The sequence below is a fragment of the Melanotaenia boesemani genome, chromosome 1, assembly GCF_017639745.1.
Source record: "Melanotaenia boesemani isolate fMelBoe1 chromosome 1, fMelBoe1.pri, whole genome shotgun sequence".
Taxonomy (NCBI): domain Eukaryota; kingdom Metazoa; phylum Chordata; class Actinopteri; order Atheriniformes; family Melanotaeniidae; genus Melanotaenia; species Melanotaenia boesemani.
In genome coordinates this window covers 22,343,371-22,482,726 of record NC_055682.1, presented here as the reverse complement: position 1 = coordinate 22,482,726, position 139,356 = coordinate 22,343,371, and the positions used below count along the sequence as shown (strand labels likewise).

General features: G+C 38.3%; 14 protein-coding genes across 24 annotated transcripts; 5 read left to right on the top strand and 9 right to left on the bottom strand.

Moving 5' to 3' along the window:
- Nucleotides 1–460: 460 nt before the first annotated feature.
- LOC121645710 (zinc finger BED domain-containing protein) lies at nt 461–3,675 on the top strand. Of its 2 annotated transcripts, none has more exons than XM_041994344.1 (4): nt 461–604; nt 1,251–1,661; nt 1,978–2,388; nt 2,689–3,675. In XM_041994344.1, the coding sequence occupies exons 2-4, from the start codon at nt 1,286–1,288 to the stop codon at nt 3,357–3,359; spliced, it is 1,458 nt and encodes a 485-aa protein (XP_041850278.1). In that variant the 5' UTR covers nt 461–604; nt 1,251–1,285; the 3' UTR covers nt 3,360–3,675. The 2 variants fall into 2 exon arrangements, with proteins under 2 accessions (XP_041850278.1, XP_041850267.1); XM_041994333.1 differs by having other exon boundaries at nt 461–860.
- A 1,002-nt stretch (nt 3,676–4,677) lies between these two features.
- Nucleotides 4,678–15,229, top strand: cog4 (component of oligomeric golgi complex 4). The gene is made up of 19 exons (XM_041994318.1): nt 4,678–5,031; nt 5,959–6,041; nt 6,149–6,263; nt 6,507–6,681; nt 7,009–7,202; nt 9,239–9,344; nt 9,423–9,580; nt 9,686–9,744; nt 9,840–9,964; nt 10,075–10,193; nt 11,084–11,250; nt 11,352–11,517; nt 11,960–12,022; nt 12,122–12,235; nt 12,713–12,805; nt 12,885–12,968; nt 13,047–13,148; nt 13,331–13,459; nt 14,568–15,229. The coding sequence occupies exons 1-19, from the start codon at nt 4,897–4,899 to the stop codon at nt 14,700–14,702; spliced, it is 2,322 nt and encodes a 773-aa protein (XP_041850252.1). The 5' UTR covers nt 4,678–4,896; the 3' UTR covers nt 14,703–15,229.
- Nucleotides 15,230–16,421: 1,192 nt separating this feature from the next.
- Nucleotides 16,422–22,932, bottom strand: gnao1b (guanine nucleotide binding protein (G protein), alpha activating activity polypeptide O, b). Its single transcript, XM_041994384.1, has 8 exons — nt 22,427–22,932; nt 22,246–22,288; nt 19,542–19,683; nt 19,142–19,302; nt 18,913–19,041; nt 18,692–18,821; nt 18,198–18,351; nt 16,422–18,110 (listed from the first exon to the last, which is right to left on the bottom strand). The coding sequence occupies exons 1-8, from the start codon at nt 22,542–22,544 to the stop codon at nt 17,923–17,925; spliced, it is 1,065 nt and encodes a 354-aa protein (XP_041850318.1). The 5' UTR covers nt 22,545–22,932; the 3' UTR covers nt 16,422–17,922.
- A 2,189-nt stretch (nt 22,933–25,121) lies between these two features.
- Nucleotides 25,122–39,885, bottom strand: tradd (tnfrsf1a-associated via death domain). The gene is made up of 5 exons (XM_041985881.1): nt 39,814–39,885; nt 28,993–29,146; nt 28,622–28,902; nt 27,966–28,113; nt 25,122–25,893 (listed from the first exon to the last, which is right to left on the bottom strand). Exons 2-5 carry the CDS (start codon nt 29,141–29,143, stop codon nt 25,595–25,597), a joined length of 879 nt encoding a protein of 292 aa, XP_041841815.1. The 5' UTR covers nt 29,144–29,146; nt 39,814–39,885; the 3' UTR covers nt 25,122–25,594.
- A 1,574-nt stretch (nt 39,886–41,459) lies between these two features.
- On the bottom strand, nt 41,460–50,429 carry ogfod1 (2-oxoglutarate and iron-dependent oxygenase domain containing 1). The gene is made up of 13 exons (XM_041985868.1): nt 50,167–50,429; nt 47,501–47,646; nt 47,371–47,417; nt 44,698–44,798; nt 44,485–44,601; nt 44,311–44,402; nt 44,094–44,222; nt 42,545–42,658; nt 42,393–42,472; nt 42,090–42,313; nt 41,866–41,994; nt 41,724–41,782; nt 41,460–41,636 (listed from the first exon to the last, which is right to left on the bottom strand). The coding sequence occupies exons 1-13, from the start codon at nt 50,327–50,329 to the stop codon at nt 41,481–41,483; spliced, it is 1,557 nt and encodes a 518-aa protein (XP_041841802.1). The 5' UTR covers nt 50,330–50,429; the 3' UTR covers nt 41,460–41,480.
- Nucleotides 50,430–52,478: 2,049 nt separating this feature from the next.
- On the bottom strand, nt 52,479–56,504 carry nudt21 (nudix hydrolase 21). The gene is made up of 7 exons (XM_041993363.1): nt 56,218–56,504; nt 55,023–55,223; nt 54,869–54,932; nt 54,696–54,785; nt 54,359–54,434; nt 54,113–54,227; nt 52,479–52,598 (listed from the first exon to the last, which is right to left on the bottom strand). Exons 1-7 carry the CDS (start codon nt 56,337–56,339, stop codon nt 52,577–52,579), a joined length of 690 nt encoding a protein of 229 aa, XP_041849297.1. The 5' UTR covers nt 56,340–56,504; the 3' UTR covers nt 52,479–52,576.
- Nucleotides 56,505–57,990: 1,486 nt separating this feature from the next.
- Nucleotides 57,991–69,076, bottom strand: LOC121640060 (mucin-5AC-like). 3 transcript variants are annotated; one of them, XM_041985749.1, is made up of 9 exons: nt 69,056–69,076; nt 62,478–62,756; nt 61,460–61,563; nt 60,899–61,364; nt 60,715–60,807; nt 60,592–60,628; nt 60,252–60,323; nt 58,742–60,157; nt 57,991–58,635 (listed from the first exon to the last, which is right to left on the bottom strand). In XM_041985749.1, exons 1-9 carry the CDS (start codon nt 69,059–69,061, stop codon nt 58,382–58,384), a joined length of 2,727 nt encoding a protein of 908 aa, XP_041841683.1. In that variant the 5' UTR covers nt 69,062–69,076; the 3' UTR covers nt 57,991–58,381. The 3 variants fall into 3 exon arrangements, with proteins under 3 accessions (XP_041841683.1, XP_041841682.1, XP_041841681.1); XM_041985748.1 differs by lacking the exon at nt 69,056–69,076 and having other exon boundaries at nt 57,991–58,632; nt 62,478–62,938; XM_041985747.1 differs by lacking the exon at nt 69,056–69,076 and having other exon boundaries at nt 62,478–62,912.
- Nucleotides 64,853–73,022, top strand: LOC121640074 (transcriptional repressor CTCF-like). 3 transcript variants are annotated; one of them, XM_041985751.1, is made up of 13 exons: nt 64,853–65,010; nt 66,470–66,733; nt 66,832–67,014; nt 67,120–67,492; nt 67,590–67,760; nt 68,673–68,806; nt 68,910–69,030; nt 69,111–69,260; nt 69,392–69,552; nt 69,645–69,827; nt 69,922–70,102; nt 71,070–71,216; nt 71,575–73,022. In XM_041985751.1, exons 2-13 carry the CDS (start codon nt 66,491–66,493, stop codon nt 71,829–71,831), a joined length of 2,304 nt encoding a protein of 767 aa, XP_041841685.1. In that variant the 5' UTR covers nt 64,853–65,010; nt 66,470–66,490; the 3' UTR covers nt 71,832–73,022. The 3 variants fall into 3 exon arrangements, with proteins under 3 accessions (XP_041841685.1, XP_041841684.1, XP_041841686.1); XM_041985750.1 differs by having other exon boundaries at nt 66,465–66,733; XM_041985752.1 differs by lacking the exon at nt 64,853–65,010 and adding an exon at nt 65,068–65,086 and having other exon boundaries at nt 66,465–66,733.
- Nucleotides 73,023–77,739: 4,717 nt separating this feature from the next.
- On the top strand, nt 77,740–91,629 carry LOC121638794 (rho family-interacting cell polarization regulator 1-like). 2 transcript variants are annotated; one of them, XM_041983795.1, is made up of 17 exons: nt 77,740–77,874; nt 80,331–80,412; nt 80,540–80,673; nt 80,803–80,881; nt 80,967–80,990; nt 81,107–81,160; nt 81,421–81,570; nt 81,685–81,748; nt 81,839–81,882; nt 81,982–82,107; nt 85,522–85,670; nt 85,774–85,882; nt 87,675–88,271; nt 88,358–88,575; nt 89,983–90,073; nt 90,172–90,265; nt 90,353–91,629. In XM_041983795.1, the coding sequence occupies exons 3-17, from the start codon at nt 80,582–80,584 to the stop codon at nt 90,421–90,423; spliced, it is 1,962 nt and encodes a 653-aa protein (XP_041839729.1). In that variant the 5' UTR covers nt 77,740–77,874; nt 80,331–80,412; nt 80,540–80,581; the 3' UTR covers nt 90,424–91,629. The 2 variants fall into 2 exon arrangements, with proteins under 2 accessions (XP_041839729.1, XP_041839720.1); XM_041983786.1 differs by having other exon boundaries at nt 89,980–90,073.
- A 583-nt stretch (nt 91,630–92,212) lies between these two features.
- On the bottom strand, nt 92,213–99,275 carry vrk3 (VRK serine/threonine kinase 3). 3 transcript variants are annotated; one of them, XM_041983824.1, is made up of 16 exons: nt 99,173–99,275; nt 98,435–98,640; nt 98,206–98,337; nt 97,873–97,986; nt 97,604–97,723; nt 96,718–96,858; nt 96,007–96,050; nt 95,745–95,811; nt 95,514–95,598; nt 95,336–95,438; nt 95,134–95,226; nt 94,872–95,004; nt 94,509–94,626; nt 93,492–93,526; nt 93,340–93,398; nt 92,213–93,258 (listed from the first exon to the last, which is right to left on the bottom strand). In XM_041983824.1, the coding sequence occupies exons 2-16, from the start codon at nt 98,637–98,639 to the stop codon at nt 93,238–93,240; spliced, it is 1,470 nt and encodes a 489-aa protein (XP_041839758.1). In that variant the 5' UTR covers nt 98,640; nt 99,173–99,275; the 3' UTR covers nt 92,213–93,237. The 3 variants fall into 3 exon arrangements, with proteins under 3 accessions (XP_041839758.1, XP_041839740.1, XP_041839750.1); XM_041983806.1 differs by lacking the exon at nt 93,492–93,526; XM_041983816.1 differs by lacking the exons at nt 93,492–93,526; nt 99,173–99,275 and adding an exon at nt 99,044–99,064.
- A 973-nt stretch (nt 99,276–100,248) lies between these two features.
- rab27a (RAB27A, member RAS oncogene family) lies at nt 100,249–113,671 on the bottom strand. The gene is made up of 6 exons (XM_041991772.1): nt 113,454–113,671; nt 104,447–104,615; nt 103,205–103,290; nt 102,983–103,086; nt 102,551–102,674; nt 100,249–101,526 (listed from the first exon to the last, which is right to left on the bottom strand). The coding sequence occupies exons 2-6, from the start codon at nt 104,597–104,599 to the stop codon at nt 101,331–101,333; spliced, it is 663 nt and encodes a 220-aa protein (XP_041847706.1). The 5' UTR covers nt 104,600–104,615; nt 113,454–113,671; the 3' UTR covers nt 100,249–101,330.
- Nucleotides 113,672–114,892: 1,221 nt separating this feature from the next.
- Nucleotides 114,893–116,532, bottom strand: LOC121640761 (protein PIGBOS1). 2 transcript variants are annotated; one of them, XM_041986632.1, is made up of 2 exons: nt 116,437–116,532; nt 114,893–115,260 (listed from the first exon to the last, which is right to left on the bottom strand). In XM_041986632.1, the coding sequence occupies exon 2, from the start codon at nt 115,212–115,214 to the stop codon at nt 115,056–115,058; it is 159 nt and encodes a 52-aa protein (XP_041842566.1). In that variant the 5' UTR covers nt 115,215–115,260; nt 116,437–116,532; the 3' UTR covers nt 114,893–115,055. The 2 variants fall into 2 exon arrangements, with proteins under 2 accessions (XP_041842566.1, XP_041842558.1); XM_041986624.1 differs by having other exon boundaries at nt 116,342–116,443.
- Nucleotides 116,533–117,105: 573 nt separating this feature from the next.
- pigb (phosphatidylinositol glycan anchor biosynthesis, class B) lies at nt 117,106–121,834 on the top strand. Its single transcript, XM_041984064.1, has 12 exons — nt 117,106–117,488; nt 117,571–117,700; nt 118,483–118,600; nt 118,696–118,800; nt 119,217–119,347; nt 119,442–119,582; nt 119,952–120,003; nt 120,084–120,295; nt 120,485–120,549; nt 120,635–120,854; nt 121,390–121,567; nt 121,650–121,834. The coding sequence occupies exons 1-12, from the start codon at nt 117,377–117,379 to the stop codon at nt 121,761–121,763; spliced, it is 1,578 nt and encodes a 525-aa protein (XP_041839998.1). The 5' UTR covers nt 117,106–117,376; the 3' UTR covers nt 121,764–121,834.
- ccpg1 (cell cycle progression 1) lies at nt 121,729–135,201 on the bottom strand. Of its 2 annotated transcripts, none has more exons than XM_041984052.1 (10): nt 135,037–135,201; nt 134,105–134,191; nt 133,102–133,216; nt 127,801–127,886; nt 127,535–127,712; nt 125,613–125,945; nt 125,322–125,437; nt 124,632–124,751; nt 123,150–124,441; nt 121,729–122,615 (listed from the first exon to the last, which is right to left on the bottom strand). In XM_041984052.1, the coding sequence occupies exons 2-10, from the start codon at nt 134,162–134,164 to the stop codon at nt 122,423–122,425; spliced, it is 2,493 nt and encodes an 830-aa protein (XP_041839986.1). In that variant the 5' UTR covers nt 134,165–134,191; nt 135,037–135,201; the 3' UTR covers nt 121,729–122,422. The 2 variants fall into 2 exon arrangements, with proteins under 2 accessions (XP_041839986.1, XP_041839977.1); XM_041984043.1 differs by having other exon boundaries at nt 135,042–135,201.
- Nucleotides 135,202–139,356: the final 4,155 nt, after the last annotated feature.

Sequence of the window (139,356 nt, the reverse complement as noted above, 5' to 3'; positions counted from 1 at the left end):
TTAAATGACAAAATTATGTTGAAGTCACAGATCAGCTGGCAGGACAGGAACTTGGAAAACTGGAGTTCTGTTGTCAGCTGTAGCTATGAGCTACCACATGCCTGACAAAGAGGTGACTAAAATTACATTGAGAACAGAAAGTGACACAATCCTTTCTACAACCCCTTGCAATAATGGAAATGCCGTACGCGGACTATTTAAAAATAAGTTAAACAGATCTTTCTCAGCCTCCTCTTGAAGGCTAAGAAGGAAAAAACGTTGAACCTTCTCACTTGCATCACATCCTGAATTGTTTTGTTCTGCTTTCACTTTAAGAAAAAAAAAAACATTGAATTAAAGAGAATTTTACAAAAGAAAAAAATATTTTCCTTTTTTAAATATATATTTACTGAATCAGTGATTTAGGAAAAAAAAACAACTGATCTGTATCTTTTTGGAAGAAAAAAAAAATTGCTGTCGCAATGCATTGTGGGTAAGCCATAGCTCGGCTAACTTAGCAATAGCGATAGCTACCATTGCTAATCAGTTGTTGCTCTCCAGGACAACATCTAAATCAGTGCAAATTTATCAACGTCGCAGACTGTGTGTTGATGAGAAACCGAAGGTAAATATGGATATATACCGTAAGAGAAGTGTAGTGTGGAGCTATTTTAAAATAATAGATTCCAGCTCGGTGCACTGTCTGCTGTGTAATAGTAACATACTCCGAAACAATCGTGGCTCCACCACTCCACTGCTGAGACATCTGCGTCTCAAACATCCCACCGAGGTCTTCAGGAGAAATAATGGACAAGTAGCTGAAAGAGTTATCAGTAACGAACCTCAAGTCATGGAACTAGACGGCGAACAATTCTGTTGTGGTACGGTTTCTTAAATCTCCTATAAGCACTGGGTCTGTGTTAGCTAACATAGGTAACGTGTTTAATCAACACATACCCCGCATTGTTAATGAAGTTATAAAGTACCTGTATTATAAAAAGCCGTGCTGCTTCGGGAAAAGAAGGTTGGTTTGATCTGTCTGGAAAGTCATTTGCTAAGTTATTAGCTGCTGCACGGGCAGTAAATAAAATTCTGAAAATGGCTACATGTGGTGTACTAACGTTTATCGTATATTTAGTTTATTCCCCATCGTTGTATATATTTACACATTTTCTCTTTCTATTGTGAATTATAAAAAATTATATCCTTACAAACTCAACTGAATTAGTATTTGCAGCCCCTAAATTTGACACTGTTCTCTTCTCATTCAGTGGAAGTGGCGCTGGAGGACGGAGACTCTTACACCATGACCACAGTGAATGATGATTCTGCAGTCGGTGGACTACTTGAGATGTCTCAGAAAGATGCAGCTGAACAAATTAAACATGAGGAGGCGTGTGGCGATCGTCCTGTGAAACATTCACGCAGACGCAGTTTAATTTGGAGGATTTTTGAACAGTTGGATAGTTCGGGTGCTGCACGTTGCCGCATTTGCGCAAAGAAGTTACATGTAAGTGGAGGCATCAGCAACCTCCGCCGACATTTGTCAACGAGACATCCCGAGGTGCTCTCTGACCTACTAGCCAGCGGCGAGCAACCTCCTGTAGATTCCTTACAGGATTTACATGATGATGGTCTCACTAATGAAGCCTGTTTGGGAACAGAGCAAAGACATGGTCCAGGTAAGCATAGATGACTTCTTCCCTCTTTCTATGATAATATAACTGTTCGGCCAACGGGTCTTCACTTTTTAATGAGCCAGATGCCTCCAAATGGCAGGAATACAAATTGTCCTATAGACGCCAACACAAAATGACAGCAGGATTTTCTTTATGGAAAAAATAAATAAAATTCCAACTATAACTCTTGGAACTCATAGTTGTTGCATGTTAGATAATTGACACCTTCTTTAATGTTCAATCTTTTCACACACGTAATGGTTAGATATTCATTTGTTAGTTGAGGCATTAGTTAACTCCCTTTTCTTTTCGTCTTCAGAGGAAGCGGTGCTGGAGGAAGGCAACTCAAACATCATGACCACATTGATTAAAACTGATCCTCCTGTCATCAGTGGCCTCCCATACACTTTGGAAGGAGATTCAGCAGAACAGCCAACAAATGCTAAGACGAGTGATGATTGCCCAGAGAGACACACACGCAGAAAGAGTTTGATTTGGAAGTACTTTGATCGATTGGAGAGTTTGGATGCCGCTTGTTGCCGCGTTTGCATGAGGAGGTTGCAGTGCCCTGAAGGTGGTGGCACTAGCAATCTGCATAGACACTTGTCAAAGAAACACCCAAAGATATTCTCTGAGCTTGTATCAAACCGGCAGAATTCATCACACTTAAATGTAAAACAGAACTCAAATGCTGAGGGTGGGATTTGGAACACCTTTTTGGAGACTCCAGGTAAGCTTTTATTGATCAATACTGTTGGATATAAATACAGTTTATCACTGGGTTTATATAAAACTGGCAATAGAGGACATAGAGTCACAATTCTGATTCTGCTGTGTTCAAAATGACTTTCAAACATTCTCCTGTATTCAAGATTGTAACAACATTATTATTTACAATGTAGTTTTGTCTACTCTTAATTGTCTGGATCTATTGCAAAGAAACAGAGGGACTTTGATTAAGTTTTTTTTTAAATCTTTTTACACAGTAATTGCACAGTAATGGTTCTGACTTTATAATTTCTTAATTCAGAGGAAGCACCGCTGGAGGAGAGCGACTCTAACAGCATGACCACATTGGATGAAACTGATGATCCTGTCAGCAAGGACCTCATGGATACATTGCAAGGACATTCACCACAACAGACAACGTATTCATGTGATTCCAACGGTAGACGGACTCTCCGACGTAGTTTGATTTGGAAGCACTTTGAGCGATTGGAGAGTTTGAACGCTGCTCGTTGCCGTTTATGTATGAAGAAGTTGCAGTGTTTTGAGAGTCGTAGCACCGGCAATCTACACAGACACTTGTCCAAGAGGCACCCAAAGTTGATCTCTCAGTTTATATCTGACCCTGCAAGTGAATTGAAGGATTCAAGAGCATCTCAAGTTGAAAAGCGAGTGTTCAACAGGGAGAGGGAGCTGATAGAAGCTCTGAGGAGAGCGCAGAGAGAAGAGGCTCAGACGCTGGAGCATCAGAGGGAGCTGCTCGAGAAGCTGCGAGCAGTCAGTGCCAGAGAGGCAGCTGCAGAAAAGGAGGAGATTGAGTTGCTGAGGAAAGCACAACAGGAGGAAGCCAAGGACTTAAGTAAACAACAAGAAGAGCTGGAGAAGGGAAAAGCAGAGCTTCAGAAGAAATGGGATGAGCTTCAACAGGAAAAAGAAAAGCTTCTATTGCTCTCTGGAAGCCAGGAAGGCTCCTGATTCTTTTACATCACAGCAGGACTTCAGGGCTTAAATGTTTTTTATTTTTTATCTGTTCTTTAAATACTATTAGACATATTCAAAAAAAGCTAAATATATGTTGAGCAGAATACCAGTGCACTGTTGATTTAGTAGCGGTTGCAGCAGGTGTCTTGGCATCAGCTGTAGAGAAATTTGATTCAGATGTCTGACTGCATTTCGTCCTGCATTCATTCAAAGTCACAACAAGCAATGTTCAGTTGTGTTTACTAGATAGATACTTTATTGATCCCGAGGGAAATTCAAGCATCCAGTAGCATATACATACATCAAAGGTTAGTACTTGCAGGTTACATTTGTTTTGATCAGTTTGCAAGCAAACTAAATTAAACATTTAGATCTAAATAATTACGGGGAAGATGTACTTTTGGCAATATTATTCAGAACTCTAAACCTTTACACATTGATAAGGGGCAGTTATATTTTTGCCAAAATGCTTTTCTTGTCATCTTTTCCATAGGGGCATTGAAGATGAGCAAGGTGTGATGCAGAAGAGAGCATTTGAAAGTAATTGGATTTTTTTCATGAAGCTCTCCAATAACTTAAGATGCATTTCATGCTTTATTTTTTCAGTATTATTCTCAGGAAGTGAGTAATTTTGAGAAGACAGCTTTTCCTTTGACACATTCTAACCCAGTTATTAACCCCGTGTAATTTGGAAATTGTTTTTGGAAGTATTGTAGGCAGTTTTATATTCACCAATAGATGGGTAGACAAATAGATGTAATTTATGGTCCAATAAGTAGGAAATAGATTATAATATCCAGTTCATTTCTAAAGTCCTGGGAGGGCAAATAAATCCAGACGAATGTGACTGCCTTTTGTTTGTAAATGATGTGGGTGGGCAGAGCTGTTGTTTGACTAAAAGATGCCCAATTTCTTAGTTGGAATACCAAGACCAGTTTTACGTTCTGTACCATTCCTTGTATTCGTAACCATTAAAAAGTTCCCTTTATATACAGTTCCAGTGGAAGTTATTTGTGTGACAGTTTATCTGAATATAATATAACCATAGTTGTCTCATTGTATATTTTAATGTAGTTTTTTAGGCTTATCAGCACTGCAAAGCGTAATAGAACACATTCATGAGGGATATTTTAAATGGCCAATTAAAAAAAAAAAAAAAAAAGATACTCGTATGAAAATGTATAATAATTTCATTAGATTTTCTTTTAAAAAAAATCATTAATCTGAACGTCGGTCCATTCATACGCCACAGCAAAAGCGCATGCGCAAACATTGGGTTAAGTTTCGCGGAGCACGACTTGTAAGGTGGCTCGTCTTGTTCTGCCACTAATAAGAGCGAGACCTGACACCAATGACGATAGTGCGCGTTTCTGTTTTACGTCAAATGTTACAGACATGCTTATAATTTAAAGATTAGTCTGACTTTACAGTCAGTCATTTTATTCTCTGATGTACTGCCTGCCAGAATAAACCCAGGGAGGGTTAGCACAAAGATTACGTTGGCTTCTGAGTTGCTTTCGTGTGGCGGAAGATGGCTGACAGCGGAGCCTTACCAGCAAAAAGATGTGACTCCGGTTTCTTTTCCTCCGTGACTATAGAGTCAATCTCCGCGTTAACGGAGCTGGAGGATCTGGAGAAAGTCTACCAGCAGCTCTGTGAAGAAGAGGTTCGTATATATGGCCACAGACAGTGGTTTGTTTGTTTGGTACGTCATCTGTGTCAACTTCCGCGATGCTGCTGCTTTAAAATGTTGCTCAGAGTAACATTCAATTTAATCAATTTATTAATTTAAAATAGTACAGTCACTGACTTTGCCTTGCAAACTAGGTGGATATTTTAGTTGCTGACTGTTTTTGACAAGGTGGTATAGTAGAGTCCATTAACCAGGGTGCAAGGCTCTTTAAAGGTGGATACAAATACAGTCATGCTGAATTTAGCTCACGTTGACTTGTGGACTGCTCCCATTTAGAAAAAAGATGACCTCGCAAATTCATCCATGTCTGTTACAGAGAAGCTAATCGTCCAAATAAGTCCTTATTTCTCTCGTTTTAATTAATCAGCTCTAAACTTTTTTTAAAAAAAAATCCATTAGATTCTGTGTCACACATCTGCAAGTGCTTAAAGACAAATTATACCAGCAAAGAAAGAAGTTTATGGGCATTTAAGTGCAATTGAAGAGTAATCGAATTGTGTCAATAAGCATAATAACCAGCTTATGGAATAGATTGTGTTTCAGAAATCCAGAGGTCTCCACAACGAATAACACATACACTGTCATTGTTCAGTTTATCTTATTTCCTATTGTGTCAACTGAGTCACACTCCACATAATCTTAACTGTTTCCCACGTCCTCCTTTTCTTTTCATACATCTATTGTGTATACACAGATTATCACCTACTGTCTGTAATTCCACTAAATTATTAATATTCTTGTAAACTGATGGAGACTGGATAAAGAAAAAACTGACATGTTAAAATGCATTAATGTTGTAGATTGCAAACATCTTGTTCTAAGTCTACTGTTCTTTTAATGCTGAAATCAAACCAAGTACAACGTTGTCACTGAAAGTGTGTTTTATTGTATCTATTGCAGAAAGAAGTGGAAGCTGAGTTGGACAGGCTGGTGGGGCAGGAAGGGACCATTCACACAAAGATGTTGGCACTGCAGAGAATGGGGTACAGATTATACAGATTTCTGTGGTTTTAAAAGCAGCTTGTGGTCAGAGATATTTGAGCATAAATACATGATTTCCTGTGAAAAGCATTTTGTCTTTGTTCTGCAGACCCAGTCTTCAGCTGATTGGAGGAGATGCCAGTCAGCTGTCCGGCATGATCACTTTTACCTGCAGCCTAGCTGAAAATGTCAGTCGGAAAGTCAGGCAGCTAGACCTGGCAAAGGTAAATACACCATTTTTTTACGGTGCATGAGTGCTGGCTGAATGCACGTTGATAGCTGTATTATCCAATACATGTCAAGGGTAAAACACTGGAACCCACATAATCCCTTCAGAGCTTGCAGTTCTCTTTTGCTGCTGAGACTGTTTGATATAGGTTTTGATTTACCTCTGGTACTGTGATCTGTAAGCAGGATTATGTGTATGGATGGATGGATGGATGGATAATATTTTTTTTATATTGCAGACACGACTCTATAACGTCATTCAACGTGCTGATGACATTCTGGACCTGAAGTTCTGTACAGATGGCGTACAAACAGCTCTGCGGAATGAGGATTACGAACAGGCTGCTGCACACATCCATCGATACTTGTCTCTGGACCAGTCTGTAATTGAGCTGAGCAGGCAGGGAGAAGAGAGTATGAAGCCTTTTGTTTTCTTTCATGGTATAGGCTTGTATGGTAATGAAGACATCCTGTAGTTTCAGCTGTTTCTGTTCAAAGACTTCCTGCAATTCTTTGCACAGAAACTACAATAAAGAGAAAATAGGGAAATATCCGTTTCATTGTTGGTTGTGACTCCTTGACCCCTAGGACTTATCTGAGCAAATGTCTTGAAATAAGATTATCAGCCATTTGCCTATCAGTGTTTTTAGTCTTATGACTGATTGCTGTGCTCCAACTCCAGATTATTATCAAAGCTTTCATGTGTTTTGGTGTCACTACCATTATATCATGTCTGCACAGGCAGTGCTGTGGACGCCAGTCTGGTCTTACTCCAGGAGGCAGAGCAGAAACTGAAGGTCATTGTTGCAGAGAAGCTCGATGAAGCTGTAGCAGCGGTCAACCTCGCACAAGTGGAAAGGTTTTTCAAGATATTCCCTCTGCTGGGCCTCCACCAGCAGGGCCTCGCCCGTTTTGGTCAATATCTCTGCAGTCAGGTTGGTAGCAAGAGAGCTGCTGTCTTTTCTTTTGCTTAAGCAGTTTCCTAACTGAGTGAAATGAATCAAAGGTACCAGAGTGAGAGCAAAATTAAGAATATGTTGAATTCTTTAAATATGAAAGGTAGGACCTTAACTGCTTCCTTTATTATCTCCTTCAGCATAGAACACAGTGGACCCTTCTTTATGAAAGGAAAGGGAAAAAAGATGATTCTGTCCCATAATTCCATGTGGGTTCAAAAACATAAAGGGATGCTCAACTGTTTCATAAAGTGGTATTAACAAGAATTAGTTTAGTTAAACATAACAGTGCACTTTTAAGAAAAGCTCTTTTATTATTGGTTGGTTCTGTGTGTTTGTGTTGATTACATTGAGGTTCAACTTTAAAACTTTCATAATTAAATTGCACAGACTTGTGCAACCTTTGCTGAGATACTCATTTTCCAAAGCATTTATTTACTTCTCATGTTTCTCATATTGTTGCAGATAAATTTCATTGCAAAGAAATTCAGTTTTGACCTTTTAAACAAACATTTTAGAGAACGTTGTTTTGACTTGACCATATAAAGAATCCTTCTTTGTATACAGCTAAAACTCAAAAAATTATATCTCACAAAACTTCATTTACCTCAGTAATTCAACTTTAAAAGGTAAACTAACGTAAAGACTCATTACATGCAAAGTGAGATATTTCAAGCATTTATTCATTATAATTTAATGATTATGGTTTACAGCTCATGAAAACCCCAAAATTATAATCTCAGAAAATTAGAATAAAAAAAAAAGATTTTAAATACAGAAATGTTGACCACCTGAAGAATATAGTCATACATAAGTACTTGGTTTGAGCCCCTTTTGCATGAATTACTGCCTCAGTGCAGCGTGGCATGGATGTTATCAGCCTGTGGCACTGCTGGGGTGTAATGGACGACCAGGATGCTTCAAAAACGACTTTCAACTCTTCTGCATTGCTCGCTCTCATGTGTCACATCTTTCTCTTGGCAATGCCTCATAGATTTTCTATGGGGTTCAGCTCAGGAGAGTTTGCTGGCCAATCAAGCACAGTAATCCCTTGGTCATTGAACCAGGTTTTGGTTCTTTTGGCAGTGTGTGTAGGTGCCAAGTCCTGCTGGAAAATAAAGTCAGCATCTCCAAAAAGCTTTTCTGCTAAAGGAAGCATGAAGTGTTCTAAAATCTGGTAGATGCTGTGTTGACTCTGGACTTAATAAAGCCCAGTGGACCAACACCGGCAGATGACATGGCCCAAACATGACATGGCCAAATCAAAACACCGTAGAAAGTTCATGCTGCACATAAGTGTCTTGGATTGTTGGATTGCTTCTCCATTCTTCCTCCAGACTCTGGGACCTTGATTTCCAAATGAGATGCAAAATTTGCTCTCATCATTAAAGAGCACTTTGGACCACTGCTCAACAGACCAGTCCATTTTCTCTTTAGCCTAGGTAAGACGCTTCTGACGCGTTTTGTTCAGGAGCAGCTTGATAAGAGGAATACCACATTTGAAGGTCATGTCCAGGATCTGTCTTTTTATTGATGTGCTTTGATGCAGCACTTTGAGAGCATCCAGCTTCTTTTGCAATTACCTTTTGAAGCTTTCCCTCCTTGTGGAGGATGTCAATGATGGTTTTCTGCACAACTGTCAGGTGAGCAGCTTTCCCCATGATGGTGAATTCTACTAAAATATTATATAATATTATTCTATTAAAATCCATTTAAATACTCAGGAGTCCTTTGCACATGTTTTGATTAATTAGCTTATTAGAGTGTGGTACCTAGAGGCTACAACATTGAACCTTTACACACTCTTCAAATTTTATGAGATAATCATTTTTGGGTTTTTATAATCTATAAACCATAATCATAAATGTCTAAGAAATAAATGCTTGAGTTATCTCACTTTGCTTATAATGAGTCTATATAATGTATTAGTTTACCTTTTTAAGTTGAATTACTGAAATAAGTTTTGCGCGATATTCTAATTGGGTTTCATCTGTATTTCACATTTGCTCACACAGCTTGCCTCCAAAGCCGAGGAGAACCTGCTGTTAGCAACAGGGAGTGATCTGGGTGAGAAGAGAGCTCTCCTGATATTCGCAGATACGCTGACACTGCTGCTGGAAGGTGAAAAAACCATCTGTGTATCTACACTTTCCTTCACATGTCTCCAGACTCTTCTAATTCAGTGGTTTGTGTTTACAGGTATCGCTCGCGTTATTGAGACTCATCAACCTATAGTAGAGACATATTATGGTCCAGGCCATCTATACACACTCATCACTCACCTGCAACAGGAATGTGACCGTCAGGCCCAGAAAATAGTCGACAAGTTCATTCAGCAAAGAGGATTTTATAATAAGGTGTGTGTGACATCTGATCTGCATCATAGAGTTGTTGACACTACATATTTACTCCCACTGAGACCGCGAGTCTGTCATCTAGTTTCAGGCGAGTCTGTCCTCTAGTTTCAGATTGTTCAGAGCAGCATGATGAAGAGCATGCCAGGTGACAGGATCGAGCCAAGGTGTGTGTGCTTGTCAGTCAAAGCAGCATGCTTCATTCCTCTTCATGTTTGTTCCTGAAGTGCTTGTGTTTATTTCTCATTTCTTTTCCAAACAGGGAGCTCGACCCCGTACTGGCAGAAGTAACTCTGATGAACGCGAGGGCAGAGCTCTACCTGCGCTTCCTGCGTCGGCGAATAATGGCCGACTTTGAAGTTGGAGATGCTCAAAGCATCACACAGGGTAGTTGTATATTAAAGTGTGACTTCAGAGTCAAAGACCACTGTCTTATGATGTGGAACTGAAACTACATATATATTCATGTTTTTTTTCCATGATATTTTTGAATACAGAGCATCAGCAGAATGTGGAGAAGCTCCTGAAACACTGTGCGCTCAGCAGAGCAATGCAGGAGCTGATTGGCTACTACATTCCAATGGAGGAATACTATATGCGGGAGTCTGTCAACAAGGTTGGATTTTCATATTATTTTATAGGTCAGCAGGGTTTGTCATTATAAAATTAGAGGGGAACTCAACTGGTTTTACTCAGCAAAGCCTGTTAAGTTGGGTGGTCTACGACCCTGGTGGAAAATGTTAAACAGAATGGAGTGATTTTTATAAATCATTTGAACTTTAAGAGAAAATTGTTCAGAGACAAAATAATAAATGTTGATACTGAGAATTTTTAATGCATTTAAAATATGTACACTTTTTTAAGTTGTTGCAGCACATTTTTAAAAATGTCTGGATAGGAAAATGTTTGCCTCTGTGTTGCATTAGCTCTTCTTGTAACAACACTGTGTGACAACTGAGGTGACAGATGGTGTAATTTGAACATGAAATGTTTTCCCATTCTTGCTTGACTGAGGATTCAGCAGTGAAGCAGTTTCGGTCATTTTTTTGTGGTATTGTTGTTTTTTAGTTAATATTCAAATTGTATGCAACCCATTTCATTAGGGTTTTTTTTATCTACAGGTTACACTGGGTTACTATTTTGTTTTTTAAACAAATACATTTTGCATCACATAAATCCTTCATTTAACAATGATTAGGCCTGATGTCTGAGTATATAAACGAAAAAGCAAATGTAGCTACATAAACAACCACAAACTAAACTTTAGGTAATCAAGTTGCAATATGGGTAATGTAGGCACCGCATTTTTACTGGGAAGAAATGACTACTGAATTTTTTCTGCTTAGTGATGAAGCAATCTTACAACATTTGTAAAAACATAATGGCATATGTATAAATTACACATGGAAATAATTCAGTATCCATCTGTAAGCACAAGTGTTTTAGATGAAATTGTGATGCTCTTGTTAGATACAACTTACTAATTTATCACCCTCTTTACCTAAGGCTGTTGCCATGGATACCTATGAAAAGGGTCAGCTGACCAGCAGCATGGTGGACGACTGTTTCTACATTGTAAAAAAGTGCATCAGTAGAGCTTTATCAAGTTCCAGCATCGACTGCCTCTGTGCCATGATCAACCACGCTAACTCTGTGCTGGAGTCTGACTTCAGGTGCTAACCTTACACATCCTCTCTAAATATTTTATACATTTAAAAATATATATTTTCTCATATATGTGCTCCTTTCTGCTCGGTGTTTTTTCACCTGTCAGGGAGGTGTTGTATAATAAGTTGCGGCAGGGCTTCCCAGCTACGACGCTGCAGGACATCCAGCGCGGTGTCAGCAGTGCAGTCAGTCTGATGCAAAGCAGCTTACAGCAGGGCAAGTTCAACACACTGGGCATCGAGAGCACTGAAAATGCCAAGGCTGCATTCCTGGTAAGATGAATAGAAAAACAAGATCACACACAATCCTGCTATGCTTTAGAGCAGTGTTTCTCAATCCAGGTCCTCAGAGTCCACTGCCCTGCATGTTTTAGACGTGTTCCTACTCCAACACACCTGATTCAGATGAATGAACTAAAACATGTGAGGCAGTGAATCCTGAGGACCTGGATTGGGAAACACTGCTTTAAAGCTGTAACTCAGAAATGGTTGCCAAGACTGAGACAGAGATAAAACATGCTTGGTTTTGCTAAACTTTCTTTTAACGTGTTTTAATTTTAAAATGACATCTATCCAGTAAAAAAAAAAGGCTGAAGAAACTATTACAAGTTCACGGCTACTAACTGAAATTTGAGATGGAAAAATCTCTTGTTTTCAATTTGAGTTATCCTGAACCTGGCTTTAATGATCCTGTAATCACCCCCCACCCCCTCAGGTGACTCTGAATAATGTGGAGGTTTGTAGTGACAATATCACAACTTTAAAGAGGAACTTGGAGGTAAGTTACACATCATTTCTAAGGCTCTGCTTTACTCCTGTTCATGTTATTTGCTGTATAGTTTCCAGTTTTGCTGAAAACCTAAACTTCTTTTTAAAGAATGACTGCTCCAAGTTGTTTAGTCAGGGGGTCGGCTCTGGTGAACAAGCCAAGATTGAAAGCTGTTTGTCCGACCTTGTCAGCACGTCGGCAAAGTTCAAGGATCTTTTACAGGTTAAGCACACACACTCACATACAAATACACCCATGTTTCTATGAATTTAAATGACATAACACTGAGTAAAATAGATTTATTAAGGACCTTCTCTACATACCGGGGGCTGCTACTTCTGTAATGTTAATCTAAAATGTTAATGATAAATTCTTAATGATTTATGTTATGGAGACTTAGGCTTCTGTTCCTATTGGTAAGACAAAACTCCTTACTTTGTGTAAATAGATTTAGATACCCACGGTATGAATACAACAGGACCCACTGTCTGTATGACAGAGGAGGGAGTTTATCTATACGATAGGTCACAGAATAATAAAAGAAAACTTTTAATTTTAGTCAGACTTGTCAATAAATTTATGTTTTTTAGGAAGCTTTTCTAGAACTGAAATAACGCATTTTCTTTGTAAATATGTCTTCCATTGTTTAATTGCACCTTTTAAATAGAAACAGCTTGAAACTTTGATTTTATTTCTTAGGAGGGTCTGACGGAGTTAAACACAACAGCCATAAAGCCTCAAGTCAAACCCTGGATCAGCAGCTTCCTGTCCATCTCACATAACATTGAGGAGGTAATATCCTTGCCGTTCTTTACTTAAACAAATCAAAGCTCATAATATGTGTTGCTGTAACTGTTGGCGGTCCTCACAGGAGGAGTTTAACGATTACGAAGCAAACGACCCCTGGGTGCAGCAGCTCATAGTGAACTTGGAGCAGCTCATGGCAGAATTTAAGGTATCTCCACCTCTCAAGCTAATTTCTGAATATTTTTATTTTGTTTTGTTTCTTAATTGTCACTTTATGCCTCACCAGGCGGCCCTCTCACCTGTCATCTACGACACTCTGACCAGCCTGATGACCAGCTTAATATCTATTGAACTGGAGAAGACGGTTCTTAAATGCTCATTCAGCAGGGTGAGGGGTTGAGCTGCCACAAGGTGGCAGCGCATTTCCTGTACTTACATGAGAAAAATCCTTAAGCAGTGATTTATTAATGACTCCAGAGAGGCCTGTTGGAAATGGCCTGGTTGCATCTTCCTGAAATATCATGCATCCACAGTTAAATTACTTTTCCCATTTTAATCCTTTTGTTGCAGCTTGGAGGGTTGCAGTTTGATAAAGAGCTCCGATCCCTTGTGGCGTATCTCACCACAGTGACTACCTGGACCATCAGAGACAAGTTTGCTCGCCTCACACAAATGGCCACCATCCTCAACCTGGAACGGGTAATTTGGATTCTTTTATTCCTGCACAATCAGATGACACACCCATTGTCAGTTTACCATTTGCAGCAGTGGTGGATTTTACCAAAATACAATTAACATGTTGCTTGTAGTTGAGTAAATTTATAAGATGCATTCTCTAGGGTGTTGCTATTTTATGCTACTTCATTTTTTTTTATCCCTGTGGGCTCAAATGAGACACATATAAAGAGGCTCATTTGAGCCCACAGAAATCTACTTCACATTCAGGACCTGCAACAAACCTGAATCTAATTGGATCGTTTGATATGTAATAGAGTCTTCAACATCCAGTCAATCTGAAGAGTACAAACGGGCTCAGTCACACATGCAACTTCAGAGTCACACAATGTGTGGAAACTTTTTGTAATCAGTTTTACTTGCAGTTTTCTTTGCATCTGTAAACGAACATGCATAAAATCACTTGGTTTTCTTTGTGTAACTTGGCTTTTTAAAGAAAAAAAATACAAATTCTACTACACATGTACAAACCTGATTTTCTCAGATTTATTTCACAGGGTAACAAAGTTGTATTTACAGTTATTTATTCATTCATTCATTTTTTTATACGGCTTAGTTAATTTCAGAGGCGCAGGGAAGGTGGAGCCTATCCCAGCAATTAGCAGGCGAGAGACAGGGTACAGCCTGGACAGGTCGTCAATCCATCACAGGGCTAACACAGAGAGACAAACAACCACTCCCCCTCACTCCTAGGGAGAATTTAGAGTGATCAAATAACCTAACATGCATGTCTTTGGACGGTGGGAGGAAGCCATAGTACACACAGAGAACCTACGCATACACGGGGAGAACATGCAAACACCATACAGAAAGGCCACTGTTCGATATCAGGCCCAGGACTAAAAAGTAAAAAACATAAATTAATCTACAAATACAATTGTACTTAAACCAATCAGTGACGATGATAATAGACCAGTATGTCATCCATATAAATGATTTACCTGGTATAATCACATTTTTACTGTACATTTTCTTACAAATATTTTAAATCTACTCCGTGACCAAATTTCACTTAATTATGAGTTTCTCATTTTACATTACATAAACTCACGTGTACCCATTTGCTTTGCAGGTCACTGAGATCTTGGATTATTGGGGCCCCAACTCAGGCCCACTTACATGGCGGCTGACCCCTGCAGAAGTGCGTCAGGTTCTGGCATTGCGGATTGACTTCAGAAGCGAGGATATCAAGAGGCTGCGACTGTAACCGAGGAATCAGCGGTTGGCAGCGATTCCTATGAATTACCCACCTGCTATTATCTGAAGAACTTTATTCTTGCATCATCCATGGATGTGGACACATCACAGACAAAAGAGGGTCTTTTATTTTTTTGTCTGCAACAAAAACACTGATTGGCTGAAAACTGAAAAACAATCTGTTATAGTTCATTGTTTAGAGACACAGGGTGTGGGTATACATGGCAGCGATGGTGATCTATTATATTAATTACCTGTAAAATGTGTAATTAAAATTGTAAATGTGTGACTGTATCACAGTGGGAATTCCAACCTTTTAACCTGTTACTGGCTCTAAGAAACGAGGGCACCCTGGAGTGAGGAGTGGAGCTCTGGGGAAGTCAGTGAAACAGAGCAGTAATGAACATCATACCCATTAAACTGACAGAAGCAGGTCAGACAGCTGATCCAGCCTAGTCATTCAATATATGAATAGCTCCTTGTCTGTGATAATGGAACACTTTTAACCTAATAAATTTAGAGCTGCTTTGCCTCTGATCCCTGCTATCTGCCACATTTTACATTTTAGTACTGCTCCGTTCCCAATCTTTTATACATACAGCCATGAGAGAATGAAGTACACCATGTATTAGTTTTAAGGTTTTACATATCAGGACATAAAAACTCATCTGGTCCTCGGGTCTTAAATCAAAGTAAATACAACCTGAGAGGAACAGCAATGCTTGAAATATCACGCAGTGTTACTATTTTTCTGAAAAAATAAATGCATAATGTGTAGGAATGAATTCTTTTCCAGCCAATCTGGTGATGGTGCACTTTGTGTCACTGATAGAGGAGGAGTTCATGGTCAACTCAATTACTGAAAGACACCCAGGTCCTTTGGCTGAAAAAGTCTTCAGCTCTCCAACACTGAGCTTTGACTGTTATTCTGAGGTGTTTGAGCCGATATGTTGTTTGGGTTTCACCAAACATGTTGCTGTGAATTATGACTAAACATCTCCACTTTGGTCTTATCTCTGTTAAGACATTGCACCAGAGATGAGGCTTTCTCCTGCCAACACTTCCATAAAAGCCATGTTCTGTCATTTTTCTCATTGTGCCGTCATGAACTTTAACATTTAATGTACTAACTGCAGCCTGTAGAGTCTGGATGTAGCTCTTGGGATTTTTTTTTCTCACTTTAGTGAACATGGTCTGAAATTGGGATGAACTTGCTAGGCCATCCACTCCTGGAAAAACTTAAATGTGTTGAATGTAAAACCATGGACCTGAGGTTATTGATTAGGGAATTGCTTGGAGTTTACCTTATAATTCCTCCCAGATTGAAAAGTGGCAACAGTTGCTTCTTTAAAATTATTATTAAGATCTGCATCTTAACTTAGTTTAATACTACTGAGTTTGTATTTACCTAGTTTCAAGACCTGGTAAGACCCAACTGATCTTTTCTTTTTGATATATAAAACCTCACAAGTGATAATCGTGAGATTTGGTACCTTTTTACTCTCTTATGACTGTATTTCTAACTCTAAAACAAAGCTTTGTTCACAAAGCAATGAAGCATTAAAAATTGTCCACACATAATGTTCAGCCTAATTTCCTGGTCTAGCCTTAATTCTCTGCCCAGATTAAAGCAGATCAGAATGTGGAGGGAACAGCGCTGTGATAGTACAGCTTGTCATCAACCCTGTTACCTGGCAGCATAATCAGACTCAGACCAACGACGCAGGAATAGTTAGGAAAAGTGTGGCTTTAATGTAAACACAACATTCGATTGGCTCAGCACAAACATTCCACATGAGAGCAACCAATAAACTACTTAATAGGATGGGGTGCAGCACAAAAACATTCACAGTAAAAAAAAAAAATCTGGTATAATCATAATATATATATATACAGTACGGTGCGTTTAAGGTGAAAATGGAAATAGGATATGAGGACTGATATGTGATGGGTAAAGAGAATATAGGGATGGGAAGATGAAATTTCTGGGTGCACAGTTGTAAATGGAGAGCTGTACTTTTTCTCTATGAAAAGAGAAACGTGACAGATGGTGGGGGTTATGGTTCCCTGTTGGTGATCAGGGGAGGAGAGGGTATTTAAAAAAAAAAAGAAAAAGATCTCCCCAGACAGAGGCTGCCTCAAATGATATTGTTCTCCTCGTGCAGTCTTCTCTTTTTACACAGATTCACATCGAAGAGTCAAGCACCACACAGAGAACAAGATGTCATTGGAGGGCTGCTTTCCACCTTCTGAACAGGTATCGGTGCACCCCATTTTCATTTTTTCATGACAGGAAATAAATAAGTGGCACGGGACTTTGGGAGGTAAGAGGAGGCATGTAGGGCATGAGGCTTAAATAAATAAATCATTCAATGGTAATAAAATCTTAAATCTGTCTCTTAAATAATATAGTTGATAGTATTAGCTATGATATCTGATTCTATTCCCCTATCTGTCAATCTCAGATGGTTGGCACCAATATGACTTTTATTTTTCCATTCGCTCTTTTAAAGATATCATTGGCTGAAAGGGTTTTTTTCCTGACGCTACAGGAGACCAATCGCTATGTGAAACCACTCTGAACAGAAGAATCCTCTCTTTCATTATGTTTGAATGGAAAAAGAGAAATCAGAGTGGAACGGACCTGCAGGCTACTCAGTCACGTGTGGGTCTGAAGGAAAGTTTAAAACAGCCTCCTTCTTTCCATCCATGACCCTCAGCCACGAGTACAGCACCTCCCTGATACCATCATCATCATCTTCACCTTCACGCACACAGCAGCTCTTGAAACAGAGCACCAGAAGCCATATTCAGTTTGGATTTTAATGCCTCAAGATTAGCCACTAAGGACGGGCCTGTGCTGTGTTTACAAGTGATCTTGCTCACTCCCCGTGTCACATTTTTGGCTTTGCAGACTTTTTCAGGACAAGGCTTCAGCTGAATAAACCCCTGGTGCTTCTGGCCTTCCCAGTTGTTGACAGTCATCAACAAAACATGAAACATTCAGCTCAAAAACACATTTTAAAAGACAAAACTGGGGAGTTATACTTAAATCAAAATAAGAGGAAGGGAACAAATCATGGCAATAATCCAGTGTGGTGTCTGACGGCAGCTCTTTGGGTCCATTTGGACGTGTAGAATTACATATTTATGTGTTTTAAGTATCATCAAAATTATCATTATTAACATCTCACACACTCCACGACAACCTCTGTGCTTCTGGCCAGGCTTTAGTATAAGCCACACCCTCTAAGGTTGTTTGCAATAATGATGTCAGTGACAGCATCAAACACTACCTGGATGTTTCCTGTGTCTGTGGCACAGGTCAGGTGACAGTAAATCTCCTTGTTGGGAGATCGGTTCTTACTCTCGAACTGAACCTGAATATATGCAGTAGCATCTTCGTAAGTATTAGCACCTGGAGACAAATAGAGGAAACGGAGTGTGAGAGAAAAACACTTGAAGATTTAAAGATAAAAAATAAAAGGGTGGTCGCTGGACTCACCTGTGTATTCTGGAAAACAGATCGTCAACGGTGACTTCTTTATCTTCTCGGCAAACAGATCTTTCTTGTTGAGGAAGAGGATGATGGAGGTGTCGATGAAGAACTTGTTGTTGCAGATGGAGTCAAAGAGCATCAGTGATTCATGCATGCGGTTCTACAGGAAGGACAGGGAGGTTACTATGAGGAGAGAATCTGAAGCAGCAGAATTGAATTTTGTGACATAAACTTGAAATTGCTTTGTCCACACTTCCCAGTTTACAATTTTTGATTTTCATAATCATTTGTCTCAAAGGTTATTTTTTCTTGTTATTATTTTTTACTCAGTATCAAAAAGGAGCAGGTTCATGTTTCTTGTTAATTTGCTGAGATGTTGTAAATGATTTATACTTCCTTTCAGTGTGAAACATCCTTGTTCTTAATCATTACTGTGTCTTGCTTTTACCGAATAAATTTAAGTTGAGGGATTTACATTGAATCAATCATGGCACACTTACAGTTGTTTCGTCTTCATGGAGCACCTGGTCGTATCCACTCAGAGCAACGCAGAAGATGATGGCTGTCACATCCTCAAAGCAGTGGATCCACTTCTTCCTCTCTGACCTCTGACCTCCAACATCAAACAGCCTGGAAAAGCAGACAATATGTCAATGCAGACTAGGAGCTCTTTAACCTCATCTTAGACACCAGCTGTCACAACCTACAGATACTTGCTTACCTGAAATGGAGGTTTTTGAAGGTGAAGTGGGTTTCGACAATGCCGGTGGTCTTCACTCGGGTTCTCAGGATATCCTGCTCTGTGGGCTGGTAGTCTGCTGCCCCGATCCGGTCTAGACTGTCCAGGTAGCTGTCAACAACAAGAAAGAAGATCAAAAACATTGTGGATCAGAGATGTGGTGTTCTTTTCTCGAACAATGACTTCTTGTCATCTTTTTTGCTGTACTCACTATTGAGCAGAGTCATTAAGCTGGTATTCTCGAGCACGGTTAAAGCACTCCTGAGTGCCAGCATCGGCCCATACACGCTTCATAGCAGAGAGAAGCTCGGCAGAGTACGGCTCTGTGTCCTCCATACGACTGACCACATCGCAGACCAGCTTAGCATCAGCCTGGGTAAAAAAGTTTTATCATTATCATGAGGATTTTTTTAAGGGACACTACACCAACCACAAGCCCCGGAACATAGCCAGACTGACAGTGTGGTTTTTATCTATCCATCTTCTGGTCTCCTTCATAGTTACAGCAAAAGTTCCTGCTTTGCACTCATATCTAAAGGCTACATAGAAAGAAATAAAATCCCAGTATGTGTAGGCGAACTCTTTAGCTGCAGGGTAAAGGTGAGACTAACTTTTCGGTCCTTGTCTCCAAACTCGATACCCAGGGAATCCATGGCTCGAAGGATGGCTGCCAAGCTCTGGATGGTGTTGCTGTAGACCACAGGCTTATACTGCTTCACATCATCCCCAGAAAAGCCATCTTCATGGATAATCCTGCATGCGTACAGAGACATTATCACAGAGGCACAAGCCTGGACTAAACAGGAAAAAGTCTCACATGTCCATATGTTACTGCATTTAAAAAATAAATAAAAAACTGTCTTCTTACAATAAAAGCTCCACATGTTCTGCTTTTTCCGAGTGTGTGAGTGTGTGTGCGTGGGTGTGTGTGAGGTGATTTCTCTCTCATCCACTCCCCCTTGTTTTTACCACCTCCACCGTCTTTAACCCCTTAAAGTTAGTATGGAGAAAAACAGCAAAGTAAAAACCATTTCTTTGCTTTTTTTAAATTTCTTAGGATAATAACATAAATTACAAAAAGACTTAAAAGTGTTTAGGTGTCTCTTTTTAAAGGTTTGAAAATGTGAGTGCAGTCAGAATACTTTGAGAAATATTGATTAAGACTTGCTTTGCCAAGCAGCTGAACAGGTTAAGTGTACCCGTGTATAATGGAAAAGAAACTGATCAAGATTTCAGTCTAATATATAATTGGGCAGTAATGTGATATTTAAAACCATTTATAATGCATGATGTGCAATGGACTGGAATCAATCAGAGCACTAATCAATCACTAATACACAAGACTGGACTCAATTAAACTTCCTATAATCAGCAGTAACTTGTCTGCCAGCACATCTTCAACCTGACTGAATCTAGCATCCTCATGAAACCGACCTGCAGTCCACAGACTATCAAAGCAGCTTCTCTTTATCACCTCATGTGTGACCATCGACTAACATAGGATGAAAAAAATAGGTAAAGCAAGGTGGTTTTGTGTATTCATCTCATCAGTGCACATTATGAAAAGATGTTTTCTAGCTGAGATCAGCTGGCCTGAATCTCCAGCACCATCATCAAAATTAACAGTTTTATGAAATAAAACATTAAGCTTCAGGTGGGAGAATGAAGCTGTAGCTGGCGATTATTCTGCCTCTTTGCAATAAAATCCAGGGAAAAAAAATGTAATATCTGATTTTTTCTGAAATCCAAGGTCTTCATTTATCTGGCAGCAACCTAAAACTCAGTAAACATCTTCGTCATTGATTATTAAGAGAAATATTCACCTCTACATTTTGATTATTGTTCAGCTGTGCTAGTATCTTACTACTATGTGTAAACTTTTCCTGGTTCAAATTGAACAAATGTGGCATTTTAATCAAAAATTATTTCACTGATATACAAAAAATACCCATAATCATTGTGTAAGATAGAAAAGAAACATTCAATTATCATCAAAATGATAGCTCTAAGGGATAAATCATTTTTAGTTTCAGTCTTGTATACAGTATGAGTTATTAATGAAACCCTATCTGGCCAATCACCGAGTCTGAAAAAGGAAAAGTATAAAAATAGACATCACTGACATTTCTGCAGCTGCAGCTGAGAAGCAGCAGCATCCTTCTTTAATTCATAAAATCCACATGCCAAATCTACCCCACTGTGTGTATCACTTCAGCTCATTATAGGTCACATTTTCCACCATCTTCATCGCTGTTAAACTGGTTTTGTCTCATCCCTCTTTTACAGTGTGGTAAAAGTTAAACTACACATCAGGCGCATCTCCATCATGAATCTAAACAGAAAAAGACTAAATTCTATGATGAGGCCACAAATCACAACAAATCTAACATGTACCATCCCAAACCTAAACTTTATGAACCAAGGTGTGTAGTATAACACATCTATCTGCTGTCTGGCAAGATTAAAACAACAGTTGAGAGTATTTGTAAACTATCTTAACCAGCATCTTGGGTTCAGGGCACAGCACAGTTATGAGCAACCAGGGAACACAGGGAGGTATAGAGGTGAAGGGAAAAGGAGGAAGCAAGACATGGAGGGAGGGTGTAGTCAGTGCAGTGCAGGAAGGAGGCACAGAGACTCAATGCTGCCCACAACCACTAGGAAAGATATTTCTCAAGACAAAATATGTAACATCAAACTGTCTTTTTCGTGCTGAAACATCTAGAAACTTGACTAAGAGGTTTAGAGGAAACAACAACAGTCGTTTAAAACATCAAAGAGTGATTTAGCTTAGACAGGGGCAGGTTTAGATGCGGTTTTAGAAGCCATATTTCTGCGTAAATCCGCTTTATAGGCAAAGTACTCCCGGCGATATCGGGCACTTAAAGCCATTAAGATTAAAAGCAGAGGTATTCACTAATGGAGCAGTAGTGACCTCACTGTAATTCACACACACATACAGAAACAACACCCACACATTCCCAGCCGCACACTCCATGTTGTCAAGTAAAACCCTCGTTAACTACATTTCAGCACCCCGGCAGTGAACAGCACCCTGGGACGCACCGGTGCGGCCTCCGCAGCCTCACTGACTGTCTGCAGGAGGAGCTCGAGTCACCGGTTCTCCTTCGGGGCTTCGGCCTCACGAAACATGGCGGCTCAACCTGCCTTAGTACAGACAGGGGAGGCGCAATCTCGGGCCTTTCACTCCGACTAATTTGAAGAGGGTCAAAATAAAACACCCCCCCACCCCAAAAAAAAAAAAAAAAAAATGAGAGAAAGAAAGACAAATAAAATGGGGAGTGGGGTACTTACTTCATCTGTTTGACGATGGTGCTTTTGCCGGACTCTCCGCCGCCTGTAAAGAACGGAGGGCAGAGTGAGAGCCGGCAGTGAAATCAGTACCACGGAGAGCACCTCCGCCCCATGCAGTCCCACCATACGCAAACCGAGCCGAGGTGAGGTAACCCTGCGGCCACGGAGGCTCTTCTCTTACCAAGCAGGAGCAGCTTGACGTCCTTGGCGGCGACCAGCCCGTCCTCCTTCAGGTTTTTCTCGATGGCCTTGCTCCGGTCCAGAGCTGCGCGCTCCTCGGCGCTCAGTGTACATCCCATGTTTCCAGGCGAATAAGCAATCCCGTCGTCTCCCCGGTCCGCCCTGTCCCTCGCCGACTCTGTCACTGCGTTGTCTCTCACTCGCGCTCTCCTCCCGCGCTGTCTGCTACAGCATTAGGCCCGGATTGAGGGCGAAACAGAGCCGGGATCCCGAAACGGTCTTTTCTCCGTGACTGTGTCTGTCGCTCCGTCCCCTCTCACAGAGGGGGTTGGGGGGTGGGGTCGTTGTGTTCGAGCCTGCGGGGTTGGGGTTGTTGTTAGGTGGGGAGGGGGTCTCTCTCTCTCCCTCTCCCTCTCTTTCTCTCTTTACAGGGCGGCGCTGATGATGACGATGGCGAGCTCGAGCGATTTCATCGTATCTTTTCACGAAGGCGAGCAGGCAGGAGGGGCACGAGAGGAAGAGGAGGGAAGCAAGGCTGGCCGCGCGAGACTCACCTAACAATCTGGCTTACGTCAAAGCTGTCGAGCTCTAATCACGTCCGATGAAAGACTATTCAAATGAAAGAGGCGTTTAAATGACAAATGTTGCCCCTATGTCTTGTGTTAGAGAGCAATTTGTGATGTTGTAGAGGTGTACTGACACAGTTATGTCGCTTTTCTCCTATTCTCAAGAACCTGGATGACATCTAATCATGTTAACAATATAAGTAGGTCTGAAAAACACTCAGTGGTGGACACGAAGCACCAGGTAAACCTTGAACAACGTCCATGATTTAGCAGAAACAGTCTGTTTTAGACAAGTTTAAATAGTTCAAATAAACTACTGCGTGTAACGTTATAACTCGGTTCATCTTATGCGTTGTGTAACATATACAGCTGACTGAAAACTGAAATACATTGCACTGAAAAGTAAATCCTAGTTACCTAAAAATACAAAGTATAATAACATCCCACCGCATCATACACATAAAAATAGTTACTATCACTATTAAAACTCATGCATTCAAATTGACATCGTCTATTGCATGTAACAGAATGCAAATACTTATACAATTACATAATTACCAAAATTGTTTAAAAAAACAAAAAACAAAAAAAAAAAAAACAGTCAGTCAAGTAGCCTAAATAGTATCAGAGTTATACCAAAAACCAGTATCCAAGGAAATGTACTGGTTTAAAAACAAAATAATTTCAAAACATTCAAAATCCAGCTTAAACTAAACTTAAACTAAATATATCTAAATAATTAAAAGTAAAAAGAAAAGAAAAAAAATCACATTGCAACAAAATGACCACACTGAAACAGAAGAACAGAAGTGAAACAGAATTACATAAAGTGACAAGTGACTGATATTGATGTCCAAACGTGTCAAACATAGTCATGTTTAAACTGTTTTAGTTTAGGTGTTGCAGTCTTTATACACTGCTGGACAGTATATTCAGCACCAGTGCATCACATTTAGCAGAAAAGTCTTAAATCATTCAAACCAGCTGGTTACTATATATATTTTTTTTAATATGATCAATAAGTAGAAAGACCAATGCACTGCAAGGTGGAAGAAAATACAAATACTTAAGTATAGGCAATGCATAAACAAACAGAATAAATTACTGTGCACAACTTCAGGTTATAAAATTTATCCACAGTACAAGTCAAAAATTAAGACCAATTAGATTTAAAGAGAAAGCTGTGTCCAAACTTTTGACTGGTCCCGTATATATGTATCAAAGACATCTGAAAGCTAAACCACAAACTACAAAGACACAAGGCTACATTCAACCAGCTACAGGTCCTCCCATTTTATATCTTATGGAGTAACCGTAGGATGTTAAACGGTTACTACACAGGATATTACCACCAAAAGTTTAGACACACTTTTCCATGAATTCTAATAGGAAAAATGTGTCCAAACTTTTGACTGTTAGTATATAATCAAATTTACTTTAGTGGCACTGAGGCTATTTATGGAAGTCTGTTATTGTCATAAACAATATGATTTAAAGATATTTACTATTAAATAATGCCATATTTGGAAAATCATGATGTTGTATTGTGTTAATGTGGAGATATTTTTTGTCATCTACACACACACACACACACACACACAAGAAATAAAAATATGACTTGGAAAAAAAAAAGTGTGACGGCATTTATCATAAGTGACAAAACTGTGCATGTATATGTTGGGGGTTGTGGAAGTACCATATAGCGACAGTGTGTGTGATAAAAGCTTCTAATCCCACGCATCACATCTGGATGGATGGTCAAGTAGAGTATGAAGAGGAAAGGAGGGGTGGGTGGGGAGGGATGCAGCAGACTGAATGAAACCAACAGAGGAGCTGGTTTCATCCATCAGCGCACCTCCTGTCTGACAGCCAGACTGATAAAACTTTCACACACACCTCTCATCCTTTTCACTCTGTAGCTCCCACAATGTGACTCAAACAGACATATACACACACATGCAACGATGGCATCAGCAATCAGCAGTTCAATCATATGAACACGTGCACATGTGTGAGTGATGGCGAGTGATGGCAGAAAAGGAGGGAGGATTAACACTAAATTATACCTGAGGGAATTTTGACTAAATTGTTTTCAGTTTTAATTACACTAATGCATCAGACACACACATGAAGATTTTTTTCCACAACAATTTAATTTGCAAGCACCCATTTTATAGAAAAAAAAATCAATAACCTTCAGTTCAGTCATTAGAAACAAGACCCAACAGATTTTATCTGTCAATCGACTCTTAAAAGCAGAAATCAAAGAGGCACATGATGACAACAGTTTAAACCGTTTAAACAGTGCATTAAACTCCTTACAGGGTTTTTTTTTAACAGTGATGACAGAGTATTTTATACAAATGAAAGCATCAATAATACCAGTATCTGAAACAAATTCTGATATGAATAACCCAAATCTCACAGATGTTGGCATGTGTTCAAGCACATACAGACACACATTCAGGAATGATTTCAGACATGAGGAAAACAAACAACAATCAAGAACAACTACATTGTTTATAAAAGCAGACAGGAACAGCATCCCCATTCCTTTCATACAGGGGACGCATCCCCTCAGTTTTCATGACTTCTGCACAGTGTTACTCTCTGGGCTGTATGTCCAGAATATTTTCAGCCAGACTGGTGAGTTTGCTGTCCTCCAGAGCTTTGACCAGTCTGCTCAGCTTGGCTGCCCTCCCCTCCGCCTGGATGAAGCGGCTGAGCAGCTGATAGGCTTGCTCATACAGCCCTTCTCTCTCATACTCATAGGCCAGGTTATCTATGGCCGGGCCCTTCAGAGCGCGGCAGCTCTTCCCCAGGGCCCTCCCTACATGCTTCCACTGACGGCCCACTCCGTTAGAAAAGCTCTGAACATCTGCCGCTGTCAGCATTCGGTCTTCTAGCGGGCCAATGGGTAAAGCACAGAGGTAAAAAACATTATTTATAAACTGTACTTAAGTGAGATTACATAAACTCTGCTATATAAACAGCTGTGTATGTGTAAATATAAAACATTTCCCAGAATACCTTTCAACTGTTCTTTTGTCAGAGCTTTGCCGCATACCATTTCAATAAATAGCTTTACTTTTTTTTTTTTTTTTGTCTTCGAGGACTGGAACACTAGCTTTAAACACTATTTTTTTAATCAGACACAAACCTATGTCTGTTAGCATGTTAATGTTGTTATCTAAATAACAACATTGGTATCTTTTTATTTATTGTAGATATTTAGCCATTACGGTAGTCACTGAGCAGTTTTGGAAATACACTTTACAACATTAGATTGTCATGTAATCCACGCTGACAGCTTCTACTAAGACATTATGTGTGGCTGTGCCCTTGGGGAGCAATATAACAGTCATTAAGAGCTCAAAATTCACTCTCTTTACCTTTGTTCTGGTCTAAGACTAATTCCCGACTAATATAGCACATTGCTCTCCGTCTTTATCAGCTAGTGGCTGTCAGGTGTTGAGAAGATAGTATTTAGTGGACATACAGAGTGGCTGCAAATAACTCCCATCAGATAAATGAATTAAAACAGTGGGAGCAGGGCAGAAAACAAAAAAGAGACCTGTGGAGCTGAGGAAATGCTACTGACGATGTCAGTACCTGCCCCCTACCCCCCTAAATTAAATAAACTCATCAGATTCATTGTAAATATTAAACTAATGATTAGTGCAGCTTGAATGTACATTTGCATGATCACATGCAATCTGTTGTCTATAACAACAACAGACGTGTCATTTTCTGTTCAGAAATTTAAAATAACACTGTAGGAATATTTTCTTTTTTTTTTCCCAATTAAATCCACAGACATCAATTAACAAATCCCAGGAGAAAAGGTAAATGTCTGCTTTTTATTTCAGCTGGGAAGCCCTGTTTTGTTTCATATTTCAAGGTTTAACGCCATGACATCTCTTTAATTTTTTTTTTTTATTTAAATTTTGGGTGACCCACTATGAAATCAATCCAAATATGCAAACCAAATACATTATCTGATTCCACTAATCTCTTCCCATAGACTGGTAGCCATCACTTTATAAAAGGCTGGATTAGAGTGGGCTGAAAACAGCAATGAACTCATAAGCTGTCAGGAAATCTAACAGAAGAATTATCCAAAAAGGAGCATGTTGTGAGTATGATCATATGAATCTGACAGCTAGCTGTATTTACAAAAGTTGTTTTTAGAGTTTTATATGGTGACACTTTCAACAAGGAGCTAACAGCAGCAACATGAAAGAGATTCAACACTAAACAGGATTTACATGACAATGCAGCAAATGGCAGACATTGTATAAAACAAGTTCACTTTCCTGCTCACTGGATTCTTGCATTATATTACAGAAATATAATTTCAGTTCAGTTCAGTTTTATTTATGTAGCACCAATTCACAACAATGTTATTTTGATACACATAGAGACAGTGCTTCATCCTTACTTGTCACTGAACCATGTGCCACCCTTGACTCTAAATAAGGGAACAAAACAGTGCAACTAAAATAAACAAAGATCCAAGATCATTGGAGTCAGACAGAGACTTGTCTTCCCTCTGGGAGCTTCAGTTAGCAAAGAAAACATCATCAGTGATCCTCACCATGTCTTGTCCAATGAGTTTGCTTTGAGGCCCTCAGGCTGCCACTACCATGCTCCTCAGAGGTGAACCAACAGATATTCAAAATCTGTTATTGCTTCAGCTGTCACACAAACCCTGACAGTGATTATTTTAAATGACATTTATTCTGTTCTTTGGTTAATGTTTAATGTTAATCTTAGCTTGTATCGGTATTTATTGTTTTATTGTTGATTATTTAATGTATTTCTTTGTCGATGTCTTCCAATGACCTAATTTGTCATGTGTACCGATTCATGTCTGACACATTGCACTTTACATGTTGACTGGTGTCAGCGGTAAGCTACAAACATTGTTATCAAAGTCTGACAAGAACATAGAGTAAAAATGTTTCTACTCACCAAACACCCTGTTTTGAAACTTGAAGCAGTTGTTGGGGATAGGAGACTCTTCCTGTGTGATGGTGGTGGGCTGTGGGGCAGGACCCAAAGCCTGACTCTGCAGCTGCTGCTCAAGATGTTCAATCTCCTCATCACGTAGGCGCTCCGGCTGAAACAAAACAATAATAAGCATTTTAAAATATTTCAACAAAAAGAATAAAATCCACAAGACGAGCTCAGATTTTAACATGAAATCAGTCACCGGACTCATGTAGTGTCCTTTCCATTTCCGCCCTGACGTGTGTCACACCAATAAAACATCACTGAAAAACTGACAATTTACACGCAAACGATCCAGAAAAAACTGTCCCTAGCTCTTTAAATTAAATTTTATACTTATTAGCATACTATCTTTGCTGCTAGTTCAGAAGAAATCAAAATACTTGATGACCTACATAATTAGAAAACAATACACAGTAGAATTTGAACTGCACAGAGTAACATAATGTGTCTGCTTTCATCAGATGGTGAAATATTAACATAATGTTAGCTAAAAAAACTTACATCTAACACTAAGGGTTATTATAAAGCAAACAGCTAACAACTTAAAAAACTTAAAATGCTGTCACTCCATCTCAAGTCACCACTGACCAGTCAAACACAGATATTCAGCATACCTGTGAAAGGTTGATGTGCTGTAGGCAGACGTCCAGCTTGTCCAGACACAGATCCAGGATGTGTGTGCTGGCCTTGAGCTTGGTTTCCACTGTAAAGTCTTGAGGCAGAACAAGAAGCCGGCATGCATGTTGGGAGAGCAACTGATGCACCGCTCCAGAGCGGTAGCTCTCCAAGAACTGCTGACATGCTGCAACATCCACAAACTTTACCTCCACCCCCAGGAACGGCTCAGCATCATGGAATTTCAGGATTTCGTAGCCACCCAGACCTCCTGCAGAATCTGACCATGTAAAACACTGATTTATTAATGTGACATTCTAGGAGAGCTTCCTTTTATTTTAGCCGAACATATCCAAACTGAGATGTTTACCTGAAAGTGTCAGCTTGATGACTTTAAAAACAACAAACTTTCCCCGTTCATCTTTGTAGAGAGAGAGCAGGTCCACACCAGGATAGAGTGACTGCAGAAACATGACCGCGCATCCTGTCCATGGCCCGCCATCCACAATTTTGTCCGCCATGCTCTGAACACAGTATTATGTATTAGTTTATTTTCATAGCTACAGTGAAACTAACAAGTCAGAAGGTGAGATATGCCAAAGAACTTTTTCATTAACTTTATGCTGCAGTACAATGAACATGAAGTATCTTTATCTCTACAGTGTGTTTATACTCTTTCTTCATGAAGCAATATCACTAATGGAAGCTAAAAATACACTCTGGTTTAGCTTAGATAAACCTTGTTTTATCATGTAACATTCACTGGTCTAAAACATTTTACCTTCCATTAGAAAAGCAAAACATTATGGGTTGCACCTATCAGATCACTGCACATCTAAAACTATGAACTTAAGCAGCAGCATCCTGTATTCAAAGCAAAGTTGATGTTTTGACTGCATAATATTAAACAAATAATAAAAAAGGCTGGTAGAGTTTTGAAGGATGCAGGACAGTGAGTTGGTCATATGGTAAATTCTGACTTTACCAGCTTGTTTCATCTCATTATAAACTGAATGGCTCCAGATTTGGTGTGATGATCAACAAAACCAGCTATTTATTTACATTTGCCTCTGTAAATTATCATATGTGTTATTATTCCTGAAACGCAACAGATAAATTATCTTGCAATAAAAAGAAGAAAAAAAACATGGTGATTACTTTATCACTGTGTTTCTTATGATTGAACCTCAAAGAATATAAATATGTCCTTTAACCAACTTAATCCAAGCTGATGAAAATAGTCATATAACCTGATTTAGCATAACTCTCATTGCTCTCCAAGAAATCATGCAATAGTTGTGACCTCAGTCGACCTTATCCCCCAACCTTTTTTTTTTTACACCCCTGCCTCCTTTGGAAACCCTCATTACATAAAAACATGTTTAATCTCTGTCTTCCCCTCCCCCAGTCCAGCCTCTTGCTGCTGTACGCTGGATGAACCATTGAGGCTCGCTGGCTCTCTCTTGGTGGCGTCTCCATGCACCCTGCATGGAAAGAGCCTCCTCTCAGCGGGATTATAATGCATTTCCTCATATTTCACTAATACACAGCAAGCTTGGCAACTGGGTCTACGGGAATGCCCGCAACTTAGCCAGTATATAATTATATGTTATCCTATTTAATTGCACTCTGGAAGTATACTGTGAGATTAGTTCACCAGCTGTATTAGGATTACATGATCACCACAAGCTTAAAACGTATCACTTATCTTTTGCTGCCAAAAGGTTACCTCTAGTATTCCCTGGACAGCTCATTTGATGTTTGGGAAACAAAATATTTGATTCATGCAAGTGCCTACATCCTCAAATTTGTAGCTTTTGTGAGTTTTTTTTTTTTTTTTTTTAATATACAGTCTGTAATCGCTTATTCTGAAAATAAGGAACATATGCTCCATTAAATGTAATAAATAAGACCACCAATGCTAAGAACTTTTTACTGTGCAAGTTGACTGTCATTTGATTACATTAATTCACTAAATGTACGAAAATGGCCATAACAATTCCCAGCTGACGTTTTCCAATAGTTTGTTTACCCCAACTAATTTTTTAAACCCAAAAAACAACCATACCTTAAAACCAGAAGAAGCTATAGTTTTTTTAAATCATGGATAAGCTGATTTCCTATTACTATGTAAAACTGAGCTGTGCTTAGCTTTTCTGTATATATTTACAACAAAGGAAATGAGAGCTGGATGACACTTGGGCAAATATGATGGTGAAGGACAAACAACCATTAATCAAAGTGGAGAATGGAGTGTCCAAAAGAAAAAAAGAAAAAAGCTGGAGCCTGCCTATGTTTTGCCATCAAGGTAGGTGTGTTGTGTTTATCTATTCTACAGAGGCTCCTGTCCTGAGGTAAAAATACAAAGACGAAAAGAGAAATGTACTGAAGACAGCAGCTGTGAGCCTCACTGCAGATATGTTGACCTCGATTCTACTCTTTTTGTAGATGAGAGTAAAAATGAACGACAACAGTTCTCTTGGGTGTTAGCCAATTTCCGAAGGCTCATGAAGCTTAAACCTAACTGCACCTTAAGAATCCCTCATGACAGAGAAGGGCAACTGGGCTAGCAACACGAAAGCCTGTATCAGGAAACTTAGGAAACCGCAGCTCAAGCGTGAAATACATATGGACCTGTTTGTGGAAAAACTGGTAGGACTTTTCCAAAGCAGTGCAATGGCAAAGGTAGGCTACATTCTTTCATTACAGTGGCTTGCAAAAGTATTCAAAACATTGGCATTTCTCCTGTTTTCCTCCTTTCCAAACTGTAATTTACACTGATTTTGGGGTGATTTTATGTAAGGGGCCAATAAAAAATAGTCTAATTTTGTGAAATGAAATGAAAAAATATACTAATATTCTGAAGATTTTTTTAAAGCACACACAAAAATAAAGATTCCAAAAAAATACTTTATTTTTATTTATTTAATTTTATTTTTAATTAAAAACTAAGAGTTGTGCATGCTTTGGTAATCAGAATACTACGAAGTCTACAAGACAGTACCGCAACAAAACCCTGAAACACAATGATCCCATAAGCCCATAACTGTCATCTCTTTATCTCAATCACATTTCTCACTCGCAGGCAAGAGAGCAAACAGTTATTTTGTAAAGTATAATAAGAATAATAACAATAGGAAGAAGAGGAAGAAGAGTACAAAGACTTCTAGTACAATTTTAATACTTCCTCAAATTGTACTAGAAAAAGAAGAAGAAGAAGAAGATGATGATGCTTTTGGTATTTACAGTAAAGCTTGTTCTAAGACAAAACATGTCAAACATGTTGTTTGTAATGTACAGTTCTTGTTAAACGTGTATGCCTCAGTCTCATATACTACAAGAACATGCACTCTTATTGAAACTAACTAAAACAATATGATTAATGTGAAGTAGGTATATCTTATAGCAGTATACACAGGTGGTGGTAGGGTGTGGTTTCTGCTCAGAGGTGGTTCAGTAGCAGGTGAGGTTAATGAATGCATCTGCAGGGCATTGTCTAATCAGTTTTCCTCTCTCTTTGTACACAGAGGTGTGCAGAGTCCCTGGAGATGACTTGGATGTCTGAGTGTGTTTATGCTGTCATCAGTGCTGGATAATAGAGTCTGTTTCTACCAGCCAGGTACTGCAAACAGGGCACCATTTTATGAGTGTGAGTAAGGAGGTTGTTGGCATAAAGAAAACTGCTTGATCATTAAGCTGCCTTGGGCTGTATCTACGCTGAGGGAACCCACAATAACAACTGCTTTACACAAGCCATGAAGTCTATTATTTAGGATAATTAATCCACTTTTTGAAGCAACCATTTTTCATGAAGTAACTGGTAAATGCAGCTCAACAGAAACTGATCAATCTTTAATATAACACCAGCATTAGCCTACAACAGCATCTAAAGTCACATAGACTGCTGTAAAATGATTTTTAATTATTTAATGAATATACCATCATGAGCAGTAACTGATACCATAAAACCAGCCATGTGCTCAGACAATGTAAACAAGTTATAAACATGGCTATCATCGTAAAGTTGGATGTTTGGACTTCTGCGGGAATTGCTTTTTTTTTATCATGTAAAGCACTTTGGCATGAAAAGTGCTTTATAAATAAAGTTTGATTTGATTTGTACTGCTGTATCATAAATTTGAAGAAACTTTAAAGATGCGTTGTAATAGGATGGTGAGGGGAAAAGTTATCTGGAACTAAACCAACTCGATGTCCTGTAGTCCTGGAATGAGGTCCACATCAAGCACATGTGGATAAAATGCCAGCAGTTGTGTATTGCACTGATATCTGTTCCCCCACTAAATCTGACTTATTTGGCTTCCACTTTTTAAAAAACTGTCACAAGGATGTTAAAAAAATTGACAATTCCTGCTGATTATACTGTCCAAAGAAACATGGCTGTGTTATAGAGCATACATTGTTTTCTTGGGCTAAGAGCTGTCGAATCTAGTGAAAAAAAGGAGGGATGGAGAGAAGAAAAAAAAAATTAAAGAAGGTTAACCTTACCAGGAGAAACTGAGTTGCACTGTTGAATGCTAGAACTGATAATTAACAAACCAGTATTGTACTGAACTCTGACCCCCCCACAACTTGTTGTTTGGCATATGTATTAAACAAATTACTTTCAAAGTTAAGTTAGTTAAGTCTTTTATTATAGAGTCATGTGTAGTGGATTTTATACGTTACTATATAGATTATAGGGATGATAAAATCTTTGGTGTGATATTTAAAATGGATTGAAGTATGATTTAAAAGGATGATCCTACCATTCAAATCTAGAAACTATTGTCATCTATTTGCAAATGATAATAATTCATTTTGTTTGTTTGTTTTGAAGGAACTGACAATGCTGAAGAAAAGGTTTGATAAACATAAACTAACACTGAATGTAAGAAAAAACTAAATTCAATATTCTTTTTGCAATCGTCCATCTGACACCAACAAAAAACACTGGATAATTAATGTTGAAATAGAGTTACTGAAATTAAATTTCTTGGAGTAATAATAGACAACAAACTAAACTTGAAATTGCATTTAAATTATATCAAGTTAAAGATGTCCAAAACAATTGCAGTATTATACAGAGCCAGAAACCTCAACAACCAAGCTTCATTATTCACCTTGTACTGTTTCTTCATACTCCCGTAAATAATCTACAGTGTGGAAGATTGTGGGAACACATAAACGAACACAGATCCAATATACATCATAAAAAGAGCAATAAGATTTGTATCCAATGCAGAGTTCAGACAACCAACCATCTCTTCATTAAAGTGAAAGTACTTCAATTCAAAGATCTAGTTGACCTTAAAATTGCACAATGCATATGCAGTGTAAAGAATAAAGGAAAATAAAAGGTACCGCACAATATCCAAGGCTTGTTTCAGTAAATACAGTCTATGAGGATTATGTATGTTTTAAAAACAACCAGTAAGAACAAACACAAATCTTTATAGTCTTATAATCGTACAGCCCTGCTAAACGCTTGCTTAGTCACAAATAAGGCGAAGTCCTGAACGACTTCATCTCCACTCGCAAATTGAATTTATTCATGCCCACGGAGACCTGGCTTAAACCAGGTGACAACAGTGCTTTCACTGAGCTCGTTCCCCAGGCTATTCCTTCCTGAGCACACCAAGAGTGACAAGCTGTGGAGAGGGGCTTGCAGTGCACGAGCAGAAAATCAGCTGTTGCTCCATCCCATGTAAGAACTATAGTAGCTTGAACTGCAATTATCTCTGTTATAGCTGGAATCCCCCACGCTGTGTGCTCTTCTAGATCGTCCTCCTAAATACAAGAAATAATGCCAAAATATGGCCGTATTCTTATTTGTGGGGCATTAAATACTCATGTTTGTTGTCCATCCAATCAACTGGTTAATGACTTTCAAAACCTGTTAACCTTATTTGACCTAACTCAATCAGTACCTGCCCCCACACACAAACATGTTCACATTTGGACCTCCTAATTTCACACGGTCTCCCAGTATCTATCTCAGAGATACTAGGTCCATCTATACTATCATACTACTGAGGTCCATCAAACCTAAACCAGATTCCTGGTTGAATGACACCATACATGCCCTGAAGAGGCACAACAGACAGGCTGTCCAGAAGCTGAGACCTACCAACTGTCCTCTGGACATTGTTCCATCTAGGGTGTTTAAACAGGTATTTGACCTAGTAGGGCCATTTTTTCAGAGTCTGTCCCAACTGTTTTTAAGCAGGCTGTGGTCAGGCCACTAATCAAGAAACTTAATCTTGACCCATCAGTTCTCTTGCATTTCAGACCAGTGTCCCATCTGTCTTTTCTGTCCAAAGTTCCAGAAAAGCTTGTCGTCACACAACTGCAGTCATTTTTGGATCAAAATCACATATTTGAAAAATTCCAATCAGGTTTCAGAGCATGCCTCAGCACAGAGTCTGCACTACTAAAAGTGCAAAACGAAGTCCTGCCGTCCTTGGACACTAAAAATCCTGTGCTGCTGGTAATACTGGACCTTATTGTAGCATATGACACCATGGACCATTCCATCCTCCTGAACCACCTGGCCCAGCAGGTGGGCCTTCAGGGACCTGCGCTGCAGTGGTTCAGGTCTTACCTAACAGACAAAACTTTCTCTGTAATGATCAATGGTCTCTCCTCCGCTAAAGCTCCAGTGTACTCTGGTGTCCCACAGGGTTCCATTTTAGGCCCGGTTCTTTTTTTCTTATACATGCTGCCCTTAGGTTCTGGGATATCCTGTCATAATGTCTCATTCCATCTGTATGCAGATTGCCCAGAACTCCCCAGACACACAGTCCATCCAAATGTGTCTGCATGACATTAAACACTGGTTCATAGAACTTCCTCTGTATAAATGAATTAATTCATCTTCTTTGGTGCCTCCAGTTCAACAAACACAGCTCCAGCTTTCACACCACTGACCACCTACCTCAGCCATGCAGTCAGAAATCTTAGAGGTTGTTTCACAACCTTTTGAGGCAATCACTGCAATCAAACGATTCCTGTAACTGTCAATGAGACTTCAGCAGGTATTGTGGTCCACTCCTCATAAGCAAACTGCTCCAGTTGTCTCAGGTTTGAAGGGTGCCTTTACCAGGCGGCATGTTTCAGCTCCTTCCAAAGATGCTCAATAGGATTTAGGTCAGGGTTCATAGAAGGCCACTTTAGAATAGTCCAATGTTTTCCTCTTAGCTGTTCTTGGGTGTTTTTAGCGGTGTGTTTTGGGTCATTGTCCTGTTGCAAGACCCATGACCTGCAACTGAGACCAATCTTTCTGACATTGGCCAGCACATTTCTCTCTAGAATCCCTTGATAGTCTTGAGATTTCATTGTACCTGCACAGATTCGTTCGTATTATCCATCTCTTTGATTTGTCATCAGTTTTCCTCCTGCGTCCACGTCCAGGGAGGTTGGCTACAGTCCCATGGATCTTAAATTTCTGAATATGTGCAACTGTAGTCACAGGAACATCAAGCTGCTTGGAGATGGTCTTATAGCCTTTACCTTTAACATGCTTGTCTATAATTTTCTTTCCAATTTCCTGAGACAACTCTTTCCCTTGCTTCCTCTGGTCCATGTTGAGTGTGGTACACACCATGTCACCAAACAGCACAGTGACTACCTGTAGTCCTATATATAGACCCACTGACTGATTACAAGATTGTAGACACCTGTGATGCTAATTAGTGGACACACCTTGGATTAACACGTCCCTTTGGTCACATTATTTTCAGTCTTTTCTACGGGTACAATCATTTTTATCCAGGCCTGTTTCGTGAGTTTTTTTTGTTTTTTTTTTTATATAATTCTGTTGAAGCATGGTTGAAAAGCAATGTCTGACTTTCATTGGTTAAATTTCATAGAATTTTTATTTATTATTACTTTTGTCAGATTCAAATTATTTCTGTGACCTTTTCTTTCATTTAATTAATTGCCTATAGGTTTTCAGATCAGCCTTTGACACATGGTAGTGGTGTCACTTGAGAAACTTGTGATATTTATTATTTATAAGTGAACTGTTTTTATTTTTGTGTTCTATGTTTTTATTCTTGATATTTATCATTTTTAAGTATCCTATGTTTTCATTCTTGTTTTTATCCCTGTTCAGCATTTTGATCAAGTAGGGTTGTTGTAAAGTGCTTTAGAAATAAAATTTGATTGATTGATTGATTCCATGTAGTAGAATTATGGAATATACTGTCTTTTGTTCTTGTTGTTTTGTTGTTGGAGGAAATTGTATGTTTTACCTGAACTCCTTGTTACTGTATGGGAGCAGTATTATGTATTATTTATTTAGTTCTATATTTACATACTTTTATGCAAAACATTGAATATTCACTTACAAGTACACCCTTTTTTCGAACCACAAGAACTTAAAGTTAATGTCTGGAAATTTAACATACGAGTTTGTTTTGTTTTATATTTGTTTTGTTGTTTATTGGTTATCAAATGTGTAAGTTCTTGTTTTTCTTTTCTTCTCTTTTACTTTGTTTTACTATGTTTGAAAAATAAGCTAAATAAACTAAACTAGAAACAATCTCTTGCAGTGAAAACTCATGGTCTGTGCATAGAAAAGACAGCTACAGACCAAGTCAGGATGAAGCCTAAACAAAGCGATGCATGACATCAAGTACCTGACAAGTGAGGACAGCAGTCATAATTTACAGAAAGGAAACTTTATTGCAGTGTCCTGGCATAATTAAAATCAATAGAAAAAAATCTTAAATAAAAATTTGATGGTTCCATGTTATGAGGGGAGGTTGGCGAAGTCCAGAGTTGAATTTGAAAGCTGAAGAAGCTTAAAAAGTCATCAGCTTAATCAAATTAAGCGTGAATCTTACACAGTTATGAATTCTTCACTACAGTGTTAACAAGGTGAATGAATACAGTCAAAAGAATTTATGACACATAACTGAATTTGACTACTGCTATGAGACATTATAAAAATGTAAACCCTTCTTTTACAGTTTTAATAAAATACCTCATGTTTTGTTAAACACTATAAAATTATATTTCAGTGCACTTTACTGAACAATTCCTGTTATGGCTTCAATACAAAATGACAAATTAAAGAACAAACTAACATAAAAGCAAGATGCTTGGCAACCACATGCCACCAGAGGCTTCACTGCACTTTGTTTTCCATCCTACAAATCTACATAATTTGACTGTTGGAGAGGAGCATTACTGTTCAATAATACATCCTCAGTCTAGGTTGTTATGGTGAGGAAAATAATATTAAACACATCAGTCTAAAATCTCTCAAAGGTGGTCAGCTTTGTTGAGATCTAGTGACTGAGAAGACGGTGGCATAAAAATAATTGAATTTTTCTACTCATAGCACCTTTCAGGGACCCTTGTTCTCCACAAAAAGGAAGCTCTGACATCCAGAGAGACACCACTCCAATCAGTATATAAATGTTTCATTACAGGATAAAGTTAATCATTTAGGACAACTTCTTTATTGATTTGCAGCTAACCTTCTCTCTACGGGTGTAAGTGGACCTAAATCATGCCAGAAAAAATACCTCTTGTGACATAAAGGAGCCACCAAATTCCTTCACTATATGTTTAAGGTCAAAGGCTCATTTTTTATTTAGTTTGTCATTCATTTTGTGTTTTGCCATCATTTTAAAAAGTATACTCAAAAGGTTTAGAAGCTGTAATACATAATTTATTAATGATTAAAATGAAACTTTATTAATTTTACTTTGATTTTAATTAGGCCATTTAAAAACATTGCCTGATTGCCAGATTAATGGAAACCGTCCTCGAACATGACCTTTGTTTTTAAAGCTAGATGTTGAATTCTGTCCAATATATTGTTTAGCTGTTTATGCTGGGGCTGTTCAACAACTAAATGGCAAAACCAATTCTTAAGTAGTTAGTGTTATTTATAAATGTAAGCAAATTCCAACATAAAAATTCCCTAACATCCAGCGAGCCCATGTGGTATAAATGCTGCTTTTTTGAAAGAAGGAGCTTCATTCTTGCAACACTTCCAAACAGGTCAGACTTGTTCAGTCTTTTTTTCAATTGTTCTGTCATGAACTTTAAAAATTAAAAATCATGACACAGGCCTGCAGAGTTTGAAATGTACAGCAGCTCTTGGGGGCTTTGGTATCTAAGAAAGGTCTGACTTTGGGAGGAACACACCGGTGGCGTCAACTCTTGAAAGGTTTAGTAACTATATTAAATCTTTTTCACAAGTAAATGATCTCTGACACTGTAGAATATTGGACTCCACATTGTTTTGAAAGTCTCAGACCTCTAATCTTCACTTTAGACCAAATTGAAGTTGTCACACTTGATGTATTTGATCAACAGCATCCAGCTGCTTCTTGCCCTCTTATTCCTATGGAAGCATTAAGGGCAAAGATCTCAAACTCCGGTCCTTGAGGGCCAGTGTCCAGCAGGTTTTAGGTGCTTTCCTGCTCCAACACACGTGATTCAAATTAAATGGATCCAACAATTGTTGTCAAGCTCTACACAATGAACATTTCATTTTAGCCAAGTTGAAGCAGGGAACTACAGTATGTAAAACCTGAAAGACACTGTCTGCCGAAGACCAGAGTTTGACATCCTTGATTAAGGGTGCATTATGTAAATTAAACAAATAAACTATAAGGAATACATAATATGTTGTTCATCCAAGGTTACATTTACCTATTTTTAAGACTTAGTAAGGATATCCTCATATGTGACGCCTCAGAATTGAAAAGGGGTGTACTTTGTTTTTCACATGACTGTAGTTTCTCTTTCATCATGAGCCCTGTATTATTGTGTTATGTATTATGATGCACATCTCTAGTCCATACTAATATTATGCAAACTAATCTTTACTCTTAATGTACATCAATCATTTTCCAAAGTTTGCAAATTACTTGGCACCAACTTCAACTTTTGACAGTAATTCAACATCAGTGTTAGCTTGATGCCGCCAACCAGAAACATGAACTGTGCACTTCAGTTTGTTGACTTGTGGCAACTTTGTTGATGTCGTTTTGGGTGAGAAGCACATCTCGTGCTACTTTACGTACAGTAGCTATAACTGCCGTAAAAAAAGTGCCCACCTTTAAAAGGTTTACTGAGCAGCTTAAAGACTGTGAAACAAACACACGTGGCTTCTGACTAACTCTTTGGTTCGTTGTGAAGTCAAACTTTGTTAAGGTTCGTAAAAACTTACCTTAAAAACTTTCTTATTTTGTTCGGTGACGCTTCCTTCTAAGGAATCACAACCACTGACACAGAAATACCTTCCTGGCCTCCCATTGGCTAAGTATAGATCAAAACTCACTCCAATTGGTCAAAACCGGCATGCTGCCTGGGGTAAAACCATTCAGACAGGAAGTTGTTTTTTTTTCCCCTCTCTCATTTTTTCCTCTGTCTCTCACACGCATACTTTCATATATAGGCCACAATAATTCATTACAAATCTTTGCGGTCAACATTTCTGCCAAAGAGCTTCTCACGACTGAAGAGTTAATCATTAGTATTTGAGCTTAAAAGTCAAACCGAGTAAAACATTGAAATAAGACATCAAAAAGTGGAAGACGACAGTTTGGTCAAGCGACCAGGCTTATGGTGTCATGGTAATACAACCAGAATTTTTTTTAGGTTTCCTCTGTTAAATCTTGTTTCTGTGTAATAAATTCTTAACTGTTGTTATAGTAGCAGCTATAAATGAAGTAATTTTTTTTTTTTAAAAAGAAAAAAAAAAGCTTTTTTACATGTTTTATTTGTCATCATGTGGCCGACAAAAAGGGGGAAAGCTGATATGTCTTCTGAGATAGATATATTTTATTATATTTCCCTTGATTTGTCCATTTATGTGTTTTTAAAGGGCTTTATTTATAAAGTGGAGTAGTCAAGATTTTCTTCAGTTATTTTACTTCCATGTTCATCTTTCAGCTGCTCTGCTCCTCATCCATGGAACTCACTCCCCCTGAACCCCGTAACTCTGATTCAATACAACTGTTCAAAGCTAAACTCAAAACACATCTGTTCAAACTGGCATACTCACTGTAATATTTCACACTGCTTTTTATTATTGTTTAATGCATCTTTTTGAGTGTATTGATTTGTTTTTTGTTCTTGTGTTTTATACTGTAAGGTGACCTTGAGTGTCAAGAAAGGCACCAACAAATAAAATGTATTATTTAGTTTCTTAATAATAAATGATTTACGAACAATCACAGTTGTACCTTTTGTTTGTAAAATGGATGACATGAAGACACTTCCTTCCACTCAACCAGCTCCTGAAGCATGGAGATTCCTGGGCTCAGGATTGGGCACCACACCTCCTACATAATCTCATTAGATTTAAAACATTTGGACTGAATTAAATATAGTAACTACAATGATCGATGTGCTTCAGGTCTTTCTGAGGTCGTCAGTCTTTATAATTAGGAAGCTCTGCCCAACTGTTTATATTAATTTTCCCTCAATTTATAGTCAGTTAAATCTTTTTTCCCCCCTTTCAAATATGTGGTAATTTTTAAATTTCTATGTGATTTGTGTATCTGTCATAACTTTCAGTTTCTTGATAGTGATTTTGAGTCATTCTTAGTCTCTTTGGGCTCTTCTGTCACAGCAAATATGGTTCTCTGACTTACAACAGATATAAGACTGAATATGTGGCCCCCAGAGCATAGGCCTGGTAAACCTTTTGAGTAATCTTTCCATCTTGAACGGTACTGTCAGTTGCATTAGTGATGACAGTTCTGACTTAACCAAAATTTCTGATGGTTCCTAGTGGTTTTTATTTACAATTCAGAGGACAGGAGAGTAGGCATACACAAACACACACACATACATACATATACACATACATATATTTAAACATATACATATTTATTCATAGTAGACAAAAGAAAAATCATAAAACTCTTGGCAGGTGGGACTGCCTGCAGAGGAGCATTTATGGTTGACATGTTTGGCAAATTTGAGGGTTTCTTTGTCTCTGTAGACGAGAGCGAGAGAATTATCCTCTGGATACACTGTCAGAAGCTGTGAAGAAGGCAGAAACAAAGCAATAGTGACATTTACTTTAGTTTTGCTCATATATGCACTTTACTGTTGACTAATATTACTCACCTCCTCATCCTCCTCATTAGCAACATAACATGTGAAGCCCCCAAACTCTGGCTGCCAGTCTATGAAAGAAAGTTATAATTTTTGTAAGCATTATATTGATTTTACACTTAATTCCCACATTAGTGTGCATGTGTGTGCTTACCTGTGCAGCCAAAAGGCAGCACAAGGTCTAAAGCGTACTCGGCCCGTGCTGCCTCTCCATCGTGCAGCAAAGTGTAGCTGCCATGAGACCATCGACGCACTTCTCCACAACACACAGGTGTACTTGGCTCTAAAGAATACAAAGGTTAAAGTAAATGAGCACCCAAAGCAAAACACACACAAAAAATAAAATAAATAAATAAAATAGCTCACACTTGCACATACCTTTTTTTACACTTGCATTTGCTGATGATTCAGTTGAAGATCCTGCCACTTCTCCCTCTTCTTGCCGCTCTTTCTCTTCGTCTTCATCATCAGTAGGACACAGGTAATGCAAGCAAAGGCCAGTAAAGTTGGACAGGAGCAGAAAGAACGCCTCTGAACGAAGCAGCTCCCAACATGCACTCACACACAGAGGTAGCGTGTCCAGACAGGCCACCTCGTAACATCTGAAAGCACACAGATGGACAAATCAGAAAAAAACACCATTTTATTTTCATGTCAGATGACCTGTCAAACATTACCCACCTCTTATTGGGTGGACCTCTTTTCTTCCACTGAATCTGAGCCTGTTGCAGTGCTTCACTCACCTCCCTGAACTTCTCCTCCTAAAGACACAGTTTGTCAGAAGGAGCAAATGGGCACTGACAATGTAGAGAAAAAAACAAATAAGAAGTAACCTTGAGAAAATCTTTGAGCTGAATTTCAGAGCTGTCCTCAAACTCCACCTGGATCTTCTCTTGATAAGAAATATCCAAGTACAGGGGATTGATCCACTCAAGCAGCATTGTCTCCTGTCAGGAACACAAGGAATAGGAAAGGAATCTATTAGAGCAGTGATTCTCAAACTTTTTGAGCTGAGAAAACATACGTTGATGTTCACGACCGCCCGCGAAGACTGAGTGTGTCATTATGCAGCCATCCTCTAAACAGACTTAGACTTAACTTTATTAATCCCTTGGGATGACTCCCTCAGGAAATTCAAAATTCCAGCAGCACAATATAAAAAGCAGGTAAATAAGTACACGGGTACGAAAGAGCAAAATGAGTGAAAAGATAAATAAGATAAAAATAAAAGGTAAATAAGGCACAAGAGCTAGATATGGCTTGTATAGAATATGAGTTGAAATTATTACACTACGGATGAAGATGAGGTTATTGCACCATGGAAAGTGTTCATCTCTGTGTGTGCTTGTAATTGCACAAGCAGATATAAATGGCTAACCCCCCATTTTTTAACTGTTCTCTATGTTTTATGTGCTCCTCTCTGTCCTTTCTGTCCTCCTCCCCCAAGTGAGGAGTTGTAGTCTGATGGCATGATGGACAAAAGAGTTCTTAAGAATGTTGGTCCTACACTCGGGAAGGAGCAGTCTTTCACTGAACAGGCTCCTCTGGTTACTGATGACCGTGTGCAGAGGGTGGCTGGCATTGTCCATAATATCCAGCAGTTTGTCCAGAATCCTCAACTCTGCTACAGTCACCAGAGAGTCCAGCTTCAGCTAAATGTAAGGCCTGAAACTATCAAAACATTCCTAAATGAGGAGGATAAAATGTTTTTTGGTGGATTATGTGACAAAGCACCTTTATGCAAAAATTCTGCTGTTCTTGCTGAAATAATGCTAAATTTGAATTTTAAAATAATGCCATTAATGACTTTGTTTCTGGACACCCAATGATGAAAAAAATTTTAAATGTAAGGCTGAAAAATAGTCAGAATTTTCATAAATAAAGAGCATAAAGTGGTTCTTGGTGGATTTGGTTCAATTTTGTAACAAGGCACCTACATATCCAAATACAGCTTTTCTTGATGAGAAAATGCCAAATTCAGACTTTTAATATGGAGTGAAAAATAACTGTAGTTTATGCATTAAAGAATTAACATGCTAATTTCACAGATTAATCTCTCTGCCTTAACATGCTAATATTGACAGACCTGGTTACAAATCCCAATTTGATTTGATAAATGTGGGCTATATATTTTTTTTTTTTATTTATTATGTGTTAGCACATGCAAACACATAAAACTGACATTTTTGTTTTTGGGTAGACTAAGCAACATAACATCAGAAAGCTTGGGAGGTGCTGTTAGATTATATATTTTTACTCTCATACAAAAAACTCTAGCCATTTCACCCTGCTTCCTAGGTTAAGCTGACTACTGGCTACAGCTAAATTATGTCAGATAATATAATTCTCAAAAGAAAGAGGTTTAATGTATTTCAAACTCACGTCTCTCGGCAAGTGTGGACTCTTCGGGATGGGAGGCTCTATGTAACGAGGAGGTCGTTCCAGAGAGGGTCCATGAAACCAGCCACTAAGAGACAGACGACACTTGTCCTGTGACAAAACTTCAGACACCTGGAAAATACATAGCACATGCCTTAGATTTACAATCCCAGCTTTCTTCTTTGGTATAAGAGAAGCTAATAACTAGGTCTATTCTCACCTGGTGAAAAGAGATGGGAGAAACTTCAAAAAGTATGAGCGTGTTCCAAGAGGGTACAAGGGACTTCACTATACTCTGTGGTTGGAAATTATCTGAAGATGAGAAATTTAACAATACAGTTGTTGTTTAAAAGTGCATTCACACAGAGACACACACACTAGGTGGGATACTCACTGTCTGTTGTGTAAAGGTCGAGGGTTCCCCCATCACAGCTCTGCCATGGAGGCACCAGATACAAAATGAAAGCAACACGCCTTCCCTCCAGTTCATCATCATGACACAAAAGAACATCTACAAAGAAGACAGAATGTGATATTTAAAAAAGAAACAACTGGTAGCCTGAAATACAGATTTCTTCCTATTTCTAAGTTTGTTGGCCAATCTCACCTGTGTATTCATATTTAGCACAAGAAATATCCACTGTGGGCTCAAGCTCAACACCCAACACTTCCCCGAGCCACGGACGAAAACGCCCAAACAGAGCTGCCCTTAAGAAGCAAAAACATGAATACTGTGAAGTCTGTAACTGTACTATTATGACAGCAACATTACACATCATATGAATGTATCTGGTAAACCTCCCCACACAGATGCACTGTTCAACTGTCTAAAAGCTCACTGTGACATTTGTTGCAACATGAATAATAGATGATCACAAAGGGGGGGCCCTTATTGTATATTTAATTGCAGTATTTAATCTCCAGGGAGGTTTTTTAAGCAGGACTGACAGCACTACAGTCAGGTCCCTAAGACACAATATGTTTTATTATCTATATTGCGAAGTGCCATCCTCTCAACAACATTTGACTAAATGTCAGTACTATGTACACCTCAACACACACCAGAACTAATCCTGCTACCTCTATCAGCAATCACATCATCTCCAAACATCGGTGACCCAGTTATACTGACAGCCATACATGCCCACTCCACCACAGTGTCACCAGTGGTTTGCATCTTGAGTTAAAGTTATTGCCTTCATATACACAAAGATGATTTACTTTGACTGTGAGACACTTAACTTCTTTAGTTCTCTTGAATTAGCACCATGTTGGGAGATTTTTTGTTTGTTTGTTATTTTTGTCGAGACAAGAAATCCACCATCATGAGTTTCCCTCCATGGTCTTCCAGGTCATTTGGTGTTGCGGAGCTTAATGTTGTTTTTGTTTTTAAATAATAGGCCCCTTTACTTGCTTCGTCACCTCACTGAGACAGTTTCCATAAGCTCCTACTAAATACATATTCAACATTTGAACTCAATAGCAGGCCTTTAATGTCCTTAATTTATCATGAAATGACAACAAGTCACACCTCACCATGCTCAAACACTGTAATTTGTTTTTCCGAATTCATGTTGTGTTGACCTACTATGCAATGCTCTCAGAACTACAACACAGAGGAAAGAAAACAACTGTGTGCAATGGCATGGATCATCATGTGCAGACTACTGGAAAAAAAAGAGGATTGCTGCATGGTCCTAGAAGCAAATATTAACACTGAATTTCGTTGAAGGAAGTAAACTACTATAGATGCAGGGGTAAACTCTTGCTCCACCTGGTGGACTTGATCATTAAACCCAAAAATGAAGGACTGATCTGATGAATAATTCACGTTACGTCAGCCCTGCCTTTACCCCATACATATCGGTGGTGAATAAGAGTAAAATAAAAACCTCACAGTTTTCTTGCAGGATGAGAGAACAAAATGAAAATCATTTGACTTTATACAATATGATTCGGTTCAATACGATTCATGATGCGATTTAAAATTATTCAACACAAATAATTTGCAAGCCTGCATCTGGTTTCTAAACATCACATAATATCACAAGAATTTTGTCCTCTCTGTGAAGGATGTATTTGATACATCATTGTTTTCTAAAAAACAAACCAATAAATCAACTCTATCAACCAACTTAAAAAGTAGATGCAATTCAATATGTTACAGACACAAGGATTGTTTTATTCCTTATCTTAATTAATCATAAAAAAATCATTACATTTGTTTTTAGTCTTATACATTTAAGGCCTTTTTATAAAAAAAAAAGAACACATGGACCATTCACAAACAGTCCTTTTCTCATGTCCCTTTACTAATAGCATTCTGTCTGTAATTTTACAACATTTTACAAAACACTAATAAAAACTTACATATGGTGAAAATCTCCTCTTCACCGGCTGTCTCGCTGCCCTCCATATTTGCTTTTTATTAAGTGTGGCTGTGCCACCGGGCTCCCATATGTTTGAATAAGAAAACGGCAAGATAGTGATGATGCGTTCAAGGCACCTCGAAGGCTCGGGTGCATAGAAGATAAACTATGTTATAAATCAATGTAACTGTGGGTTTTACTGATGTGGACACATGCTAAGAAAGATACACTGTGCATTCAGCCCGCAGCTGTATCCAATGCACACTGAAGCTACCAGTGCAGTCGCATCACAAATGCCTGTCTCAGACCAAATCAGTAAATCTCTCCATCCCTACTGTATTCAAGTCCAAAACAAGTAAAAGTGCTGCATGAATAACAACAGACGCAGACAACATGTATACACTGTGTACAAATAAAATTCATTTACAGGTGAGTGAATCAACATTAAAACAGACCAGTGTCACAGCAGATACTCTGATGTGTCACAAGCAGGACAGACACAAGCCTTAAAAGAAACATCCATGATGGCTCTGTTTAATTATGTGTTGCTAAGTCTTGGCTAAAGAGGAAAAATAGGTCCCTCTGTGAAGTAGAAAATATTGATTACAACAGAAGTAGGTTTGTGTGTCTAGTATTGGGGATAAACTGTGGTTCAGGTGGTGAAGCAGCAGAGATTAACAGGCCATTAAATGTCGCGTCAGTGGCTCAGCCCCCACTTTTGAGTGAGACAATAATAATACATATATGTGCATAAAAATAGGGCATCTGTTTTTAGCAAGTTCTGCAGCTTATTTACCATCTGACAGAATGAGCTCCCTCGCCTGTAAATACTTTTATTCCACATGTTGCTCATCCTGTTCTGTTTTACAACAGCTCACACACACACATAGCACACAAGAGCACTTGGTTACCTCAGTCTCGCAATATGTGGCTCCCGTCTCTTCTTCAAGTCGTCTGACTTTTGGGGAAAAACAAAGAAGAAAAGATTAAAACAGAAACTACCTTAAATAAGTTGGTGTGAGGGATACGATTAATGAACACCTGTTTAAATTTGTACATATCATTTGACTTCTCGTGGAAGTTGAGTTCCAGCAGCTCTCTCTGAAGGTTTTCAACAAAGGTTTCACTTCTGAGGAAGTTCCTGATGATACAGTGAGGAAAAGGGTGGCAGTCCAACTCTAAATCTCCTGTACAAAAAATTACACATATACACAACAGATTAGAAGAAACTGACATCAGGCTTTGAGATCAACAAACACCCCAAACTGTAGTTTCTGCAGTTTAAATACTCATAATTAATTATTTTTTAAATCTAAAAAATCCCATTCAGGGTAGCTGGGCTTGGAGCCAAGTGTGGTCGTCATGGAGACGGGTTACACCCTGGCCCAGTTATCAGTTCATCACAGGGCTACACGGAGGCAGCCGTACACTAAAGCTCTAATTTACTGGTTAACCCAACATGCATGTTTTTGACTGTTGGAGGAAACCCAAACCGGAGCAGGGAGAACAACCAATCATTGAAGAAATGCAGTTTCATTACCAATAAAATCCCAACTCCACAAAAACTCTGCTGGTTCAATAAGCTGTCCTTCGATTACTCAAGTTTTCTTCCCAACAACTCTGCTTAGTCTCCCACTCTTACCTAAAAAACAAAAATCATTGAGCTCCTGCTGCTGCTGAAAACATTAGTTGTATGTTTAAGTATATACAATCTTTTTCAGCATGAGCCTTTTACAACGTCTTAATCTACTGTTCTGCTTTACTTTTGCAGTGCTACATGCCTTCTTCCATTTTAAAATAGCTATTATTGTATTATTAGCTATTGCATACTCAACATTTTACTGTAATTTGTTAAAACTATCATTAAGATGTCTTATGTTTCCTTTCATCTTGTTTTAATTGTATGTCTTGTTTTATATATTCTTGTATACCTCCACTCGAAAACATTTTTAAAAACATTCAAAAAAAGTCACTAAAACATAATTCCACCATCATGTTTCACTGGGTGATGTTAATATCAAATGATGCAAAGTGTTACGTTTGCCACATGCATTTTCCTTGATGGTCAAAAAGTTCAGTTTGACTCCCATGTGACCAGAGCACCTATTCAAACTATCTAGGAAGTCTCTTAGATAACTTTTGGTGAATTTCAAACATGCGGTGTACAGCTTAAAGTGGTCTAAAGGAAAAACATGGGGGCCATTGGGGGCTGGGTCACCCCCTAATATAATGGAAGGGGAACTTTGACCATGACATGTTTGGATTGGGCAGCTTGCTTGGTGGTGTTGGAAACTTTAATTAGAATATCACAGAAAACTGCGTTGACTCTGGAATTATTAATGAAGCCCATTGGACCAACACCGGCAGATGACATGGCTCCCCAAATCAAAACACCATAGAAACTTCATGCTGCACTTAAGTGTCTTGGATTGTTGCTTTGTTGCTCTGTGTGTGGTGGCTCTCCAAGCACTAACTCCAGTCTCAGTCAGCTCCTTGTGAAGCTCACCCACATTTTTGAATGGCCTTTTCCTGACGATCCTCTCCAGACTGTGATCATCCCTGCTGGTTGTTCATCTTTTTCTTCCACACTTTTCCCTTCCACTCAACTTTTTATTGATGTGCTTTTTACCTTTTGAAGCTTTCCCTCATTCTGGAGGATGTCAGTGGTGGTTTTCTGCACAACTGTCAGGTGAGCAACCTTCCCCATGATTGTGAATTCTACTGAAATAGACCGAGAGACCATTTAAATGCTCAGGAGTCCTTTGCAGGTGTTTTGGATTAATTAGCTAATTAGAGTATGGTACCTAGAGGCTACAACAGTTAACCTTTTCACACTCTTTTTCTGAGATTATAATTTTGGGGTTTTCACAATCTATAAACCATAATAATCCAAATTATAACAAATAAATGCTTGAAATATCTCACTTTGCCTATAACGAGTCTATATAATGTATTAGTTTATCTTTTAAAGTTGTATTACTGAAATAAATTAAGTTTTGCACGTTATTCTATTTTTTTTTAGTTTCACCACTAAGATAAATTCTACACAGGTGGATTCATTTCCAGTGACCGTGACTTCTGGAAGAAACTGGTAGCACCAAATCATAATATTAGTCTTCAAAGAAAAGAGATGAATACATGTTGATATGTCATATTAATAAACCAAGACTGCTTTACTACTTTGTTATTTCAATTGTAATATTCCACATTGGTCTTTTTTATCATTCATATCTTTGCTTATGTTCTTTTTAAATCATTAAAAGACACAAATAAGCCATCAAACTGGACTTAGACACTAATTTTGATTGTAGACTATGTGTGTATTACAGCTAAATATAGTCTCTACTTGCATCTTGTTTCTGTTTTTGGTCTCCGAAAGTTGCAACGTATGTTTAGATTCCATTTAACATAGCCTAGTTAAAAAAAATAAAAAATAAAAAATACAGACACTCTTCTTCATCATTTAATATCAAATAAAGCTAGAAAACTATTGTTTGAGGATTTCTACAATCCTTCTGTTCTAATCAAAACAGTGTAAAATACGTCATCCACCTTGATAGTGAAATGACTTGTGAAGGGCTCAGCAACTGTTTGAGCTAAAAAAAATATATAATAATAATAATAATAATTAAAAAAAAACTTTCTAGATTGTTGTTTACGCACTTCAACACTCCACTGTAAATGAAACAGAGTTTTCATTCACTAACCGTGGCTGTAGTGGGTCCTGCTGCTCCATGCCTCCTTCATGGCTCTCTTCACATGTTCGTCCTCCACATCTGCACAAAGCTCAGCGGTCTCCTCGGAGCGCTTCTTCTTCCTCTTCCTCTTCTCTGTGTTGTCAAACTCACCCTGCGCTCGTTTGGAGGCCATAACACGAACTATCCGATGTGACAAAACCTGGGCCACCCCACCAGCTACTGCCAAAGGCCAGGAGCTGCTACTTTCCGGGTGCGAGAGTACAGCGTGAATCCAGCAGCCAGTCCGTCGCGGGGATATGACGGTAAGAGCAAAGATTACTTTGCCCCGAGTACAGACTGAAAGGCACAACAATCAATTAAACGAATAAATAAATAAAAATCTCTTAGTTTAATCAAGACACTAAAAAGTAATGTGTTTTTTCTTTATTATATTTTTTATTCATTCTTTACTTATTTGCTTTTAAGAAAAAAAGTAAAAATCTAATATTTTTCTTGTCATAGATATGTTTTACATTATTCATGTTACTGCCATTTACATTTGAATTACCTTGAGATAAATTTAAATGTACACTCACTGAAACACATTCAAAATTAAACAAATGTGTATACAATATATTTTTTATTGCTTGTTCAACTTTTATTATCTGAAGGTTTAGTGAATAAAGAATCATTTGCTCATTAATTTACCTGTATATTTAATTGTATAGGACTGTCTTAGCTATCTTTAGACAGGCTGTTGTACCTCATAACTACACATCTTCCTTTTTTGTGATTATTTGACACAGATGGAATTAGCTAAAATATGCTGTTGTTTTATGGTACAATTCAACAAGTAAAAAAGAAACCGAATATAGCTGTTGCAACTCTAATTATTTTCTAATTTGGATTTACTGTGACACTATACTGTGACATAATTGATCAGTGCATCCATGTATAACTTTAGCACCCAGTGGTACATAAGTGTTCCAGAAAATTACTTAATGCACATGAAATATAACCCTTGTGCATTACAGTCAAAAATATATAATTAATTTTTAAAAATCCTGTTTTCCTGTAACTTTACAAAATAGATTAAACTCTAACTGAGTGACTGGCACAGTACAATGCATGGTGTTAGTCCAAATAAAGCTGTGAATAATTTTACATTCAGACATAATTATTTAGCTCTTAATTCCCATGTGAATGCACCCAGAATTATATGGATATCAGTGGTCAGTATAATGCTGCAAAATATCACACATCTAATTTTTCTTCACTCATTTTATAACAAGTGAGGATGAAGCTTGCTAGGACAACACACAGAACTGCCTGTTAGGGAAAGTTCAGGGGAAACAAATCAATACACATTTTATTGAGGCTTTAGGGTCTGCTTAGCCATGGTTTCAGAATGCACCTGACACTTGAGGGTTTAATAAAATATTTAGGCAAATTCCTTAGACTATTGATGTTGCTTTTTTAAGGCTCATGTGGAAATGTTTTAAATCACTACAGGTTTCACTTCATTTGAAACCCTGTTTCTGCTCGCTGTTTGAATTTTGAGAAAGTTAACTCATTTCACCTGCTAAGCAGGAAAATGTAAGAACCAAATATATATTTATCATGGATGATATTTTTCTTCTGAAGTTACCTGATGGTTCCACCTTTTTGTACAACATTTAGTGTCCAAGTTTAATGTAAGATGAAATTAAAACCTCTGTAACAGAGAAATGGACCATCCAGCTTATTAGTTTGTAGATGAAAAGCCAGATTCTGGATTTGCGTGATGATGCATATGTCCTGATTGTATGAGGCACCTGCACAAACCTTAACAACTTTGCAACATGGCTCCATAAAAACAAGTTTGACCAACAGCGAATATCACCATCGCATGGTATCAAAGTTTCATCCCTTGTGTTCAGTTTTTAACACTGTTAAGAAAACAATCTGATTTACACAATTGCAAAAAAGCAAAAAATATATATTTTTAAAAATCACTCACCAGCACTTTGAACTTTATAAAAAACATACTCAAAAGACAGCTTTATTTTAAAAGAAAAAAAGGAAAGACAGCATTGTTACAAGTTAAAACAACAGGAAAAACAATGTTGTACTTTGTTTAATCAAACATTGGCATCCTTTAGGTGAACATAAAATCTGATTCTCGCCACACAGGAATACACACCTGAATACTACAAAAGTTGCAGCTTCTCAAAGTTAAAAAAAAACAAACAAAAAAAAAAAAAAAAACTCCGTTTTGACATTTTCATTTTCTTTTGACAACAGTATACACACTCCTGCAGGGTTTCAACGCTTATGACATGACAAGTTTTTTTGTTTTTTTAATGTAAAAGTAGATCCAGAGGTGGAAGGTTTTTTTTCTCACCACAATGTTTCTGGCTGATCTCACAGAGACAGCCAAACCTCCTCCTGTTCACTCAAGTTAGTTATAAATGAAGTTGAACCTATAAAAAAAAAATGGAGAAAATAATGAAAAATTTAATCAAAATCCATCCACAACTTTTTGTTATTACAAACCAGCAGTGACGATTACATGACCTCTGACTTGGTGGGGGTAATAAGCAAAAACTGGATGCTGCATTCTCTAGGTTTAAGAGGAGGTGAAAAATCCAGATGTTATGAGAGCACATTTTTAAAAATCAATCCTCTGTAATGGTATGGTGTTACATGAGTTAACAATACAGTACTGAAAATTAGCTGCTGCGGTTCAATTGGTCTACTTAAATTCATAATCTCACTTATTTGTCATAAGATGTCAGAAAGGTCCCCTACTATTCCACAACCCCTCCAACACGGGGAACTGTTATTGTCATAACTAGCTATTACCAAAGGACTTTTGAAATATCTCACTCTCAACTTCCAGCTAAATTCTCTCCAAGTTGGGCTACTTAAACATTTCTGCCAGGACACCCAGGAACTCTCCCACTCCTTATCAGCAATTATGGTGTTAGCTTCCAGTTCCCATTTACCTTTCACATCAAGCATATTCACTGATGTATCCATGCGGATCCTATCATATGTACAAGATATTATGTTTTTAGTCTTCATTTTATTCTCAGCTATATTAATCCAATAATGTTCAAAATTAGATGGAACTTCTTTAATTTTGTCCCACTCTTTGTGTGTCATCAGGTAATGTCGAATTTGAAAATAGCTAAATAAATCTTTAAAATCAATGCCATACTTTGCGTGAAGTTGTGAGAAATCACCGAGTCATTCCTTTGAATAATTGATTTATTGTAGTGAGGCCCCTCTCCGCCCATCTAATAACACCACTGTCCATATTTGCTGGCAGGAAGTCACAGGTTGTAGTTATTTTTGTTGCCCTTGATAGAGATAGAGGTAAATTCAACAATTGTCTCATCTTCTCCCAAACCTTTAAAGTATAATTAACCCATTCATTTTGAATCTTAAGTGTATGCCGTACTTTTGAATTTAGAAAGGGAAGGGTTGAACCTTGCTCTACATGTACCCATTTTGTGTGCATGTCTAATCTCATCCATGAAATCAATTTCCAGTAGTGACTGCTGAAATGCGAAAAGGCTAAGCCACCCATTTCCTTGCATGCACAGAGGACTTTGAGTCTCTTGGTCTTTTGTTCTGCCATATGAATCTGGAAAACAAGCTTATCCAAAAATGGAAACGTACATACAGGAACAGTGATAGGTAATGAGTTCAAAAGAAATAATCTTGGCAGAACATTCATCCTGATAGTTTCTACCCTCCCAACTAAAGACAAAGGAAGCATCTCCCATCTTTGTAAGTCACTTTTGATTTGAAAGTACGTTTATCGTAATTTGCTTTATATAACTGATTTGAGGTATGGGTCAGAATGACTCCTATGTACCTAAAGCAAAACATTTTAATTTTAATAAGCAGTCCCTTTGCCAGATGCACACAAAGAGACAACAGAGAAAAAGACTTGCACCCAGTAACAAAAACACATGAGTCAACTCACCTGCTCAACAGCTGTGGTAGACTGGAAATGATTGGTCCATATCCAGGAGCGTTATCATACAGTTCAAACAATGGCGCAGCCACCAGTTTATAGTTCTTGGGAACAGCAAACAGTGCTGAAGAAACATCAACCACAGACTTAAAAGCTACAACAAATGGTGTCCATGTCTTTAAAAAACACTTTTATCTACCATTTGTTATCCATTAAATCTTAAGTAATTAAAAGGTGATGAGATAATGCACCAACCTTTTTCCTGCAACTGAACCAGGAACAGTTTTTTATGCTCCTTTGGTTTGGTGATATGAGCTGGAATATATGGGTACTGCAAAAAAAAGGTTAAGATTAGCTTGTATTATTACAAACTACATATAAACGAACACCGATTCATGACTTTTAGAATTTGATATTATTACCACATCTGCCTGCATCTCATATAGAAATAAACTTTGTAACTTGTGAACAACCAGATCTCAGTAACTTGCATAAATCTGGACTTAGAACAACATAAATCTATAAATTAAAGTAGTTCATATATTTAAAATTTCAATACATTTTATTGTTACTGTCATCTGTGTGTACCAACCTGTGGAGGCTCAAAGTTGGGACGCCACCAGTTGCCGATGCAGTCGTCAATCACCCAGTCCTGCTTCACCCCATCCTGTCGTCCAAGGATCTAACAATCACTAAAAAGTTAATATAGCCTACATAAACGCCACACCGACACACAAAGCTCAGACTGTGCTGCGATGTAGCTACCTCAGTCATCAAGCGTTTCAGACCCTCTACCTCATCTTCTCCAGGACTCAACTCTCCACCAGGCCTGCAGCAGAGACACAAACAGTCAGGCAGCTGTGCTGCAAAAACTACCTCAACTGAGTCATACAGGAAACAATTAGCATTAGCCACTCACAGTTTGAAGAATGTTGTCCCTAGCTGCAGCAGTAACACATGAGGCAGCCTGTGTTCATGAACAATGAGAACACCCTCCACCGTCCTCCGCATGCCCATCTTGTCAAACTCTTCCCGCATTCGCTGGAACCTGGCAGCCACAGAGCTGTCCTTCTCATACAGAGGTTCCTTGGTGCCAAATGTGTAGTTAGTGAGGGGGTATCTAAAGCCAAAAAAAAATTTAAATCATTAAATTGTCATTAAATGTGACCTAGTTGCGAGCAATGTAATTTAAAGCAATGCACTGTGAAATAAAGGTGTCACTGACAGTGGAGTAATAACAGAATGTAACGTTATACAACAGTAGAAAATTACACTAGTTTGGTTTTACACCCACATCTCAAAACAGTTGTTTTTGACTATAGCAACTGCACTGAAGCCGAGAGTCAAAAATCAGACATAATTAAACTGTCGTCAAATGAAATAGAGAAAATAAGTAAATTTTCAAATCTAAAAGGCCTGGGGAAATAAATTCATGCAAGCTTGCTTGATAGATGATTTAAGCAATTATCAAAATCACTCAATGATCAAAATACAAGATTTTATTGGCTGATGTTTTGTTTTTAACTAAGTATTAAAATATGAACATTTTAAAAGCTTTATCTTGAACTTAAAAAATGAAAACACAAATTCAAAATGTCAACTAGGAACTTAGCAAAATGTTGAGTTGGGAGGTTAAATGTGTTTTCTGTCATTTTACTGGATAAAATCAGTTTCACTATTACTTTAATTATCTGTTCTCCCATCAACAGTAAAAAAAGAGAAAGATAAAAACATTTAAATAAATAATGAACAAGTAAACATTTTATCATCAGTGAAAGCAGTTGTGAATAAGCAGGGTTTATTTTATTTAATCTTTAGAATAATTAACCATTACATTAGAATACCAAACTACATTTTCCATTAATATTCTAACACTTTTTTGTTATAATGTTCATCTCACACACAGACATCAACAAGTCAAGCATTGCTGTGTGTAATGGTGATTATTTGCTAGCTCTTTTTGCATTTTCTTGTGAGAGATAAAAAACATAACCATTATGCAACAAGATATAGTTGTTTATCGTTTTTTATTTATCTTTATTTAAAGTAAATTAACAAAGGCGGGTAGAAAGTAAGACTATCGTTACATTAATGATTTTCTCTGATGAACTCACAGGTTGATGGTCCTCTCCAGGGTGAGCGGTTTAGCGGGCCCACTGATGTATTTGCTCGCAAATTGGTCTCCACCGCGGCGCGGCCAGCCGGTAGCCGAGCGACTGGGAGGCACGACCGACATTTTTCACAATGAAAATAAATCCTCCTTCCTGTGCACTTTCGATAAAAGAGAGTTCGTAATTTAGCTGGATTATTCAAACAACAAAAGAAGCAGAGAAGGTACTCCACTCTGCAGGCTCTACCGTGGTTTCCTTCTTCCTCCCCTTCCGGGTAACAGCGGAGGGATTTTTAGTGTGATATCTTTACTAGCGACACCTGTTGGTCTGGATGGTAAACTGCAAACATAATGAGTAAAAAGCAACTTCCACAGTGTTATTACGATATATTAATTAAAAAAAAGGAAAAACAAGTCAGATGCCTCGTAAAACAAAATTTTTATCGAACATACTACCAATTTGCATTTGCCAAAAACTTTTTTGATGCTTGTTTCTTTTGTCATAGGTTGTACTGTAGTCTCAGAAGAAACCCCCTAATTTATATGCTGTTAAATGTGAATGATAGTGTTTTTCAACATAATATTCTCTACAAAGCAGACAAAGAATAAAAGAGCTCTCTGTGTACACTCCTTTGCTGCAGAAGGTCATTTGTTTAATTATCAGAATCTAACTATTAGCATAATCAGTCCTGATTTTATAATACATGATTCAGATTATATTACTTACCTGTACCCGGACTTATGAGCAAGATGTGTTAAGATGTGGTGTGCTAAAAATGCAACTAATTTTTAAGAAACACTTTTCTAAAAAAGAAGCTGTGTAAATGAGACACTGATACTCTCTTTACACCATCCAGTCATAAGAAAAGAAGTGCTTCTGTGACATCCTTTACTATTGTCTTTACAAGATAGCTGAATGCCAGAAATTCACAGTAACGTGTTATATTTAAGTTAGTAGATAACTGAATAGGTGCAACAAAATTTATCTCAACTCCATGCCAGTGAGATGATAGAAGTCTTTTGATTTGGATTATACAACTACTGCATTTCAGTTGTGTTTATTTTTCTTTCATTACTGTACTCAAAGTTAAGATTCAGTGAATGTTAACTGGGCCATGTTTAGACAAGTGTTTCGTGCTTTCAGATCAGCATATCTAGATGCTGTGTTTGAGCAGTAGGAGTAAATAAATTTAATTTTATTGTTTTTTTTTAGATAATATCTCAATGGTACTGTGAAATAACTCAAATATTAATTTGTTGAAATACAGAAATCATCGTATTCTTATGGCTGGGATGCCGTCATCAGATCTTTAGGAAAGTGATTTCTAATTTAAAATCCATGTTTTCATTGTCAAAACCAGAAGAGCTGTATGATTGACCTGAGCCTTGGTTTTTGTTTGTTTTTGTTGTTTGTCGCTCCACTGAGGCACAGCAAAATGAAGAATGTATATGTTCACATTCATCTTCCTTTCAAATTAATTAAATAGATAAATTCATATGTTCTCATTTAAATGAAGAAAAAATCCGTTGAAATGTTTGTGGAAAAAATGTCCAGGGCTTTCATCAATATGTCATGATCTTCCTCAGGATGTGTTCCTTGTTTTTGAAAATAGTACAAAATAAAAGATGGACAAAACAATATGAGACTAGCTGTACCTAGTCATCTGAGCAACACATGAGGATAAACATGGGATGTGGATGAAACCATAAATATAATATATATAAATAATATATTCACACATAAAAAAAAAAAAAAAAGTTCAAGAGAATGACTCAGTCAATTGAATAATCCATTTAATAGTCATAGCTATGTATCTTATCCATATATTGTAAACATGGTGTATTTTACCACAGTACTTTTCATATGGTACATAATCATACGTGCAATGCAAAAATCTCAAACATAAGTTAAAAAAAAAAAAAAGACAAAGACACTGCTGGATTTGTTGATAACGTCACACCAAGGGGATCTCAGTTCTTTGGTCCAGTGGTCCACCCTTTGTGGTGCGCTGCTGTAATGTGGTGGTCCTTGTAGGAAGTGCCATGGATCATCCCTCCCTCCCCACTGTCCATTCCCATTACTGTGTTCTCCTCTGCCCGTCACAGTAGTTGGTCCCATATTCAGCAACGCATTTATATCTCAATCACTTATCACTCTATGACGTAGTTTATTCTTCCTTTAGATCCTCGGTGACTGCTTCATCTCTGCTTCCATCACTCTCTTTACCAGATGCAGGCTCAGCCACAAAGTCTTCTCCAGCTTTCACACCTTCAACTTGCTCTTCTTTACTTGTCGCATCACTGTTGTCAAGCACTGGTTTTTCATTGTCACTTTCGCTCTTCTCTCCAGTATCAACACCTTTCTTCTCCTCATCCAGCTCAACTGACTTGCTTTCTTGGACCATCTCAAGCTCTTGTTCTACTGCTGGGAAACAAAACACCAAAACATGTGACTCAACCCACAGTATAACAACTTAACATATTACACTGGAAGCACATTTTGCATATTCACAGAGCTTTAAACTTACCTGTGTCTTTGTCAGTGGGCTTTTCTGTTTTTTCCACCCTTGAGATGTCATGATCTTGGACTGGACTACCATCAGAAGGTGCTGGACTCATCAAATGGTGAGAAGGGGCACTTGAGCTATCAGTAGGGGGCAGGCTAGAGACAGGTGGTGTGAGGATGATGCTGACATTGCTGGAGAGAGGTGGGTCTGAATCAGTTGTGTGTGCTGAACTACTGGTGGAGATGGTATCTGCTCTATTTAAACATGTGGCGGTGGAAGTGGTGTCTGTTGGGTTTGTTTCACTGGAAGAAGTGGAGGGACTGGAGGTCTCAACTGGGCTAAGGATGGTTGGGTGACTAGCAGTGGGTGCAGAGACAGAGTTCATCCAGTCACTGGATGTTGGGCTGGTGGTCTCATCTGGGACGGAAGGGGTGGCGGTGGTGGGGGGCAGGGCAACAGAGGTGGTAGTGGTGGGTGTGGTAATAGGGACGTCATGTGGAACTGCAGCAATAACTGTGTCGCTACACTGAAAAGAGGGGCATGAAGTTTTAGGGACCGAAGAAACTAATGTTACGGTGCTACTGGAAGCAATTAAAGTGGATTTATCACCAGCTCCAGAAACTGAACTAATGGTGGTAGACATGTCTGATGGCATATCTGATGTGCTGGTGGAGAGTGAAGAAGCTGCAGTGGTGACAGAAAAATCTGCATCATTTCCAGCAGCTGGAGTAGCATCAACGGTGAGAGCACCTTTTGGCTCCACCAAAGCTGACTTGGTTGACAGATCTGTTGGTGTTTTGGAAACTGAGCTTTGGTTGCTGGGAGCAGAAACAGTTTGTTGGGTGGTAATGGAAGGCGTAGTCATTGTTTCTATGGTAGAAGTGACAGAGAGGCTTGGGGTGATGGTGTCTGAGGATGTGGGAGGAACTGAGACAGTGCCAGGGGTCACTGTTGATGTACTGGTGCTTTTAAGTTTTGGAATGATAGAAGTGGAAGGTTCAGTGGTAGGGGCACTGGTTTCGGAGATAGAGGCTTTGCTGTCAAGCCCTGTACTGCATATGGGTGTTGTAGCTGCTGCAGTAGAGTTAACTGAGTCAGTGCATATATCTGTGTCCAAAGGAGTTGCAGTACTTGCAGGGGAAACTGTAACACTGGCTGACTCTGGAACTGAGTTTGAGATTGTCGATACAGAAGTAGTGGTGGTAGCAGCTGGTGTAGGAGCAGGAGGAGCAGCAGGAGCTGGCGAAGTCGCAGCTGGACTGGCTTTAGTAGGCGTGTTTGTCTCTGCTTCCTGTATCTGGGCTAGCTCGTTCTCAGGTGTGTTACGGCCAGATGTTGTGGGCGGTGGACCTGGTTTGATTACTGGTTTTGGAAGCAAAGCAGGCTTCCCAGCTGCCTCGTGTGCTGACACACTTGCTCGAATTTGATGCCGCGTGTCTATAAAGAATAATGAAATAAAAATAAACGTCCAGGTGATTTAGCTGATTCTAGGTTAAAGATGTGAGACAGTAAAAAACTAAGTGTGTTTTACCTGATGATGCAGACATTGTTCGAGGTTTTGAGAAAGTAGGAGGTGGCTCAGGCTTACTGTCAATGATGGTACCTGAAGTATAAAGATTACATCTTATTTTAACAGAGAAATTAAGCTCCAATTATAAGGCTATTATAGATAGAAACAGCCAAATTCGCCTGCAGGTCTTATCAGCACAGTGCCTGAGACGTTTAATCTTTTTAACAGATATCCACATCAACAAGTCTTTCTTTCTTATACAAATCCTTAAACTTCAAAGATTAATCTAGCTTTATTAACACTAAGCTGGAGCAGTAAGTAGTTTTATCATTTTAAACATTATATAGATCAGGGAACATACCTTCAGACTCTGCCTTTTTCATCTCTCCCTCTTGATTCTACAACCATGAAGAAATACATTTATGCCACTTTTCCTGACTCTAACGATATACATGCCTTAACTATGACACACACATTCACACACCTGTGTCTCTCCTGGCTGAGGTTTGGAAACTCCAATACGCTGAAGCATGAGATGGAGTTTCTGCTCAAAGCTATGTTGGCCTTCAAATGGTTTCTGAAATTAGCAACAGAACAGGATTAACCCTTTAATAAGGCCTATCTACTAACATAAAGGCATACAATATTTTAACTGTAGTGACACTCACCTTTGCACTGTTTCTAACATTGGTAGTCCCTGCTGCTGCTGATCCAGACAGCAGAATGAGAGATTGGGATTTCCCCTCTCTGAGAGCGCGGCGGGGAGGCACCGCCTCACCCCTCAGCGGTGCTTCACCAGTAACAGGTGTCTCCTGAACAGCTGATTCTCCTGTAACAGCACTGGGATGCTCTTTTGCTTTCTCTTTTTCATTTTCCTTGTCGTGATCCTTCCCTCGGTCCTTGTCCTTGTCTTTCTCAGACCTGGTGGCCTCCCTGAGAGGACGAATGAGATCAGCGATGGAGGCCTTTTTGGGGCGACCCTCCTGGCTCGGCTCGGATTTCAAACCTCTCCTCTTTTTGAGTGTAAAGAAATCACCAAGTTTCCTCCTGAGTGTTTTTGTCGGTGGTGGACAAGGAACGGAGCTGGCAGGAGCCACCTCGTGTACCGTGATTGATTCCTCATCTTGCTTGTTCCTATACAAGGAATCATATATGTCAAACCTAGTTGCTCTTCTTAAGTCTAAATCTATTAACTATGACGAGTGCAATTTGTCAGCTGTGAAACTCACAGTGTATCAGTAGGGAGTACTCTCTTTGTAAAGAACTCCTCAACTCCTTCATCCACTCTCCCCATGAGCTCAAGGACTTCATTTTCACTCTCAATTATTGTTTCCTAAATACCACACACATACACAGAAAACACACACACACACACACACACACAAAAGACAAACTGAAGATGAAGAGCAGCTTGCATCATATGTAACTTTATGTAACAATCACCTCTGAAAACCCACACACTGGCAGTAATGTTCCTCCTGCCTCTATAGGTGTATTTTGGTTTGATTCTCTCATCCATTTATGCTATGAACCCAGGCTTATGAGAGTCAGTTTTTCAGTAACGTATAATGGGGGCGTCACTGCATTTTATTTGTAGAATGAGAGCATGACAACTCATTTTACCATTGTAATTCAATATAAAAATAGCAGCTATACAGCGTTGCATTACATTGATCATATCAACATCTGCGTACTCAAGACTCAATGATAGTTAAGTGGTTGGCTGTAGAACACACATTTAACAGAAGTCACGGATACATGATATCCTGTTGTGGGAATTGCTTGAATTTTTGTCTCCAAGGGAGTGACTGTCTATAGCCAAATAGCTCTGTGACAACATCATGACCACCTCACTGGAAAAACCACACACACTCTTTTTGAAAGATATGAAAGAATAAAACATTAACATCCCCACCCCATACCCCCCCTTCCCAGTGCGAGCCAAAAAAAAAAAGGCATTCAGACCAAACTACCACCTGCTTGTATTTAAAGTCACCATGCTCACACAGACAGAAAATAGAGTGCATTCTTCAAAGAGGTAGTGACCGGTACAATAGGACTGCCTCATTCAAGCAGGGACCAGGCATCTTTTATAGCCATCCTTCCCTTCCCCCTGCCTTTCCCCTCTGTACCCTATTACATCTCCCTTCTCTCTCTCCCATCCATTTTCTCTTCTCACACACACCACCTCTCCCTCACACTCCATTTTTTTTTTCACCAAACCTTTCTGATCTTCCTGCACAGTACCTGCAGTCTGTTGGGACGATAGTTCAGTTTTTGTCGGTGAGGTCTCGGTCTGCTCTGGGTGTAGTGCCTGAGAGCTGGTCCGCCCAATGGCAGCTCCATTGGGGAGACACGGCACGCTGTTGCCGTGGAGCTCTGTTGCCGTGGCTCTGTTGCTGAGGCACCGTTGCTAAGAGCACGAGCACCAGCAGTATGTAATGCCTCAGCTGAAGTGGGCGGGGCCAGGCTGGCTGGACTGACAGATCTGACAAGAGAACCTCGCCTTCTTACATCCCCTCCCCACTCCAAGAGGAAAACCAGGGAAAAAAAAGGATGGTGATAAAATAAGAAGAAGCACGCAGACAGGTATAGAGTCATTGCACTGACATTTGCTACATCCATGCATCCTAGCCCACATCAAGTGTGTATTATACTCTGCAGGAAATATCTGAATGGACAAAATGTTCTACCGGTTATGTAACAAATTAATAATTTATTTCATATGCGGAAAAGATGCTGTAATTGACAGGCTGGCCGGGTACCCCCCCAAAAAAGTGCACAAATACACCACAATCGGCTATTCTCGTTAAAAGAAAGAAAAAAAACATGTCTTACCTGCAAAAGAGGAAACTCCTAAGTGGTCTTCAGAGGATTGTTAGGAGGCTTTATAATGAGATGTAGGCCTATGACTTATTCAGAAACCATAACACACATATGATACACACCCACGAGCACCAGCTTCTGTTTATTTTGATTATAAGACTGATTCTCTTGGGAAGATGTGTTGCTGGTTTCACGGGCAAGATTTTCAGTTGCATAATTTATATGTGGAAATTATATTTCCTTTCTGCAACTGCATCTGAAACTCTTTACATACATGAGGGGAAAGTTGTGAGGACTTTTTTCTTTCAGAGCAGTTAATACTCAAACCAAAATTACAACCCAGAAATAACTTGTTTTCCACATTTAAATCCCACATGTCAAGTTTTCCACATGGAATAATATAACAGCAGCTATTTCAGTGCTACGGTGCAGATGTAACAAGCCTGCTGCTGGTTGTTATAGAGGCAAGTTTTAGGATCAAGTGTTTACTGAAGCTTTAATCTGTGTTTAATGTTAATTAGATCATGCCTGTGATTTAACCCCTAAAGATTAAAGATTGAATAGACTACAATGATAAAACACATAAATGTAGAGAAGACACCAGACAATGTCTCAAATATGGATGCTATTTAAAAAAAACTACAGCTTCTAAAAAGTGGGTGGTTCACAATCATCTTCAACCTGGCAGCAAGCTCTTTGCTATTACTGTGACACTTTCAAGGTGGACACCAATGATCTTAAAGATGTTAATAATTACTAGCTTACTTCTGACTTTTAAAGCTGATATATTCTTTAAAAAATGTTTTATCATACCATTGTTAGATGATTTGTACTTTAATTATTTGTTCATTGACGTATGCCAAATCTGACATAATTTCCCCAGGTTGTTGAAAGTATACTATTAATGAGAGAGGTTCCACATTCAGTGACAACCTGAAAACAAGACGTTTCTGGAACAGGCTGTTGCAAACATGGAGACAGAAAAAAAAACTTACTTAGTCACACTGAAATAAAATAATGGATGGATGATAAGACCAATCTCCTGATATACATTATATTAGTGTATAAGTTGCATGATCTCTGCAGACATTATTACCCAATATTGAATACCTTCATTTTTGGTACATAAAGTATGTTTCCTTGTTTAGACTACAATATTTTTAATTGGCTTAGCAACTGCATATTAAAGTGGGCATGGCAGACTTTCCAATACTGAATGATCACGTCTCAAAGGTTCTCTAAATGTCTCTGTATGAGGTTTTAATGTTTCTTTGTTTTAATCTATTTATGTTTGATCTTCAGTTTCCTAAAGTGCAAAATAAAAACATTGTGTATGCAAAAACGCTGGAATATTTTAAATTTTGCTTGATTTGAATTCAGTTTAAGCTGATAAAGACTCACCTTTCCCTCCCACTAGTTTGATGCGATCACGTCAATAATCTTCACATCATCTTCAATTTACACTATGGGGGTGATTAATCACGACTTCTCTGTCTCTATGAGCCCCATTAGTAACAGCACTGCCCCCTTGTGGCTGATTTTATTAAATGCATCCCCTTACAAAATTTTATCTTCTCGGATTCCTGACTGTTTGTTGAGTGTTGCAAAATATAGGTGGGATTAGCTGCATTTACTGGTAGAAATCATATCGACACTCTGTTCTACTAATCACCATTATATTGCCATCTGCCACGCCCGCGCTAGAATTCAAAACTGGCGCCCATCACTTACAACTACAGTTGGACCACTCCCCTCAACTCCCACGGGTGCTGTGTTCGCGCAGCCGCGGTAGCTTAAATGGGCCGCCATTTTATGTTAGGCCCACTCCTCCGAAGCGGGAGAAAATTATTAGCTCGGTACAGGGCACAGACAACCGTCCGCTGCAGGACTGACTGTAGCAACCGAAGGAGCTGGGATTCCAAGTGCATATACGGGGAGAAAGAAGAAACGAGGAGTAAGCGAAACTTTTACTTTGCTGCCAAACGAGGGGAGATTTTTGTAGGAGCCGTCGACGGCCTCTAGGTGTCACGGTAGGGCTTACCGACCAGGCGGCTGGTGGGGGGTGTTTGTCTCCCTCTATCGTTATCCAAAATACACTAAATCCGTCTATAAAGTGTAACCCTCTGGTTTAGTGGAGCATTTCTGTGCTTTTCAGGCGATATAATGTTTGATTGTCTCAGGGATGGTTATAATAATCGATATTTTTGTTTTAAGTTTGTTCAGGCCTGACGTCCATCTTATCGTGCCCTTTGTTTCCTGTTTCCAGACGTACTCGCGCTTCCCCACTTAACTAACATGGGACATGTTTAAGTACTCTTGCTTGTTTGATTTCCAGTGTTAGACTACTATCCTGTCTAGTGTCAGACAAAAGACGTAAAACGTATTTTTTTTAAAAGGACGAACGACTGAGCAATGACTGATAGTAATTGGCAAACATGCAAACCTTATCAATGGAAAGACGTAAACTCTTTTTAAATGCCAGCCTCCTGTTTACTACAATTAGACAATGGCCATTTGACGGTTATATGCTTTTACATTTTAAGATCAATCCACGTACTTTTTATATATGGCTCGCATTCTGCTGCCCAGGCTTTGTCAGAGGTTGCACAGTCAAACTAGAAGTCGGTTAGTCCTCCATTATATTCAACACATTCACGTTAATGCTTGTTGCGTAAAGACACAGTGACCCAGTTAATAAGTTCATATGAGATATTTAAGTCAGCATCACCGGAATATCTGTCTTTGCAGCCAGTAAGTAACTTCATATTACTGATATAGTTAGATATGGACCTCCTAATCCATCTTGCTTGACTTGTATTTTGAAAGTTAATTATTTCTGTACAGAGGAAACGCGTCAGTATATTAAATGACAGATGGCACTCTCAAAAAGTGACCAAAATTACACACATTTACCTCTATTGGATTAGCTACACCATTGTTTGTAGTCAGGCTAAACTTGACCATTTTTATTTATTTATTTTTTGGGGGGTTGTTGTAATGTTTAAGTTAACTTTGGTGTGTTTTGGGAATTTTATCCATACAGATATTTATTTATTGCTACTGCAAAACGTTAAGACAAAGCGATGCTGAGACACAATGTTGTCTCGGTATGTTGGTTGATTGAAAAGGGCATCTCCTTTTTTTTTTTACTTTAATGGGATATTTTTTGCAACATGTCTAAATAGGCATGGAGTTATTTTAAGTCGTTTTAAGTATTTTATTTTTGGCCAGAGGTCAGAGACACTCATAAGACTGTGAAGTCAGAACCATTGATTTGTGTGTTTGAATCTAAATGTTTATACTTGAGTTTTAATAAGATTTTATAAATGTGTTTTCTGGATTATTTGCAAATTTGGTTTTTATCCATGAAGCATTTCTAATAATTCCACATTCATCTTGTCACTACTGTTTAGAGTATCGGTAAACCCATTGCCATGGAGGGCGAGGTTGTTTCCATGGAGACTGCTCAAGCTGCCCTGGTCTCAGATGGAAAGGTCCTGCAAGAGGGTGGAGAGGCTTTGATACAGGGCACACAGGGTGAAGTGGGTGGTAATATGGAGATGATGGTGATGGATGCTCTCGATCCAACTTTGCTGCAAATGAAGACGGAGGTGTTGGAGGGAGGTGGGACAGTTACTGTAACTGGCGGCGATGAGGGTCAGATCATCACACTCCAGGTTTGTAAAGACTATGTTAAACTGATCAGTTATCAGTAGTTAAACTTGTGAACTCTTGTCATTTTGATGAGATTGTAAAGTTGCATTTCCCTTTGAAGGTGGTGAACATGGAGGAGCAGGCAGGTGCTACATTAGGTCTTGGTCAGCTTCAGCTGGTGCAGGTACCAGTTACAACAGCAACTGTAGAGGGGCTCCAGGCCTCTTATGTTGAGGGGTCAGCCGCCAACAAGGATGCAGAACCGGTTATCTGTCACACCCTTCCCTTGCCTGAGGGCTTCCAGGTAAGGCTTGACACCGTGTTTCTCTGTACTACTTTTAGTAAAATCTTCCACTTTTCCTTTCTGGTTGAAGAATTACAATAATGAAAGTTGTGATTCATTTCTTAGGTTGTAAAAGTGGGTGCCAATGGTGAAGTGGAGACTGTAGAGCAGGAGGAGCTCCAGGCTGCTCATGATGAGCTTCAAGGGACTAGGGGTGAGGAGGAGGAGGATGAAGAGGCAGCAGAAGTGGAAACTTCTGTCCCTCAGCAAGATGATCCAGAATGGACCAAGGATCCAGACTACCAGCCCATTACTGCAGTCCGTAAAGGGAAGAAAGGAAAGAAAAGCCGTCTGCGCTACGCAGAGGGTGATCGTGACATGGATGTATCTGTGTATGACTTTGAGGAAGAGCAGCAGGAGGGGCTGCTGTCAGAGGTGAATGCAGAGAAGGTTGTTGGCAACATGAAGCCTCCAAAGCCCACGAAGATCAAGAAAAAAGGTTAGATTCAGGTCATTAGTTTTCTGTTTAGTATCTTGTAATGTTTTAGATGTACACCTCTTAAAATGAGCTAAGTGTGTCTGCTTTGTGCATCAAGGTGTCAAGAAGACTTTCCAGTGTGAGCTGTGTAGCTACACTTGTCCGAGGCGCTCTAACCTGGACCGACACATGAAGAGCCACACGGATGAAAGACCACACAAATGTCATTTGTGTGGAAGAGCCTTCAGAACAGTCACACTGCTGCGAAATCACCTCAATACACACACAGGTAAATGAGAACAGATTATGAAAACAGTAAGTAAGTTACCTTATGGATTTCTTCCTTATAGGTCTGGATGATTAAAACAATTTTCAAATGTGGGTCTCTATTTAGGTGATAAGTGTGCAGCATTTTAGACATCTATAGAGCCACCTGTGTGTCCCTGAGTACATCCCAGTCTGTTAGTTGTTGGTAATCCAACCTGGCGACACCTGCCAGCTGACTGAGGAAGGAAATGGAGCAGAAACATGGGAGAAAATGAGTGTAGCTGAATGAAGTCCTGCAAGCAGGGCTTAGTCTGAAACTGAACTCCTCTTCCCAAACTGTTGAAGTAGTTAACCAAAAAGGTCCCAGTACATCAGTAACACGGAAGTGGTTTGGATTAAGTAAAGACAATGAACAGTGGGCAAACTTTATGCTGGTTAAAACCAAAACGGGAAACAAAAACCTAAAAAAGGTGTCAGGTTGTGCTGAAGGCATGAAATTGCAGGCCAATATGAGTCAGTGCATCAATTGATTGCAAACTTTAAAAAGAAAACATGTCCTCTTACTATTTGTTGCTGCCACCCAGTATGATAGCATTCAAAACAAAGCAAAGGGATTGCTACAGCAGTCTCATATTTAATAGCAAAGGACATGGTGCCCCTCATGATCATTATTAATATACTTTTGATTTTTGACAGCATTAACCAAATATATTGTCATCAAAATCGATCAATATAGAAAATATCATGAATGTGTTTTGTTTCATATCACCCAGCACTAGTGCCTTGTGTGTATCTTACCTTCTTTCAATATGGTCAAAATGAGTGGGCATTTATTTGCTTCTTGTTCAAGTATGCCTCTTTTTGTTTTAATACTAAGTACTTGGTCTGCTTTCCTTAAAGGGTTTTTTTTTGTTTGTTTGTTTGTTTTTTTTAGGCACTCGGCCACATAAATGTACAGATTGTGACATGGCATTTGTGACCAGCGGCGAGTTAGTGCGTCATCGTCGCTACAAACACACACACGAGAAGCCATTCAAGTGTTCCATGTGTGATTATTCCAGTGTGGAGGTAAGTTATGTGTTCATTTCTTCTTATGTGTTCATTTAATCTGTAATCCTTTTTCCTTTGACTGTGGGACAAGTTCTTACTTAGAAGTATTTCTTTTTTCCAGGTGAGCAAGTTAAAAAGACACATCCGCTCTCACACAGGTGAGAGGCCCTTCCAGTGCAGCCTGTGCAGCTACGCCAGCAGAGACACGTACAAACTGAAAAGGCACATGAGAACACATTCAGGTAAGATGCTCAGACTGTTGTTTACCTTCATCCTTTAAGGGAAGAACCTTTCTCATCATATACTTTCCTCTGCGTTGCAGGTGAAAAGCCTTATGAGTGCTATATCTGCCACGCTCGCTTCACACAGAGTGGCACCATGAAGATGCACATCCTTCAGAAACACACAGAAAACGTGGCTAAGTTTCACTGCCCACACTGTGACACTGTCATTGCACGCAAGAGCGACCTTGGTAAGTCTTGTATGACTAATTCTGCTTTAAACGTCATGTCAGTTAACAGATGTAAGGAAATAAACTGGGACCCCCAAACCTTTTTAACATTTACCTTATTGATTTTCATGTCTTGGATGTTTCTGCCCCAGGTGTTCACTTGCGAAAGCAGCACTCCTTTATTGAGACGGGAAAGAAATGTCGTTACTGTGATGCTGTGTTTCATGAGCGCTATGCTCTCATCCAGCATCAAAAGACTCACAAAAATGAAAAACGCTTCAAGTGTGAGCAGTGTGACTACTGCTGCCGACAGGTTTGTGCTGCAGTGAACATCTCCCAAATCTACTGGGGTTTTTTTGTATTTTACAACCACTCTGGAATAATTTTTTAATCCTTGTCCTGCAGGAGCGCCATATGATAATGCACAAGCGCACACACACAGGAGAGAAGCCGTTTGCCTGCAGCCAGTGTGATAAAACTTTCCGGCAGAAGCAGCTTCTGGACATGCATTTCAAGCGCTACCATGACCCCAACTTTGTTCCCACTGCCTTCGTCTGCAGCAAATGTAGCAAGACCTTCACCCGCAGGGTAGGGAAGCCTCTTGAGATCATGGGGGCCCTAGCTGTAGAACATTTTTGAATGTTTTGTCACTGAGTTTGACGATTCTGTGTTTTCTTTGCAGAACACCATGCTGCGTCATGCTGAAAACTGCATGGGTGAAGTTGCTGGAGATGAAAATGGAACTCCCACTCCTAAGAAAGGCCGCCGTGGCAGGAAGAGGAAGATGCAGACAAGGAGGCATGATGATGATGATGATGATGATGACGAAGATGATGATGACTACGAAGACTATGATAACACAGGTGTTGTAAATGAGTGTTGCCATGATGAACACGCTTCACTACAGTAAAGTCGTCCTATCTTTGGGTGCAATGGGAAAATGTTAAATTGGCTTTCAGTATAGCTGCAGGTATTTAATGACTGGTTCCAGTGGGCATAAACACACACAATAATATTTAATACACAAACGTGAACATGACATCTCACGTAGAGGTTTTTTAAACTAACAAAACAAAAAAGTTGTCAGCAAGACTTATTCCTCCCATTGTGGGCTGCCGTGTGTGTGTGTGTTGTCAAAGTTGCAGATTTTCCCCAAAGGAGTCCTTTTTTTTTAGTTTTTTAGGTTGCAGAGCGCAATTTGAGTTGGATTAGTATGTTAAAGCATTCTAATTGCAAGTAATGCACTACTGCTAGTATTGGGGAAATAATTTAATCAGCTAGTCTTGAGTGTACCTGTGTTTTAAAGAAATGTGTTCAAACACTCAGGTTTATTTCTTAGAATTCTGTGTTTTTAACACTGAAATTGGACCAATAAAATTAGCTGTTCTTCCTTTACGTGCTAGGAAAAAATTATGCAATGTTTTTTTTTTTTTTTTTTTTTTTATACATGCTCCTGGAAAAACTGCAGATGTCTCGGTACATCTGTATCATTGCAGTTTATTTGATGCGTTTTCATGTTTAAGGTTTGCAGTCGAATTAAAATGCTGGTTTTCACCACAAGTACTGTGCCAAACTAAGATGTGAGAATATCTTCCTTTTTTTTAAAAAAAAAAAAAAAAAAATATTCTTTTGATAAACTCTTGATTTCAAATTAAAAGTTAAGCCAAAAGTGTTTTCCAAAGAAACCCAGGTCTTTATGGTCGATCTGAAATGACGTCTTATTTATTAAGCATTTGGGACAAAACTGTCCATGAAATGTGACATTGTGAGAAAATGGGTTAATGTCAAACTGCAACTCACATTTGTTTACTGTGCCTCCTTTTTATGAAGAGGGCGAACTGGATGAGGCAGAGGAGGAAGAAGAAATGTTGGGCGACATTGAAGTGGAACAAGCTGCACCAGTCATCCCCATCCCTGCCCCAGTGGAGCCCCCTGTCAAGAGGAAACGTGGACGCCCCCCAAAGAGTAAACCTGACAGTAAGTTTAGAATTTGAAGTCTTTTGGCAGTTCGACAGTCCCACAGAAACCTCTTGGCTAAATGGCTAAAATACCCATAAACTAGTGAAAGCCTTATAGCACTGATACTCACTTCGGTCCTACGAGGGCCGCAATCCAGCAGGTTTTCCATGTATCCCTGCACCAACACACCTGAGTCAAATTAGGTGGCTCTAACAGCCAATCAGGTTCTACACAATGACTCATTAATTTGACTCAGGTGTGTTGGTGCAGGGATACATGGAAAACCTGCTGGATTGCGGCCCTCGTAGGACCGAAGTGAGTATCAGTGCCTTATAGCAACAATAAGAACCAGATTTTGACCTGAAATTCTTTTCAGCGGCTGCTATCATCCGTGTGGAGGACGAGGTCACCGGAGAAGTAGATGACATCATTGTGAAGAAGGAGGTTGGAGCTGACCAAGACGACGACCATGATGATGCCACAGAGGAGGTGGTGGTTGGCAGTGTAAAGTCCTCCATTCAGATGGAGGAGTTGTCCCAAGAAGAGCGGGCAGCACAGGAGGCGCAGCTGTCTGAGGCCCCTCCCAATGGAGACCTGACCCCCGAGATGATTCTCAGCATGATGGACCGATGATGGGCATGAGGGTGGCACCTGTAAAAAAGAAAAATACCCAGATCCTTGATTAAATGTTTATTTTATTTCTTGGCATTTAGGAGAACAAATACTTGCATCCTGCACAGAAAAAACATCCCTGGTGTAATTTAAGATTTTGCTTTTTAATCATTGTATTGATATTTCTTTTGTCCTCTGGATAGATTTTTTTTTTTTCTTTTTCTTTTTGATAGGGATTCCCCCGCTAAAAGAAAAAAAAAGAAAAAAAAACATTTCAGAGCAGGCTTGTGGTGGCTGTAATTTGTAGCAGTATGAACAAACAATATGCCCTGCAGTCACTGAATATTGGCTAATATCCCTTGTCTTCATTTCTACTGAATTGTCTACTAAAACATCTACTTCTCAGTGTTTTCTTCTACGACCTTTCTTTGTATGCTTTACGTGTTATATATCTGTGCCAGTGGGTGAAATTAGAGGCCAGTTAGTTGTTGATGGCACTGCGCACACACACATATATATATAATTATCCCACTAAAGAATCCAAAATCCCACCAACAATACAGATTGAGCTTCATTCATTTTAGCCAGATTTTATCTAGCAAGTCTTCTACCCACACAAATAAATTTAGGTTAAAGTTGAATCAAGAAGCAACCTCCAGGTAAACGGTACTGCCACTAATCACAGCCACTTCAAATTCAGATTTATCATTTAATGTTTTCTTTCTTTGTGGTTAGTAAATCCTTTTTTAATATTCTAGTTTTTTAAAGCTTAATAGGTGGCTTATCTCCTGCTCCTTTCCTCCTACTGTAACACCTGTAGAAAAATGTATGTACTAAACATTGTCACAGATGAGCGCAAAGAAATTGTTTTGATCTTACGTGTAGCCATTCCACTTTGGGTTGATGTTTTCCTTTTGTACCATTGGCAAAGCTACGTAGCAGCTTGAATGACCTTTTTATCTACTGTGTGGCAGATGAGAACAGGCGTATGACTGTACAACCAATTAAGGAAAAAAGTATGTTTTAGATTTCTGAAGCTGTAATCAATCATGGATTTTAAGACTGGTTTGGTTCAGATAAATGTTACTGGTGCAGTTACAGCAAAATAGTTTTGCCTGACTCATGGTTTATTAAAATTGGCAGAAAACAAACAGAATAACAAATGTCAGTGTATTTTGCTTGCAAATATATTTTATTAAATTGAAAAATTGATTTTTGGTGTCTTTAATTTGTGCATGCATATTAATGAACATCTGGGGTTTTAGTTTTTAAACAGTCCCCCTGACACAAATACTTGTTTACTTTTCCGTCATCCTTCACTCTGGTACTTGCATATGTGTTTGTTTCAAACATGGCAACTTCCATTTAGTGTTAAATGAGATTGAAATCCCAAACACAAAAATTCAGTTTAAGTCAAAGCTTATATTTATGCAGATGTGTAAACATCACAGGATCAAACTGCCTCTGCTGCCTGTTATTGTAAGCTGACACCAATGAGAAATGAATGGGGAAAAATACAAACACGACCAAATCTTTTGCATGTGGCACATCACATGAATTTGCATCATGTGATCAATGCATGTTAAGGCTCATTTAAAATTACTGGTGGTGTTATACTCGTATTTTCCCAACATCTCTAATATATCCAAGTAAAATAATTTGCTGTATATTTTGATAAACACTGAAAGCAAGATAAGTATTCTTGAAAACTGACACCCTTTTAATTTCAGGCACTAGTTAAACCATCAAATACTGTCTTTCAGATGATCCTGGTCACATGACAGAGTGGAGAATTCCTAAATGATGTACCGTAGTTATTCTAACACCAATCAGTTTCTAATTCATATACAGTTCTTAAACATTAGCCATATTCCCTTATATAAATTATATCTACTTGTGATCTATTTGGTGTCGTCATTATGCTGATATCTGCAGAGTTCAGAAAAGTTTTCAGATTCAAAAGCAGGGGATTTAAAAAGTTCTCCAAATTATTCTAACTATAATAACGATGGATTAGATTTATATTACGCTTTTTTTGCGCTCATTTTTCAATTACACCACATTCCAACCAATCGTATGGTTTTAAGAAAATTTTTAAAAGGCTTTACTGTCCCAAAAGTAAACAAAAGGCAAAGCAAGCTTCCCATCTCATGAACAAGTTTAAAATTAGACACGTTAGCCACAGACTGAAGTAACTGTTGCAGGGGAATCTCATGCCAACAGTTAGGCCTGTTAACAGAAATGTTAAGTTTTTTACTTGAAAAAAAGTAAAATGCAACATATTAAAAAGTCTTTGTTTTTTTGTGCTTGTACAGCCTCTTGTCCATTTCAACTGAACAGGTCGTCTTTAATTGAACACCTTCTTCTCTGGACCAAAGCTAATTTAAAATGGTCTGACTGGAAAACCATTCTGTGATCAGATGCATTAAAATTTTTAACTCTTTTTGGAAACCATGGACACTGTGTCCTGAGCACTAAAAAGGAAAGGGACCATCCAGTTTGTTATTAGCAGAATCCTGCATCCCTGATGCTACGTGGTTGCATTAGTGCTTGTGGCATGGAACAACCAGTACTCCCATCGAGACATCACTTTCAGGAAAGTCCTTGCATATTTCAACAATACAATGCCAAACCACAAACTTCATTGCAACAGCATGGCTTTGTAGGAGTCCAGGTGTTGAACTAGCTGCCTACTTTTCTCAAGTAGAAAACTTTTAACACATCATGATACACAAAAAATCCAGTAATGCAGGTCCAAGACAATAGAGCAGCTAAAATCTTGCATCAGACCAGAATGGGACAACATTCCTGTCCTAAAACTCCGGCAACTCACTTCCCAGATGTTTACAAACATTGAAAAAAGGGGAGATGCTACACAACAGAAAACAAAAATTTTAATCCTACTTTTTTGAGATGTGTTGCTGCCATCAAATTAAAAATAATGTAATATTTTCCTTGAAATGGAAAAATGTCTCAGTTTTAACATTTGATGTGTTTATATTATTTTGGAAAAGATTTGCAAATACTGTTTGTTGCTTTCATTTACATTCGATGCAGCATCCTTACTTTTAAAATTGTAAACAGTATATTGTGTTGGAATTAGAAACAATTGGTAGCCAAAAGCCATAGTATAAAGTCATAGGGTGTTTGTTCTATGCGTTCCTTACATTAAATACTTACCTGTTAATGAGCAGTGATGAGCTCAGTGTGTTTGTTTACCTTGAAGACGCGCGCATTAAGAGTGATGCTGCAGTTACTGAGGTTTGGGAACCTTCTTGTGGTGCAGTTTCTAGTAGATAACCAAAACACTACACGATCAAATCGTGAATACAGACGTGTAGAATAATAGTTTTAATTAACCAGAACTGTATAACTATGTATTACCTGGTCTATTGGAGTTTTTTTTTAACGTTATGTTTTCAGTTTCTGTTACCCATTATCCTCGTTTATACCAACACATTACAAAGTTTAGCACCAACGTGCAGGCGTGCAGGTGGGAAATTTAAGATATATTTAACATTAGAGACTGACAGCAGGCTCTTACTTTTTTTTTTTTTTTTTTTTTTTAACCAGCGACAAAACAATAAGTCACAAGTGCCACATGCTCTCCCTCATCGTTCCCTCCGCTCCGGACTGATCAAACTTGGTCATACGGCCCCACTGAGCAATTGTACCCGTGGACATTGAACCGACACGTTTTAACTGGGTCTCTTTCGAGCGTCGACTTCTTTTGTCTGTTCTTTTCTCTGTTTTTCTATCTCGGAAACACCGTGCCTATTTTTTTCCGCTGGTTTCACAGTGGCGTCGCCAGCGTAGCAAAGACAGCAACGGAGAAAACAGTGACTGAGGCTGAGGGACATGCTTGTTGCCACAGCAACTACCAGACACCATTTCCAGTCATATAAGCAGGATTTCAAAATAAAAGTGATGCTTTGACTAAACTAATAATTTCATTTTGTGTAATGTCATTATACATACATACATACATACATACATACATACATACATACATACATACATACATACATACATACATACATACATATATATATATATATATATACTCCATTACACTGCCATTACACCAATATAAAAAACCCTGGTTTACATCCAAATAACTTTGATAATCTCCGCCCTATCTCCAACTTGCCCTTCCTTTCCAAAATCCTGGAGAAAATTGTCATCTCATAACTCCACATTCATTTAACCCATAACAATCTGTATGAACAATTCCAGTCTGGTTTCCACTTCCTTCACAGCACAGAATATGCACTCTTAAAAATCACTAATGACATCATCATCACAGCCAATTGAGATCTTCTCTCTGTTCTCATCTTTCTTGATCTGAGTGATATTATATCTCACACTGTCCTCCTCAATAGATTATCTTGTATTGGCATCACTCGCAGCCCACTCATTTGGTTTAAATCATACTTTTCTGGCCACACTCAGTTCATGCAGCTCAAGTCTGTATTTTCCCAACCCTATCCTCTCACTGCAGGTGTCCTCCAGGGCTATGTCCTTGTCAATATCTTCTGGAAACACAGTGTTAATTTTCACTGCTACGTGGATGACTCCTGGTCACCTCCTTCCTTGACTACTGTAACTCCCTTCTATTTAGTCTACCTCAAATATCACTCCATAAACTTCAACTGGTCTAGAATTCTGCTGCCTGCATAATCACTAAAACCCATCCTCTTACCACATCACCCCTGTCCTGCACCAGCATCACTGGCTCCCCATTAATTCCTGAAATCCTTTTCAAAATTATTCTTTTTACTTTTAAGGCCATCCATCATCTCACTCCTCCATACTTGTCCACCTTCGTCCACATAGCTATCCTCTCTCATTCCCTCAGATCTTCTCTCTTACCCTAGCCTTGTTACTATGGGGAGCAGGGCTTTTAGCTGCTCTGCTCTCTTCTTCCCGATGCCCATAACGTTGACTCCCTCCCTCTCTTTAAATCTCACTTCAAAACTCACCTGTTCAACTTTGCCTCCAACCCTTCTTCAGTTCATCTGTCTGATTGTTATATTTCTACTGCTTTTAAACTCTTTTATTTTACTCTGTTATTTTGTATTGCACTTAGATGGCTTCATTTTGCTTCTGTTTTTGTATCTGTTTACTTTGATTTGTTTATATGAATTCTAAAGAGAACTTGGGTTCCTTGAAAGGCACCTTAAATAAAACGTATTATTATTAATAAACATTTTTGTTAATTTAAATCAACAGACAGTTCAAAAACAAAGAACAAAAGCAAAGTTCTAGTGATTGTGGCTTGGGCAGCTAACAGCTGTGAAAGCACCATCAATGATGAAAAGAACATAAACATTGCATTAAAAACTGTTGGACAGTTGGAAGTGTTGAAAAGAGAAAGATGTCCTCAGTCTGTCTGCGCTTCTGTCTGAAAACCAAGAATTTTTTTTTTTATCATTTCATACTTACTGGATCCTAATTTAATTTCTATCTTAAAGTTAATATGTTCTTAGTATTTCTTACAATTGTGACTTGTATTGTTGGTATGAGATCTAGGGGGTTATTAATATGTAGGAGTAAGTACTAAATCCAAAAAACCAGGACATAAGTCTTAGTTATGAGATTTTTAAAAATGCATTCGACCTCACTATCATAATCCCTACACGTCAAGCCATAGTCACGTTGGCTATATTGAAATGAATATTTCTGTAAGTCATAATAATTTAATGAAACATCACAATTTTGAGAGGTTACTTCATAATTTGATTTAATCATATTTTATCACCCCATTTTGTGGCAGAAATAGTTACATTGTCCAATGTTAAATGTTTGATTTAATTCAGGTTCACATGATTATGACCATACCAGGTAAAAATTTAGGTTAATTCTTGAACTTTTATACTGAAACCAGTCGACCGGAAGTTGCTGCGCGTGACTGCAGCTAGATTGATTGTGGACACAAAAACTGCGAAATCAAGGAGAAGGACAGCGCCCAGAATAACTGTAAACCTCTGTAAACTGCGTTCAGCATCTCGTTGGGAATGGGACCCAGGTTATATCCTCTGGGTTGTTGGACATTAAAACAGAGGTAGGAGACAGCTCTTTTTCTATCGCCAAGGTCACAACAAGAGCCCTGACAAATTTTCTCTTCATGGGCATGAGCCCGTCCGACGTGAAGTTGCTTAGCTGTGATGTTGTCGAAATAATATCCGCTAGGCAGAGGGCTCCGGTTGGCCATATTCCTCTTTTTCCAGCGAGTTTTGGTTGTTTCTTGTCATTTGTTGGTTTGATATTTTAGGGGGAACGGGCGCTGCGGACCCTTGTGTGAACGGGAGTTGACTTTTTTGTGGCCTGTGATGAGCTCTGGTGGCTGCTGGGGTGGGATATGAACGGAATACAAAATCTGGCACGACGGCGTCTCACAAGTTTGCGGGTTGAACTCCATCCTTTGCTTGTTAGTGCAAGTAAAGAGCACTGCTGTGGAGTGTGAAGGTGTTTATCCGCCTGAGTGGCCTGCTGCCGCCGGGTTAGGCTAATCCAGTAATCTGGAATAGAGGTGGCTGCATTTTATTGTAATACCACTTCCCCTTATCCACCTCCTCCTCCTCCTCCTCCTCCTCTCCCTCCACCACAAACAGTCAAAAAGTGTGGTTGAACATCTTTGTCAATGGTTTGATATGCAGACATGGCTATTCAATATTCCTTAAATTCAAGTGGGAATTACAGGGAAACAAATCCATTAAAATCTGTCCAAATATCAGTTATTAATCTTATGTCGTGAAGTAAATGCAAACATTTACTACTTTCATTTTCCACATTCCTGGTATTTTTTACCCATTTCCATCAAAATACATTGATCACTTTGGAATTACTTGTTCAGATGAAATATCTAAAGACTAGAAAATTCTTGAAAAACATATTGAAAATGTATTTATAAATTAAATTATTTGGCAAGAAGAAAAAGCTATTGATTCCCTGTTGACAATTTTTCTGTCTCCTTTTCTGTTTATTCATCATTTGAGATGGATAACTTATGAAGTAAACAATGTATTGATTAAAATGCTTCTTATGCAAATGGCGTTCATTTGTCATATTTTCCCATAATTATCATGACATCATGAAACATTAAGAAAGCAATAAATGAAATTAAAAACTGAGATTGTTGTGAGATCCATTGACCAGCTGAACTCAGTGCTTGTTCATGCACCGAGTGCATTAAAGCTTCTTTTTTTTTTTCTTTTTTTTTTTAACAAACTCCAGTCTTGTGAGGTGTTGATAACAGTGTACTCTTTGTTCATGCTGCTCTGTGAAAAGGATTTCTCCAGCTAATGCCTTCTAATGTAAGGAACAGGATGAAAGCATATCTAACATAGGGGAAACTGGGTTATTAGCTCTCATAATTATCAATATAAATAACAGCTGCTGAGGACATGTATGGGCTGTATAGCTCTCTGCATGGATGTGGAGTGTGTGAGATGTGGGTATTACTTTTGTGTGTTTCATGTGCGTTATCGTGATGACTTTGCACTTTCACAGCAGAGTCTGAACCCTGCTCCATGTTTGGCAGAAGGTGGTTGTTGGTCGGGTGCTTTATCCATAAAAGCTCTCATGGTATGGCACCTTCTCTTTGCTTTGTTTTAACCTTGAGGAGCTCCACTTAATCCTTGTCGGGGGGGAAAAGAGATTAGTGGTTTAACCAGACCCCTGAAACACCCCGAGTCCATGTCCTCACTGTGTGGCAGGAGACCACAGAGGCACAGCAGGGTGTGAGCAGATTAATGCCATATCAGCAGTGTTGTTTTTAATACAGCTTTGATCATGTAAAATCATAATTTGCATGTTTTCCATTTTAGCAAGTCCAACAGGTGGAGCACTTATTCTCATCTGTTACAGTATTATGAAGCAAATTTCTTGACAATGAAGAGCAGATGCCAGTTGCTGCATCCTGTATGCGCTGTGAGTTTGGCTCCTGCTTGACAGATTTAGTTTGGTTTAAGTCTGTAATCTCTGTTGTGAGTGGATTATTAGCTCACACACGACCCTCTCTTATTGCAGTTTCTCCTGACTGCAGCATCACTCAGATCTGCACATTGAAAAGAAAAGACGCAAATCTTTTTTACACCCTCGCACTCGCTGGAGGGATGGTTTTATATTCACGAGCCAAACTTCAGTGTAGAATTTCCTGTGTAGAGTCAGCCATGAGACTTCCTGTACTCTGGTGCTGGATGTGGAGGAGTGGGGAGGTGGGGTGGAGGCAGGAAAAGAAGGGGAAGAGAAGCATAAGCAGACTGTACTCCCTAATGTTGACAGTGGTGGCCACTGTGGTTACTGCTAGCATGTTCCTCCATCTCAGACTTTCAACAAAGCAGTCTGGACACACTGAGGAAGTGAAAGAGTGTTTTTCTATTTTTTCCCCCCCGTTGCCATCTCTGTGATCATCAAAATTTTTGATGATCACAGAGTAACAGAGGTTGTGTTAGGCCTAGAGATGTATGAGAAGAGGAACATTTTTGTCTCAAATATCTCCCTTTTGTGTAATTACAGGACATGTCCTTCAGTTTGTTAATGCCACAGAGCTACACACAACTCTCCAAGCATGCAGTGATAGTATCTCCCCACTCAGCAGGTGAGCAACACCCCATCTGACTCTTTGTTGTCTTGTTTCCTTGATGTCCATTTTAATAGAAATAATCACTAAAGCCATATCAGAGATGATAAAGCTCCCTCACTCTCTTCCTCTCTTTCTCCCTCAGTCCTGTTTGATCCAAGAAAAACGTGCCTTGTAAGGAAGCAGGATGTTCACAGGCTCCACCAAACTGCCACCCACTAAAACCCCCCAGCCCGAGCGGCTAGATGAAGTGTACGCCGCCTTGCGCAGAGGCTTACAGTGAGTAAACAAACCTCAGGCTCTGTTTGCACTGATTCCAGTGGATGGCTGCCAGGTGGAATATCACTAAGCATGCAGCTGCTCATTAGACTGTAGAATAAAGAAGTGAAGATGTGGTTTTGTTGTCAGGTCGTACCTGCAGGTCCACCAGCTGGAGCTGGACAGTCTGGGTCAGCAGATCAGAGAAAACAAGAGAAACGGTCGTCTGGTGAGAGCTTGGCTAGTCAAGCCAGTCATACCAGTACTGACTTCATGTTTTGTGATGCTAAATGTTATTCTCTTTTTCTCTGCAGGGGTCTTTGTATGAGTTGGATAAGGTGAGTTTAATCCACATGTGTTGTGTGTTAATGTCTGAAAAGATAAACTTTATAAAAAGTATAATAGACCATTTTTTCTAAGTATAATTAATGTTTTCTTTTTGTTGTTGTTGTAGCAAGTGAAAGCCATCGAGAGGTTCATGCGTCGCTTGGAGTTTCACCTCAGCAAAGTGTGTATATAACCCAATACATTATTGAGTTAACAAATTAATAAAAAAAAAACTTAAAATTAAAAATTGCATTGTTGTTATTATAAAAATGTAAAAACATGTTACTTTGCTTTACAAGCGTGTCATTGTGTTGTGTTTGAAATTATGCTTTAGTTTATAAAAAAAAGTCTGTCAGAAAGCAGTAAACACAATTCATTTTATGGAAATTTTCCTTTATCATTCATTACATCCATGTGTTGAAACCCTTGTTATGTTTCCAGGTCGAGGAATTGTATGACGCTTACTGTATACAGCGGCGACTGCGTGATGGAGCAAGCAAGATGGTGGCAGCATTTAACTCCGCCACTGGCAGCAAGGAGGCCCGAGAGAGCCTGAGTGAGGCCAACAAGGGTTACAGGGAATGTACGGAGGTATGTAACTGACCTGAGGTCAGATTGTCTCTGCTAGATTTTTTTTTATGTATTAATGTATTTATTTTTGGGAACGACACACTGTTTAAACCTGATGCTTTTTTTTCTCTGTAGCACATGTGCTCTCTTGAGAGTGAGTTAGAAAGCCAGATGGGTGAATTTCATGTCAAGATGAAGGGTGAGTCACTCTTCTCACTTATGTGACTTCCTATTTGCAACTCTGTTTTTAGTCCAGTTCTCATTTTTCTGATCATCTTCGACATTTCAGGCCTTGCTGGATTTGCGCGACTGTGTGCTGGTGACCAATATGAGGTTAGACACACACACAAGCACATACAGAACACTCCTTCCTTTTTACCCTTTGAGTATCTGTCTCTGAATTATCTCCTCGACTATTTTTGTCTCTCTTAGGTCCTAATGCGCTATGGGCGGCAGCGCTGGAGGCTACGAGGCCGTGTGGAAGTCAGCAACAAGCAGATATGGGACAGTGAGGAGTATATTTTCTTGCCCCTCGTTGCAGACCTGTTGTCAATCAAGGTAATGAAACAAATTTTCATCCTTAATAAAAGCAAATGTGACATTTTAAACGTATTTATTTATGACTTCCACTACATATAATCTGTAGCATTTTCTTCTCCAGTGACAAAAAACAGAAGGCTTGTGAGTACAGTATTTCAAGTTTCCTGGAAAACATTTAAAAATGACTAATGTCTCATTCTGTGCTTCGGGGCATCGATTAATTTTTCATTCCCGCAAGTTTTAGATGTTTCTCTGCACCAACACATCTGATTCACATGAAAATCTCCTCAGCAGCTTGTCCTCAAGTTCTGCACAACCCTTGTCATGATTCATTAATTAACCAAGCTAAAGCAGACAAATATCTCAAACCTGCAGGGCTGTGGGCCTTGAGGACCAGAGTTAGGGAACACTGCAAGTCTAGATGCAGCTGATAGTGTCGTTAGCAGATGGCTGATAGTTGAAGAACCTAGAAGAGGAGGGGAGGAGCAGGAAGGTTGCATGAAAGAGAATTGATAGGAAGAGTGACAGAAGTTACGTTATTTATGAGGAACATGAGCTGACAGGCTCAGAAAAAGCTGATAAAAACATTATTAGATGACAGCAGTAATGTAGAAAAGCTGAAGACAGATTCATTTTGACAGCATGGTAAAGTGGAGGTATCAAACAGGATAGACATGGAGATATATTCCATAATCAAAGCAGTGCATTGAAAGAATGTAAGGAAAGAGATTTTCCTTAAAGTCACTCTCAGACCTGCAGCGCTTTCCATTTATCTGGTGGTGGCTGAACATTTTGGTTTCATGTGTGAGTTACCCACTGTGGTGTTGGCGTAGATTCTTTGTCTTCCAGGGGCCTCATTTATAAAGCTGGTGTAGGTAATTAGAGTCAGCTTTTGGGATTTATAAAAACCAAACTTGGCAGGAGAATGTTCCTACCTTCACTCTGACCCTCCTGTTAGCACAAAATCTGGATAAACAGGAAACTGCGACACCAACGGTACAAAATAAAGTCAAGGAAACGATGTGAAATGTGAGACTTTTCTGCACAATCAAATATTACCTTTCACACCACATGTTAGATATTAAAACTGTTTGCAAAAATGAATAAAGAGGCACATTCGATATTAATACTCCTAAGAGTGCACGCTCATAAAAAACAAACAAAAAAAAAAACCCAAAAAAAAACAAACAGGATTTGCAAGAGAAAGGAAGACGATATTAATAAGAACCTCAACCACTAAAATAAGTTCTGTCACTGTAAAACAAAACGTACGTTATAAAATGCATTCACGCTAAATAATGTGGACAGTCTGCTGCCAACATGTACCAGTCAGTAAAAGAAAATGTGAAAAGTAGCTTTGGTCATTCATTCTAAGACCCAGCAGAGCGGGACGTAGACTGGAGGCTGGAGGTCTAGAAGTGATGCAACGCTAATAAAACACACCAGATTTCCTTTTATTTATTTATTCTTACACAATGCTTTTTTATTGTTGTCCTAATTTCTGTCCAGTCTCTATTTTTACTGTAACTTCTTGGCCACCATGTTAATATTGGTGATTGTGTCCCTCCTCACCTGCAGGACGTCCTCTGAGTGTATATATTATTTAATACTAAATAAACTGGTACTGATCTCAGATGTATCTGTACATATTTTATCAATCAAAACAAATTACCGGCATCAGTGCTGTCATTTAGCAGACCCTTTTCTCCAAAGCGACTCCCCCCTGTGGGATTTGAACTTTGGTCTCCCACATGGGACCAACTGAGACATCCAGCCGCACCATCCAACACATCTGGTGTGTCTTCCCTCTGACACGGTGTTGACGGCATCTGCCACTTGCTGCCCTCCTCTGACTTTCTGACCCTAGTGATGACCACGCTGTGCCCACTAAATAAAACCTTTTCTAGCTTTTCAACGTGGTCCATCAGGATCTCAGTCTCACATTCTGAAAAAATCCTCTTCTTCCCCTCCTGAACCATCATGGAAATGATATGATGAATATTTATTTTAGGCGCTCCCTGACCTTTTATAGCCACCATAAGGGCGGGGCAAGGCGCTCCCTCATATGCACCAACTTTAGAGTTGATTCTGATTTATAAACAGACGTAGGATGTGCGTGTGCACACTTTTATAAATCTGAAAGTTTTTATGTGCCACATTTCCCTTTTTCCCTACGTACGCCACCTGTAGTCTGCTTTGCCACGCACAGTTTTATAAAAGAGGAAACTGGTCATGACAATCCTATAAAGTTGAATAAAAGCAACTGAACTTATTCTTCTTGGTTCACAAAGATGTTTCACCATCTTGTCCAACATTCTCCTTCAGTTCAGAACTTTTAGTTTTTGATGAGAGAGGAAACGCCTTCAAGAAGCAAGAAAAGGAAATCCAACTGACTTTCAGCACAACAAAATGTGAACTGCTACAGTCACAATAATAGTCCAACACACTGCGGCAGCAGTAAAATAATTTGGCATGTGGTCAGTTGTTGACACACAAATCACGTCAACAAATAAATAACAGCACTGTTCAAAGCTTCTGTGTTTATCGTCAATAATTAGGTGCACCATATTTTTTCTACAGCTACGCTGTTTGAGTCAGTGCAGTTAAACCTTACAATTTCCTGTAACGACAGTTCAATTAGCTTAAACATGAAACAGAGGCAGCTTTAGCTGATTTTGTTCACCACTAATTTAACCCAACTACAACATACTTGCCATGCAAATATGACATGTTGCTGTGAGGAGATTGACTGTCTAAAAACTTGTGTATCTCAAATTATGTGCCATTCAGTCACATTCATGTGCTTCGTGCTTCCTTCTGACACTCAATACAGTAACCAGTGTGTAAATACCTGAAATCCATTGTTTTAAATATCAATGAAGTCATTAATGTTTCGTATCACATGTCTGTCAAGGGCTTTATTGGGCTTCATGGAGCTTCATTAATTCTGATAATCAGAGAGCCTGGGCCTTTTGGAAGGTCTTGCACTTTTTCTTCTGTTTTTATGGGAATCCTGTCAAATGCAGTATCACTGCCAGCAGTTTTGCAGGACATTGAAAAATAAAAGTGAGTTTTATTTCATTTGAAGATAAAAGCTTTAGAAATTATGGAAATGTTAACTTCATTTGGGCACTGGTGGTAGTTTCTAGCAATGCATACTATAATGCAGGAGCAGCAGATTGTCATGCTTTGTAGTGAGAGAATACATCACCCTGCGCAGCTTTGTAGCTCACAGCTGATAGATGACAGGAATATTCTGTATCAGCTGTGATTGCGCAAGAAAATATTTGGCATTTAAATAAGACATCTTCAACCACATCCTGATCATGCACACCCAGAAACTTGCTCTAAACTGCATCTGGGGTTGAAGGCTTCAGATAATCATCGCTCTTATTGAATAGTCTCTGAGGTCTGCTTGTTTTGGTTGTCAAGGTGACGGAGCTGAAGAGCCTGGCCAATCACGTGGTGGTGGGCAGTGTGTCCTGTGAAATGCTCGATCTGTTCTGCCCGCTCCCTCAGACGCTTGCCGTGGATATCAACGACCTGGGGACGGTGAAGCTAAACTTGGAGGTTACCTGGAGGTGCGTACACCTGCAGCACCTTACACACCTCTTTCTGCCTCAGCTGCTTTGTGTTTGTGATTATAAAAGCTCACTATTTGTCCTGTTTTTTTACTTTTTTAAGTCCATTCGATAAGGATGACCAGACATCATCCTCCAGTACAGTTTCCAAACGGCTGCTGTCCAATCAGAGCCCTCCTGACACGCCATCTATGCGCGAGCAGGTTTTCTATGTAAGTCACATTAAAATACATTTATCCTCAGTGTTTTCCATTTAAATTAAGTAAGTAAACTTCTAGTGCATGATTTGTATTATGCATTGAATAAATCAATACTACAAAGTACTTTTTAAATTTTTTTACCTCTCATGTGTACAGCTGCAATTTTGTGATTTATGCTACTGATGGCTATTATTACTGTCATCCCACCGGCTTGTTCTGTTTCAGCTGCTCCCCAACTGCTTTGTGTGTAGCGGTAGTACTGACATGTGTGAGGACATTCACAGAGGGTTGTGTGTTAGGACATGTGGTTGTGGTAGTGGGATGTCTCATGTGAGGAGAATGAATGGCAGCAGCAGTTTGTACGAACCCAGCTGTGATCCTTGTAGCTGTTTAATAGTTGTTGAGTAGCCCTCCAATATGTCCCTCCTCTTCCTCATCTCGATGAAGAGCGTGCCTCGCAGCGGGCCCAGGCAGAGCCGCTCGCTGGTTGGGGCTTTCTCTCGTGTCACGACGGACAGGGTCGCATCCTTACGTTGGGAGTTCAGCCATGCTTCAGTGCGCTTTATTTCATCACAGCCGGTGTGTTGGGATGTAGCTGTAGCTGTAGATTAGCTGGCAGTAGTCCAGTTAGGGCTGCACAATATACATAACGTGTATTATCAGATTATTGACATGCACACAATCAGTACTGTAAAGTTAACCACAATATAACAGACGTTTTAAATTAAATAGGACAAGTATAGTTGTATTAATGGGGTTGCATTCCAATTAGAGGGAATTCTGCTTTTGTGTATGTTTTACAACAACACAAGTGGAGAAGTGGAAGGAATCCCTCATTAATACACCTGAGATTAGCACCATATATTGAAATATTTGATTAAACAATTATAGCATCACTAATACAGCATGTTTTCCAAATATTGTGCAGACCTAAGCGCAGTCGTAGTGAAATATTTATTTATTAAAAGTAATCGACACATGGCACCAGCTTTGATCTGAAATGTAATGAAACTGAACAAGTTCTTCAAGTTTATTTCAAATCAAGTCACACTGATCACAACTTTTATAAAGCTGATTATTATTTTGTCACCTAATTGTTTTTTGTTCATAAAACACATAGAATGAAAAAGGGCATTGTTTCTAGCATATTGTTTAGTTTGGCCCTTTTAAAGTCCTGCTCTACTGTTTGGTAGAGCAAAAATCTTCATTTTCATTTTACTGTAATAATAAATGTTATTAAAAACTGTGTAAATAAACCTGGTTGAGCCATCTCTACCACTCGGTATGAGTACGTGATGCCACAGGTTAGTGTTAATTATCCCATTTCTGTTTCAAATTTGAAAAATTTCACTATGGTCCCTATATTATTAACTTTTATCTCAACTATGTGTTTATAAAAAACATCAATTCTTATTATTCTTGTCAAAAAAGATAAGGAAAATTCAAAGAAATGTTTATCTCTTGCTTTTTCCTTAGTGTAAACTTTACAGGGTTAAAATCTGATTACTGTAAAATAATTCATATCAGCTCCTTCGTGGCAAATTATTTATGTTGGCTGTTCAGCACATATTTTAACCAAATCAAGTGAAACACCAAAAATTTTAAAACCTTTTGAAAATACGTACTAGTTTAATGTCAACCTGATCTTAGCTTCAGCTTGTGATACACTGTTAAAGGACCTTTTGGATTAATTTATTGCTGAATCTTACCTGCTGAATTTGGCTTTTCTTGTATGTTACAACTAAGATGTTCACACAGCATCCTCCTGTTTGATGAAAATGATAATTTTTTTCCTCCCCTCCAGTCCCTTCTGAAGCGTCAGGGAGAAATGGAGAATGGGACAGTCTGGTCCAACTCTTCTGAATCTTCAGACGACTCCTCCAGTCCAGCGCTGGCTCATCACACTCAGAGGCTGACAGCCTCCAACATGCTGCAAACCACTCTGACCAATCAGCTCTCACTTGCACCACACAAGTCCAGCGCATCGACCCCATCACTGTCATCCAACCAAGAGGAGGACGAGACAGAAGGAGGGGATGTTTTCCCTCAGACGGACGCAATGCCAAACGGCCACCTGCAGACTTCCTGCTGTCTCAGTGTTGCCGGAGAGAGTACCTCAGACTATGTTACCACTGACAGGGCATCTGTCCAATCAGAGGAACTCTCAAAAACACCAGAGTTGAGTTGCTCCTGCCAAAAAGAATCTCCTGTACCTCAAGTGTCATTGGTGGAGAAGGCTGAGCTAAAGGATGATCCATGTGAGGACTTGCTGGCACAGACTAAAGAGACTGAAACAGAACTAGAGGATGGCACCACTGAAACTTCAGAGGGAGGCGAGGTTGAACAAAGAGAACCACATCAGTCCATTCATGAGTTAAAACAACCAGAGGACACTCCAACAGTGAGCAGAAAAAAAATCAGCAGGTTTTTCTGGGAAGTCTTATGTGTTGACTTTTTTGTTTAACTCTAGCATCTCTCTCCCCTCAGGCTCCTTTTCCTACTTCTGCTAGTTTCACTCAGGAAGTCGAGACTGCCCTTGAAAGCTTCGACTTTCTCAACTACTCTGATCTCGATGAGGAAGATGAACAGCAGCAGGAAGACAAAGGAGCAAAAGAAGAGCATGATGGGGAATGTGAAGAGGACCAAAATAAACCAGAAGAGAAACTAGAAGAGGAGACTATGGAGAACTTGTACTCTGGAGGAAGGTCAGTGGGGAAACAAAAGAACAGAAATGTTTGTTACTCTGGTAGTTTGTATTCCAAATATTTCCATGATGGGTTGCTCCTGCTATAATACCATAGTCATAGTGATCAGTCATGTGATTAATCTAAACTGAACCCCTGAATCTGAAATTTTTCCTCTTAGCTTTACTGTGAGTGCAGAAGGAATTAAAAACACTATTTACGCCACAACAAATAAAGACAGTCATCTATGAGCTGGCCGATAAACGTTTAGCTGCTGATGTTGTAGATATTTTTCTCAACAGCTGATAGAAATAAGAAATAACCTACTTTCAAAAGTATGCCATGAATGAGGGATTTAGCCCTTTTCTGACAGTATCAGCATGTTATTGGTATTTGCCAGTCAATACAGATTTTAAAAAGGCTTAAAAATTAAATCAACTCTAACATGCAGGTAAATCTTTTTTCCTGGCTGTGGCAGTGCTGCAACAAAAAAACTATATTATCATAAATACAATGGCCCCTTGTTAATCTCGGGAGTTACGTTCTAAAAATAACCCGCGATAGGCGAAACCCGCGAAGTAGTCAGCTTTATTTTTTACAATTATAGATATTTTAAGGCTGTAAAACCCATCACTACATACTTTATACACTTTTCTCAGACAGGCATTAACATTTTCACACTATTCTCTCTTGTTTAAACACCCTCAAAGTTCAAACCTTCACAGAAAAATAAGTCCAGTATTATAGAAGCAGAAGACAATGTGCTGTTAAAAAAAAAAAAAAAAGCATGCAAAATTGCACAAAAAAATCACGAAACTGCGAGGCCGCGAAAGGTGAACCACGTTGTAGCAAGGGACCACTGTATAGCACGTTTTAAATGTAGCTTAAAGCTGTTTATTTCTCCAGGTAGTTATGAAAATTTGACCATCACAATAAATAGATTATATTTATTCCTCTACAAAAATACTCAATATCATCTATGTTTAGGCAATAGCAGCCTGTCAGAATATTTGGCTTAAGAAAACTGAGTTTTATTTAGTTTAGATCTAAATGTGTGAAACACTGTTGCTGCTTTAACACCTCAGTAGACCTTCTTAGTAAGTTGAAAATATGTTAAAAATCCTTCATATGTTTAACTCAGGATTGTTGTGAGGCTGATGTAAAGGCTTTTTTCTGACTCTGGTGTTCATTACGCTGTATGACGTCAATCTATCGTCAGTTTTGGCTGGTTGTTGATGTGTTTGGAGTTGAAAACCCAGAGTTTGCACGTGCTGAATCGGGGAAAATGCATACACATCTGATGAAAACATGGAGGCTTGAACATTTGACCAGTTACCTCTGTGTGGAGAAAATTGTGGTGTCAATGAAGGAGTAGCATCAAGATAATACAAGCATTAATGTTTTCTCATCAATATGTGCTGTCAGCAGTGATGCAGAGGAGGCAGATGGTCTGGAAATTCTCATGGAAGCTCCAGAAGGATTTAGGAACTCAGATGAAGATCGTTTTTCTGAATCACAGGTAAACCGACTCCTGTCAAAGCTGTTGTGTTACTTTGTTTTAATGTTACAAAAAAACAGTGGTTAAAATGTTTTTTTTTTTTGTTTTTGTTTTTAAAGGAGTCGAACATGGATGATGTGCTGGATTTGGGTCAGGTGGAAATTCCCAACGAGAAAGAGGAGCACAGTGAGGAAAAGGGAGATGAACCACATGGTGAGAGGAGTGTGTCAGTAAACAGAGGACATAGTCGTTTGTGTGACTGCAGGTGTAAAAAGTTTAACTTTGTTTTTAACCTTTCAGGAGAGGAGACCTCACATGATCAGCCAGAGCGTCCCTCCACTCCCAGTCAACTGGCCACTGCTGTCTTCTAATGACTCAGTGGAGCCACAGCTAATTAATTTGTTCCTCTCTGACAAACCGGTGCCATCTCTCTCACACTGCAGGCTTGGAGGCCTTGAGGATGTTCCACTTCTCAGACAAACAAGCTCTTCCATCACAGTGGAGTTTGTGCTTATTTTTGCCTTGTTTACCAAGAATGATAAACCTGGAGGTTACTGCACCACTAGCCAGACTGAAACACACACACACACACACCTCACTCCAACAGTAATCATTCTTTTGACACACTCCATTATTTTGCCTGGGTTAAAGTGGGACACCACTAATGTTTACAATTTCATAAACTGCTTCTGTGTGAAAATTCATTGTCCAAAAAGATTTAAGGAACAGATAAACGCGGCCTTATTTCTGCATAATTATTTTAAAACTATTTTTTAAGTCCAGTCTTTTATTTTTCAGTCTACAGAGAAACACTCATTTACCAAGTTGCATTCGGTTTTCATAAAGAAACAGTATTTGTGGTTAAACAAACCTACCAAGGTTGTGATTTCAGTGTTAAATCAGTGTACAGCCCAAAGCTCTTTCATTGTCAGACGAAAGACTTTATGAGCATGTGATGTTTGTCTGAAGACAAGAAGTTATTTTCAAACTGGGAATGTACCCTGAAAACAAAGAGGATCTTTTCTTTTAAGTTCCTTTTCATTTCAAACTGTGTCAGTGCCTGTGCTGAATGGACACATTATAGAAGAAGTTGATATAAATTCTCAAAGAATAGGATTTCAGAGCTCATTTTTGGTCTGCTTTTTACAAACATGAAAACCATCCGCAGTGTGGATCTATATTTAAACCTGCATGTGTCACCGCCTCATGCTGCCAGCATGTCTGATCAGTTTAAAGTGTGAAAGCTAGGCTCTGCTCCAACGAAGCCACCCACCCGATCTGTAACTGTGTCAGAAAGCTGCCTCACGGGGGCGCTGTTGTCTTTCATTTTGCTTTTACATAGTGCTTAAACGGCCTCGTCATTCAGAAAGTGCCTCAAGTGACAGAGATGTTAAAGTTTTAATTGCCATGGCAGGAGAGATCCGGCAGATGATAGTGTTTTATTTTCTGAATCACTTTAAGAGTGTGCACAATAAGAGATATTTACTGTTTCATATTAAGAATTGTATATGTCTTGAAATGTTAAAATGTTTATGTTCAGAAATGTTTAAACTTTATAAAGGTTTCTTTAAAATTAACATCACTGTGTGTTGAATGAATTATCAAACAGAACAAGAGTGAACCAACTTTTAATGCAGAATGAAGTTATTTAAACCTAATATGTTAAATTAGCATGAATGAATGCTGTGTGAGTGGTTCGGCTACATTTTGGATTTAAAAACACAAAGAATACTAAGACACTGCTTAAAATGAAAAACTTTTCATCATAGTCCACGTCTTTGTATTGGACAAGCTTCAACAGTAGTAAACATAAAAAGCAACAGCACAGGTAACAATGCTCTTTCCTTATACACAAAAATATGAAATTACAAGTGACCAGAAAAAAATACACACGTAAAAAAAAAAAAAAAGACTGTTGAAACATTTAACTAATCTGTCCACTTCACCCACAATCTAGGCATAAGAAAAAACCTCAATTATCTTTTTTAAATCATGTTGCTCATGTAATGCTAAAATCCTCAGTATACCCCCCAAACAACACACACACACACACACCTAAAACTGATGTGTCAACAGTATGAAATGAACTTTGCAACAGCTAAACTTTCAGTGCAACAAAACATGACAGATAAAACACTGCAGATTAAAATGATTTTTTTAAAAGCGGCAGTCCTATGGTTCAATTTCTGTGGAAAGAAGATATAAATTAACGTCACACTTTAAGGGGTTCAAAACACTTGGTAGTTAACATCAGATTCAACCCCAGGGTGTCATTTTTACTTAGAAAAAAGAGGAACATTTTCTATCTTCACTGAAATTGATCTCAGTTGTGTCCTCTTACTCAACCATCTGAATCCAGATGGCAAACTCTAAAAGTGTGAACTTGCAGCATGAACAGTAAGCTTTAGAATGAACTTATTTATCTGGATTTTTCTAACAGGTTACACAGAGACTAGAGAATGTTATACCATGATTGCTGCTATAGAATTATGCAGGATTCACAGGGATGTAATGCTTGATAGAGGGCAGGCCTGACACCTGTTTCAATGATCAGTTGTGAGACCACAATCAGTTAGACTATTTGGTTGGTTGAGGTTTCTGGTACTGCTTGTAAAAGTTATAATTCTTAATTTTCCACCATGACACACGCAGGTAAAAACTAGCAACAGATCCAGAATTCAATTTGTAGAAACAAGAATTCATTCATTCGGAGTGAATGACACACTTTGAATGGGGGGACAGTATTTTAGTTTTTAGGTGTACAGATGAACTGAGATGTGATTTTACAGGCAGATCCTACAGTTCAAGCGTAGAAACTTACCGCCAGTTAAAATCCAGAGTCTGTGCAGAGAAAAGACTAAACTCAGACGAAACCAGAATGTTTTGACAACCTGACATCTTCTCCAGTGCTTTTTGGAACAAGAAAGAAATCTTAACACACACAAAAACTGATTTACAGCAATCAACCACAACATTAAAACCACCTGTTTAATAAATCAGCTTCAAGTGAAACTCCAGTGGTGACCAGGTGTATCCAGGAGTATGTGACCAACCGAGGGCCGTCCTCACCTACAAATTGAGCGGCAGCTCCACCAAACCGCCCAGCTCTTGTAACGCAGCGCTGAGTCCGCCCTTCAGCCCGGAGTAGTCAGGCTGCTCCGAGTACTGCAGAGCCATCACTGACGTCAGATAGGTTTTAAATGCACCTACAACATGACACACACAGACGTGTTACCAAACAGCACACAACACTTGTTATACATGACAGTAAACGCACTTAAACTCACTTGAAACTCTCTTTTTCCCAACACAGTGGCTGAAAAGGGCGTTAACATCCTCCATGAACCTGCATTGAAAACTGTTTTTTAGTTATAAGTTATTTGAAAAACAGGAAACAGTATGTACAAATAAATTATATAAAAACAGACACATGAGCTACCTCCAGGGTCAATCCTAGGTCCTAAACTGTTTATTTTGTTTCTTAATTATATTGTTAATGTATTTAAATTGTTAAAATATATTTTGTATGCAGATGTTTCAACTTTTTGGATATTAAGGATGTGAAAGAGGTCCAGAAAAAACAGGAAAAATGAAACAGTAGCTAAATGTAAATAAATTATTATATTTTCAACAACATTTAGTGATGGAGGTACCAACACTGAATTTTCTTTAGATATAGAGTGTATGAGAATTAATTAAAATTAAGTATTTAGGTGTCGTTATTGATGGAAGTCACATATTAACTATATAAAATAAAAAACAGGAAAAACCATTGCTATATTCACTGGAAAATAAAGCACTATATCTGCTGTATAATTCTTCAATTGTTACGTATCTGACTTATTGCACTGAAATTTGGGAAACTACATTTAAAACATAAATTAATCCAGTATTAATTTTACTAAAAAAGAGCACTAATTGTTTGCAGAAACAGTAATGGAGATTTCTCAAGTCATTTAATCTGTAAAGTTACAACAAATAAAATGTAAATAATCTAGTTAATTAAAGTGTTCTGAAGAAAATAAAGCTCAGGGGAAAAAAAGATTAGAATTTAAATGAATTAATTCGTTTAAAAGGATGTGAGATATTTTAAAAATCAAGATTTAGAACAAAAGTGCAGGACTAATGTGTTACTGTGTCAGTTTATGGAACAATCTGAATCTGAAAGAAGCTAAATCAAATATTGTATTTATAACAACTATTAAAGCTGCTATGTTAAGAAAATATAGTGAAAAGTTTTTTTTGTTTTGCTCTGTGAATATTGTAAATGAGGTTTTGGCCTGCAGCTGTTTACAGTTCACTTTTATGTTTGCTTTTAGAAAGAATTATTACATATATGAATAAATAAATAAAAATATATCACAGTGTGGATTAAGGGACACATACATGCAGCTAAACTTGGTACATTTTTATATTTTAAAGGCGTTTATGCCAGTACTGAGGAACTCTCTCATACCTCTGTTTCTGGGCGGCCACTTGACCTGGTTGAGGGAGTTCAGACCACGGCAGCTTCCCTGTGAGCCAGTGCAACATACAGTAACCCAGAGACTGCAAGTCACTGCGGCGAGACGGGGCTGAAACACAGCAATTACCACATTTACCCTTCACCCTCATACATAGGAGCAGCACAAATGATGCAAGCCAAATGTTTTTAAACTTGTCACACAGCAGAACATAAAAAAATCAGCTTCAGGAATTAATTCGCATCAGTCTCAGAACACACACGTGGCAGATGGAGAGCTGGGAGAAAGAAAACAAGCCTGCTGATGGTTAGTTTATAGTGACTTTTAAAAAGGTAATCTTAAGAGACGACACACACCTGCTCCCTTGTGTGTATCCAGGCTGATGAACTCCACAGCACCCTCGTGTGGTGTTCTGCTGGCCTCACGGTACTCCACATGCTGGCCTCCAGGACAGTACCTGAAGGCATGGCAATATCCTACCAGGTAAACCTAAAAACACACTTTTACTTAAAAAAACACACTTAAAATATACAAAACAAAACAAATTTTACAGGTTTGTGAAATATCCAGTACAGTTTCATTGTTCAGCTTCAGTTTGTACATGAAGGCATTTCCTACCTGTGATTTCTGTCCTGGTTTGACGTAGATGTTGTCTGCATTAATGTCAGCATGAACATACTCGTTTGAGTGGATGAACTGCAGCACATCCAGCTGACAGATCAAAGAAAAGATGCAGTTTGTTTGGGGAAAAGAATAATCAAGCTTTTCTGGTGGTAAAGGATATAGTCGAGCAGGTTTATACACAATGAAAAACACTCACTAATCTACAGACGAGCTGAAGAACAACTTTCTCAGGCAGAAGGTTGTTTTCTTCTTCAATGACAGAGCGGAGAGAGCGGCCGATGTTGGGGAAAATTAGAAACCTACATGAAAAAAAAAAAAAAACATTTTTCAGAGTCAGAGTAAAATGTTGTCACATAATGAGTAAATATGCACACCTGTAACTATCTGCATGAAGACCGAAGCCAACGCAAGGAGGAATCCCCAGAAAATCCATCTTGTTCTGTTTGATCCACTTGTCCACTGCAGACAAAATCCAGAAGGATTAATGTGCAACATCAGAACTGCTTCAAGCAGAACAAGAAGCAAATCTGCAGTAAAATCTCCCTTCCCACAAGCTTTTTACTGGGGGTGTACAACTATTCAAAGACATTAAAATAAACCCTCACCAGATGCAGGTTTTGCAGCTCTCTGCAGAAAGTTCTGCTCATTGAAGATTCTCCCATCTTTAGCTCCCTGAAGTTAAAGACACATAAAATTTACCAATTCAGTGCAGGACAATAAAAGGACGGAAGAAGCAAAGCTCACACGTAGTAGAGGACAAACAACAACAACAAAAAACTATTATAAGTAAGTGGTATTGTGTATTAATGGCATCTCAGAAACAGTGCAACAATACTTCACATATAAAAACATTTTTTTGGTACTGACCAGTTTGAGGATGTGACCTGATTCCTTGAAATTGGGTCGAGAAACTAAAAGAAAACAAAACAACATAAATTAATTTATATAATAGCGTTCCTTTTCTTGTTCTTCTCTAGTGTTTTTATTATTTTAGTTTTGGTTTTATTTCACATTGTTTCATTCTGCTCGTAAATTGATTTGATGTCTTTTAAATGTTTTATGTATTCTTACTGTTCAACACTTTGGTCAGTGTCCACTGTTTTAAAGGGCTTTATAAATAAAGTTGGCTTGGCATTTTTAAGTTTTCTACATCGGCTCAGGATCAGCTGCTATATGCTGCCGAAGTCATGCAGGTTGATCAGCTAAACTATAACAGCCATCTCTCTCTGAGAACCACTGGAATAAAATCTGCTTTAAACAAGTTTACAAAAAAAAAACAACTATTTTATCCAAATACTATGAAAAGTAGACTCTGATCAGAAGGACGACTGACATAATTTGATCTTTCTTGCTCTGGTTTACTGTTTAAGTTTTGCTAAACTAAATATGTTGTAAATAATGATTTCAGTATAATATGTTTGAAGGAATATCATACATTTCAATATCATACTTTTTTATTTTGCTTTCTCCACAAATAAAATTTAATCCAACCTTCAGAGTCTAAATGTCAACTTCCTTAATTGTAAGTTATAGTATAATCCCAGAGTTAGAAACTTTTTAAACATCATGCAGTCTCACCTTCATAGAGGAGCTCTGTTGTGCTCTGGCTGAGCAGCTTCGTCAGCTTCCACTTCTTACCCGTCGTGTCCGCCACTTCCTCGCCCTCCTGCAGTGGCTCCACTGCAGGCCCATGTTTCGTCTTCTTGGCTTTGTTTCTCCCTGTTGCACAAAGGGAAAAGGAATTTATTTTTAAGATTTAATTTATAATAGATTTATAGCTTTAATCAGTTGGAGCCTATACATCTCAAATTGCAGCAGGGCTACACAAAAGAATTCATCTGTAAAAGAAAAAAAATGAACGCGCAAATATTATTTGGAACAAATAAAAGAATAACACTGGAAATATGTGAAGAGACAGATTTTCTATATCATTTCTTTAAATAGTTTTAGATTTCATCATATATCTCATTCCTTTATTAGGCCCGAGCACCGAAGGCGGTGTGAAGACCTATTGAAATGCAAGAGTTTATTATTATTATTGTTCTTCCGTTAAATGAATTGACTTTTTGGGGGCCTGAACATGCTCAAAAACTCACCATTTTTTTGCGTATCCACCCCCATTGAAATGTGAAAAATTTCGTATTTTGGAGTGCTTGGGACGAAATTGAACAAAATTGAATCCTTTTGCAATTTCAAGATAGTTATTTTGGCAGATAAGTCATCATGTGATCATAACACCAACATTTTACCCATTTTTCTCTAACACCTGGACTAAGGTGTCCTCTAAAGTCACCCACTATGTATTTCCTCAAACGCTTCTCATCTCATGATATGTCATGTGTAACATTATGAGTTGAAGCAGTTCATATAAGTAGCCTTTATTGACAGTTGAATATAACTGGTGTATCTAATCTACACTTGGATCAGTGTGTGCGTATCATCTTGAGTAACAGTTGAAACTCACCTTTTAAAGGAGACCTGGTGGTTGGCGAGGAAACAGATGAAGCGCCATCAACTGTTGTTTCCTCGGTTTTCCCACCTGTGTGCTCCTTAGCCGGACTAGAGAGTTTTGTCTTTCCCCTGACTGCACACGGATCCAGCAAAAAAATAAGAACAAAAACAAAAAACAACAGATCATGCAAAACACAAATCAGTCTAAGTGCAGTTTTCATGTTTTTTCATACAGTATGTGCATGAGTGGAAAGAGAAAGTGTGCTGTGTGTTGCAGCTCACTGGTTCGAAGGGATTTTACAACAGGGGATGAACACTCTGACGTAAGCTCCTCTGTATCGGCGTTGACAGTGACTTTGTGTTGCTTCAGTGGAGATACCAGACACCCACCATTATCTGTTGATGCAAATTAAAGCCTTTTATATTTAGGATTGAAAATCAAAGATGCACCTCACCTCTCTTTTTAAATTCTATTTAATCTTTATTAATCGTATTCATTACTTTGAGCCAAAAACATGTCGCTGAAAGTGTTGTTGAGTTTGGCCCCAAACTGCAGATACGTACTAACAACTATACTACTATGAACTATAAATTACTCTAAACCATATTAATTACCTTCAGTCTTGTCATCTCTGGTAAGCTGAGTGGAAGGCCCCACATCTAGAGAAGCACTCTTGATGTTAAATGTAACTGCTTTCTCCAGGTGCAGAGTTTTACGGGTCTTTCGCAGTGCAGGACGGGGTGAAACTGGGGTTGAAATAATACATTCAATTTAATAAAAAGGTTTAGAATGACATAAAAGCTCCAAATTAACATTCAAGACAATATTGCTAAAAATATTCACCCGTATTTTCTATAGAAGCACAATTCTTGCTTGAAGCAGGGCTTGTTTTAATAACTGATGTTGCTGCTTCATCCCTAGAAATGGTGGTGGAGTGCAATGACCCAAATTTATCAGAAGGGCAGGGAAGTTTTTCTCCACAGGATGGACAAAATCTGAAATCAGGCTGCAGCTTTGTCCCGCATTGGGGGCAAAAATGGAAAGGCATTCTGCAGAAGTGAACACACACATTATCACAATTATCTTCACCATTATTTAGCCTAGCTGTTCTATATATATATATATATATACTTATATATGCCATAGTTCACGGAAGTGTTTGAATGTTGATAGACAATGAAGGAGGAAAGAGATGAAGCTGTTTTGGGGGGAAATAGAGACGCATGTATCGCTGTATTTATAGTTACGCCTTATAGGAAAAGTTTAAACTTTAACCTGGTTAGCTTAGATCCAAAACCTTTAAAAGAGATGTGACAAAAGCAACGACAAAGCTAAGTACTGAGCACTGTCATGACTACAGGGCAACTCAGAACTCCCTGCGCGCAATACCAAGTAAGTTAGCTAGCGATTTAAACAAGTATATTGTAATAATAGCTATTACTAACTACTTACATAAATAATAGCAAGTTTTAAGCAAAATCTTCAGCTTGTTCGTTTGAACTGTGACCTAGAATAAAACACTGGGTTGGCCTAAACTTTCTCAAAAGATAACTGAACATTAGTAAAAGCAGAAGATAATACCTTATAACTCCACAGTCCTGGATGTTTTGGTTCTGAGGTGCTGCTTCTTCTCCTGTTTACGTTGTGTAACCGGAAATATGCAGCGGAAGTACTGCCCCCTCTAGGTCATTACAGCAGTTGCAGTCAAGCTGTTGTCTCATTAACCAGTTGTAAGAAACTTCCACCTGATTTCGCAATTTTTATTTATTTTATGGTAATTAATTTTAAATAGAAAACTCCAGGCTTTACTCTACTGATGATTTATTGTTGCAGAGTTGAGATATTTAATGTTAATTATTGTACACATTTGCTGTACAAAGGAGTACCATCTCCTTTTCAACATTTGCAATAATTGATTAAATGAAACAGACTACAGCTTCAGTCATACACAAATACAAATATTTATTTTGGAAATAATTTACACATCTTGTATGAAAGTATGGCACAACTGACATATTTCTTGATATATTTTAATCTTTAAATATGATTAAATAATTTTTTTGTGACAGATTTTCTAACATTTGTGTTTGCAGAAGGAAACAAAGGAAAAATATATTTACCTATCCTAAAAATATCACTTCTAGTATTTAACAAAGAAAATTATGACAGTGTGATACAAATGTGAATTTATTTGTGAAACAATTAAATATCATGCCATATCAGTGTGGAATTTGATTGAGAATTGAGTAAAATATCAGAAGAATAATAAACTAATTTGAAGGTTAATACAATGATGGCAAACTAATATGCAGACCCCATTTTTACAGTTCCATCTATAAAACTTGCCAGTACAACAGCTGGGCTTACCAGTTTCCAAGAATCGACCCATTCAGCAACCAAAGGCATATTGAATAAGTAACATGGCACACAACTTCCATTAAATAAATTGAGGTTACAGGAATGTAATGGTCTTCCAGCAATTATGTCCAGCCCTTCTGCAAAAGAGATAATAAAAGAAAGTAGTTTTTCTGACAGTGTAGCGCCTCATCATCTGATCAATAAACAATACTACACGTTTCTGATTCGTGGCATCAGCAGTGTGAAGACATCTGTGTCTTTTTTTATCTGAATTTTCTTTATCTCAATATATTTTCAACTTGTTAGGATTTCAGACAAAATACATTCTTAGATTTCTGGTATACTAACTAAGAAATCTTTCAGTGTAACTTGTTTCTAATTATAAACTCAGTTGGTACATTACTCAGTTTTTTTTTCTTTAGCAGTTTACTTCAGGTTATCTCAGACAGAATTTGCAATAAGATTTTTTACATGATGCTCTGAATTACATAAAATGGAGTCCATAACCTTATATGTTAGTTAGGAAACAGGAAGAAACAGGATTAATGCAGTTAGCCGAAAAAGTGCAAATAGCCTTTTTGTTTGTTTCTTCATGCATTTGTGCATCTGTCCTATAGATGGCAGCACCGGAATAAATTGAGTTCCTGAGTTACTGTGCTGTTTTGTACTCTTATGACGTGTTTATTTCTGTAATCTATCAACTTCAGAACATTTTATGTGACCATTGGCCAAAACTGCACATGTAGACGAGCTGTACTCCACAATCTGTGTTTTACAGAAAAGCAAACTAGCAAAAAGATCTTTAGAAGAAGACACTTAAGTGTTAACAGTCCATCTAGCCCACACTGCAAAGTCACTGCAAGCTACATTTTCTCTGGCACTAGTGCAAGTGCAGCATTAGTGAGACATTTAGTAAAGTAACAGTGGTACTCAAGTGGTGACCTAAAGGTTCTTAAAAGTACAATTTCTCTCTTTACAGCAAGTTAAGAGTATATTCATGGAACAGGTGACGAACCAGCTCACTTTTCTGTTGAGACTATTTATACTTGAAATTCTGATCAATATATTTAATTATGAAAACCGGACATACCTGCTACACATCATGAGAAATAAAGATCCCAGGCTTAGAACCAGTAAGAATTACTTGTACAAAAGACTTGTGAAAATGTAAAAGAAATCACTAAATTCAGAAGGAATTTAACTCCATACTGAAACTGTCCAGCATGTCACTCAAAGTAAAGCTGTAACAGGGATGCAGAAAATGTTGATGAGGATGATAAAGTTCTCCTTAACAAGAAATGTAAAATACAAACTCCCACTTGGTTGTTTTCCTCTTTTTCTCCGAACATTATTTAAACACAAATGTGCAACAAAAACCATTCTAACATGCACATTTGCCTCCATCAGAGCCCTCAGAGATGTCTGGGTTGGTGGATCCATTAGCTCGAACGGTGCCGTCTGGGATCCAGGACTTGTCGACACACCGCTCCATCCTCTTCATGACGAGATCCAGCAGGACGTCCACCGCCTCACTGACGCTCTGCCCACTTGCAGCACTTGTTTCAAAATAAGGGATTCTGCAGGAAGTCAAACAGGGGTCAGAAAAAGTGAAACAGACACTGACCAAAAAAATCTTCAGGTTAGTTTTTTTTTTATAAATACATTTCAGGCCCTAGAAAACACCCCAGACTGTGCTTCTATACGTTTTAATGAAAAGGCAAGTTTGTTTTTCAAAATGCTGCACTGTTACCTCCTAAACAGACTAGATACTCTAACTCAGGCATGTCAAACTGGTCCAGCAAAGGGCCGTGTGGCTGCAGGTTTTTGTTCCAGCCAGCCAAGAGCACACAGTTTGACCAATCAGCTGTCTGAAGACTGAGATCAGTTGATTGAATCAGTCAAATCTGGTGTGCTGCTGCTTGGTTGGAACAAAAACCTGCAGCCACACGGCCCTTTGCTGGACCAGTTTGACATATGTGCTCTAACTTTTGAAAACATTCCTAAAATAGGATATTTTTGGGGGAATGTTTTCCACTCTTGTGGAAAAACCAAAATACCAACCAGGGTTTAAACATAACACACAGTAACAACTCTCAGTAAACTACTTTGCCTGTTTTATCATAAGTCATCAAACATTTCAGCTCCTTGAGGAGTTTTTAAATGACTGGACAACATTATGCTGCAGGGTGAAAATCTTTACTGATCAGTTACCTTAAAGAAAGTAATAAAAACATCATTTTAGTAAAGCAAAAAGTGGACCAAGAATATTTGAGAGGTAAGTGTCCTAGTGTCCAGAAGAGTAGGTAAGCTCATACAGTTGGAGATATAATTCCTTTATAGGCATTTAAAACACCTGACAAACTACTCCACAGTATCTGTGCTTTACTAGCTTTACTGTGCTTTACATTTACTAGAGGTGTGTCTAATACGACCAGAACAGGATATTTTACACTTGTGAACAAATATTTGTTTTTCGAGGAGGACCAATTTAGACTTATAGTCCCCTGACCAGAGTTAGGCAAACAGTGAAGCCACTGCCTTCTTGACAAATGTTTGAGGGAGAGGTTTATGCACAGATGGATCAAACATAGATGGACATACCCGTATTTCTCAGCCAGTTCACGGGCCTCATTTTCACTCACTGCCCTCTGATCTGCAAGGTCACTTTTGTTGCCACACAGGACGACATCTGGATTTTCACAGTATGCATGGATCTGTAACTGACCTGAGAGACACATCAAACCTTTATGTATTTAGTCCTGCTTAGAGGTCATAAAAAACAGTCATAAAATATATTAACATAAAATATGAGCACAACAACAGCTCAGGTTAGAATATAATCTGAAGGACATATTACTACAATTGTACCATTTTCAGGGTACAACCATCTCTAATGTCAATTTGTCAGATACGACAAAACTTATCAAATCTTCTGCATACTTGAAGTAATCTTAATTAAATTTTTATGTGCAGAATATGTCTTCAGGCTTGATATCAATGACCAAAATTAGCTGTTCACATCAGGAGACCTACTCATCCAGTTTCTGACGTTGAGGAAACTTTGCTCATTTGTGAGGTCAAACAGGAGGAGGAAACCCATTGCATCTCGGAAAAAAGCTGTTGTCAAACTTCGGAACCTGAAATCATTTAGGAAGAAAAAATACTAAATGAGCAACAGATATAGAAACATTTAAAAACAGGTGAAGAGGTTCAAAGAAGTTATGAAAGGGCTTGTAGAAGAAGTTATCTGTGAACCTCTCCTGTCCTGCAGTGTCCCACAGCTGCATGTGGATCTTCTGTTTTCTGCCTGAAGTCCCTTCTGGACCTGTTGATTTGTATATCTGAAAGAAACACAGACAACCAGGTCAAATATTTAGCTCATTCTCAATCTGCTCTATTTCTGTGCCAAAATACTTAATTTACCTACCAATTCTGCAAACAGCAACGCTCAAGTATTCAACTTATGTCTAAGATTGGTGCATGCAAAAGACCAACTCAATTTACAACCAATATGAACTTTTCCTACAGCTGGTAGCGTTTCTCTGCTATGTCGGCAGTCATGTTCCGCTCAGGACTGAGATTATGCTTCATGTCACAAACAAGAGGTATATCAGCGCATCTGCAATCACTACAAAATAATGAACATCTGTTAAAAAGATTATTTTAGGTGATTTTTTATTCAATGGAAAGAATTCTATCCAAGTTCCAGTTATTGATCTCAGGATTCATTGCTTTGCTTTATAAATTAAAGACAAATAAAAATCATTACCATTCAAATCAATTCCTAGACATGCAATATACGTTTTAGTTTGTTTTCTCAGGTGGCTAATATCATAAGATTAACTCAGTATTTGTGTAATTTATTTATATGCTGTAAAAGTCTCGGCTGTTGTCTTGTACATGTGTTGCAACAGGAGTTACAGTTAACACGGTAAATTCCAAAATACCAGGCGCTTGTTGTTGCTTACAGCTGAACAGGCTGTATTTATCTCAAAAAACTCCATGTCCGGTCTTTTAATTTCCTATTGTGTTTCCACAAAGATGACTGATAAAATAAAACTTGATGTTTTTCGAAGAAGAGATGGAAACACTTCTGAGAGGACAATGCTGGATATTCGTCCCATATAACCACATAGTTAGTCAGACACCAGACTGTACTCTCAGATACGGAGTTCAGATGCATTAAGAATAAAGTACATACAAACAATACCTAGCTGTTTGCCAATGGTATGAATTGTTTATTCTTAAGGAGGGTGTTGCCTAACATTAGTCATAGCTCATTTTTCTACAGCAACATCCATCAGTAGTTTTTTTTTTGCTATAATTGTAATACTCAACGCTGTGGGAATGAATTTAAGCCCTTAATGAGACAGCCATAAATGCCTGTAGCACACAAGCACACACGGAAATGTTGCATCACAAGTTTGAAACACAAAATCCTTGAGTAATGAAGGAAATCTCCACAATTTCAAAGCTGGATTAAGCATTCATACTTACCACTCTCTTTTCTCTAAAATCTATTCCAACTGTAGTGATGAATTTGGAGTTAAACTTGCCATCTGTGTACTGGTAAAGAAAGCTTGTTTTTCCCACGCCAGAGTCACCCAAGGCTAGGAATTTGATGAGGTAATCATAGTCCCCATCAGACATAGTGAGGCCTTAATTTCTGAAACACACACACAAAACAAACAAGTCAGCCAATAAATAAATAAATAAATAAATAATCAAGTTTGGCAAACAAATAAATGTTTCAGTAAGATTGTATTCATTTGTATCCCTCAGATAAAAATAAAAAAGGAAAGGACACAGTATGATATGTATATATGTTTTCATACCAAAAATAAAGTGCTAGATTTTTTTTTCATGTGGGCACACCTACTAAAATAAATAAATAAATAAAAATGAAGATTCAATCCCTTCTCACTGTCCATACTGGCATGTTTACCCTACGTGTGCTGTGGGGTACAGTGAACACAGAAATAAAGTTACATCCAACAACTACTACAGGACAAGGCTAGAAATTCTGACAACACAAAGGGAGGTATTCTACAAGGTGTGTATACCACACTACAGTACAACAGTTTAAGATAGGCTAGTTTATTATTTTAGACTGGATTGTGGTCCTTAAACCCACACAAGGGCACTCTGTCTTGAATACAGTTTGTTGCTAGCGATTGCCATGTTGGTTCCGAAACATGAGATAAAATAAATTAAAGCCGGTAGCAAAACAAAATACAGCAGACTGGGGATGTCAAATTATTGATTTAGGACTTCCATGATTATTTTATTTTAGTATACAGTTGAAAAAAAGAAAAAAGCATTTTGGAGTAGTGCTACCTTTTGTTTAACAAACTGTTATCCAGTCATTGTGGGAAGTATTCTTGGTTTAAAGTAAAACCCAGAACACATAAGTAATGTGTAATCTCAATTGAGCAAGACTGTAGCAGTAAAATGCGAATCAAAGAACCATCAGCTCACCTCACGGCTCTTTCATCTGTCTTTTATGCAAGTTCAAAAGACAGCTGAGTAAGAAAACAAGTGGAAGAAATGCATATCCATTATCCAACCAAAGGGTGTAAAGTTCAGAAATACTACTCTCCTTCCTGTCTCTCTAAAAGAAAGAAAGAAAAAACAGTAGTGTGACAAAGAAGGTAATTATATTTAACAAGCCTATTTCAATGACAAATCTTAACGTTTTCCCTTTAAATTGGTTCAATTAAACCACTGCAGCATGCCTTGGCTGTCAATCTAAACATCCATCCATTGTCTCTAGCCGCTTATTCACTTAGCCAAAGCTCAGTATTATGATCATCACCATCTTGCTCTTTAGAAATTACACATTACAGATGTGTTATGAGTTTAACTTTGGACTGGATAACAGTTTGTTAAACAAAAGGTAGCACTACTCCAAAATGCATTTTTCTTTTTTTTTCAACTGGAACCATAGGCAAGGCAAGTTTACACACACACAATACTAAAATCAAATAATCATGAAAGTCCTAAATTTTATACAAAATGACATGGAATACATCACACTGTGTTGTTAACAGGAAGGGTTTTCATATAGCCCAAGACTTTGTGAATAGTCCTACAGTTTCCTAAAGAGTCAGTAAGCAGAAATTCATCATTTATAGATTGAAATTGATTCACTTATGGACGACTGGGATCCGACATAAAAAAAAAAAAAAAAAAAAAAAAAAAAAAGGTCAGTGTAAGTTTGCACTTTACACATTTATTCACAGATGAGGCAAGTTCGGGGTCGGAGAAGAGGTAGAGGAAGGTGTCTCATGACACACTTTGTTGTGGTCTACAGGCAGTGCACATCAGCAAACCCCACGGTGAAATGATTGAGCTTTTTGCCCCTTTAAAGATTTTAGACTTGATGTCTTTATGTAGAGTAAAACACTGAAAAGCTGATTATAATGAAATTATGTGTTACCTTTCTCAAACGCAACACTTTTTGGTTTACTGAATTGAGAAAAGCAACCACTGTTGCAACAGTATCTTTGTGGAAGTCCTTTTTTATTTGTGTATATATTATCAATGACTTTATGCAGTTACTCAGATTTTATGACAAATTATTAAGGATATCTCTTCCACCTCCACGGGGGTAATCTACTATATAGAGGAGCCCATAAACACAATATTTTACATTTTCTAATATTATGTATAAAGCTTCAAGAAATACATTTATAAAGTTGACATCAGAGGAGACCCATGTGTGTAACGTGGGAAGCAACAGGGCATTTCATCCTGACGCAGCAACAGGAAGTATTTTAAATTCTTTTGTTGATCTCAGCCAAAAGATACACTTAAGATTTATGTCTTCTAGATATCCTTATGGCCTATATACAAGAACTTAGTTCTTAAGAACTTCACAAATCAGTAGATTACATTTTCACTCCAAAATGCGTTTGGGCAGTAATCAGTTTAAAAAGGGACCAAGTGTAAAAGTCCACTGCATTAATTTAATGGTAATAAGAAGCACACAATGTTTTCATCTACCAGAGCTAACATTCTCATTTGCAACGGTTCACTAATTGTGGTCAAAACAGTTAGAAGAAGGCACAGATGTATCATATGATCACTGTGTTGACATGAATTCAGACAAGTCTTACATTCTTTCACTACAGTGAAACTTTCATCTGGAACCATAAGCAGATTACGGCCTTGTGCGAAATCAAGATCCATGATAAATTCACTGTGACAGAACTGGTTGTTGCAAACACTGGTGCAGCCACATATGATGAAATACTTTGCTGCTCATGTACTAATTTGCCTCATTTAAGTTAAAAATTCTAAATTACATTTTATTTATACCCTAAAAGCCAACTGGCTTTTCGACAGAGCTGACAGAAGCAGCTCAGGTTGAATTTGTTGTCATCAGCTAATTAACAAATCTCAAAACCCACTTTCAATATATGTAAAATAAATTATTACATTAAAATATATATATATATTTCCACTTTTTACAGGATATTGTGTTTGATAATTTCCTGCTGAATCTTGATCAAATGGTTTATGCTGTATCCTTTTGCATCTTCATCACTTTATAAATCTATATTTCCTTAGTCTACAAGGCTACAACAACCAAATCAGCTCAATCATAAATATCTATTAAAAAGCCTATAATAGCTCATCAGAGAAAGAAAAATTCCCAGATAAATCATATTTTTGTGTGCAGATGGAGAGTTATATGGTGGAAACTAGTCAACTGCTCAGAGAATAAGAAAAAAAAATCTAAAAATCCTTTAAATTTCTCTCCTCTTTTTAGATTGTGTTTCCCTGCACTCATAATTACTTATTATAATTTTTACTCTTGTAATCCTGACTGGGAAATTCGGCTCTGCATTTGATGCAGGGCTGAGCGATATGGCCTAAAAATACAATCTTAGATATTTTATAACCAAATCCGTTTTCTGATTAGATTTTCTTTTTCTCTTTTCTTTCTTAAAAACATATTAAACGTATTAAAAGCATATTATTTATTTATATAAAAAAACAATCATAACTTTTCCACCATATACACATCTTTTTTATCTTGCATAGAGATTGCAACACAACTGCATCTGTGATCTCTTTCCATCTGGATCCTTATCATACGGGATCCACTGTGGAAATAATTCCCTTGATTTTGGTCGTCTCTTAACAAAAGTTTGTGGGCTGAAGTTTTCTTCTGCATCTCAAAGAGATCAGCGTTTCTCTCTGCAGTTATATGCCCAGCTAAATTCCAGGCGTGAGTGGCTGCTAGCGCTTTCAGACAAACACCGATCGGGTGTGGAGGGAGGGCTAAGTCTGCTGCTAACTAAGGGGAAAAAATCCTGATTTCCATTGAAATAAATCGTCAGAAATGGAAAATTCGATTTATTGATTAATCATTCAGCCCTAATTTGACCCATCTCTAGATGTACTAGAGAACTGTGGGCTGCCATGTTTTTGGTGAAGTGTTTACTGTTGTTGCTCAAGGGCCCACAGTGGTTCGTCTCTGTTGGGACTCGAACCTCGGTTCTCCAGTTTTCTTCAGGGGTGAACCTAAGCCCACCTCTGTAATCACCAGGTTACCACTCCCCCCACCACTCTGAATAATATGTTTATGTTTGTTCATCACTTTAGTCGCAGGCCGTTAAACACAGCTAAGTACACAGTTATAAGAATATATCTGCAACACGATTACACGGTCAGTGACTGCTGTAGTTACAGTCAGATCTAGTTGTGTTATAATTATGAGGCAGTTAATAAACATAAATATTCACACATTTTTGTCAGCTTTGTGCAGCTTTGGCTGAAGCAACTTGGTTTAAGCCTGGATTGTGTCTGTAAATTCCTAATTTTTTAGGATTATAGTTGGTTCTTCTTGGGTAAAAGGTTGCTCTACATCTATGTGTTTGATTAGTGAATATGCAAATAAAAAGTATGAAAACCTGGACTAATAATTAAAGTCATAGCACTACTTTGTGTGATCTTCATTTTAACAGCTACTAATGCCAACTTGCCTCATAGTTTCACAGACCAGAACTAAAATCACTTGGAACATACTTGGAATAAAACAGCCATTGTGAGCTTCTAAAGAGAAAAATGGGAAAATATTTCATAGATATCAGGAGAATAACATCAGGAAGTCTAATTTGTTTTGACTCATGATTAACTGAGTAATTGTAAATGTAGTGATAAATAGATGCTGGTGTGTACATCCCTGTGTCGTTTGCTGAGGGTAATCTCAGCATCTGCTCAGTGAATAAAGAAGTTATTCATTGAGCAGATGAACTTCAAGATGACCCATGCCAATTTTGACAACAAATATCCACCAGGCGCAGACACTCACCAGACACAAAAAACAACAACAACCAAACAAACAAACAAAAACAACACTTGCTTTAAACTACCAACCACTGGCCAAAGCCTTCCAACAATTTGCCCCATGGAAAAACATAATTGAATATCCCTGCATTAGCATATAGAATAACACTCCATAGGCCCTGAACTATGGACTATAGAGGTCACAAGATGAGATATGAGATGTGATTGTGAATAAATTGTAAATTTGTCAATGTCCTGGTATAAAACAACTGAAGGTTTTGATGGCTGAAACATGGAGGAAACCTTTACCACAGCTATTACACAAAACATGGAAACATAGTGAATGTCATCTACATGTTATTACTCTTATTAAATAAAGTTCATACTTATTTTTGAGTAGAAGTGTTAAAATATTTACAAAGAGCAAGGAAAGCTCTCCAAACTGAATGATTTCTAACACCATTTTAATAAAGACTTACAGTAGGTTAGCACATTAACAAAATAAGGATTATTTTGATTTAAATAAGGATTTATTGTGGTACAGTTTTATCTATTTGCACCTGAAAAATAGAAACTGAGTTTTAACCCCATTTCTGTATTTGCAGCAAATATTCGTAGACTTGTAATTAATTATTTTGCAGTTACAAGAAATTATAAAACTATATACAATAAGTAATGGCAATGATTTCCACTAATTGGGATTCCATAGTTAAAAGCCAGGTTAAATTCCTGGTACTGTGCATGGTGGTTTGCTGGAGTAGCTGGTAAAAACCATGTGCTTCTCCTGCAGGGACAAGTCAAAATGTAAAATACAAAAGGCACAGTGAATTAGCTGAGCAGTATTATGTGAGCTTGGTTACACCTATATCTGACAGTAACTGTAGGTGTAACACTAACAACGCATCATTTTTCTATCCTACTTAGCAGCAACATTTTTTAAAACATTCAATACCAAAACTCATAAGTAAAAATAAGTCACAGAAGTGACACACTTGTGCAAAACCACACTGCTGGAGTCAATATTGCATCAGCAAATTTCTGTAGATCATATCAGCTAATCAGACACTTGCTTACTACGCACCATTTAAGTACAAATGTCTTCATCTCATTTTAGCAAGCAAGTGATTGCAAAAGCTAAATGATAATGTATAACATGTTCTGTTTAATACGCTGTGCTAAAATCTAGAATTGCAGAACAAGTTTGTAGTTTTTCCCTGGTCATATCACTAGCTATAAAAAGGAAACAAGCTCTGATGGCAGATCTTCCGTTGTGTTGGGCAAGAAAACACCCAGTTCAGTAAACAATCAGAGAAAGTATTCTCTTTATTACCGCCTTACAGAAGCCTTGCTGAGACAATAATGTCCCAACTTATCCTCCTCTGCTGGATGGGGATCCTTCTAATTGGAACATATGATACTGTTTGATGACAAAGAGGTGGGAAAGGACTGACATGAAACTTTGAAAAAGCTGGAAAGGCCTCCTCTGTGAGACATTACTTCACACTGCATCAAAAGCTGATTACTTGTAGAGATTTGCTACCCGTGGTTTAAACATTTAACAATTATATCTATTGACTCTACTTAAAAACCTTGAATTATTCAGAAAGCATGCAAGTTAAACTGATTTGAGGAAAGAAGAAATAACAGTCTCATGTTTCCCAAAACCTTTTGAACACACAACAAACGAGCCCCTGTTCTACTACAAGACTGAGGGATCACATAAAACTGCTGCTGCTACCAAGGAAAAGGTCTTCGTAGCAGCATTTAAATAGCTCTGAAGAACTAAATGTGGCACCGGTTTCAGCCACGTTTATATGTATTATTATCAGCAACATTAATCTGATCAATCTAGGAGAGAAGTCATATAATACAAAAACTGAATCAGACAATATCACATTAGTTTGAAAAAAACTAAAATATTATTTTATGTGGGTTTTTTTTTAGCTTTCTTTTTACTGAGTGTCAACAGTGTGATATTAGTTTATTATTAATTTGATTTTATTTATCTAATAGCTTAATTCACAAAACAACCAGCTGCTCCAAGGGCCCAGAAACTCCCAACTCACCAAATGGTATTTATGACTTTTGGTACTAAATTAGACACAACTAAAGAAAGTAATAAACTGGGGTACAGCATCTGGCAAGTGTTTGGATTTTTTTTTATTTTCTTGTCCATAAAAAGACAGAAAGCAATAACCCCCCTTGATTTTCAAAGTGGTTTCACTTTTTTGTCAAGCTAATAATCAAATGATCAAATAAACTCCCAACACAGGCTAGTATTCCAATATATTTTGTGGTTACATGGTGCTATGCACTAAAATGTGTTTAAAATTAACTTACAATGACTAAATTACTGACAAACACAAACAAAAGGTACATTTTGTCAAAGGACAATCTAGGTTAAATCCAGACAAAAGCAACTGAAGCCATTAACATGTGTGGTGCCAGTATTTAAACAGTGACGTAGCTAATACAAATCTACATCTGTATCAGCTGATCAAGGCTGCAAATGAGGATTATTTTCACTGTGGAAAAATATGTCAACTACTTTTTGATTAACCAACTACTTGTTTGATTTGTCAATTGCCAAAAAATACTGAAAGAAATCAACAAGTGCTTGTGCATGCCTAAACTCCAGGTGAAGCTTGAGGTTTTCAAAATGTTCTTACATGTTTCTATCTGCCTCAGGGGCTGATAACTTACATTTTTAGTGGCCAATGACAACTGTTAAGTGTTTCAGAAAACTTCAGGAATTACAAGGGTTTTTTTCAAACCATTTTCAGTCAGGACACTTTGTTTGAGGTAGCGTTAAGTCTCAAGGGGGTTAAAAAGTAGGAATCAGGGATTTCTATGTTTATTTTTCTTCAAAAGGAAACAAAATCTTAATAAGCTAATCAGTTTATTGACATAGTGATTAATAATTCCAAGTCTACGGCTGATATGCATTGGTACAGGCTAAATCAAATCTGTCTTTTTATGGATTGACCATGTGGAACTGTCTCAATTTTGAAAATATATATTTAATTTCTACTTTGTCCAATCTTGGGTTACTTCAAGGTGCCATTTGAGTCTTATATTTTAGTTGTATAACCTCATTATATTCAAGATTGTAGAATCAGACTTCACCATGTTTTGTCATATCTGTGTAACACCGTTCTTAAGAATTGTTTTTGCTGCATATTTTGATTTGGAACCTGTTGAACAAGATCTCAAATGTTTTCAATGCAATTCCAATTAAAAAAAAAAAAAAAAAAACACTTGAAGGAACTCATCTTTGACATTTTTTTCCAACAGTGGGAGTGGACCATCTGACTGTCTGCCAGGCTACCATCCAGCCATCACAGTAAACAAATAGCACTTTAATGGAGAAAGTGGAGGACCCACCCTGGGCAGCTGTCCAACATAGATCCAGGCAGCTCCTTGGGAACATGCTGATATGCACAAACCACAATTTTCAAATTAACCAGTCAAGATTAACAGAGGGGCAGAAAAGTGATAAGAATTTAATCTAGTGACAGAATTTTGGTGGACATGTTTGTGACTGGCAAATCCAGTCATTGCAATACTTAGTGAGGTATTTATGAACAACAGCAACAAGGATTAACAGGCGCTAATAATAATAATAATAATAATAATACATGTTGATGTCTTACACTTAAATCAATTAACTTAAACAAATAGAGCATCAAATTATCCTCAGCTGGTCCTCATGTGGCTGGCACTGGTGGGCACGTGACCTCTTAGGCAAGACTTTATCACTTTAAAAAAAAAAAGGCAGGCGTATCCTGCCACAAGTACCAAACTGGAGGCCAACTTGCCAGCTCCTTTTCTCAGACATACTGCTGCCAACATACGGATCCAAGTATATCTGTATAATGTAATACATTCTTATCCACTGCTGACGGAAACCTGAATTGTATTCGTTTCCACAGGGCTGATGGTGTGTATCAGTTATGGAGCAAGTGTTGAGAATGCTAACAGCTCTCAGCAGAGGATAAGGCAGGTGGAAAAATGTTTCCCAACGCCAGCAAAGTGCCATAATGTGGTGGTGAAAATGAAAGACAACATACAGGCACTCCTCAACCAAATTCTCAAGCCCGAGAAAATTTAGACGTTTTAAGTGTCTTGCTAACTCCTGACAGATGCTATAGTCCGTTTTTCTTCTCTTTTTTTTCCGATTGACATTTCCTGAAAACAAAGTACTCACCAGCCGCGGGGCGTTGCTGCTGCGCGCTGTCCTGCTCTTTAAAAAGTAGTTCAGATGACCGTGAAAAACTTAGCAAAAACTGAATAAATAAATCTGCTCTTTACTTTCTCCGTCGCTTCTGGCCCATTAGTTGACAGGACAGAAACCTCAGTTACTCTGAGCACTACCTTAACTTTCCGTGTGCTTGAGTCGTCTCGTGCTGGTGAGAAACAGCTCCTCCCCACGGAGCTCGCGTAATCAAGGCTTTGCTTCCCCTTGTAGGTTTGGAGATTTGGGGTATTAATGTAAATGTTTATTCACATCAATTAGTATGACCTCTTTTAAAATAGAAAAAATGATATACAAGTCAACAATGTGTCAATTTTCAGTTTAAAGGTTATTTAAAATGTGTATATATATATATATATATATATATATATATATATATATATATATATATATATATATATATATATATATATATATATATATATATTATCTTTTATGCCTCCGTTATCTTTTGGCTCACCTGATTTACTTCTAAAGGTAACACAAACTTTTTTTTCCATCTCTGACTAACACAGCAACTACACACTGAAAACTAAACACCAAACCATGTTGCCTTGGTTGATGCAGTTATCAGTGTATTTATGCGTCATGTTTAACTAAGTTTCCTTAAAAAAAAACTAAAAATATTTCTAAAAGTTAAAATGTTTATGTAATCTGATTTTTTCTAGGACATATAAGTGCTTAACTCACATGACCCCTATAAGAATAAAAATTTATTTTGGGGGGATATTAAACTTTATATATTCACTTGAAATTGTCTGGGCTCTGTCTCATTGTGGGAAGTTACAAACATCAATTAAATGTTAACATCATCCTAATTTTTATAAAATTTGTTTACCCAGATAAAACCCATAGAGATCACCATCTCATTCACAAAGGTGACCTGGCCGAGAGGTCAGCAACACACGTCAACAATGTGATGAATGCTAAAGAGGAATATTTTTACACTGACGTGTTGGTACTTTTTTGTGTTGGCTGAATAAATTAATGTTGCATACTTTCATAATTCACACTTATACAGTGTGTTTTATTGAATATGTGAAATATATAAATGTTTCCTTGGATGACAAACCTAAATTTAGTGAATAATAATCCCTGTGGGAAAAAAAAAAAATTAACATTGGTTCATTGTTTATAAAATTAGACAAGTAAGTCTAAGTCATTTAAGTGTTTGAATCGTGTTTTCTCAAACATTTAAAAATAATATTGTGCTTTGTTTATTCACAGTGCCATTGAGCAATGCTGTTAATCCACTTACAAATTACCTTGTACTGCACCTACAGCTTTAAAAGGCAGTGTGACACGAGGACTTCGACAAATGTACTCATCTTTGTAAACAAAGAGATATAACAAACAACACAAGAATGGGAGAATAAAAAGAGATTTCAAGGTCAAATCACAGCTTATTTTATTTAGTACACATAGAGTTGTCTATATAAGATTTAATTCATCCATACTGGTCTTGACTTTTGTGCGGCTTCCATTCCAGAAGTGACAGTCCAGCAGCCGTTGATGGTTCTGGCTTGAAACTGCAAATATTTGCTGTGAGTTCTTTCAGTCTGTTTTATTCTGTTTCTTTGACACATCCTGGTTTTGCTGTACTGAGGTCTTCAGTCCTGGCTCAAAATAAGGTCTGTAGATATAAAAACCACCAGCAACTCCGAGTATTGCAGCCAAGGCCAAGTCTGTGAATGACAGTCTTCTTCGAAACATGATTCCTGTTAACTAGGAATTCCAGTGTTCAGGTACCCAAATGATCCTGAAAAAAATGACAAAGTAGTGTTAGCTGGGATAAAAGTGCAAACAAGCCATATGCGTATTTGCTCTCATTTTGCTTTTCCTACACTGTGTTGAATGTTACATGTTCTTGTAGAATTTCGATGCATAACTTTTTGCATAGACTCAATGTACTGTGTAAATCACCTGTGTCTGACTGTACTAATGCAGCTACTCTAAATACATATAACACTTCACCATACATTTCTTCTACATAAAGTAAAACGATAAAACAATATATAGACAACAACAAGAATAAGGCTGACTCTACTGAACATCCCTTCACACCCTCTCTACAACATACTGGACAACCTCAGGAGCACGTACAGTAACAGCCTCATTCTATCACACTGAAATACAGGAAAATCATTCCTTCCTGTGGCCATAGGACGAAATATCTCTGCACTGTATAGCAGGTCAGCTCCATAACCTCTTTGTACATATCATACATATTATGTTTGGTAATGTCTTTGTTGTACTTCTTATACTTTGTTGTATTTTCATTTAACTCACTACCTGTCACTTTTACTCTTAGTTTTCTATTTTCTCTCTCTGTGCGTTACTGTATTGAACTGTTTTAATGAGCACTGCAAAGCATCAAATTCCTTCTGGGATTAATAAAGTATTTCTGATTCTCATTCTAAATTGCATTTTATTACAGTAAACGTATATTCAAACTGCACCCTTCTCATTAAGATATTTGCACTAGAAAATAAAAAAAAAGTTTAGTTTTGCACACTTTGGTTTGCTCCTTCATAGAAACTGCTAAAGACTAAAAAAAACTGACCGACAAAAATAACAAAGCTGAAACTAATTGAACACCAGCCCTGCTCATTTTCATAATATTAATGATTAATTTACTTTTATAGCCATACCATAGACATTGAAGGAAGATATTAATTCTACACTGACTTATATGGATTTGTCTTATTTGGACCAGTTCAGTCCGGATACTGAAACAGTTGATGTTCTGTGAACGATTTCTTGAACATTTCGTTGAATACTGGTCAAACACGACATTTTATAGGCTTCAGATATAAATTACTGTAACAATCGTAACTTACCAAGGAAGCGGTTTTTGTGGTATGACTATAATCACCATACATAGAAAGAAAAACGAACAAGCAGATTAAGATACAACAGTCAGCAGGACACTTACGTATTGCAGCTGGAGAGGATTCTTCTTCTGCTGCTCTGACCTGCCACAGAGCAGCAGAAAGCTACATGGCGCCCCCAAGTGGAATGTGCAGCCACCTGCAACCAAATTATTTTGCCAATCTCTTATCTCCACAGTCTGGGGCCAGACTCTATCCTCCATGATGACAGCTGGCATGCCTTGTTTCTTCAAAAAAGTCAACAGCAGAATGGGCCATTTGACAGTCACATCATTTAAAAGGCAAATAAAAAGGGCTTCTAAAAGTGTAAAAATGATTGCCAAAAATCATTGTTACAACAAAGAAATAATTCACCAAACACAAATTCGGTTTTTTAAAAATGCTATGTTTCTTTGGGGTCTGTGCAGTAAGGGGTGGATGGGGTAGTTGGAGGGACAGAAACTAATGGAAGCACCAAAAGATTTTTATAGTTTGCTGACATTAGAAAATCTTTTTGGAGAAACACTAAACATGAATATGTGAATAGTTAATGTAATTCATTACACACAAGTATCACAAAAAAGAGAGAATAGTTTTTCTGCTCGCTTATCGTCACACTCCAGTCCAGGAGACGGCGCTAATACACATCTAAACTGGTTTACCAACCATGAAAAAGCTCCAAGTCAGAACAAAAGATCAACCTTTACACTGAAGTAGGAGGTGAACAGTAAACCGGAAGTAAGTGTGAGTGCGGAAGCGCAGTTGAAGCCTGTGCGCACAGTTTATCTGTGCTGGCAGGGAAATGACTTCACTGTCGTTTAGTTAATGATGCAGCAGTTTAATTAAACAAAACAGAGAGATTTCTTTTAGTTTGAACAGTAGTAGTAGTTTATATTTATGTGCTTCATTTAAAACTGTCGGAGTGTGTTTTCAAAACGTGGAGGAGCTCTGGCATCTTCTGAATGAGACTGATCTCACCTGACAGGTGAACTATGCTGACAGCAAATGGAGAGCCTCCGATCGCGACTGAAGTTTGAGAACAAAGTGGAGGATGTGAAACTGAGGAAACGTAAATCCCTGTTGTACTCAAAGGAGGAGGAGAACCCTCTCAACAATGGTGTGGGTCTGACTGAGGTTATGTGATGATGATGATGGGGATCTCGTCAAAAGCTGTGTAGTGATTTTTGTGAACTCCACAGGTGTGCTGAGAGCCAGAGTTGTCCTCTTTTGTGTGGTGTTCAGGCTGATTAACTGCATCTTGGTTCAGACCAGCTTCGTCCCAGATGAGTATTGGCAGTCACTGGAGGTTTCCCATCGTATGGTCTTCAAATATCCTTTGTGGAGGGACACATCCGAATATGACTCTGCTATTAGCAGCACACAGTGTAATAAAACCACACATTTTAACCATCAAGTCATTTTAAAATTCATTTAAATGTAAAAAATAATGTCAGTAATATGTTTTTAACAGCAAGCATGATTCATCCAAACAAATTCAACATTTGTTTCCGCTGTTTAGATGTTCTCATGCTGCAAACACTCCGTATTTTGCTACTCATTTGTACAATAGAGGCACTCCTTCCCTTTTATGACTACAACAAAACCTGGTCCATTAATTAAGAAAAAAAAATCTGTATAAATTATGCTGCAGTAATTGGAGATAGTTTAGTAACATATCAGTATACAAGGAAGAAGATAGTTTTTGTTGACTTTAGACAGAAGTTTTTCATGGCACCATTTTCTTGTTTTACCAGTTTGGTTTCTCTGCTTTCCAAAGTGTTCTTTAGAGCAAATCTGCATCTGAATGGTAGAGGTTCCCACCAAAGAGTCACTGAGAAGAACAAATCAAAACCACCTGCTGGAGAATGCCTCATCTCGTCCTCTTTTCATCCCAAAGATTTTCTAAAATACTGCTATCCTCTTTTTGTTCTTGCTTTCTAGGCCACATTTTACTTGTGTGAGTTGGTTTTATCTTCTGATTTGCTTCCCCTGTTGAGCCTGTGATCCACATTGATCACATACACAGCACACAAACGATGAAGATATAAAACAACTTTACAGCAGTCTGATGTTGTTTTCACTCTGTGAAGTTACAACCTTAACAGTGTGACTTATGGGTATCTGACCTGGGAGTGGAAGGCAGGAATAAGAGGATTCTCATATCCTCTTTTCTTTGCATTACTATACAAGATACTGCACCTTATAAACTATGACTCAGTCTATCTCCTGGTGAGTTTCTTTATGTCCTGCTGAGAAACACCTTTTAATTCAGAATTGCTTGACTTCATTTATCTCCATTAAAATGGATCATGCTGCCTCTGCAGATTTGGCTCCCACGTGTTACTCAGGCACTCCTGGCTGCATCTGCAGATGTTAAGTTCTTCTTCCTCATCCGAACGTTGGAAAATCATGATGTTGCGAGATGGACGGTAAAAAAAAATTGTTATAAATATATAATAAATATAATATAAAATATTGTTGTATCTCCTCTAACATGAACAACCACAAACAGCTGTTTTTTATGTCCTCATTTCTGAAGAGACATTTATATTTGAGTTGTGAATGGATTTCAGCTGAATAAAAATGTGCTCTTGGGTCATAACAAGATCCCTCTGATTGTGATTGGTCATCTTTTACCTGGACTTCTCTTTGAATTCACTGCACAGTTTTATTTGCAATACAAAATCATTAGTGAGGACAAACAGCAGATACCTGTTTGAAAAAAGTGAGAACAGCGACATGTTTGTGAAATCATGAATATCTGTAGTCATTAGTTTTCAGTTTCATGTTGTTGACCCTGAAATTCACCAGTGTTTGTTCCGTTTCCTCTGGGTTTGGCTTCCAGTTCTTTTGCCACCTTTGTTCCTGGTTCACGTGGTTTTGCTGCACCCGGACTCTAACAAACAGCACAGAGACCAGTCTCACCTGTTTGGCTCTTTTTTACTTTCCTCTGTCAGGGTCCAAAACATCTAGCAGGTATCTGCTTATTAACATCCTGACCTGTCAAATGTTTCCTCCACTAATCTCTAAAATATGTTATTTACCCTCTTTTGTTTTTTTCCCCCCTCAGTACAAAGTACTTGGCCCTGGTGGCTTTAGCTGTGATTGTTCGACCGACAGCTTTGATTGTCTGGTTTCCTCTGCTGCTGTACCATTTTTGGCAGGAAGAACACAAACTGAGGCTCATCACTCACAGCTGCATTCCTATAGGGTTTGTACTTCCAGCCTCATATCCACTGAACCACTGTTCCCCTCATTCCCTCATTATGTTCAAGGTTTCTTTATTAATACCCCCAGGTAGATTTGTTCTGCAGAAACAATGGTAGCATTTGGCATTCCCTAACGAAACAAACACATACATTGAACCTGACAGGTACTTGATCAAGTGACAAAAACAAAAAGTGCTTAGTGTCCCTCTATGAATCAATATAGCAGCAAGGATAAGCAAAAAGATGAAATGCACTAAATAAGATCTAGATAGATCAAAATAAAAACAAACACAATTGAAAACCTTTGGAAAATAAAAACAGTCTCTGGGATGAAACAGGATAAGAGCATTATGTTGTTTTCTCATCACCAGGGTTGCGGCAGTTGTCATTTCAGCACTGATTGACTGTGTGTTCTATGAAAAGGTAAAATGACAGTGATATTAACCAGATTCAGCATGTCCTGTGCTTAAAGTCTGATGTGACAGCTGATCTGTGTGTTTTAGTGGACTCTAGTGCAGTTCAACTTCCTCAAGTTCAACATCTTCCACGGTGTGGCTGATTTCTACGGATCCCACCCCTGGCACTGGTACCTCACTCAAGGTTTTGCAGTTGTGATCGGCCCTAATCTTCCATTCTTTCTTCATGGATGCACCATCGCCTTCAGAAGATACAAAATCCTTCTGGCAGTAGTCATCTGGACCATAACGGTGTACAGGTGAAACTCTGAGATTGCCCAGAAGAGTTGGATTAAGACTTATAGGAAACTATGAAAAGTGAAGGGAGCTTGATGGTTATATTTAAGCATGAGCAGTAAAAATACTGCTAATATTCTTATAAATAAGCTTGTATGAAATGTTTTACATTTCCAGTTGTAATAAATCCATTAATAGTTTCTCCTCTTCAGCTTGCTTCCTCACAAGGAGTTCAGGTTCATCTATCCTGTGCTGCCTTTCTGTATGATCTTCTGCGGTTAGTTTTAATTCCACCTCCATAAATTCAGCATGTTGCTGCTCTCAGACAGATGTGTTCATGTAAGATTCATGTTTTCATACAGGAATATCATTGTCTCACCTCAAAGCATGGCGTCGAGTCGCCGCTGTCGTCCTGCTAGTGTCCAACCTGGTTCCAGCTCTGTACACAGGCCTCATTCACCAGCGAGGTACTCTGGATGTCATGAGTCACCTTCAGATGCTTTGTGAAGACGGCAGCGATTCCACCCGCCTGCAACCAGACATCCTCTTTCTCATGCCCTGCCACTCGACACCCTTCTACAGGTATAGCATCCTCCCAAGGCTGTAGACAAGCCATCTGATGACGAGTAGTGGTTTAAGAGCTTTGGAGTTTAAGTCTTCAGTGGCAGCTCAGTCATTTTTTAATGTTTATATGTGCTGATTAACTGCTAGTTATAATATAAAGTTATAACAGAAAGCTGCATGATTCATGTTGACATGTTAAGTTGTTCAAGTATAATATTGTTTTCCATAGCAGTGACACCAAAACATTAGTAATAAAATAAATATAATTAAGGCAAAAATATCAGATACCAGTTTCACACATTTTACTCACCACTGTCCTTTTGGCTCTGTGTACTCTGGCTCAAAGAAGGAAATATCTGCCACATCCTTTACTTTTGATCAGAGTACCAAAGTGAAGGGACTCAAATATGAAGTATTTTTTGTTTATACAAATGTTTTCACAATTATGTGTCTCAAAGTTGTTTAAAAAAAAAAAACAAAAAAACATTTGGTCCTGAATATATAATTCGACATGATGCACGCAGCAGCTGATGGCCGATCCGTCCTCTTTCAGCCATGTACACTGCCCACTAAAGATGAGATTTCTGGAGTGTCCTCCAGATCTCGAAGAGGAAGGTTACTTTGATGAAGCTGAGAGATTCTACGACAAACCTCTTCTCTGGCTCAAGACTTCATTTCCTTACAAATCCTCTTTGCCCACACATCTGGTTTTGTTTGACGTTTTGGAAAAGGTAAAACAGAAATGAAATCTTTGCATGTGTCTGTGAAGATGTTTGACTGTTGATCTGAAACTATTTTTTGTTCATGTTGCAGGATATTTCTGCATTTCTGCAAGCAAATAACTTTGTAAAGACAACAGAGATATTTCATACTCACTTTCCTGAAGGAAGAGTTGGAGAAAGCATCTTTATTTATGAAAGGCACTGACAAACACTGGAACAATAGCAAAAAAAAATGTGATAGTAATCTGCTACTAAAATAAATATTTTAAAATTAAATGTGATTTTAAAATATTTCTTGTCAAATAAAGAACCTATTTTCAATAGATTAAATTAGCTGTGATGCCACTTTTTCAGTCTTTTCTTTCTAACACATGTAAAAGGGAAATAAAACCACCAGGTCCTTTTAGGACAAGGTTGAGGTGGAATGTGTGGAAACAGCTTCTCAACTTTTAAGACCAATTACAACCAATTCACACAAACTGGTCTCTGCAGCAGCAAATTAAAACAATGCACACAGATGCTGTAAATGTAGCTTTTTTTGCACCACGTTTTGTGGACATGGCACACTGAATTCAAAATAAATGCTTTGTGTACTTCTGAACTAAATGAGATGGCAAACAACAAATATTGATGTTATCCTGGTAGGAAACCAAAAATGATAATTCTCATATCACAAATGTGCAGCTTGCATAAGATATACCACATCTCCTATTGCAACTTAAAAATTATTTCACCAAACAGCTCAAGGACATTCAGTAGCATTAAAATGATTGTGCAAACTCACAAAACAGGAGATTTTGCAGCTAAATGCAAACAAAATTTTAGAAAAATGACAGCTATTGTGTTAAACCTGCTGAGCCATTTTCAATATTTCGGGTCAAACGGCATCGGGCCCAGCTCTATTTTGACGTCAGCCATGTGTCGGTCTGCGTTTCTTTGTGATCTGCTCCACTTTCGTTCACTGTGTGATCGAGATCTGGCTCTCTGCTGCTTCCGCTGTTGATGTTTTGCTCTTATCTCTTCCTTTAAGTCTGCCTCAGGTCTTTCAAAAGGCCCACTGTGTGATGCAAACACAAAACAAGCAAATTGGTGTGAGTTATACTTGCACAACCGGCAGCGCTACTGTGAAGAAATAACAGTGGAAGACAGAACCACTTAAATTTACCCATTTGGTTTCCATCATAAACATTTAACATTATGAGCAGTTTGTTTCAGTCTGACAGTGTTTTTTAAGTTCAAAGCATCCAATCAGGTCTTGAATAAATCCACAGACCTGATGATGGTTTGCACAACTATTCATTGCTGTGAAAAATATCAGTGTCCAACTTTTTCAAAAATTTGGAGGTTTAAAACTTCCCATTAACAAATATGACCAATGTAATATGTGTTTGTAGCAGCTGAAGCATTGCAATGCCATGCAGAAATAAAGAGCCAGCTGGAACCTTGGAAGCCTGTACTATGAAGCTGGATTTTCTCTTATCGAGGTAACTTTACATAGACCAACATGTGGCGCCATAGAATCAGCTCCAAGCGATATATTGCTCTTAACAGGGAAATGAGATGACACCGTTTTAAAATTTGCAAGACTTACCGCGGGCCGTAACTTTTTATGTATGCTTCCCAAAAGAAGTGCCTGTAGATGTAGTCATCAAGATCTCCAAACACGTCATCATCAAGGACGTGATACTCATGCATGTCTGTCAGATAGTCCTCAACTTCACTTACAAAGTCTGTGAACAGCATCTGGTCGTGGATGAACACTCCATTATGGAAGAAGTTGTTGATAAACCTCTCCAACTCCTTCCAGTGGTGGAAGTGCTCCACCTCCTGCTGCAGGTAGCTCTGCAGCAGCTGGTAAAATTCATCTGCTCTGATTGGCTCCATGGCTTTGTTGAAGATGTTCATGTACTCCAGGTAGGCACAGTCAAACACCCCGGTGCATCCCTTCATGCTGGCTTTGTGGCTGTTATGTCCTTGATCTTCATGAACTTTCCCTCCTGATTTTCGAGTGTTGTGGTTGCTCTGGGAGAAGTCAGATTTCTGTCTGTGAAGAGGCCTGTGGTGCCAGGACTCCTCTGGGTACTTTTTGTCATGTCTCTTTTTGTAAAAACCTCTGGCTTTGTTGATGAAGGTAGAGGCTGAGTCCTTGAAATTTTGGAACGTTGATTTGACTGAATCGGAGAACTTCCTCAGATTCTCCTTCACAGCCTCTTTGGCTTTCTTGATCTGCTCTTTGTGGTGATGGACAAACTCCTTGGTGGAGTTCTTCACTGCATCAAACGTCTCTTTCACTTTCCCTGCCATACCCTCTTTTGGTTTTTTCACTTTGGACTCTCGGTCTCCTTTGGCTCTTTCTTCTTTGGTTTCCACATACAGCCTCTCCCACAGGTCAGAGCGTTGCTGCTCAAAGCTTAGCTTCCTCTCCAGCTCCATCAGACGCAGCTGTAGCTCTTCGGCCTCTGAGCCACCTTCCTTTCCAGCTTCAGGGATGCGACTTCTCAAACTTCTTAGTTCTGTCCTCAGCTCTTCTGTAACCCTCCTCTCTTTGTCAAGCTTTATCCTCAGCATCTGTGCTTCAGACATCATATCTTCCCTTTGGACGTGGAAGTTCCTGATGAGATTTTTCTCCTCTTCCAGCTGGTCTTTCAGCCTCTGGTTTTCTGACAGCAGCGAGTCAGTCCCAGCTCCCATCGCCTCCAGATCTCTGAGCTTGGAGCGCAGGTTTCTCAGCTCCTCCTGTAGGATGGACAAAGACTTTTCTTCACGTTCCAGTGAGCTTTTCATCAGACGGTTTTCAGCTTTCAAACTCTGCTGCTGAGACATGGCGTTAGTTCGCTCCTTGGCTGTGTCTTTCAGCAACATCTCCAGGTTATCTCTCTGGGCCTTCATAAGAAAGAGGAAGAAAGGAAAGTCAAGGTTGTCAACATGATGCCTAGGATGACTCCATTCATACTATTTAGCATTTGAACAGTAAATCAATGCTTAGGAGTGAAAAATACAATTTATTTAGCTTATTTTTTTAAACATTTCGTGACTCAAAACATTTGGATTTGTGTTTTCACGTCCGGTTTACCTGAATATGCACCTGTTTCACATTGAGCTCCTTGTTCTCCTTCTTTATCTTCTCAATCATTTCTGCAAGCAATGAAATAACTTGTTGCTCATCCAGGCTGTCTTGTCCAAAGCCGACACTCTGGGTGAGAGAGAGAAAAGCAAGCTGTCTTATTTAACTGAGCCATTAAACATTACTGAGCTGATAATTTTTTATTAACATGAGTAAAAAAATATATATATAAATTTGTTTTCCATGTATGCAGTTATACATTGATGAGCATAAAAGGGACAAAGTGGGGTTTAGAGCCCCAAAATAAATTAAAATCTTCTTTGTGTATTTTTTTATTTGTGAGGGCTGCACTGTGTCCTCACAGCAAGAAGGTTGCTGGTTCGAGTCTTGGCTGGGTGTACCCTGCCTCTCACCTGCAAATTGCTGGGATAAACTCCAGCTTTCCCGTGATCCTGATTTGGAATACGTTGTATGGAAAATGGATGGATGGAAAATGATTGTGTTTTTGTCCTTTTTAAATGATGAGCACATCTCATCATAAAATTTCTTAAAATGTCCTTAAATAAGCATAAAAGTAGAAATGATCTTTATTCAGTTCTTGCTAAACCATTAAGAATACAGTAAGGCTAATCACTGTAATGTGTTTCTACAACAAATGAGCTCATTATTCCTCAAAATGTGACCTGTATTGTTACTTACCAGGTTTGTAAAATGTTGTTCTCTCACATGCTGCTGAAGCAGGTCTCTTACACCATCAAGCTCATTCGCTTTGACTTTCTTCAGAGTTTTTTGCCTATCCTGAATCTGGACTGTAGCTGCAAGAGAGATTTGTAACACAAATACATACAACAAGTGAAAGATCAGCAATGGGAAGTCTGCACAGGTTGAAGCAGCAGATTAAGACTGATAAATTAGCAGGAAATGAACACTTAAGCATATTTTCTGAATTCATAAAAAAAAAGTCTGGTGATTCTTGATTAAACTTCTTACCATAGAAGTGGCCTAAGCCCATGCTGATGGCTACAATGAGGGCGAGCAGGATACATTTGTTGAGGATGCTTCCACCCCAGACTCGTCCTTGGTCATTCAGAGGAGCAGTAGGTCTACCCTCAGTCCGCTCCTGTTCTTTAGCCACCTCTTCCTTCTCCTCACCCTCACTAGAGTGAGTTTCTGGCAACACCTCCTCTTCCTCCTCCTCTTCAGTCACAGTATTTGCAGTGTTCTTCCTCACCCTTCGTCTTCGTATGACAGTGCCAGCACTTCGCCCAGCCTCATCTTCACTGCTGCTTGAATTAGTCACTGCTGGCTGCTGCACTGGAAAAACTACATTTCAGAAATGGAATTTTATTGATGAAGAAAACACCAAATGAAAAGACGTTATAATAGAAAAAAGGCACACAAAAAATGCTAGCTCAGAAACACATACAGTATATGTGCAGTTAATCATGCACACAGCAAATTAATTAAATGAACATATTTTTGTAAACACTTATAAAATAAAAGTTAAGATTCTTGATCTTTTATTTACTATTCATGAGGAGATTTGGGGGCATTCTGAAGGTCTTTCTAATTTTTTCTTTGGGCATTGGCTGCTTTTTCATTCACTTAGTCCGTGTACTTGACAACTTTTCGGCTAAAATTTATCTATTTTTTATTTATTTAATTTTCTTTTTATAAGGTAACATAACACTGAACCCGTTTAAGCATAAAAAAGGTACCAAACTCAATAATGAACCAGTGTTGTACCTAACTTATTTGTAATTGTATCTTTAGGCACTTTGTTGTTAAAAATCATAATTTATAATTTTTTTTCACTCTTACTCTGTCTCCCTGTCAGGTTCGGCACTGACATATAAAGACTAAAGAAAATAAGGTTACAATAAAAATAATAAAAATATCGAGGGCAGCCATGTATATAACATGTCTCCCTTGGTAGAGCAAATCTGTCAAGCAAAATATGGCACATAGACCATCGTTCTGTATGTTAGGATGCTGGACAGGACAGGGTGAAAAAAAAAAAAGTAATTTATTCCCATTTCTTATGTTGCACACATGAAAAATTCCAAAGACAACATAGGGCATGGGAACGTGACGTCACTACACATTATCCGTTCTTCATTATGTCGAAGCTGAGCAGCAGGTAGTTCTGTATGCACCTGAGCTATTTGGTTTCATGATGAACCAAACTAACTGATTATGGCTTCAGTTTAACATTAGAGAAGTTGAATTTTATACAGTCTTGTGAAGTGCAACACTTGCCCAATATACAATATGTCTTAAAATGTTACTGCTGCCTCAAAAATGATTTTTAGTTTTACATTTTTGTTTCTAAACTTTATGACAGATGTATTAATGACACAAATACAGTAAACACTGAAAAGACGTTCAAATATAAGAACACAGCCAGATGCTAATGCAATAAAAGTAATATCTCAATTACAGAATATTATTCTCATTGCAATGCAGTAACAGTATAGTTACAACATTTTAACTCAAATCAAAGCCATTTTATGCAACACATGAGCAAAACACATTAAGACATCTTGAATTTGTGACTGCACTAGTGAATGTTATTTTTTGCTGATTAAAAAAAAAACAAAACAAAAAAAGCTTGTCAGACACTCATCAGGATTAGTTGGAAATGCTGCTGAACAAGCTTAACATCAAATGAAATTCACACCATTTTCAATCAGGCCACCTGGAAATGAGTGGCCTCCAGTGAGTCGACTTCTCAGATTGTAGCTTAAGTTCACCAGAGTCTGTGGAAGTTTCCAGTGACTCAACAACAAACCTGCTCAGACAGAGTAAAAATGTTTTGTGCTGAATCTCTCTATGTTGAAAGGGAGTGAAAATAGTCAGCTTTTTGAAGGAAAGATGTGTATTGTTCCATGTGACAGTGTGTGTTATCCTACCTTTGTCTGAAGCTGTGAAGGCATAATGGCTGCTGCAGGGGGTGCAGTGGTAAAGTTCCTCACTGGCTGTTGCCTCTCCTTCTGCCTGCTCGCCATCCTTTAAGTCTCCCAGAGTCACAATGTCTGAGTGATCGCTGGAGAACAACACTTGCTCTTTCCCTGCGGTGTAATCTTCAACCTGCAACAGATGTGTTCCTGAAGCTGTTAAAGCAGGAAGTGGCAACAGCGATGCATAAAACTTGTACATCAATTTCAGGTCCTCCTACCTCCGGAGCGTACAGTGTCTCATCTAACATCTGCTCTCCCAGTGTGTTGTCAAGTGAATCAGCCCTTTTCTCTTCAACAGACAAAGCTGGAAATATAATAAATATTGAATATGATTCAAAAGATTTAGTTATATTTAAAATCCCAGAAAACTGTGTGTCAAAATAACAACCTGCACTAAAACTAACTAACTAAAGCTTCTGTCCCCCGCTGACGCTTGCTGCTTCGCTCTCCCCCTCGGCTTGCACTAGCTGCAAAATGCCTCCCTTCTCAACAGATGACTATCACAAACTTTTACAGAGGATCAACATGCTGGAAACAAAGATTCAACAGCTTGAGGTGAATTTGGAAGTAAATGGATTGTGTGGAAATGAAACAACCTTGACTTTAATAAAAAAAACAGCAGACAAGATTGTGCTAACACACAGCTAATTAGGACAAACTTAGCTGGAAAGAAAAAGGAGGACAATGTGCAAGGTAATAACTTTTACTGATAGTCCTCTCTGGAATGCTCTTGGTGCAAAACCAAAGAGTAAATCATCTCATAGGGAAACGGGAAGACCAGTAACAAGCAGAGCCCAGTTTGCTGAGATTAGCGATGCGACCGGCTGGCCTGCTCTACCGTCCAGACCAAGCACATCCTCAACCCCTCTCATTAGCAAGACACAGTCATGGCCAGTTATCAGAAGGAAAACTAACAAATCCTCTCCACAACAACCAGACACGCAACTACAGAACAGGTTTGCTCCACTGCTGCAGGATTCTGGATCTACATCTGATGATCAGAATGAAATCTCCCTACACACCAAGGTTAGACCAAAAAACAAATCAGAAAGTAAAAGGCGACAAGAAAAGCAAATGGCTGGGCCTCAGACTCTGATTGTTGGTGACTTCGGTGTAAAAAACGTGAGAAATGTGTGTGGAAAACGTACAAAAGTACTGTGCTTTCCCAAGGATATGATATTAGACATGAGAGGCAAAATTACACAAATTGTGTCGGCACACCCAAATGTGGAAAACCTCATCCTGCATGTGGGGTTGAATGATGTTGTGAAACAACAATCTGGGGTGCTGAAGCAGGATTTTACTGAACTGCTGAATACGATCAGATGTCTGGATGCCCGGATATTCATCAGTGGCCCTCTTCCTCCCATCAGAGGAGGAGTGGAGAGATTCAGTAGGCTGTTTATTCTGAATGCATGGCTGTCGGCTGTATGTACCACACATCCAGTTCATTTTATAGACAACTTCAACTTCTTCTGGGACCACAGGGACTTTTTAAGATGGATGGATTCTGCCTGAACAGGTCAGGAGTGAAGCTGTTTGACTCCAACCTGTTTTATTTTCTGAACAGACACTGTTCCCTTGGACAAAGACAACAGACAAGAGAGAACAAAACAACGTGATAAGACAGAGCCTAGAGGAAACCTTAGGAAAAAACCACCTCCCAAAGAAAGCCCCAAAACTCTCAGCGAGGACCCACCCCCTTCATCTCATCATACTCCATCCAAGTCACTCTCCCTCTCCCCATCCTCCCCACCCCTCCTGGACTTCCCTTTCCAGATGAAGGAGCTGGTCCCTATTGCGACCAAACTAACCCCATGCCCCAGTATGTTTTTGTCCCCCATAAACCCCCCACCAGAGCGGCTGAAGGGAGGGCACCCAGCCCCTCCTGTACCACCATGCCAGCTTTACGTTTTCAGATGTATGTGTGGAGGGTCCAGGCTGCGTAGATAACGGCAGTCATGATTTTTCCCAGAACCAGCTGGACCCCTGTTTATTAGAAGGTTAAAAAATATAGTGCTTGGTAACAGAAGGAGAAATGTAGCTCGGTCAGAACACAGAGAGCTGCTTTCTAAAAGGTTTTCAAGTAGAATTAACGTACCCTGTAAGCCAAAGCACTCCCCCAAACATAGGGTAAACAATTCCAAACCCATTAAGTTAGCTTTATTAAATGTTAGGTCATTAGCAGGGAAAACATTTTTAATTAATGATTTTATAACTGAGCACAACCTTGATTTTATGTTTTTAACTGAAGCCTGGTTAAACCAAATCATTTCAGTGTTAGCAGTTATCTCTTGGAAGTTTTACTTCTTTTGAATACGTGGCTCTTCAGCTGAAAGCTTATTATAATATATCTAAATTTCTATAGACCACCAGGGCACTGCGCAGAATTTTATGATGAGTTTAGTGAACTGCTGTGTAATTATTGTTGTCCATGTAGACAACCCTCAGGACAAAGCAACTAAAGATCTGGGTAATCATAATGCTCAGGTCTTATTCGCTATTGTTGACAGGTTAACAAACCCTCCTGTGTCAGTAGCACCTGAACTTTATTCCACCAAGGCCTGCCAAATTTTTCACTGAAAAAATCCAGAATATCAGACAAGCAGTTCGTTCATCAACAGCAGGTTCAACAGACATACTGTGTCCATTGAAAACCAGTTTAATCCCATTAACAGCAAAGATCTGGGCGACATCTTATGTCAGCTGAACTTCTCATCTTGTTGCTTAGACATCCTGCCTACAGGTTTCTTCAAAAAGGTCTCAAAGACTCTGGAGCCAGATCTGTTACAGATTGTGAACTTGTCTTTAATTTCTGGCGTCTTCCCAGAACTTCTAAAAAACAGCTGTAATCAAACCTCTGCTAAAAAGGGACAACCTAGACAAGACACAAATGAGCAACTACAGGCCGATCTCAAATCTTCCTTTTCTAAGTAAGATAATTGAAAAACCCGTTTTTTATCAGCTAAACGACTTTTTAACACAAAACAACTGCTACAATGTCTTCCAGTCAGGTTTTAGACAGCACCACAGCACTGAGACTGCTCTGACCAAAGTCATTAATGACATATGTTTGAATACAGATGACGGAAAAATGTCAGTCTTAGTCTTACTGGACCTCAGTGCTGCATTTGATACAGTCGACCACAATATATTGCTTAAACGACTGGAGAACTGGGTGGGCCTTTCTGGTACTGCACTACACTGGTTTAAATCCTAGTTAGAGAATAGAAAGTATTTTGTGTCAGTAGGTAATTTTACATCTGAGGAGACAAGAATTACATGTGGAGTTCCCCAGGGTTCCACCCTGGGGCCTCTTCTGTTTAACATCTACATGCTCCCACTGGCACAGGTCATGAGGAAAAACAAAATTAGTTACCATAGCGATGCAGATGACACACAGATATATATTACAATGTCACCAGGAGATCGAGGCCCCGTACAGGCTCTTGGTAAATGCATTGAGGAGATTAATGACTGGAAGTGTCTAAGCTTTCTTCAGTTAAAAAGGAAACTGAGGTGATTGTCTTTGGAGTCAAAGAGAAATGATTAAAGGTCACCACAGAGCTTCAGTCTATACACCTAAAAACCACCAACCAGGCCAGAAATCTGGGTGTATTGATGGACTCAGACCTTAACTTTGAGAAATACATTAAGGGAATTACAAAGTCAGCCTACTATCAACTTAAGAATATATCAAGGGTAAAAGATCTGATGTCTCAGCAGGACCTGGAAAAACTAGTCCATGCTCTCATCTTTAGTCGGCTTGATTATTGTAACAGTATTTTTACAGGTCTACCTAAAAATCAGTTAGACACCTGCAGCTGATTCAGAACTCTGCTGCTCGAGTCCTCACTAAGACCAAGAAAGTGGTTCACATCAGTCCAGCTCTGAGGTCTTTACACTGGCTGCCTGTTCGTCAGAGGATAGACTTTAAAGTTCTGCTGCTGGTCTATAAAGCTCTGAATGGTTTACGACCAAAATACATCAGTGACCTCTTGACCCAGTATGAACCTGCCAGAACCCTCAGGTCATCTGGTTCCAGTTTCTTATCAGTTCCCAGAGTCAGAACCAGACATGGAGAAGCTGCATTCAGCTTCTATGCTCCACATGTCTGGACCAAACTCCCAGAAAGCCTCAGATCAGCTGAAACCCTAAGTTTATTTAAATCCAGGTTAAAGACCCACCTGTTCTCTGCAGCATTTCAACAGTTTTTATTTAGAAGTCAAAATCTACATCTGGTTCTTTTAAGCTGGAGTCATGTTTTAATATTGTCTTTAACTTTATTTCTTGCGTTTTATCTATTTTATTTTAGCATCTTCCTTTAGTTTTTATTTCATTAATTGCATTTCTTTTAATCTTTGTTTTTTTAATGCACTTGTATTGCTTTCTGCACCCTGCTGAAATGTTTTATTTAAAGTGCTTTGAATTGTCTTGTACATGAAATGTGCTATATAAATAAATTTGCCTTGCCTTATGTCCAAAATTAATTAAATGGCCAGTAATTACCAAATTATTCATCTTGTCAGTAAAAAATTATAAAACTACAAGTTTTAAGTGTTTCATTTGGTTTAAACAAAATGCTGCACAACACAATATCAAACAAATCTTTACATTTTATGTCCCTGTCAACTAGCGATATTTTTGTTATTAAGTTATTGTATTATGTAAGAATGATTTAAAAATCAATGTCTGTAAATAAAAGATAGACATGACCACAGTGACATCACACATGAACATATGAACAACCATGTTGAAGCCTTGATTTTATGTTGACAGTTTTCATCCTTGGTTCTCTCAAAAGAGACGCTGTGCATGTCTATTGGCCAGACCAGTTTTAAAGGATCAGTTTCATATACATTAATTCCCTCCAAGAGATGCAATTGACAGGAAACCACATTTTTAAATAAAATTAATAAAAATAGGGCTGGGCGATATGGCCTAAAAATAAAATCTCAGATTTTTAATAACCAAATCCGATTTCCGATTTAAATATTTTTTTTTTCTTTTCTTTTACAAAACTTAAAAAAGCTTATCAAGACATTTATTTCTTTATATAGATGAATGCCAGCAAAAATAAAGCATATAATGTCATAGCTTTTCCACCATATAAACGACTTCATATCTTACATAGAAATATATGCAGCACAACTGCATCCGTGATCTCTTTCCATCTGGATCCTTATCTTACAGCATCCACTGCAGAAATAATTCCCCTGATGAAGGTTGTCTCTTAACTATGGTTTGTAGGCTAAAGTTGACTTCTGTATCTCATAGAGAGCAGCATTTCTCAATGCAGTTATACGCACAGCTAAATCCCCGAAGTGAGTGAAGGGTCACTTCACTGAAAATCTGTCAGACAAACACCGTTCTGGTGTGGAGGGAGGGCTAAGTCTGCTGCTAACTAACTATGGAAAAAAATCCAGATTTTCATAAAAATAAATCTCCAGAAATGGAAAATTCGATTTATCGATTTTATCGATTATTCGCCAAGCCCTAAAACAAGGTAAGATTTTTACCAGCAGAAGCTGAGGCTTGTGATTCTAGCAGCTCTAGCTCTTCCATGTTGGAGCACTCCAACTCTGCTCCAGATCCAATCGCAGGCTCCGATCCCAGTATCTCGATATCTGAACCCTGTAAAAATCACAATGAAAAAAGTATTGGACAGTTAGACAGAACAATGTGTTTTTCATCACATTTAAAGAAACTATTTCATAATCAGTAAATTTCCAGCAAAGAAATGGCAAGGATTCAAATGAAATCATTAAAAGAAAAAAATAATAATTTCAAAACTAAATGAAGGAAAGGCAACAAACATGAGAGTAATGGATTCCAAAATGTGCAAGTAAAGAAAATAGTTTTCTTACAGTCTATGAAGAACTTAAACACAAAAAATACTGGTTTAAAGCCAAACTCTAGTTGTATTATGCTCTGCTTTATCTTGTGTGTTAAATGAAAATAAATTGCCAATTTGTAATATAAAAATCATATAAACCTGTCACCCAAAAAAACAGAAAGAAAAGAGAAAACACTTGCAAATTTAAAAAAAAAAAAAAACCCTAAAAACAAAACTCACCATTTTACTTAAAGGTGTGATTTCTCACTGCTCACTTGCTTTACTACGACTCAATTAAAAAAAACTTTATACAATGACGAAGTAAAACAGCTGTGATTAAAAAAAAAAAGAAAAAAAAAAGAAACCATATCTAAGCTTAAGCTTTCAAGGTGGTCAAATACTAGCTAAATGTTTGTTGGTAATAGTGTTTCTAAGTCCCTCCTGTGTAGAAGAAATTTATGTGCAAATTTAGATTGTGTGAATCTAAAAATAAATCCTTAACTGATTTAACATTAGCTGACACTTTTTTTTTGTTTTGTTTTGGTTTTTTTTGCACTCTTGGTTGCAATAAAAGTGTTCATATTGACTAAATAAGTTTAGATCTTGTGACTTGTAATATAGTTTTTTCTCTTTTATTTTAATTTTGTTTATATGGTTTAAATAAAAAAGTTGATGATGACATTTACCTCATTGCTAATAATGGTCCAGCCACAGGAGGACTCTGTATCACTTGATGTTTCTGACATTTCTGTCTGCTGTCAGATCAACAGGACCTACAGGATAAAAAGAGGGTAAAAAGCTTAAAACAATAATGTGGTGGCAAGATATGGCAGAGCAATTTGTTGCATGAAATGATAAAACATGCCACTTTAATATGTGACCAGCCATGGGGCAACCAGCTACAAGTTGGCCTGAAAAGTAAGGTGATAACATTAATATTAATTACAAGATTTAGTCTTTCTGGGGATCCCCCCAAATCTCGAGGAGGGTTCCAATACTTCCTTTTAGGGGTGTGTTTTATGCAAAGTAATGCAAATGTGGACAGCTTTTTTAATAGGCCCCACACCTGGCTCCCCAGGTAGGTGTTAATCCTTGAAAACTTTGAGGAAATTATGGATTTCCATGTGTTAGACATCGTTGGAAAGCTTAGAAACGGCACTTTAAGAATCTGTAAAATAACTCAAAATGACCCTCGGGATACTTGTTCCATCTTTTTCCAAGGCTGGACACATTTAAAAAAAAAAAAAAAAAAAAAAAAAAAAAAAAAAAAAAACGTGACAGCGACCCCTGGCGGTGACAAATCATTATAAACAGCTAACAGATTATGCCATCCGTGCGGCCTGACAAAGACATAAACCACCTACTAGCTAAAAGAAACAGACGTATAATCTGTAAGCTCTGTCGTTATGGTTTATAGCTAACGTTAGGCCCGTCTTTTAGCATCAAATAATGACATTTAGGAGCTGTTTTACTACCGGTTTAAATATGCTGACATGTTTATTACTAACGTCACCGTTCAAAGCGTACAATTACTGCGTCGCTGACAACCCACCTCGTATTTTAACAGTCGTTTTAATATTACTACCGTTTTCTAAACAAAGAAAAACGGCATGCATACCTCACCAGTGTTTAGTGCCAAGCGACCAGAATCTGTTTGCACTTTTGTGTACAGTCTATGGTTTGCACGCAGCTCAACAGTGGGTCCGCTCCTTTTGTGTCAGTCGGGCGATGACCCGGGGAGAAAAATGACGAGCGGTGGAGGTCTTTGCCACTGATTTAAAAGGAGTGAAAACTCCTCCCACCGGGCTAGCCGCTCCGTCGCCCGGCCGGTAAATGGTGTAGACCCAGTTATTGCAATATGGCATACCTCAATTGCGAGTTAACGACGTTGCAATAGTGTTACATGGGAAATGTAGTTTTATTTGCCTAAACACGGCGAAAAAATGAAGGGCACATGGGATCTTTTAGAACTACATGTCCCTTGAGCGTAATGTTGAACAAACGTCGTGGGTAGAAACAAATAATGGCCTCTGCGAAAAACGTAAACAAGGAAGCGTGACAAGTAATAAAAAGTTTGAACACGGAAAAAGGCGGTGATTCCTTTTGTTTGGGGTTATTGCATTAGTTATTAAATAAGTTATTAAAAACAAATGAAAAAAATTGCCTTAAGAAAACATACACGTATTGGGGTTTGAAACAGTAGATTTTTAAAAATGAATTTTAAACAGCCACTCTGGAAACACACTGACTTACCTGTTTTAGTTTATCATTGTAATGTAAACCACACCAGAATACACAGATACTTTAATTTAGTTCACGTTATCTATCAGGGTTTATGTAACATCTGAGCGTAAATGATTGGTTTTAGATCTGAATATAATATTATTCATTATCTGCTGCTAACATAAATGGCAGCAAATCGAAAACAGGTAAGTTTTGTTATTGAAAGGGTCTAGAAGAAGTATGTAGTGATATACATTTGGTCAAGTTATGTAGAACATTAATGTAGATGTGGAATTGGAATTATAGTTTTTTATCTCAGATTTCACCACCGTTTTTTAAAAAAATAAACAAGTAAATTAAAATATATATATACAATACATGGGTATTAGATCATTATCACAATTCCTAATTTCTGTTTGACAAAAACAACAACAAAAGAACACATGCATGAAAAAATGCAGTCAGAAATATTATCTGGAAGGATTTTCTTTAAGTGTTGAACTCACAATCTATCTATCTATCTATCTATCTATCTATCTATCTATCTATCTATCTATCTATCTATCTATCTATCTATCTATCTGTCTGTCTGTCTGTCTGTCTGTCTGTCTGTCTGTCTGTCTGTCTGTCTATCTATCTATCTATGTCTGCAAAAGTCTTTTCTTATAAGATGTTTCTTTAGTTAAGGACCTGACTAAAGGACTGAATCCTCCACTGTGCTGAGGTATAAAGTAGTTTTAAATGGCAATCCTTGTGTAAATCACTGCAGAATTTTAGATACAGACCTTGTGTGTCGTTATTCTTCACTACAGTATAAACTATTGTTAGTTGGTTTGGTGCATTTCTCACATCAGAATTAAAAGAACAGCAATTAGTGCATTTCTTAAAACAATTACTGCAGAACCTTGTGGATTACCCTTCAAAAGCGTGTCACTTACTTAAAATAGATAGTTCATTCCCCAAAAGCAAGTATTTATGTCAATGAAACTGCCAAGGCCATCAAAATGAAAAGTCCTTTCACCACTGAGTACAAACAAGGTACTCATTTGGCTTAGTCATGTTTTCATTATGACAGTCTAATCTGTAAGTGTTTTTGAATATAAAATAGTCAGATCTCTGAGACACTACCTGAAAATGGTATGGGGGTATTTTCATATCTTTAATCAAGAGCATAATTTTTTGTTTTGAGAGCAAGATTTCTAGTTTTCATGCTCAAATATCATCTTGCTCTCTCTCTCTCTAAATTCTGCTCTCACACTCAGAAAGTCCCTCTTGCTTTCAAATATATTGTTCTTCCTTTCAAAACTCTGCTCTCACACTTGGTCTCCTTCCTTCACACTCAGACACATTCTCTGCTCTCTCAAAACTTCTGCTCTTGGATATTTTTTCCTCTCTCTTGTGTTGCTGAAAGAGCTGTCTGTCAAACCTCCTCCAGCCAATAGAATACGAGATAATTCGATCAAATAGTCCTCACCTTCTTCAGGGTGCGCTTGTTTTACTTGACAAAGTGACTCCAGTTGGGGCACAGAGTTTTGAAAGGTAGAACAATATATTTGAAAGCAAGAGGGACTTTCTGAGTGTGAGATCAGAGTTTTGAGAGAGAGCAAGATGATATTTGAGTGTGAAAACCAGAAATCTTGCTCTCAAAGCAAAAAATTATGCTCTTGATTAAAGATAGAAAAATACCCCCATAAAAAATGCCCAAGACAGCACTACACACTAGATGTACAGCCATTTAAAAACTGTAGTAAAGTTACATGTTACTGTTGTTAGTAGGGTAACTGAATATATGACACAAAATAAATTTGTTTCACATTTTCACTTATACACTCTTTGCCATCTCACAGTAATTTGTTAACAGCATTATGCAAAAATAAAACATAAATTCAGTCACTTATATACAACAAACTTAAAGTAATCTCTTGGGTGGAGCTGTGCACAACTATAAACAATGTATTACTGTAACAGTATATATATAATGTTGTGCTGTATGCAACTGAACATACATACAGGCAGAGAAAACTCCTCTATTGGATTAAGTAAAAGCTGAGGGTCGGCTGAGTGCAGTTGTTCAATTTAGAAGAAATTCAAGAAAAATATAAAGAAATGTTTCAAATATGCTTGCCAGATTTTGATAACTAGTTTAATTTTTGTGTGTGTAATGACTCAAGTGACTCAATGAAGTGATCACTTTTAGTTTTATGAGGATTGACTATTCTGCAGTTGTAGGTATAGTTAATTTTGACTGACATGACCAAACCAAATGACAATGTCATGAATTAGAGAATTGTATGAAAGTAAATGCTACATGAACAAGAGCATTTGCAATTTGATCAACGCAAAGAGAAATGATACGCTAATGTGCACAAATTACTAATTGTTATGAGAATGTTAATTCTGATGTGACAAAAGCACCAAAGCGGCTGAGAAAAACTGCAACACAGATCAGCAGCTGATTGATGTTATAGTCAAAAATTAGATTCTTTGTTATATCCGATAACCTTTAGTTGTAATCATTTTAAACAAAAGAAAAAACTAAAACTGAATCCGTCAAAAATGCCTTGAAAAGAAAACAACTGCAGACATTAAACATTTTTGTATTTTTATTTAAACTGAGAATCAGACATTTTCATAATTAAACATTGTCTAAAATCTCCTAACTAAACACTTCTGAAAAAAAAAACTTGCATGTAATCTTTCTGACACAAAAATATAACAAAACATTAACAGAAAATATCAGATAACATAATAATTACAAAAAGGTACATTCAATTTCAAAACTTGAAACCTGTTTTTTCATTGAGGCTGAGCAGCTGTGGGTCCCCCTGAGTGTGACTGTATATGACCCACAGTGTGCCACCGCTCAGAAAGGAGAACAAAGAGCAGGTCAGTTCCTCCACAGACCAGACCCTGAGTTTTATCCCTTTAAATTCACATCCTCGGACAGGAACATAATTCCAACATAACACTTTTAATGAAAAAAGCGGCAGACTAATGTCTCAGGTCCCTTGTTCTACCTTAGGATTAAACATATTTATGACCCAAGTCTGTTTCATCTGCACCAAGAACATAACACAAAATAAACACTTGAGGTAGCATTTGTGTAACTGCATGAACTACTGAGACCCAACTCAGAAACCGTATGAAGTCGGCATCCTCACTGCACAATGGCTCCTGAACTGTGATGTAGGTTTAGGAAATAAACTTTTTTTTTTTTTTTTTTTTTTTCAGATTCAGGATTGGGCCTTAAAAACTCCATTAATACAGGATATATGAAGACAAGAGAAATGCCTGTCATTGCAGGATAACGTGACTCCATTGTATCAAAAACATTTTATCCTGAATGACGACAGATTCAAAAAGAGCAAAATTAGATTTTGTGGGAACTGATGATTGCTTCCCTCCTGCTCTCTCATAGTCCAACACCCCATGCAGCTTGAAAACACTGAAAAGGACATTTCACACAAAGATAGGAGGCTTAACAGATCTCATGCCAATATGCAATGGTGACATTAAAAAATCTTTGGTTCATATTGTTTGCCTTTTAAAAGAAAGTTAAACTGATTGTTTCATCCCTAGTTTCCCATGATTGAATCCTCTGCAGAGTCCTCTGATTAAAAATACAGAAGTGTGACAACATTTGTGCACCCACTGATTTTTTTTTTTTTGCAATCTCTCTTAGGTCATAAAATAATTCAAATCTGCAATCATTTTA

Coding starts and splice junctions, on each gene's coding strand:
- ogfod1 (XM_041985868.1), bottom strand. CDS start 50,329: ATGGCCTCCAAACGAGCGCAGGGTGAGTTTGACAACACAGAGAAGAGG. Junction 47,418..47,500: donor ATATGTACAAATTTAAACAG/GTGTTCATTAAT, acceptor TTTCCCCAAAAG/TCAGACGACTTGAAGAAGAG. Junction 41,637..41,723: donor CTAATGAGGAGGATGAGGAG/GTGAGTAATATT, acceptor CCTTCTTCACAG/CTTCTGACAGTGTATCCAGA.
- nudt21 (XM_041993363.1), bottom strand. CDS start 56,339: ATGTCGGTCGTGCCTCCCAGTCGCTCGGCTACCGGCTGGCCGCGCCGC. Junction 54,933..55,022: donor GGGACAACATTCTTCAAACT/GTGAGTGGCTAA, acceptor TCTCTGCTGCAG/GCCTGGTGGAGAGTTGAGTC. Junction 54,435..54,695: donor CCAACTTTGAGCCTCCACAG/GTTGGTACACAC, acceptor TTTTTTTTGCAG/TACCCATATATTCCAGCTCA.
- LOC121640060 (XM_041985747.1), bottom strand. CDS start 62,855: ATGGATGTAGCAAATGTCAGTGCAATGACTCTATACCTGTCTGCGTGC. Junction 60,629..60,714: donor CTCAGCCAGGAGAGACACAG/GTGTGTGAATGT, acceptor TCATGGTTGTAG/AATCAAGAGGGAGAGATGAA. Junction 60,158..60,251: donor AACAATGTCTGCATCATCAG/GTAAAACACACT, acceptor TATTCTTTATAG/ACACGCGGCATCAAATTCGA.
- tradd (XM_041985881.1), bottom strand. CDS start 29,143: ATGGCGGACAAAATTGTGGATGGCGGGCCATGGACAGGATGCGCGGTC. Junction 28,114..28,621: donor AGCACATCAACCTTTCACAG/GTATGCTGAATA, acceptor GTTTTGTTTCAG/CCGGAGCGCCTACGTGATGA. Junction 25,894..27,965: donor GTTTCAAAACAGGGTGTTTG/GTGAGTAGAAAC, acceptor TTGGCCCGCTAG/AAGACCGAATGCTGACAGCG.
- rab27a (XM_041991772.1), bottom strand. CDS start 104,599: ATGTCTGATGGGGACTATGATTACCTCATCAAATTCCTAGCCTTGGGT. Junction 103,087..103,204: donor GACACTGCAGGACAGGAGAG/GTTCACAGATAA, acceptor AAATGATTTCAG/GTTCCGAAGTTTGACAACAG. Junction 102,675..102,982: donor CAACGTCAGAAACTGGATGA/GTAGGTCTCCTG, acceptor TGTGTCTCTCAG/GTCAGTTACAGATCCATGCA.
- LOC121638794 (XM_041983786.1), top strand. CDS start 80,582: ATGTTCACAGGCTCCACCAAACTGCCACCCACTAAAACCCCCCAGCCC. Junction 80,991..81,106: donor CTTTGTATGAGTTGGATAAG/GTGAGTTTAATC, acceptor TTGTTGTTGTAG/CAAGTGAAAGCCATCGAGAG. Junction 88,272..88,357: donor AACCAGAGGACACTCCAACA/GTGAGCAGAAAA, acceptor CTCTCCCCTCAG/GCTCCTTTTCCTACTTCTGC.
- ccpg1 (XM_041984052.1), bottom strand. CDS start 134,164: ATGTCAGAAACATCAAGTGATACAGAGTCCTCCTGTGGCTGGACCATT. Junction 133,217..134,104: donor GGACCATTATTAGCAATGAG/GTAAATGTCATC, acceptor TGATTTTTACAG/GGTTCAGATATCGAGATACT. Junction 124,752..125,321: donor AACAACATTTTACAAACCTG/GTAAGTAACAAT, acceptor TCTCTCACCCAG/AGTGTCGGCTTTGGACAAGA.
- vrk3 (XM_041983806.1), bottom strand. CDS start 98,639: ATGCCTTTCCATTTTTGCCCCCAATGCGGGACAAAGCTGCAGCCTGAT. Junction 97,724..97,872: donor TGTAAAATCCCTTCGAACCA/GTGAGCTGCAAC, acceptor ATCCGTGTGCAG/TCAGGGGAAAGACAAAACTC. Junction 95,227..95,335: donor TTCAGCTCGTCTGTAGATTA/GTGAGTGTTTTT, acceptor TTGATCTGTCAG/CTGGATGTGCTGCAGTTCAT.
- pigb (XM_041984064.1), top strand. CDS start 117,377: ATGGAGAGCCTCCGATCGCGACTGAAGTTTGAGAACAAAGTGGAGGAT. Junction 117,701..118,482: donor TCCCATCGTATGGTCTTCAA/ATATCCTTTGTG, acceptor TAACAGTGTGAC/TTATGGGTATCTGACCTGGG. Junction 118,601..118,695: donor ATGACTCAGTCTATCTCCTG/GTGAGTTTCTTT, acceptor CTGCCTCTGCAG/ATTTGGCTCCCACGTGTTAC.
- LOC121645710 (XM_041994333.1), top strand. CDS start 611: ATGGATATATACCGTAAGAGAAGTGTAGTGTGGAGCTATTTTAAAATA. Junction 861..1,250: donor CGGCGAACAATTCTGTTGTG/GTACGGTTTCTT, acceptor CTTCTCATTCAG/TGGAAGTGGCGCTGGAGGAC. Junction 2,389..2,688: donor CACCTTTTTGGAGACTCCAG/GTAAGCTTTTAT, acceptor TTCTTAATTCAG/AGGAAGCACCGCTGGAGGAG.
- gnao1b (XM_041994384.1), bottom strand. CDS start 22,544: ATGGGATGTACACTGAGCGCCGAGGAGCGCGCAGCTCTGGACCGGAGC. Junction 22,289..22,426: donor CGTCAAGCTGCTCCTGCTTG/GTAAGAGAAGAG, acceptor CGTTCTTTACAG/GCGGCGGAGAGTCCGGCAAA. Junction 19,303..19,541: donor TTGGAGACAAGGACCGAAAA/GTTAGTCTCACC, acceptor TTTTTTACCCAG/GCTGATGCTAAGCTGGTCTG.
- cog4 (XM_041994318.1), top strand. CDS start 4,897: ATGGCTGACAGCGGAGCCTTACCAGCAAAAAGATGTGACTCCGGTTTC. Junction 7,203..9,238: donor GTCAATATCTCTGCAGTCAG/GTTGGTAGCAAG, acceptor TTGCTCACACAG/CTTGCCTCCAAAGCCGAGGA. Junction 13,149..13,330: donor TTAAATGCTCATTCAGCAGG/GTGAGGGGTTGA, acceptor CTTTTGTTGCAG/CTTGGAGGGTTGCAGTTTGA.
- LOC121640074 (XM_041985751.1), top strand. CDS start 66,491: ATGGAGGGCGAGGTTGTTTCCATGGAGACTGCTCAAGCTGCCCTGGTC. Junction 67,761..68,672: donor TCACCTCAATACACACACAG/GTAAATGAGAAC, acceptor TGTTTTTTTTAG/GCACTCGGCCACATAAATGT. Junction 69,031..69,110: donor GCACATGAGAACACATTCAG/GTAAGATGCTCA, acceptor TCTGCGTTGCAG/GTGAAAAGCCTTATGAGTGC.
- LOC121640761 (XM_041986632.1), bottom strand. CDS start 115,214: ATGTTTCGAAGAAGACTGTCATTCACAGACTTGGCCTTGGCTGCAATA.